General features: G+C 34.8%; 6 protein-coding genes and 4 pseudogenes across 7 annotated transcripts; 7 read left to right on the top strand and 3 right to left on the bottom strand.

Moving 5' to 3' along the window:
* The first annotated feature begins 3,225 nt into the window (after positions 1 to 3,225).
* LOC120192748 (zinc finger protein ZAT11-like) lies at positions 3,226 to 3,800 on the top strand. The gene has a single exon (XM_039195475.1). It carries the CDS (start codon positions 3,256 to 3,258, stop codon positions 3,775 to 3,777), a length of 522 nt encoding a protein of 173 aa, XP_039051406.1. The 5' UTR covers positions 3,226 to 3,255; the 3' UTR covers positions 3,778 to 3,800.
* A 20,667-nt stretch (positions 3,801 to 24,467) lies between these two features.
* On the top strand, positions 24,468 to 27,735 carry LOC120192737. 2 transcript variants are annotated; one of them, XM_039195468.1, is made up of 6 exons: positions 24,468 to 24,650; positions 25,091 to 25,128; positions 25,639 to 26,838; positions 26,916 to 26,984; positions 27,073 to 27,271; positions 27,423 to 27,735. In XM_039195468.1, exons 2-6 carry the CDS (start codon positions 25,126 to 25,128, stop codon positions 27,491 to 27,493), a joined length of 1,542 nt encoding a protein of 513 aa, XP_039051399.1. In that variant the 5' UTR covers positions 24,468 to 24,650; positions 25,091 to 25,125; the 3' UTR covers positions 27,494 to 27,735. The 2 variants fall into 2 exon arrangements, with proteins under 2 accessions (XP_039051399.1, XP_039051398.1); XM_039195467.1 differs by lacking the exon at positions 24,468 to 24,650 and having other exon boundaries at positions 24,965 to 25,128.
* Positions 27,736 to 28,524: 789 nt separating this feature from the next.
* Positions 28,525 to 31,475, bottom strand: LOC120192734 (ras-related protein RABE1a-like). Its single transcript, XM_039195464.1, has 9 exons — positions 31,406 to 31,475; positions 31,168 to 31,289; positions 30,498 to 30,570; positions 30,295 to 30,395; positions 29,679 to 29,744; positions 29,383 to 29,480; positions 29,206 to 29,268; positions 29,018 to 29,110; positions 28,525 to 28,867 (listed from the first exon to the last, which is right to left on the bottom strand). Exons 2-9 carry the CDS (start codon positions 31,238 to 31,240, stop codon positions 28,784 to 28,786), a joined length of 651 nt encoding a protein of 216 aa, XP_039051395.1. The 5' UTR covers positions 31,241 to 31,289; positions 31,406 to 31,475; the 3' UTR covers positions 28,525 to 28,783.
* Positions 31,476 to 42,033: 10,558 nt separating this feature from the next.
* LOC120192738 (soluble inorganic pyrophosphatase 4-like) lies at positions 42,034 to 46,767 on the top strand. The gene is made up of 8 exons (XM_039195469.1): positions 42,034 to 42,175; positions 42,284 to 42,312; positions 42,614 to 42,677; positions 42,757 to 42,866; positions 45,476 to 45,541; positions 45,632 to 45,752; positions 45,845 to 45,926; positions 46,619 to 46,767. The coding sequence occupies exons 1-8, from the start codon at positions 42,034 to 42,036 to the stop codon at positions 46,659 to 46,661; spliced, it is 657 nt and encodes a 218-aa protein (XP_039051400.1). The 3' UTR covers positions 46,662 to 46,767.
* Positions 46,768 to 55,578: 8,811 nt separating this feature from the next.
* LOC120192749 (histone H2B.9-like) lies at positions 55,579 to 56,033 on the top strand. Its single transcript, XM_039195476.1, has one exon. The coding sequence runs from the start codon at positions 55,594 to 55,596 to the stop codon at positions 55,981 to 55,983; it is 390 nt and encodes a 129-aa protein (XP_039051407.1). The 5' UTR covers positions 55,579 to 55,593; the 3' UTR covers positions 55,984 to 56,033.
* Positions 56,034 to 60,709: 4,676 nt separating this feature from the next.
* On the top strand, positions 60,710 to 62,282 carry LOC120192750 (annotated as a pseudogene).
* A 3,309-nt stretch (positions 62,283 to 65,591) lies between these two features.
* Positions 65,592 to 68,350, top strand: LOC120192742 (annotated as a pseudogene).
* Positions 68,351 to 68,914: 564 nt separating this feature from the next.
* On the bottom strand, positions 68,915 to 71,502 carry LOC120192751 (annotated as a pseudogene).
* A 2,087-nt stretch (positions 71,503 to 73,589) lies between these two features.
* On the bottom strand, positions 73,590 to 74,155 carry LOC120192741 (annotated as a pseudogene).
* Positions 74,156 to 90,302: 16,147 nt separating this feature from the next.
* Positions 90,303 to 91,424, top strand: LOC120192740 (glucan endo-1,3-beta-glucosidase-like). The gene has a single exon (XM_039195470.1). It carries the CDS (start codon positions 90,303 to 90,305, stop codon positions 91,422 to 91,424), a length of 1,122 nt encoding a protein of 373 aa, XP_039051401.1.
* The last annotated feature ends 17,358 nt before the right edge of the window (positions 91,425 to 108,782 follow it).

Below are 108,782 nucleotides of genomic sequence, written 5' to 3'. Positions count from 1 at the left end.
TGCAACACGTAACATTAGAGTTTCATAAGTTAACTTTTTTAATGACAGTTTTAGTTGAATATTCATGGGTAAAAGCATATATAGTAAAACACCATGAACATTCTCCCATGACCCTCCAAAATACAAATCTATCCAAACATGATCAACATTAGATGATTTCATTCTACAAATTGTAAATTAATTTACTAAACAAACGAGCTATAAACTACATATCATCACTAACTTAGAGAATAACATACCTTTATTAAGTTGATAGTTGATAATTTGTGAGTGAAATCATTGAAAAATTATATAGAAATAAAATTATGTAAAAAAACATTAGAGATGGGGAAGGATGTCGTTGGATATAGGAACGGATGTCGCCGGAGAGAGTGATAGATGTAGATGGAATGAGTTGCGATTTAGGGATTTAGGTTATGAGTTGTTGCTGCTGCGTAGTTATATACCCAAAACATTTGTGTTGCGAAAATAAAACCTGATGCTAAATTAAAATTCGTGTTGCGAATTCGAAAATCGAGTTACGAATTTGAAATTCAGTGTTGCGAATTTGTAAATCACGTTGCGAATTTGGAAATCGCATTGCAAATTTGGAAATCGCGTTGCGAATTTGAATTCTGTGTTGCTATTTACAGATTCGCGTTGCGAATTTGGAAACTAAGTTGCAAAATTGGAGTTCGCGTTGCGAATTTGTTGGTCATTTTCGCAAATCTAAAGAAAATTGGTTAAAATTGTATATTATAAGTTATTTTCGGTCACTGAAATTATTTTCTCTTAGTGAATTTTGACGACGCCTAACTATAAAGTATCAAACGTTCATTGGAAAACAAAGATCGAACCTGATCCGATGTCTGCGGCCCATATTGATTGAAAGTAATTATGCGGCAACAACAACAAGGGTTTGAATTTGAACATTGAAAATTTCATGCAATGAGAAAAAATCGTTTAGGTTTCCAAGTTGACAAATCAGTTTTCTAGAGTCTCACCTTTTGGTTTTTTTTTTCTAAAACGTTCCCCGGAGCAGTTGAGCCGAGGTTCATGGTTCAGACTTCCAACTTATAACCAAACCCGTTTTTGAGATTTTGGTGACCCTTGGGAGAACTAAAAAAATTAGGCCCATAATCAAAAATTTAAGTTACAATTTACATTTGTGTTTTCAGTCGCGTTGTGTTTGTCGCTATTATGGACATAACATATGATATTGTGGTCATTGCAAGTATCGTGATTATAAATTTTTAATAACATATGCTAGTGTGGACATAACGATTGTAGATATTGCGGTTATGAACAATATTATTATCATTGCATAATGATCATCGTTGTGGTTACAAACCGTTATTTAAGTAATTGTTTTTAATAAAAAGGGTTGAAAAATATAAATTTTAAGGGCAATTCCATAACGACAAATTAAAAAAAAAACATATCCCTACTAACAAATATTAAAAACAAATTTAAGAGTATGCTCATAATATCAAAAACTAAAAAAATTGAGCCTCTAATAAAAATACTGAAAAAGTTGGACTCATAATAACAAATAAATATTAGAAAAGAAATTAAATTTTAAAAGTATGCCCCTAATAAAAAATAGTGAAAACCTAATAATAGTTATTGAAAATAATTAGGCCTTTAATAAAAAATATTGACAAACATTGAACAATAATACAAATATTAGAGAAAAATAAATTATAAGAGTTAGGCCCTAATAATAAATATTAGAAAAAGATTGAGCCCATAATAATAAATATTGTTAATAACAAGTATTAAAAATAATTTAGCCCTATAATTAATATAAAACTATTTTTTCATAAATATAATATATAATAAAAATTTTGAGTCCTGGGCAGGTGCCTCTCCTGCCCAGACCCAGGTACGACTTTGCTTATAACATAATAATAATAATAATAATAATAATAATAATAATAATAATAATAATAATAATAATAATAATAATAATAATAATAATAATAATAATAATAATAATAATAATATAAATTCAGTTATTTACATTCTTGGACTTAAAACTTGACAATGAAACACTAAGAATAGAGGTAAAAGTAAATGAGCATAAACAATTTTTTTATGTTTCTTTAATAAACGAATGAGTGCAAATAAAGGTTTGTTCAATTCATTCATATTCCTAATAAGCTCATATATTGATTTGTTTACAAGTTTTTTTATTTGGTTTTCATTTTTATTTTATTTTTATATTTGAAATACTGATTAAAATATGAACTAAATTGAACAAAAGATGAACTTTGAAGTTCAAAATATAACGTCTAAGAAACCTAAAGAACGGTGATGTAATTTTACTGTTTTTATTTAGCTTGCAAATAAATGAATAAACATAAGCAACTAGAGATATTAATAAATATATAAATGAACATGTTCACGAACATTAAATGAACATGAACACCTTGAAAAATAAATAAACAAACACAATATTATTAAAAATTTAAATGAACATAAATCGAACATGAACACTTTCAAAAAATAAACAAACAATACGAACATAACCTTAATTTTTTTTACACAATTATATATAATAAAGAAACATTGAGAATATAAAGTTAAGTATAAAAATGTAATTAAATTTTTTGTTAATTAATCATGGATTACATCCGAGAAGTAATGGTTTTCACTCAAATACACCTATCTTACAGCTAACGACCAAGCAATAACATAAAATACATCTATAAATAGGTAGTTAGGACAATGTAGACGAATTTCGACTTTAAAAGTACACATATATTTTGCTGTTCATTCTCAGATCCACGACTTTAAATTTGAAACACGTGTAAAAATTCAAATTCCAACACCATTCTAACGTTTTCTTTTATCAATAGTATTAAAAATAATAATCTCATTAATTATGCTATTATAAGGTGCTCCAAAACAGAAACAAAAAGGAAGCCGAACTTCAGTGAGAGTCACTATTATTAAGCCGTTACCAGTCGTCACACGTGACATCTGTTTCTAGTAAGTAAAGACCAAACGTGTAAGAAAGCAAACTACTTTCAAATCCCTCGTGTTTGACCAAATTCAGCTTACTTCTATTATTACACACGCCAACGAAAAATAAGTTTGCAGTCAAACATCGCGGCTTCACAGTTGACTTTCGTTCTTTATTTAAAGCACCTCCCAAAGTTTCCCATATTCACAACTCAAGCAATAAACCACAGCAACAGGAAGAAGAAGAAGAAGAAGAAGAAGAGGAGAAGGAAGAAGAAAAGCCAAGTGATTTTAATATTCGGATTCGTAATGAAGAGAGAAAGAGAAAACGTAAACGACATTCAGGGTTTCGACATTGCTAAATGTCTGATGCTTTTGTCTCAAGGCTTTGAAACGACCAAGAAACCGAATCCTTCGATCGACAACGAGGTTTTCGAGTGCAAAACTTGCCACCGGCAGTTCTCATCGTTCCAAGCATTGGGCGGCCACTGTGCCAGCCATAAGAGACCCAAATTGGCGGCGGAGAAAGCGAATGAAGAGACACATTCGTTCCTTAGTTTATCGACGAAGCCCAAGACTCACGAGTGCTCCATTTGTGGCCAGGAGTTTTCGATGGGGCAAGCTTTGGGTGGCCATATGAGACGGCACAGATCCACCGTGAACGAAACCGTGTCTCCACCGTTTCCGGCAGTTTCGGCTGTGCAGGTGTTGAAGAGATCGAACAGCAGTCGGAGGGTTGTGTGTAATTTGGACTTGAATTTGACGCCATTGGAGAATGATTTTCAAGTTTTGTTTGGAAACAAGGCTCCCAAGATTGATATCTGCTTTTGAAATTTTTATTCCCAGATTGTAAACGCTTGTAATCTTCGTTTAACCGCATTTTCTTCATTTCTTCTTGAACCGAATTCATTGGCAATTTCTTTATATAAATTTTATGATAATACTACATTCAGATTCTTTTAGTAAAACCATTGTTTTTATTTTTAAACTACATAATAGAAATTAATTTTATTAAATAAATAGATATAAAATATAAAAAAGTATAATTTCAATATAAATTCTTTTTAAAAAATCAAAGTAGATTAATTGTAATAACCAATCATTTATTCTAAAATCATCAAAGATTACAAACTAGCCATTAAATAGTAAAAAATAAAATCATATATAGAAATAATTGAAAATTTTAATCAAATAACTAATACTAACAAACATTAATAGTTGGCGATGAAAGATAAATATCAACAATATTAATATAATGATAATAATATATTAAATTTTGATTTTATTATAGTTTAAATACAATTTATTTGTAATAATTACGAAAATTTATCAATATAAAAGAAATTACATGAGATTCATCAAGATAGATTAATATTTTTTAGTTCTTATATTTTAATTTAATATGATTTATTTATAATATTATTAATGTTATAAATTATTCCAAATACATTGTTTAAAACTTCTGATAACGGAGATATTTTATTTTAAAAATCAAGATTTGTTATCCCGTTTAAAAGTTGAAATTATGATGATTATTTTTATGAATTGATTATTAAATAATATTTAATTTAGCCTCGCGATTTGAGTTATTATTAAAATAAAGAACCCACATCGATACTTTAGTCATAAAATAAAAAATATATTAAATAAAAAATAAATATTAAATTTTAATAATGACTAATTACACCATTTTGAATTTTAGAAATATTAAATTATATATTTTGTCTATGATTTGAATATGTCTACTTCTCAAATATAATATATATGAAAACTAAATTCTAGGGTTTTATGTTGTTTGGCATCGTATTTTTTTCTGCCGTCTTTGGCACGATTTTCTGAGCATTGATCTCAGTCTATCTTTTCAGTTTGTTTTTCCAGTCTGATCTTCTTCAGTTATTCTTAATTTTCTTGGTCATCTTGCTTTATTATGGGAGCAGGGAGTTGACAAGTCTCAATTTGGAGGATGAGGAGGATGAAGTGTTCATAGTCGGACAACCCAGCAATTCACAGCAAATTACTTTCGACAATTGTTTAGTTCGCCGTTTTCAAACTTCAAGTATGATTAATTTTCAAGCCATGAAGGTAACTTTAGCAAACGTCTGGCACCTTATTGGAGGCATCTCAATTACGGATCCAGGGGAAGGAAAATTCTTATTTCGACTATACTATGAAGTGGATTTACAACAGATTTATTTGGAGGGACCGTGGTACTTTAATTCACACTTACTGGTCTTCCACCGATTACTACAAGTTGATTTCTGGGTGCCAGTTAATGATTTGCCAACAGGTTCTATATTGGAACAAATAGCACGACAATTTGCAACTTTATCGGTCGGTTCCTTGGCTATGATTCTATAGCAGTATCGTTGGGATACAGGGGTTGTATGCCTGTATCAGAATTCGAGTGAGTATTGATGTCTGAAAACCTCTGAAGCGAAAGAAGAAACTTGTGCTACCGAACAGAGCAGAGTCTTATGCTACTTTTCAGTATGAAAAATTAAAGTTATTTTTTTTCTCTGAGGAAAACTTGGGCACGGAGAAAATTTTTGTCCTGTACGTATTCTTCAAAATAAAAGTGACCTTCCTCTATTGTGGGATGTTTCTATTTGAGCACCTCAAAGGAGAAGTGGAGTGGTGACCAGCCCCTAGTTACGGGAAGAAAATAAGAGTATTACCAGTTTGAAGACACTAGTTTTTTTTTCATTTTGTTTATTATTATTATTATTATTATTAGTATCTATTTTTTTATTATTATTAATAAATATTATTAAATAAATATTACAGGCCTATTTTACAAATCTGAAAGCCTGACAGATGACCTAGTTACACGACCCAAAGATATCAATCCCGAAGCCCAACAGTGACCGGCCTAAATCCAAGAGTTTAAGGGAAATCCTAAATCGTTTAGGGTTTGTGTCTCAGCCGCCATCATCAATCTCAGCCGTTAGATATGGTAAGATCTAACAGTCCAGAGATGAAAACCATAGGGTATCATAACCCTAGGGCCACGAGCCGCCGCCTCTGTTTCCAGCTGCTCCACATCGCCGCCTCTGCTGATTCCACTGCCATGTGGTCCAAACAACTACTGTCGACGCTCTATCGCTGCCACAGCTCCGACGAAGACTCTAGAAGACCGAGAGCAGCCTTCCACGTTTAAGCCTAGGGTGAGTCACCATTATAGTTTGGTGACTCACCGAACGTCGCCCCTATTACCCGGTTTGAGCCAAACACTGTGGTGGCTATAAAAGCCACTACCGAACCTGTAAACAAAAAAAGGGGAACAACCAACACAACAACGAAACAGAGGAGCAACCGAGAAAACAGAGGCCAAAGAACTACACACCAACGATCCCAAACAAATACAAATCGAAAGAAAAGAAGCCGGAATACTTACCAACATCGGAGGTCTTCGAAACGTCGCCGGAGACGCTGTTCCAACCGAGGTAAAAGCTTAGGTTTTTCTTAGATCCAGGGTGATCTAAGAGGTTTTAGACTAAAAGAAGGCCATATTTGGTACTAGGGTTGAAAAATAAAAAATTTTGGGGTAAATATTTAGATTCCGACCACCGTTGGTGGTGGTTAGCGGCGCCAGACGACTGCCGGTCGGCGCCGGACTTCCCTCCGGTGAGGGAAACTAGAGAGAGGTCAGAGAAAATTTTTCTCTCGGTTTTAGAGAGAGAGAAGGGAATAAGAAAATAAACAATTTTGGCCTTAAGGCCATTCAGTTTAGGGTTTAAATACCTCTCCCCAAACGATGTCGTTTTGGGGAGGGGCCAATGTGTAATTTGATAAGGGTAAAACCCCGTCTGCAGTCCATCAGTTTTATAACTTTATATGTAAGTCACTAAATTCAATTTATGATCCTTTTAATTCGGCCTCTTAATTTATTTATTTTATGATTTAGTCACTGACTTACTTATATATAATTTTAGGTAAAATAATCGAAATAACCATTATAATTTTGTTAAATAATATTTTAGTCCCGAACAACATGTTTTAATTTGTTTTAATTTTATGTTCGAATTTTATATAATTTTATTTTAGTCCCTAAATTAAATAAATGTAAAATAGTATGCTTAGTCCCTGTAATTTTAAATAAATAATTACTAATTAGGGTATCTAATTTTAATAAGTTATAATTTAGTCACTAATTTTAATATTTTCGCATTTCATAATTCAGAGGTCTCTTACGGAAGCTGCTCTCAACCTGGTGTTGGGGGTAGCCTACTATCTTACCTCCCCCTTACCCCATACATATAGAAAAAAGGGACAACCATTTTATTACTTTTTATATTTTAAATATATAGTTTTAATTTTATTCAATGTTTAGTTATATTTTAATTCTATATGTTTATTTTTTAATATATTTAATTATTATTATTATTATTATTTAGTCATATAAATATATATGTAATAAATAATATTTATTTATTTATTTGTTTTCTATTAAAATCCTATTTATAAATTTAATTTTATATAAATTACTTTTAAGAAAAATAATCATATTTTAATATTTTTTAGTTTTTAATATTAAGGAAATGGGCTGTCTTAAAGCACCTGAAGTCTTTTTCTGATATTCTTAAATAAATAAATATCCTAGTTTTATAAATTATATATTAATTTATTTTAATTATTTTTAGAGAAATGTTTTATTAATATTTATTTATTTTTAATATTAAGAAATGGATTGTCTTAAAGCACCTAGAAGTCTTTTTCTGATATTTCTAAGTAAATAAATATCTTATTTAAATAAATATATATATATTATATTTTCTTAAAATTATATTAATAAATTTGAAATAACAGGATTATGAATTAAATATATTTTTGAATTTTTAAATTTTCAATAATAGAGACAATTTATAATTAATGAGTACCAATTTTGGGCGTTGTGGGGGTGCTAATCATTCCCCAAACATAATTGACCACAAATCCTTTTTTGTTATTAAAAAGAACGAAATTTTGGTTAAAACGCAGACCAGTTTATCTTTTAACTGACGTTTTCTTAAAAACTCTTTTAAAAGATAATTTTTAGGTATTTGACCCACCTGACCCAAAAGGTCGATGGTGACTCCCAAAACATTTTAAAAACCATTTATTTACATCACTTTTCCCGCCAAGTAAAAATTTTGTGCCCGGGCGAAAACCGATTACGACAGCTTGGCGACTCCACTGGGGACTAATCAAGCTTTAAAATCAATTATAAATTGTCTCCATTAATTAGAAATTAAAAATTCATATATTTAATTTATAATTCTTTCTTTTCAAAATTTTTATATATATACTTATTATTTTAATAATATTTTATATATTCTTCTTTATTACTGTTTTTATTTTATTTTCATGTATTAAATTTCATTGTTTATTTGCTTGCCAGAGGTTTGAATATTTCTCCTCACACACAACACGAACATTGTATAACATAAGCTTTATAATCAAGTTTGTCCATTTTAAAGTGGGAGTGAAAGTGACGTCTTCGTGAGAATTTATTCTCTGTGTCAGACCTAGCAAGTAACTTTCGGGGTTTATATATCATATGTCTTCGTAAGAATTTATTCTCCGTGTCAGGCATAGAGAAATGTGTCCCCTCGAATTGAACTAGATCCTCTTAAGTCTGTAAAGGACTAGGATTGAGGGTTTGGCAGCCTATGGGGCACCAACAAGGACAGTTCGAGTACCTTTACTCCTAGAGCTGAAACCCTGCATATAATAAACCTTAGAAATTCTCCTGATCTAAGATTGTACTGAACCTCTGTCCGTAGGTGTACACAAAGGAGAAATAAGCTCTAGATTTTAATTTAATTTATTTTATTTTTTCTCTAAAAAATGCTTGTGAACTAGAAATCATGCGGTTAGGTTAATTTTTCCAAACAAAGCATGAAACTAGAAATAATGAGATTAGGATTTATACCTTGATAGATAAGAACTTTTCTTTCCATTAATTGGTACTAACCAATTTATTTTTTCCTTTATCATTTTTATACATTTTGTTTTGCTATAACTTTTTATATTGATTTCTTTTGATTGCATTGCATGATCATGGCATAACCAAAAGGTGTTGACTTGAAAGACTGTTCATCAAATTGGAAAGAATTCATAAATGGACAAAAAGTTTTATGATCGAACAAAATATGACGCAGCCATGGAATGGCATCCTGAGGGAACTCTGAAGATAGAGGAGAGCTATACGCCCAAAGATTGTATGCCTATTGAGGAGCAAATGGAGATACGAGAAATAAGAAAGAAGATGTCCAAGATGATGGGAAGAATATATGTTTTGACCAAAGGAAAAGAGATTCCTGCACAAAAAGAGAAAGCTCAATGAACATAACCCTGCAATCTCAGATATACAAGGAACTTCGGATCTTAACCAATTTGAGAAATTACAGACAGTCATCATTCATATTCACAAATCGTCTGGAGATACCAAAGAAATAGTGACAACTGTAAAAGCTCCTAGAGATGAGAAGAAATCATGTAATCTGAAATCGTCGAAGTTTAGTCTGATCCCGATTTCTAAAACTCAGGTTCAATCCAAGATAAAAGGTGATTCTAATTTTGATGCTATCCCCATATCATATAAAAAGTTATATGAAAAGCTACTTGAAGCACGAGAAGTGGCTCCGTATTACATAAAACTGTTCCAACCTCCGTATCCGAATTGGTACGACATCAATGTTTATTATGAATATCATGCTGGAGCTCAAAGACATACCATCGAGAATTGTCTTACCTTCAAACGTCGAGTCTAAAGTCTTTTGGATCATGAAACCTTACAATTTATGATAAATGATCGACCTAGTTTGGTAACTGAAGGTCCTGCTAGATTAATACCAAAAGTCATCAAAGGTAAAAATATTAGTAGGGGTATCCAGAAGGAAGAAGATTTGCTGAGGTCTGAGGCTCAAATACGTCATTTAAAGATTGAAAACGATAAATTGAGCACCAAAATGGAAACCATGCATGAAGATTTCCAGACGATCATTCAAGCCTTTCAAAATACTGGCATAGGAAACACCCCAGAAGAGTGGATAACAGGAGTCACCAAATCAAAAAAGAACTGCAACATATATGAAGATCTTGTCCAAGAACTTCTTGAACACAAAGGTTCTCTTACAAGGGAAAATGAGCAACTCCGAGAATTGATACAAGAAGATGAAGGAAAAAGAGAATGTATTGGAAGAAACTGCAATCCAGACAAGCAATATGGCCCATAAGCTGATAGACTAACTTGGCTTTAGAGAAGAAAATGGGAAAGTTATCCCCTATATGTAAAGTTTTGTTAAAGTTAGAACTGAAAGCTATCCCCTATATGTAAAGTTTTGTTTGATGCACAGAAACTTTTGTGTTCAATGAAATCTGCTATAAGATGATCACTCTTGAGTAACACATTTTCATACATTCATTTGCATTTCACATCTTTGCATTTTCATTTGTATTCATACTTTTGTGTCTGCTTTTGCATTGCAAAGTTTGCATTTTTATTTTGCATTTTCACATTTATATTATTTTTTATTTTATTTATTCAAGTATTGTTATATACATTAATTAAAAAACCATATAAATAATTCATGAAGGATTCTGTAACAGTAAAATCGAGACAATTCATTCATATTATTGTATCATCATCATGAAAACAATGGAGCAATCTTATGAAGGACTACAAGATCAGTGGCCAGAATAATTGACAGGGTTACCTCAAGATACAAGGAAAGAAGCATCAGATTCAATATCAGATGGATCAAATCAAATTATTTAGGGATTGGCATCTGATAAAGAATAGATAACTGATAAAGAGTAACCATGCTATCAGATTGAAGAGTCGAGAATGATAACATACCCTGGGGCATCCCACTCGAAACCAAGGAATAATCTCATTAATTATTCACAATATAAGGAGACATTAACAAGGATGGATGAAGCAATCAGAAATATGAAAAATGTTAATGCCTCTTACAAAGAACTAGAAGCAAGAGAACTTAGCTTGGTTCCAGATTTGGTTATTCCCCATGAATTCAAAATGCCAGATTTTGAGAAATATGATGGCACCAGTTGTCTCCTAATCCACCTGAGAATGTTTTGCAGAAAAATGGAAGGATATTTAAGTTCTAATGATATGTTAATTCACTCTTTCCATGATAGCCTCGTTGGCCCAGCAATATTTTGGTACAATCAGTTGACCCAAGAATAGATCAAGAGATGGGTTGATTTAGCTGAGGCATTTTTAAGACAATATCGGTATGTTAAAGGCTTAGCTCCAACACGTATGAATCTTCAAGGAGTAAAGATGAAAACCAATGAAGGGTTTAAGGATTATGCCTTAAGATAGAGAGGAGTGGCAGCACAAGTTCAACCTCCCATGTTAGAAGAAGAGATATCACATATGTTTCGGGATTCCCTTCTTGCTCCTTTCTGCGAGTTAATGTTGGCAAATCCTACGAAGGAATTCGGGAATCTTATGAAAAATGGAGAATTAATTGAAAATGTAATCAGCAAAGGAAACTCAAAAGTCACGTCCGAGAGCCCGACGGATCAAAAAGCGAAAGTTGACGATGTGAATGAGTGTCGCATCCAGAGTCTCCGCAAATGCAAAAGAAAAAGAGCAAGTAGTTGTTCGGATTGACCAAAGAAAGTCACACAATCAAGAAATACTTTAGATGTGTTCCAAACTTCTATTTCAGACTTGTACCCTCATTTTATTAAAGGTCAATACATCACACCAAGACCAACGAAAATGACACCAAACCTTTCTGCTCATAGCTATGATCAAGGTAGTGTTTGTGATTTCCACTTGGGGGTATATGGGTATTCCACGGGCAATTGTAGGCTATTGTTAAAAGAAATGGAGATGCTTGTTGACAAAGGGGCTTTGACCAAGAGATGATCAAGAAATGGGGGGCAAATGAGGACAAGAACCATGGTCCGATTACACACCTAACATTAAAGGAGTAATGAGGTAGGATAAATAAACAAGTGGAAGTTGATATCTACCACTGTAGTACCTTTCATTTTAAGCATCTTGTTTGAACTTGTTTTTTGTTCCTTTCTCCGCCTTTTGTACAATAAATAAATTTGTGTTGCTTTTATGGTTATGAGCAAGGAATCAAATTTTAAACTTGAAATTCTTGAGTATCAGGTAGATTAAATATTCTTTTAATTTTTCAAGAGTTATAGATCTTTGGCAAGTGGTAAAATTATATCTTCCTTATTCCATCCAACGCCAATTACTTGACCCATACCAAAACCAAATCCTGACACTACAATTATCTGAGATTCTGAAGAAATGTCTCTACTTGTTTTTGAGACACCAACTCCAGATGTTTACTAGTTTATGATACTACCTTCCACCATATACACTACTTCATAAGTCACACTTTTATCCTCCCAGATACAAAATCATCATAAACCAAAAAAACCTCAAAAGAACCAAACTTTCAATTATCCGTGAATCTTCCTGCAAGAAGAGACGAGATGAGGCATCATGGATCAATTTATTGAAGATAATTTCTAGTGATTGGGGCATACTCAAAGAAGAAAAAAGGATTAATTTAAATAAATATATCATGCATTAATTACATTATTTTCATGTAAATGAAAGTTAATCTTGAATATTCATCCCCCTGGAGATACATTTTTTCACAAATACTTCTATGTATGAGATAACTGAATTTTGCGATCAAGTATACAAACTCAGTGACATATCGCCCAAAGATCAATAGGGCAGTTGAAGGATTAAATAAGAACATTAAGAGGATCATTACAAAGATCACTGAAACTTACAAGGATTGGCACGAGAAGCTACCTTTTGCCTTATATGCATATTGAAATATTGTTCGAACATCACTGGGGCAACACCTTATTGTTCAGTCCTACCGATTTAAGTTGAGATCCCACCACTTTGTATCTTGAAGGAGGTAAAATTGGAGGAGGTTGAAGGGATCCAAGCTCGATTTGATCAATTAAACCTTATTGATGAGAAAAGATTGAAAGTTATTTACCATGGGTAGATGCATCAGAAACGGATGATGAAAGATCACAATAAGAAAGTACATCCGAGAGAGTTCCAAGAGGGTGATCTAGTTTTTAAAAGAAATCTTGCCTATACATAAAGATTTACGTGGGAAATGGATGCCTAATTAGGAAGGGTCATATGTTGTAAAAAAAGGACCTTTTCCAGAGGAGCATTGATTTTGGCAGAAATGGATGGAAAAGTTATGAGAAACCAAATAAACTCAGATTCTGTCAATAAATATTATACTTGAAGAAGAAAAAATAGAAAAAAAGGAAACAAGGAAAAAAAAGGAAAAAATGAAAAAATTGAATCAAAATGGGTGACTCATAGAGTCTCAAGTTACAAGATTGATTAAGTACAATTAGTTCAAAGATTCATATTCAACAAGAAGCACAAGAAATATTGGAGATGAATGAATCTTATGGAAAAATCCCCAGCAAAGCAGATCCAAGTCAAGCAAAGCAAGATTGAAGGCATCTAATTAAAAGATAATATCTTCAGAATTCATTCCGCCTCTCAAGATTGATTTTTATTTGCAAAAATTAGTTTTTAAAATCTTTAATGCATGATATGAAAAATGATAAAAGAGGGGTTCAAGATGTAAATTTTTAAATAACATCTTGAAACCAAGGGAGGATTTAAGTTGAAAACCTGAAAAGGCGGCTCGAATATTGAATGGTGCAACAATGACATAAGAGACGATCTTAAGCTCTTGATGAAGCACTGCACATCCCAAAGACATTTCTGAGAGTCTGGAAACAATAAGTATCTCTACAAGATGAGCATAACAATCATTTCTTCAAGTTAATGAAAGCCCAAAGAGACATATATGTTGGACTAACCTGAGAGACCATACTTTACCAGAATCAACCTACACCTTAAATCAATCAATAATTTTAACACTTGCCATAGGACTATGATTTTTGAATGATTTAAAAGAGTAGTTAATTTATTTGATAATCATTAATTTTATGTCTTATGATTTGATTCTATTGTGAACCTATAATAGGCAATATTTTCCAAAATTCTTTCATTCTTCGATAAATAAAGGAGAAAAAACATTTTCAAACAGGACAGTCTCTAATGAGGAAGATCCTTGAAGCAAGTTGCCTTTATTGTAGAAAAAGAAAGTGATACCAAAAAGATGAAGCATTTCACGTTCTTGAAAGAAAGTGGTACAAGAAGCCAGAAAGTCTGGAGAATTGAACTTGTAATGCCCTCTCTTGTGACATTATCAACAACTCATCAAGAATGATTACCTTGTGCTAAAGGAACATACTGAAAGCCCATTTCAACTAAACCTATCCATGGTTTGGGAAGAATGTGATATGGAGGTGTATCTTGAAGCAGCAGAAAAGACAGTCGTTGTAGCAGTCATTGCAAGGAAATGCACCAACAAAAATCTTCTAGTTCATCCTGATTATGTTTATTTCTTCCGGTAAGGTTGTTACACTGGATGCCACCAACAACAAGGTTGAATCAACACATCTCATCAATTGCTCCAACCGATCACCATTCAGTTCTTACGCATCTGTTTTCAAAGGTATGCCAAGACAGTAGAAGGCAACCTCTGCATCACTGATCCTAGAGAAAAGAGACAGGACATTGATATCACCGGGGAACATGTCTCTAGCAGATCCTCCTCATCGTGTATGGTTTTTAGGGAAACCTATAAGCATTTCCACTTCATCAGGTTCAATGGACCAACTTTATTCCTTCCAACCCATACCAGATTTCATTTTTGACACTCATCAAGAACATACTTCTGGACACTCGAAGATGGCTCATCGTCATAAGCTTCAAGAGCCTTACAGATCCTTTCTGTCAATTTGGCACTTCCTGTACATGTTTGTAAATAGTTCAACTTTGTTCTTGGATCCCAGGAAGGCCACTATTTTTTGTCAATGGAAAAGCATCATGTATGGTGCGTGGAGGAAGCGGAATAAGAGAAAATCTATTCTCAATTGACAGATTATGAATATAGCCCCTTTTGCTTGCAGCATCACAAAAAATACTTCAAATATGCAAATTCTAGCTCTACATCGTATATGTACCGTGACATTTCGGTCCAAACACCAATTGGAGCAAGTGCCACGTTCTCATAGTAGAAATAAAGAGACCAATAACATCTTCTGGAAGTTTTCTTTGAGTTATCTGATATGGGTCGGTAAAAACCCCAAAACCAATCATTGGATTTGGAAGATGAACTGCATGATCGTCTTCATTAAGAAGCTTCTGTTCAAGCTTCCTTTGCTTCTTCATTTTCAAAAAAAATCATACCCTAAGTTTCGTATTTTCTTGTAATTAGGGTCTTTGTATAATGACTTCCTATCTTCTATCGTAAGAAGTGCGTCAACAGCCTTAGCCATTTGAGCAACACATATAAAATCTGTCAACTCTTCGATTGATGAATCCATACCTTATCTCTCCATCGCTATTGAAGCCTCAGCCTCTGAGTACCCCATTTTCATCAAGTATAACAGTTTATTCTCCTCATCAGAATTAGAATTCAAGATTTCCTTGGTATCAGAAGAACTATGAATATCTGTGAAATCATCCTGAAAGACCGCTTCATAATCACAGAAAAGTATATTCCAAAGATAGACTTCATTGAAAATAAGGTTCACTGTGTCATCCTGGAATGAATTTCCAAGTGATTTATACCACTCTGTCTAACTAAGATCCCTCCATATTCAGAAGATGGACACCTCATTCAGAAGAGACACATATCTCATACATTTCTGTCAGAATGATTGATTACTTCTTAAGTTTGTGACAACATGAAGAGAATTCTTCCAGTTACTTGACAACATTGTTGTTTAGTGACACCAGAATGAGAATATTCAAGATAAAAAGATTTGAAACACGAATAAAGCCATAAGTACCCACAACCGAGTATTGTCAAAATTGGACCTCGTGGGGATCATGATATTCAAATCAAACAAACATTGAGAGTAAGCCTTACAGTTTAAACTGTTGGGGTATTTTGAAGACCCAATTCAGACAGATCCATGTAGGACATCTCGAAGGCTCATTTCAACCAGAAATAGAATGTTGGGGCATTTTGAAGGCTCACAACGATATAAATAATTTGGTATTCTTGGAGGCTCATCTCAGCAAGAAGTAATGTTGAACACATTTTTAACATCTGTATTAGCAAATGTTGGAGCATTTTTAAAGGTCACTTCAGACAAATCCATGTGGGGCATTTTGAAGGCCCACTTCAGTATGAATATTTGGGTATTTTGAAAGTCAATTTCAGACATAAATGATTCATGAGAGACATTTTGAAAGCTTATTTTGAGGGTTCACATCATCAAGAATATTAATGCATTTTGAACGTTTGTATCAGCAAATATTGGGGCACGCTAAAAGCCCATTTCAATCAGAATCAAGAATGTTGGTGCATTTTGAACGTCTGTATTAGAAAATGCTGGAACATGCTGAAAACACATATCATCTTGCAGAAAGATCATTGATTTAAGCAAATATTTCCAATAAGACAGAAAAGAATGAAGAATGAAAATGGTAAAACAATAACAATCGAGCTAACTATACATAATTGCTTCGTTCATCAGGCAGTTGTATCAGGGTCATGATGTTGAACAAATATTTACTCAGCATGTATGGTTTCAAATACCCAATCTTTTTAACCATGTGTCACATGACAATGTGTTATTCGTTAAGCTACATCACAGTTGCATAGATAAAGATGGTCCCCAGGCAGACCATTCGATCTAAGGTTCAGTTCCTCAAAATCTCGGCTTTGAATGTTGTATTTGTGTCGGTGAATGATTGGAAATATTTCTTTGAGATTCCTGATAGTTAGTTTCAATCATACTGTTGGGGTTACGAAGCTATTTTTCACATCAGTTTTCGCTTACTTGATGACATTGAAGAGGGAGGCTTGACTTACGTATATTATTCTTATTTCCGTTGTTACTGGGGTTATCATTACCAGCCAGGGTGAACCAAGTTCTCATCTATTTGGTTTATCATGTGCGTTTCATCTACAACAGCAAGACTTCCATGAACCTTTTTCTGTACATGGCTCCTATAGTTGATGTGTTTCTACTTCCTACAACACTCATTATGGAAGAAAACGTTATCGATATCATACTTGTTCTTGCCAGAGATGATATCAAAAGTAGTTGGTATCTCTTATTCAATTTGGCACTAGCATATCTCGTGAATTTGACCAACTTTTTGGTCATACCAGCATCTCATTTGTATTCCCACTAAGTTTTGTTCTCAAGTGATCTTGGGACATCATACAAAAGCTTTGAACAAATATACAAAGAGCTTCATTGATGAGAAATCTGTGCAGAAGTCACAAGAAAGGATGAATGTTTGTCAAATACTTTACAAATATATGAGCAGAAACCACATAAAATGATGAATATGTTGTCAGATGGTTTATGAACCAGTGATTATGGTGTTGTACCAATGTTGTAATCATATGGTATTTCCATTTATGGATGCAAGATAAAGCATGTCTTCTTCAACCCCAAGGTCAGAAGTGATATATGATGAAGATTTCTTTCCACGGAAGGGAAGCAGAAATTTTAACAACAAGAAACTAGTGGAGTCAACTATGGTTGAACGACAGGTTGTTGTTAAGCATATCGACATGATATGGTCCAAGTTGTCTTGTTCGAGATCCCATTAGTTGTGGAGACATGAAAGGAATTAGGATAAATCCTCCTTATGATGTGTTTCAAGAATCAAATCAGAACATACACTGATCTCCTAATTAATCTCTGCTGAGTTTGACATATCTACATGTACATTCTTCAAAGATGATAGATACAATCTTCAAATATGATAGATACACTCTTCAAATATGATAGATTCTCTTTTCAAAGATGATAGATTCTCTTTTTAAAGATGAAATCTTTATTGGATTTTTACACAAGTCCAGATGAAGAAAGCCAATGTTATCAAAGACAAAATGGGACATAAAGGTCATAGTTCTGACTACGACAAGAGTTCCATAAATGAAACAATTCTTCTGAGACTTAAATGAAGTAAAGAAGATACAAAGATACCAGTTGATCAAATGGTTCTTCAGAAATATAGCATATGTTGCTACACTGATATCCAGAAGTAACCTTAGAAATAAATGATCAAGTAAAGGAATACCAAGTTTACCACTTTGAAGTCAAATGAAGATTGCATCAACATTCATGCATTCATAAGAACATCATTTGCACAATAGACAATTCATTACATCGATACATTTGATTGTATCCGAACATGAAGTTTTACAGATCTTCGTATGAAAAAGAAGATTCATGATGGAAAATATCTTACAAAAGGAATGTAGAATTCAAATCACATCAGAAGAAGCAAACATCGGAAGAATAAATGGTCGTAATCCACAAAAGAAGTATTATTTCGGGGCATGTCACCCAATCAACCAAGTTATTTTGAAAAAAAATGAGAAAACGATTTTCAAAATGTCTCATTTAATCTTTTCTAAAAATGAAATTGTTGAATAGTAAGAAAACGATTTCCAAAGTTTCCTACTTAGTAAACTATTTCCCACATCTGTAAGACCTTCAGTGCATGATGTTTTTAAAAACCTTCGGGTCATCTGTATGCCCTTCAGTGCATGATGTTTTCAAAACCTTCGGGTCATCTGTAAGCCCTTCAGTGCATGATGTTTTCAAAAACCTTTGAGTCATATGTAAGCCCTTCAGTGCATGATGTTTTCAAAACCTTCGGGTCATCTGTAAGCCCTTCAGTGCAGGATGTTTAAAATCCTTCGGGTCATCTGTAAGCCCTTCAGTGCAGGATGTTTTCAAAACCTTCGGGTCATCTGTAAGCCCTTCAGTGCATGATGTTTTCAAAACCTTCGGGTCATCTGTAAGCCCTTCAGTGCATGATGTTTTCAAAACCTTCGGGTCATCTGTAAGACCTACAGTCCATGATGTTTTTTTTAAAGCCTCTGGGTCATCCATCATACCTACAGTGCAAGATGTTTTCAAAAAGCCTTCAGGAGATTTTTGATGTTTTTAAAGCCTCCGGGTCATCTGTAAGACCTACAGTGCAAGATGGTAAGACCTCAGGGCCATTCATAAGATCTTTGGGCAAAATGTTTTCAACTTCTCCAGGTAGAGTTCATAATGAGAAGAACTCATTTGAAGAAGGAAGAAAAAGTTCATAATGAGAAGAATTTGTTCAACCTTTTACTCGAATTCATTACTCGATGGATCAACTTTTCCAGAGAAGTTCATAATGAGAAGAACTTATCTGAAGAGGAAGAATAAGTTCATAATGAGAAAAGCTTGTTCAACCTTTTGCTTGACTCTATCACAGAAGGAGATAGATCATCATCAACATTTCCAGAAGTGTTCATAATGAGAATAACTCATTTGAAGAAGAAGAAGAAATCCATAACGAGAAGAATTTATTCAACTTTTTGCTAGATTATATCACAGAAGGAGATAAATTGTCATCCCTAGTGGAAAAGTTCAAAATGAGAAGAACTAATCCCGAAGAAGAAGAACGTGTTCAACATTTCCATCTTAATCAAGTGAAGTCAAATGAAAAAAAACTTATTGTCTTTTCGTCCTTGCCCTATTCTCATTAACATAAGAATGAGCAAAGAGGGGCAGCTGAAGACACTAGTTTTTTTCATTTTGTTTATTATTATTATTATTATTATCTATTTTTATTATTATTAATAAATATTATTAAATAAATATTACATGCCTATTTTACAAATCTGGAAGCCCGACAGATGACCTAGTTACACGACTCAAAGATATCAATCCCGAAGCCCAACAGTGACCGACCCAGATCCAAGAGTCTAAGGAAAACCCTAAACTATTTAGGGTTTATATCTCAGCCGCTAGCATCAATCTCAACCGTTAGATCTGGCAAGATCTAACGATCCAGAAGCCTCTAGATGAAAACCCTAGGGTATCATAACCCTAGGGCCACGCGTCACCGCCTCTGCTTCCAGCCGCTCCACGTTGTCGCCTCTGCTGATTCCACTGCCATGTGGTCCAAACAACTACTGCCGATGCTCTATCGCTGCCACACCTCCGACGAAGACTCCAGAAAACCAAGAGTAGCCGTCCATGTTGAAGCCTAGGGTGAGTAACCACTATAGTTTGGTGACTCACCGAACGTCGCCCCTATTACCCGGTCCAAGCCAAACACTATGGTGGCTATAAAAGCCATTACCGAACCTACAAACAAAAAAAGAGGAACAACCAACACAGCAACGAAACAGAGGAGCAACCGATAAAACAGAGGGCAAAGAACTACACACCAACGATCCCAAACAAATACAAACCGAAAGAAAAGAAGCCGGAATACTTACCAACATCGGAGGTCTTCGAAACGTCGCCGAAGACGCTGTTCCAACCGAGGTAAAAGCTTAGGTTTTTCTTAGATCCAGAGTGATCTAAGAGTTTTTATACTAAAAGAAGGCCATATTTAGTACTATGGTTGAAAAATAAAAATTTTGGGGTAAATATTTAGATTCCGGCCACCGTTTGTGGTGGCCAGCGGCGGCAGACGGCTGTCGGTCGGCGTCGAACTTCCCTTAGGTGAGGGAAGCTAGGGAGAAGTCAGAGAGAATTTTTCTCTCGGTTTTAGAGAGAGAGAGGGGAAGAAGAAAATAAACAATTTTGGCCTTAAGGCCATTCGGTTTAAGGTTTAAATACCCTTCCCCATATGATGTCGTTTTGGGAAGGGGTCTGTGTGTAATTTGATAAGGGTAAAACCCCATCCGCAGTCCATCAGTTTTGTAACTTTATATTTTAGTCACTAAATTCAATTTATGATCCTTTTAATTCGGCCTCTTAATTTATTTATTTTATGATTTAGTCATTGACTTACTTATATATAATATTAGGTAAAATAACCGAAATAACCATTATAATTTTGTTAAATAATATTTTAGTCCCAAACAACATGTTTTAATTTGTTTTAATTTGATGTTTGAATTTTATATAATTTTATTTTAGTCCCTAATTTAAATAAATGTAAAATAGCATGCTTAGTCCCTATAATTTTAAATAAATAATAACTAATTAGGGTATCTAATTTTAATTAGTTATAATTTAGTCACTAATTTTAATATTTTCACTTATTTTTAATTACAAGTTTTATTGCTTTTTATATTTTAAATATATAATTTTAATTTTATTCAATGTTTAGTTATATTTTAATTCTATATGTTTATTTTTAATATATTTAATTATTATTATTATCATTATTATTATTATTATTATTATTATTATTATTATTATAGTCATATAAATATATATGTAATAAATAATATTTATTTATTTATTTTCTATTAAAATCCTATTTATAAATTTAATTTTATATAAATTACTTTTAAGAAAAATAATCATATTTTAATATTTATTTATTTTTTAATATTAAGGAAATGGGCTGTCTTAAAGCACCTAAAAGTCATTTTCTGATATTCTTAAATAAATAAATATCCTAGTTTTATAAATTATATATTAATTTATTTTAATTATTTTTAGATAAATATTTTATTAATATTTATTTATTTTTTAATATTAAGAAATGGAATGTCTTAAAGCACCTAGAAATCATTTTCTGATATTTCTTAGTAAATAAATATCTTATTTAAATATATATATATATATATATATATATATATATATAGATATATATATTAATATATTTTCTTAAAATTATATTAATAAATTTGAAATTACATGATTATGAATTAAATATATATTTTTGAATTTTTAAATTTCTAATAATAGAGACAATTTATAATTAATGAGTACCAATTTTGGGCGCTGTGAGGTGCTAATCCTTCTCCAAACGTAATTGACCACGAATCTCTTTTTATTACTAAAAAGAACGAATTTTTTGTGAAAATGCAGACTAGTTTATCTTTTAACTAATGTTTTCTTAAAAACTCTTTTAAAAGATAATTTTTATGTATTCGACCTACCTGACCCAAAAAGTCGATGGAGACTCCCAAAATATTTTAAAAAATCATTTATTTACATCACTTTTCCCGCCAAATAAAATTTTTGTGTCCAGACGAAAACCGATTACGACACAGTTTAGTTACTAGTGAATCGATAGCAGATAAACAAGTCATGAAATCTAAAGCTTGGGTTGAACAGGCATTTGCACTTCAAACATACGGTCCCTCATAGGAAGGTGTTATTGATGTGACCATGACATTGGTGGAAGAGGATAATCCCTTAGATAAAATCGAGAATGCAAGGCGACCGTCGAACGACCAGTTAACCTTGGCTGGATCTGATGGAACATTAACTGAAACCCTAAAGATATCGACAGGCTTGAAAACCCAGGCCAGCCGGACGCAATGAAACTTTTAAGTTGGAACGTCCGAGGGTTGGGGTTGCCCCGAACAGTTCATTGTCTCAGGCACATGCTGAGAGATATAAACCCAACTGTAGTCTTCTTTATGGAGACAAATGCCTCGCGTAGGCTTGAATTCCTCAGTAAGAGATATGTTCCAAAGAATCTACATAGTGGATGTGGAAACCGCTTCCACAACAATAAGGTGGATGATGGTCGGGATGCCTACATAGAGGAGAGAATCTGAAAGAAAGTCCCACTCAACTCGGTCGTACGCCTTCTCTAGATCTACCTTGACCCCCATCCACTTGGTACCTCCTTTTTTCCATCGCATGGAATGAATAACCTCTTAGGCCACCAGGATATTATCGGTAATGTTTCGCCCTGCAATAAAACTAGCTTGGTTCTAAGCAATAACTTTAGGAAAAATCGCTTTAAATCTATTAACAATGATTTTAATGATTAATTTATACAACACGTTGCATAAACTAATCGGTCGTAAATCTGAGAAGGACTCAGGATGATCAACCTCAGGAATCAGAACCAGAATTGTTTTGTTTACCTCGGGGTCTATGTGATTGCCACTAAAAAACCTTTGATCCAGCTACAAATCGAGCTACCTACCGTACTCCTTTGGCTCTGAAAAATATGGCATGCAAGCCGTCTTTACCGGGTGCCTAAAGCGGATTCATATCGAAAAGGGCGATTTTGATTTCTTCATCGGATACCGGATCATTGAGACCATGAATATCAGCTGGGGACAGCTTAGGGAACGAGCCTCGGATAGGAAACTTATCGAATATGTTACCGTCATCCCTGTAGAGGGACGCAAAGAAAGAAGTAGCTTCCGCTCGAAGGATGCCTTCATCCATACACCATTACCCATTGCTTAGCTTGAAAGCTTGAACACGGTTAGCTTTTCGTCGGGCAACGACTCTGCTGTGGAAGAATTTAGTGTTGCGGTCCCCGTCCACAATCCACAAACACCTCGCCTTTCAAATCCAGAGAAGCTCTTCACGGTCCAGGATATCCTCCAGTTTCTTGTGTAAATCCATCTCCTTGGCAATTAAATGATAAGAGGGATTGTAATCAAGTTTGGCGTGAAAATTGGCCAATTGGTGCTTGGTCTTACGTTTCTCTTGGAAGATGTTTCCATACACATCCCTGTTCCAGTTAATAAGTAAATTAGAAAAATCATGAAGAGAAGCTATAAGATTACCATTATGGCTTCAGTTATCCCAGACGAAAGCGGAGAACTGGGGGTGTTTGGACCATCCCGCAAGGAAACAAAATGGCCTAGATTGCTGTTGAGAACAGGAACCAGCAGATTGAAGGAGACGGCCGATGACGGACTTGATGCGCGGGAGATGAAGAATACGGGCTGATGGTGCAAGCTTAATCAGTCTTCATTAGCAATCATACGATCTAACCGCTCGTGAACACCACCTCTCGTCCAAGTGAAGCGAGGACCAATGAAACCCAAGTCTTCTTGCTTATGATGGTGCAGCAAATCATGGAAAAGGTGGCAGCCAGCTCCTCCTCTCTTGCCACCAGACTTCTCATTGTCATCTAAAATATTATTTACATTGTGTTAATTACGTGTAATCCAGTCTTCTAGCTTATGATGGTGCAGCAAATTATACGATCTATTAAATAATTAATTTCGACTAGAGTTTAAGTTAAATATTATTCTTGTTTATAATTTATTAATTACACTATTTAACATTATTTAGTATGTATTAATTACACGAATTGACATTTTTTTACCCTTAGGACACACGTCATATTGTTACTATCTTATTATATGGTTAAATTTATTGGATTATTTAGAATTATGATTAAATTAATAATTAAATTAATAATATATATAATTTTTGGAAACTAAAATTATGATTATACCGGATTATATAATATTTTTAATTAAATATTAATGTTCGGCGATTAAAACAGAAAAAATTGTAACGTTAGTGGTCAATTATGCAGAAAAAAATAGTATAATGACCAAAATAGGAGAAAAGTAATAGTATGGTGACCGATAGGTATAGATTACCGTCAAATTAATTATCCGATGTTTAACGTCGCACAGAGATCGGGATCAAGATCAAAATCAGATCCGCAGAAACCTAAGTACACGTGTACGGTCCGATTGAGGCCCCACAGAATGTGATCGTACAATTGCATCATCTTATGTCTTCTCTTCCGCCAAAAACCTCAAAATACTTTCCACCCTTTCTAGATCTCGCGACAATCACATTCCGTACAATCGCCGGTTTGTTTTCCGATCAACCACTGCCGGAAAGCTTTCCTTCTATCCGATCACCGATCATCGAGTTCTTAATCAATCACCTCATTGCAGGTATTTTACACAAAGAAGATCTTTCTTTTACTTCCCTCCCCCCCTGCTAACCGTTTTCTTAAAATTTGCGAAGACTGTCTTCTCGAAAGGTTTTATAGTTTTTGTTTACTTTCAAATAAATGTTATTTTGATTAGTGAACTTCACAGTGTTTAGCACTCGAAATGTGATAAATTTCTGAAAATGGTTTTATGTTACACAGTTTATGAGAGATTAGGATTATTTGATCTTGGAGTTCTTCAATTGATTGATTCACTAATTTTAGCAAATATTAGCGATTAAAGGTTTCAATCTAAACTAAAATTTACGTTCTCTGCTTCAATCAGGCGTTACTGAACTTTTCTTTTCTGCTTAGTGGTAAATTTGATCCTTTATTTTAATGCAATATGGTGCATGTTTGACTTGTTATGAAGATAGAGTTTTAACTGTTTAACTTTTACAGCAAAGTAGAAGCAAACTTTGAAGTAAAGCTTCAAAATGGTATGTTTTGAATGTGGCTCAAGTGATTTATGCTTTTGATACTGTGTATCAGTTTTGATTGATTCAGTGGTTTTTCTATTTCTCAATAGTTGTAATTGACTAATGTAGGTGGAGAAGCACGGATGAACTAGATACATATGTGTAAGACAGTAAGAGTAAAAAAAATGTCATATTGATTATTTTATAATTTCTACAATTCTATTAGCTAAATCATGTGTTTGTTGACAGTAAGAGTGCCCAAGTGCGTCTTTAGGTGGGCTGTGCATTAGCACTAGACAAGGTGCGTCCTTAGGGGCCTGCATGCATGTGTGTGCCAAGTTGAGCTTTTTGTAAAGCGATAGGTTCTATAAAAGCTCAACTTATTGAAGTTATCTAGTGATTCTTTTTTTATAATCTTTGATGGCATGTGGTTAACCTTGATACTAGATCATTGAAAAGATTCGACTGTTATTGTTATTCTCTTCTGCATGGCATGACAGTCTCTGATTAGGAATTTGTTACATGTAACAGTCTTTCCAGAATGAGGGCATTTGGGCGAAAAAAGGTGCTGGTTTAAACAATGGTGAGATGACGTATGATACTTCATCTAGAGTTGACCCTAAGCGCTCTAATCAATGGTTCATGGATGGTACCGAGACAGACTTATTTCCTAACAAGAAGCAGGCAGTTGGAGTTCCAGCTACCAACTTTTTTTCTGGAATCTTGAATTCGAATGATTCTCCATGGGGAAATGCATCTGGTTTTACTTCAATCTCGGGGCAGTTTGCTGAACGGTTTTTCAATACTGAAACAGCTCGAGCAGTGAACTTTGATGATCGAAGCTTTTCATCTGGTAATACAGAGAAAGCTCTCATGGGGAGAAAGGTTAATGAAGATTTATTTACAAGTGATCCTTCATTTGGTTTATCTATGTCTCATACACTGGAAGATCCTCGATCTGGGTTGAACTTCGGAGGGATTAGGACGGTAAAAGTCAGTGAGGTTAAGGATTCAGATAATATCATGTCTGCATCAATGGGATATGTGTTTAATAGGGTTGACAATAAGTCAGTGTCAACTGATCATGCTTACAACAAGGTGGAAGACGGTATTATGTCGATGGGCTTTCCTTATAACAAAGGGGATTCTATTGGTGACACCTATGAAAGAGAGAATAATCTTTTCACGTCTATGGGACAATCTCATAGCAAAATTGAGGATAACAGTGCAATTACAATGAGAAATACCTTCGACAAGGGTGATAATAATTTCATGTCTATGTGTCAAACCTACATCGGGGCAGATAATAGTTCTGTAACTGTGGGTCAGACCTACAGTAAAGGAAATGATAGTGCCATATCTATTACACATAACTACAAGGGAGACAGCTATAACTTGTCAGTTGGTCCGTTCTATAGTAGGGGAGAGAGTACTATTATATCGTTTGGTGGTTATAATGATTATGATACAAATCCATCGGGGAGTATTATATCAAGCTATAACTTCTTGATGGGTCAGTCTTTGGTCCAAAGATCAAATGCTCCTAGTGCGAAAGAGTTGGTTCAAACCAATAATATCATTGCCTCTGGAGCTGAAGTTTCTAGGAAGAAAGATGAGCCAAAAACATCGAAAAAAGCTGCTTCAAATAACTTCCCATCAAATGTTAAAAGTTTGCTCTCAACTGGTATGCTTGATGGAGTTCCAGTCAAATATATTGCGTGGTCACAGGAGGTAAAAGCTCATTTCATGTGTTCTTTTAGTTTACCTTATTCTCTGGTTATAAGTTTGCTTCTTTTTATGAACTTCAGAAGGAGCTCTGTGGCGTAATAAAGAGTTCTGGATATCAATGTGGCTGTCAGACATGCAATTCTTCTAAGGTGGGGTTTTCCGTTTTACCATTTGTATTGAGGGATGGTTAGGCAAAGTATGTGTGCTCTGACTTCCTGGGTTTCTACATTCCAATAGGTGATCAATGCATATGAATTTGAGCAACATGCTGGTTGCAAAACAAAACACCCAAACAATCACATATACTTTGAGAATGGGAAGACAATTTATGGGATCGTCCAAGAGCTGAGAAGCACACCGCAGAATATGCTATTCGACGTTATTCAGACTATAACCGGCTCACCTATTAACCAAAAGTGCTTCCGGCTTTGGAAAGGTAACGTAAGCTATTGAACTCAAATTGCTTTAGTCCCACCTAACTTGAGTTGCTATAGATAAATCCCCAAACATCATTTATCTTGCAACTACATTTATTAAGTTCTCATGATCGATTAAAATAAAAGGGTCTCCTAAACTTTCTTTCTCAGAGTCATTTTTAGGTGCCACTGTTGAACTTCAACGTATATATGGGAAGGATGAAATGAAACAATTGCCGTAAAGCAACCGTGTTCATTGGAAAGGTAGGGTTATCTATCTTTTGTGCATATGATGGAAGTGAACTTTACGAGACATTTATGCTTGTTAATGGTGACGGCCACTAACTGAACTTTGGCTCCTTTTCTTCTTTATAATATGGGCTAGGCATATGTTAAAATGTAGGAGTCAATGCCTCGAAAAGGATACTTGTTATTTTGTGTATTTTGCATGTATCTCAGCAACATGTAGTCGATATGAATTGAAAATAAGATGAAACCTAAATTTTGCTTCACTCCTGGTGAACCTGAGGAGAAATGGAGGAAACCTATAATTATGATTTTAATCTTTATATTATGCTGAAATGTGAGATTTTATTTACTTAAGAAGTTTGACATAATTTGATCATTGACATTATAATGTTATTATTAAGTTTGTTGCTTTAATGAATCTTTAAAGTAAGCAATTAAACAATTTTAAATTGGGTAAAGTACACAAATGGTCTCCAACTATTGGTTGTTGATTTGTTGAATCTCTCAATTATTAAAAGTTACAAAGTAATCCTCTGACTATAAGGTGTTTTTGAGTTTCCGACTGTTAAAAGTTACAAAATGATTATCCAACTATTGATATATTTCAAAAATTATCATTTTTTGTTAAAAATTGGCAATAGTCTGAGTTAGACGTTTACTTACTGAGATATGATAAAATTTTATATCAGAATCTCAAACAACTATACAACTCAAATGATTTTGGGATTAAATTTTATCATATCTCAAACAGTAGGTTAACGTTTAATTCAAATAATCATCAATTTTTTTTACGAAAAGTGATGAATTTTAAAAATACAAATAGTCCGTGATCATTTTGTAACTTTTGATAATCGAGGGATTTAATAAAACAACACCCTATAGTCGAAAGACTATGGTATACTTTATCCTTTTAAATTTGATAAACAGAACTGAACTCAAAGCAGAAATTTTAAAAAGTATGAGAAGTAGAGCTAGCTTATGCACTGATTATTGGCATAGTGAGTTTCTCATCTACAACTCAAAATGTCAGAACGGTAGCTAGATTTGCATTCAAGCACGATGTTATCTACGAAAAACAATTTAATACGATAAATTTCTACAGAATATTAAGGATCTAACATTTCACACCAAAAGATAAAATGACGTAAAAATAATGATAAGCAGGAGAATACAAACACGAACACGAACGATATAGTTATGGTGAAATTAGTTTTCCCGAACCAAAAAAGCTCCCGAGAGAAGAAAATGTACCCTTCAGAGCTCATTGTCAATCGTAGCTTTGCTCAAGACCCACAGCAAGCTGATTTTTGAGCATTTGTTGCAGATCCTTCGGCCTGATCTTGTGGGTTAATTTTGATTGCATTTGGCTGCAAAGAGGAATTGAATAGACATTACAATATATATAAGCACAAGTTTTTAATTTTTAAATATGTTTAAAAGGAAATGATTTGCATAATTATCGCAAGTATGCTTTTCTTATCTGAACTGATGATACATTCAAGTGAGAGATATGATACCTCAGCCCTGGCATCACTATCCGCAAGTCTTTGCTTAATGTCCCTGGCTATTGCAAAGAAAACCTCCTCAACATTTAAGTTTGTTTTTGCACTCTGCAAGATAGGTTGGCACTTCAGCATATAGGAAAGATCACTTATACATAGAAGGGAACAGTTAAATAGAAAAATATAGAGTAAAAATTGCATACAGTCTCAAAGAACTTGATGCCATATTCATCAGCAAGAGCTTGGCCTTTTGAAGTAGGGACAGCCTGAAAGATAAGTTCCTCGACAACTTATAAACGAAACTGAACCTGGCCAATATGCCAAAAAAGAAGGTAACTGCAAATGCAAGTGATAAGCCTACGGGAGAGAGAGAGAGATACCCTTTTGCTTTCATCCATGTCAGCCTTATTACCCACCAGAACCTTGTTGACATTGTCTGATGCATGTTGTTCAATATTTCGAATCCAGTTTCTGATGTCTGAGTATAAAAGGATATCAGTGCAATTGATAAGATAATTATAGAAGAAAAAAGAATAAAATTCCAAAATAATGATAAGGATATCACTGCAGTTGATAAGAGAATTGGTGGAAACATAAACATTTCTAAAGATTCAAAGGTGGATAAGATAGAACAACTAATGACTGAAAATCCAAATGATAAAAGTTCAGTGTTTACTATTGAAAGATGACTCATCAGTCACATCATACACAAGCAAGATACCCATGGCTCCACGATAGTATGCTGCATGAAAAGAAAATAATACTTAATTGTGTGTTAACCAGACAAGAGTTCGGAAGTCAAAAAATCAGGATGTATTGGAGAGTAGACATTGAGAGACCAAAATAAAATGCTATGTAGAGGCAAAATTTTCAAACACCCTCAGAGATAATTTTAATATTGAACACCTTCAATCAAGAATCTAGAAAATATGAAAGGCTAAGCATCTGTTCTTCATAATTCTATTTCCAAGTCCTGTCATACAATTCAACGGGCGGATTAGAAATTGTGCGAACCACGGAAGCAGACAAACTCCTAACTTCCCAAAGGCAAAAAATCACAGAGAAGAATAGCAAAGCAACAGCAACCACCCTGAACCAAAGCTGATATTGAATTTCACAATATCAGAATGAGAATAAATGGTAAGTCGCACCATACAACAATGGCAACTAAAAGGCTCAAGTAAAACAATGCCCAAGTAATGCTATCAAATTATTTCACCAAATAAATAATTTATAGTTCTAAATAGACCATTCATTTCCAGTCAGTGACACTTTCAAACCCAAAAACTAACCAGTTGTAATTGTTCGAAACCTCTCTTGCCCAGCAGTATCCCAAATTTGCAGCTTGATCCTTTTCCCGTCAAGCTCTATGGTCCTTATCTTAAAGTCAATCCTGCCAAAATAAGGTACAAAACTTATTAAACCATATGCCCCATTTAGAAAAAATACTCATAAAATTAATAAGACAATTGACTACAATTCAAAAAACACCTACCCAATGGTTGTGATAAAACTTGTAGTAAATGAGCCATCCGAAAAACGCAAAAGAAGGCAACTCTTACCCACACCTGGCAACACAATAGCATAGGTAAACAGATTACTCAGTTTCAGAACTAAAATTCAAAAAGAATATGCAAAATACCAAGAAAACTCCTTAAAATAAGTATAATATCACTTAGCAGTACCAAATTGCAGGCAACTACAACTAATTGTCGCAGTGATGGCCTGTAATGAGCAATGGTTCTCTCATGCAAATACGCATGCTACTTGCTCCAACAAATGAAATAATCAAAACACTAATTGAGACAAATAATACTCCCAAGGCAATGAGCTATAATAAGACAGAATATATTATCAAGTATATTCACAAGAAAAATGATGATAGCAATGTAGCACAGATTCACCATAAAAAACAGACACTGTTTTCCAATCAACTTCGCGAGTGCAATAAAATCTCCGTAAGGTAATCTATAAGCGTAAAATGAAGCTTAATCTAAGGTAATGGTCTTGATAAACACATCACGGTCTCGCACCTAGTTTTCTAACCAGAAAACAATAAAATCCTTTCAACGAAAGCTAGCATTTCGCAAAATCAATGCACATGAAGTAGATCGCATTTCAAATCAAGATACATAATATAGATAGAAGAGATAATAAATAATTACCGCTGTCGCCGATCAAAAGGAGCTTTATTAGGTAGTCGTAATCGGTGCGAGCTCTTGCAGGTGGAGCACCCATGGTAATAGAAAATTTTTATCGAATCACACAAAAAACAGACAAACAAACCCTAGACAAAAAAAAACTTCAATGTTAATAATCAACTGTATTAAAAATGTAAAAAAGAAAAATTGAAATTTTGTTGGCTTTTGAATTTTATTTAGTGAACTGAAAGGAAAGCAATACCACCGGGTCAGGGAAAAGAAGAGTGAGATCTGATGAAGGAGATGAGAGAAATGAGGAGGGAAGCGTTTTGGAACGTCAGCACCGGTTGGCCGTTGAAAATATATTATTGTTATTACTATGGGTAAACTACACGTCTAGTACCCTATCTATCACTTTTGTTCTGTTTTATCTTATTTGTTTCTAAATCATACCTAACGTTTAGTTTAGATTTCAATTTAGTATTTCGCCATTAAAAATTTAGCGCCAGTGATGACATGGAATTATTTTCCATTTTCTGGTATTCCACGTGTCTTATAATGTAGATTTCACTTCATTAGCGATGCTAAGTTTCTAACAACGGGTACCAAATTGAAACCTAAACATTAGATATGATTTTGAAAAAAAATAAAGCTTAGTTATTAAAATGGAACAAAAGTGATAATTTAGGTATTAAAATTATAGTTTGTCCTATTATTATTGGGATAAACTATATCGATTATCACTCGACTATTTTTTCACTCTTATTTTTGTTACTAAAATTTAAACTTTTAAATTTAATAACTACAATTTTAAATCACTTTTAGTTTGATCACTGATTTATTTTATTAATATTTTTGTATAATGTGACATTCATTATTATTTTATTGATATTTGTGACTGATAAAAATAACCAATTCAAAAATCCAAAATCATAGCAAAACTTCAAATCTAAAAATTATACTACAGACCTCAAATCTCAAATCAAGATCATTCGCCCTACTCTCGATGAAGGTTGTGATTTGAGATTTAAGGTTTGTGTTTTTGAGTTTAGAATTTGTGATTTTAGAGTTTTCATTTTATGATTTAGATTTAGAGTTTGTATGTTGTAGTTTGAAATTTTATGTTGACATTTAATATTAGGGGTTAGGGGTTAGGGGTTAGGAATTGTGGTTTATTATTTGGGGTTTAGAATTTGAGTTTGAAGTTTAAGGGTTATGATTTAAAGTTTGGTTGTTATTTAGAATTTGAGATTTTGGTCTATGGGATGAGGTATAATTTGAGGGTTTTAATATTACTTTTTATTTAATTTTATATGGAACAAATAATAATAACTTTTTTCGCATCATCAAAAATATTAATAAAATAAGTTTGAAGGATTATAATAGGAACTTTTTGAAAGTTTAATTATTAAATTAAATTTTTAAATATTAATGACTAAAATAAGAATAAGAAGATAATTGAGTAATTGACAATATAGTTTATTCTTATTATTATTATTTTAAAGGCTTAATATAAAAATAAGTGTTCAAACTATGCATCGAAAAATGTTTTAACGTTTAAAGAATTTTTTGCTAAAAATAGGTACATAAAGTTTTTTCAATAACAGTTTTAAGTGCTCGGGCGTTAACCGCAGTTAAAAATCTCCGTTAGATGACATATGTAATGTTATGATATTTTTAAGAATTTTTATTTGAAATAAAAAATATATAATTTAAAAAACTAGAAAATATCAAATTTTAAAAGAAACCCAAAACTTTTAAAACTTTAATTTTAATCCATTGGCCACCGTCGACCGCCACCAACATCGTCAATCGGTTGAAAACCCAATGACGTGTGACCAACCGATCACCCACAACCAATTGAATACCCAAAACAGTGTAAATGAAAGATTTCGTTTTAAAGTTTCGATTCTCTAAAAATCCCAAATCATAATCACTAATTCCCAAATTATAAAATGTTTAATTTATAAATCAAGGATGGGATGCATTTGTTGCAAAGGTGTCACAATTCCTAGTGAAATTCCATCGTAATTTTCTGGTGCAATTGCATCCCAATTCTTAGGAGCATTCACTGAGGATGAAGGGTTTTGGCGGGCGGGGGGGGGGGGGGGGGGAGGGGTTCTGAAGGTGGGGGAGAGAATGGGACGCAGAAGTGGGGGTGGGACGCAGGGGAATTTTATTCTTAAAAATGTTTTTTTAATTTTTTTTAAAATATCAGAATGTGTTCATGCATTTAACGGCGGTTAACGTCCGGTACCTAAAAATATAACAAAAAAAATTTAAATACCTATTTTTAATAAAATATTCTTTAGGCACTAAAATATTTTTCAAGATTTAATTTGAACATTTATTTTTATATAAAGTATATTTTGAAAGATCACATTCAAAAATCGGATCATCTACTCTGCGAAACACTTGTTTTTCGCTATTGTTGAACTGCTCTCTCACACTCCTTCCCAGCCTTCGGGTGGTCTTTTGTAGGGTTGTTCATTCGGTTAATTAGGTGATCGAACCGACTGAACTACCATTAACCGATTTAATCAAATTTTTTTTCTTTAACCGTTAACTGAATCAAATTTTTTTTCGAAAATATTAACCGAACCGAACAAATTTCGGTTAATTCGGTTAATTTTCGAATTAACGGAATTTTTTTAAAATTTTCTAATTTATATAAAAATTAAATATTTTATAATTAAAAAAAACAGTTTATAATTAATTTAAATAATATATAATTATAAAATAAAAATTTTATATAAATTTTTTAATTAATTAATATTGATTTAGGTTTAAAAGTTACTAGATCTTAAATTATTAATTGGGTTTTAAATGGTTTGAGCTGAGCCCATATGTTATATATAATATATTTAATATTTTTTAATTCAGAAAAACAATTTACAATTAATTTAAATAATATATAATTATAAAATAAAAATTTTATATAATTTTTTAATTAATTAATATTGATTTAGGTTTAAAAGTTATTGGATCTTAAATTATTAATTGAGTTTTAAATAGTTTGGGCTAAGCTCATATGTTATATATAATATATTTACAGTTTTATTTTAGTTAATTCGGTTAATTAACCGATTTCGAACCGAATTAATCGTTAATCGAATATTTAAAAAAACCTTAACCATTCTCCGACCAAACTAATTCGGTGGTCGACCGAATTAACCGAATTAATTCGGTTAAAACCGAATTTTAAACACCCCTAGTCCTTTGGTCTTCTCCAACGACCTTTTTTTTTTCTTTAGTTTGATTGTAAATAAATACTCATACTTATATATTTTCAGGGACATGAAATTTTAATATGGATATTAATTGTTCTTTTGGTCTCTTCACATGTAATATGTGTCATGATTATTATTGTTTTTCGATCCGATTTTCCGGGGCACAATACAAATTTTTGTTCTCGATTATTTTCATGGTTATCTTTGATTTTAGGTGATTGTTTGTTTGGTGTTATGTCTGTTTTCTGTATAGTTCTTTTGACTGGTATTGGTGTTTATCTGTTATCTGAGTTTGTGAAACAATATGTGACGTTATGTATGCTCGACTGTGATTCATACTATCCTATTCCACATTGATTGTGCTATATTCTTTACATGTCTTGGCACGGTCACCATCTGCGATTTCTTCTTGTTTGGGGACTTTCTCTTTTGACGAATGTACAAATGTGATTTGCTGTTCTTTGTTGGTTCTTATAAATGGTGACAGTTTCTTTAACATATTATTTGTTGTTTATTCACGCTAACATACGAGTTCAGTATATATTTAGGACTATCAATGATGCTGCTTATACCTTAACATATTGGGCTTCATTATTGTGTTCTGCCTATCATTGTTTTAACTTGATCACAAACATTTTACTGTCATTTTCAACTAACTCAATATAAGATATTTAATTTAAAAAAATTGGATCCCCTACTATGCTGAAATTTGGGATTCAGTCCTTCCTTTATACAATATTTACCATGTTTAAGTGAGAAAACTCATAACTTCATAAATATTACAATAGTAACCGCGTTAACATTTACAGGGAAAAAAGGGACTTCTTTTACCAATTTCTGAGAAGGTTTTTAGTTCAGCTGAAATATGAGAATTAATTTTTTTTAGTGTCATGGAAATTGTCTTTTATTTAATTTAATTTTAAAATATAAAGGTCTCCGTCATTAAAGGGTTTTTTTTTTTACCAATTCCTTGTCAATATTGGTTCCAGACTTCAAGTAGTATACTCTTTATATTATATTTAATTTAATTTTAAAAATATGATTATTAAGAACTCGTTTACAAAAAAAAATATTAAACATTAAGGCGGAAAAATGTAATTTTCTTGGAAATAATATTTTTACTTTAAAAATAGTCTAATATTCACATTTTATATGTACTATTTAGGTTTTGGAATTTTAAATTTAATATTATTATTTATAAATTTAATTTTAATATTTAATATTTTTAAATGATACACATCATAATATTATAATCATAATTATATAAAAAAATTGCTGTCAATATAGAAAATAATTAAAAAATCACTTTATCGTATTAACAGAAATAATGGTGTTGTAAGTTCAGAGTTAAGACCTAATAACTCCCTTGTAAAAATAGAAGATGATTTTTTTATATATAAAAACAGTTTTTTATTAAAATCATAATTGCTTTTTATAATTTAAAATAGTACTCCAATTGATTAATTATATTGTAATAAATAGAAATAAGTTATATAATTCTTGTCTCTCACCGCATTGAAAGTTGAATCGAAACGCAAGGAATTTTAATTTTAAAATATTATTTTAATTAAATTTCGCACCTTTTTTTTTTCTTTCTTCATTGTCGGGATGTCTTTAAGGGTGCGTTTGGTTCACGGAATGTAAGATTACCTTTGGGAATAACATTATTGGAATGTAACATTACCTAATATATTACTGGGAATGTTACATTACTGTGTTTGGTTTGTTTGGCAGAAATGTAAGATTACATTGTTTGGTTGATGGAATAAGAGATGACTGGAACGTGTATTTTACCAAATTTTCTTTGTTCTATATGTTTTAACAATTGGAATTCTAAATATTTATATAAAAAATATCGAAAATATATTGTTTTATTATTTTAAATTTATATACTTTTTAATAAAATTTATCTATAATTTTTTTTTTATAAAATTTAAAAGATAAATGGGTAGAATACAATAATAAATATATCATATATTATTTTAATTATAAATAATATTAATTTTTATATTATTTATCTAAAAATATATTAAAATTTTACATCAACATTTAACTAAATAAGCATATGAAAATTTTAATAGATGAACCATTTTACTCCTACCAAAATGTAGGATGATGCTCACTTATGCCAAATGTTTTAGAAGTTCTAAACATAAATGATAAGTCACAATATGGGAAATATATCAACCGAGTTATATGTTGTTCGAATGACCGACACCTCCATTTAACTTATTAAACGAACGTTATACGAACATTTTTCAACTGCATATGTTAAACATTCGTATTCGACACATGAATATGAGACATAGTTGGTATTTGATTATTTTTTTTGTTCTTTCTTCCAGGGTTCACGCCAACCTGTGTCAGTCATGGTAACAGGAGATTGGTGTGCATTCTATAGTTGCAGGTTTCTAGGGTGACAGGTACTTAGCTACTCATCGATAAATCGAATCCGAATATCCGACATTTTCATTCGAGTCCAAATAGCATAGCATTTCAGTGGTTCATGACTATATTTTCGGAGCTAGTACAACTCTCTTCGAACATTGTCATCTCCACTTCAAGTCACATGGTTTCGTAACCGCGCATAACTGAACAACGAACAAGCAAAAGTGTTCCTTGTATATAAATTCATCGACATTGATCTAGAACGCTCTTGGCTTGCCCAGAGAATGGGCCACAGAATCCCAGTTAATGCATAGAAATCACTAGACAGAGAACAATGCTCCTATAGAAATATCTCTTTTATATTTACAAAACCTGTGGTATTCTTGATACCCAATAAAATAAATTAGGATGCAACATTTATGAGGAACACTGAGAAGCAATAAATTTAGCCTTCAGATAGCAATCTCAAATGAGATAGACTGACAGAGAACACTAGCAGGCAGCATGTTCAAGTAGAATGAAAAGCAAAAGTGAAAACTGAAATAAAAGAGATAAACTTACATTCTTTGTTTAACTTACAGAACAAAACTAAGTATAACATTAACCATCAAAAGCAACAACAATGTTCATACTTACTGTCGGAACCGTCTTTCGGTTGGGCCCCAGAATTGGGCTTCGACTTGGATTAAATGAGTTAGAGTCGCCATCGATCACTTTAAAAACATTTAGGTGGATCAGACACCCTCTTACCTGATCTGCATTGTAACAGAAATGTATCGGGTCCGGGAGTCGGTTACGGTCAAGGAAGGAGTAGTACCCTTGAACCGCCCTTTCGGTACCAATTAATTTAACGGTTGTCTTTAATTGCAAAAATTGAAATTTAAATTAAAATTTAAAATATTCGATTCGGATTGCTTACCTTTGATTGATTGAAAGTTCAACTGAAATGTCAACTGAAATGTCAACAAATGTTAGATGGTAAAAAAAAATACAAAAAAGCTAAAATAAAATAGGTAAAATAATTAAAGGTTAGTAAAAATAAATAAATAATAATAATAAACAAAAATAATACAAGAAAATAATAAAAGAAAATAAAATGAATAAATCAAAAAGTAAAGGGTTAGTTAAGAGATAAAAATGAAAACAAAACTAAAAATCGTGAAAGAGAAAAAAATAAACAAAAGTGACTAAATTAAAATAAAAACAAAATAGAGGGCCAAATTGCAAAAGAATGTAAATTAAAGTAGGGACTGAATTGAATAAATCAAAAATTCAGATGCCAAATTATATATAGTGACCAGATTGTAAAGCGATTCAAAATACCAGGGACTGAGGAGAGAATTTAAGAATCCCCTATTTGCAAACCGGTCCTTGCTATATATATATCCCAATAGCCCAAAATCACTCATTTTTCAGCATTCTCTCAAAAATCTCATCTCTCTCAAACGAGAGAAGGCTCTCGGTTCCTCTCCCTTGGCGATTTTCGGCCGCTGCTACCGCCGCCACTCTGGCCGTCGCTCGCGGAGGCCGACAAACCAAAACTCACCCTGAAACACTCGTCTCAACGCCCCCAAGCCAAAACCAAAACCTAAACACTCAATAAATCCCCCCACTAGAGTAGATCTACGCTCAAAGCTTCGTCTTGTACCTTTTCCGATGAGTCTTCTCGGCTTCCCAGCGTGCTCCTCTCTCGACGATATCCTCGTTTTTGTTTAGATTTTTACTTGCTTGGATTTACTGTTGTGGGGCTTTTCGGCCTTTGGTTTATATGTTTCTTGGCTTACTGTTCTCTCTCTGTTCGTTGGTTTCGGTGATATTTGGTGTAGATGGTTGTATACTGTTGATGGTTTTGGTTTACTATGTTTTGTGGATGCTGTTCTCTGGTGGTGCTTTGTGCACTGTTGATGATTCGTGTTTTGCTTGTGATCGTGTTTGGCTTTGATGATGTTTTTTGGCTTAGAGTTTCTCTGGTAGTGTACTGTGTACCGATCCCCCTCGTCCTCTGTTGGTCACCGGGGTATTTATACCCTGCTCGGTGAACCAGTACCCCGGGTTGTTCTGTTTTGCTCGGGGCGTTACTGCTAAAATCCCGGGATGGTTCAGTCCCGGGATCCTCGGCCGACGTCCGGCCGTTTCGCATGACCCTTGACCTTGCTGTGTGGCGCCTTGACTTTAGGGTTTTAGAAACCCTAGTCTTGCTGTGTAATCTTCATGCACTTGGGCCTAATCGGATCAGTTGGATCAGGCTACCTGGTTGGGCCTGTTGGACTCTGACTTGGACCCTTTTATTCGGACCTGATCTTTGGACCTAAAAAAAATAAATAATAAAATGTTAATAATAAAAAAAGAGAAAAGGGAAAAAATTAATAATAATATATTATATATAAAAAATATTTTTCTAAACCTATATAATATATAATTTCAAAAATATTTTAAAATTATATATTATATACTTTTTTAAAAAATGTTTTCAAAATTATATAGTTTTCAAAAATGTTTTTAGAAAATTATATATTATATATAAGTTTTCAAAAAAATGTTTTATATAATATATGTTTTTAAAACTATATATATATACTTTCAAATGTTTTAAAAACTATATAATATAAATGTTTTCAAAAATGTTTATATAATATATGTTTTAAAAACTATATATATATATACTTTCAAAATGTTTTAAAAACTATATAATATATAAATGTTTTCAAAATATTTTTCAAAACCATATACTATATAGATTTTAAAAACGTTTTCAAAAACTATATAATATATACTTATTTTCGAAAATTGTTTTTCCGAAAATTATACATTATATTTTGTCAAAACATTTTCAAAAACTGTATTACTATATACACACATATATATAATAAAATAGGAATATATATATATATATATATAAACAAAATTACTCTGGGCGAAAATAAGTGTCTACATTTACAAAAGATAATAGCCATGACACTCTAAACTTAAGCATATATATTGGCTATATTATATACACAAATGGCACAAACATGGCATGAACATGGCACAAATGAACATGACACTCTAAACTCAAGCTATAATTGAATGCTTCTTTGCACCCGTACTTTGTGTTTTGGCATGACACTTTGACGGATTCCAAAACCTTCTCAATTGCCCTGCAGTGACTATAGCCAATCGGAGTCGAACAGGATGGACATCTATTCCTTATTTTAATACAAGTAGAGCAAGCTATATGCCCATTCTCACACTGAATTGCCAATCAAACACAACAATTCATCAGGATGCATTTAATATATGAACAAATGAATAAAACCTTATGGATAAGACATATATTCAACATGAGCATATGGATACGACCCTCCAAAGACCCTTCAAGTACATAAAAAACCATGCAATGTATTTTGAAATAGCAATTTAGATTTAACACAAAACAACGATATCACTTATTTCCCCTTACAAATTCGTATAGGGAATAATAAATATTTGAATTCCACATAATTCTCATGATCTATCAACTAACTAACCATCCTCTGCCACTGAAGCTAACAATCACTTTCTTCACCATTTATATAGTTCCTTTTAGCAGTCTCAAACTTCGATTCTAGTATTCAATTATAGAATTTAAGCAGATTTGCTAAATGAACAAACCTTATCTTCACCCAAAAAAAAGTATAAAAACCACAATACCAACTAATAAACTGAAGTCTATAACTAAGCAATTTCTCTCCAATCATATCCCCCAAGTCAATATTCAAAGTTTTGCATGAATAACTAGTGTTAAAGGATTCATCTCATATAAATTTATAGAACAAACAATTTGAAAAGAGAAAACATAGATGAATTTGAAAAGCTTTCCCTAACAAACAAAAATCTATCAGCAAAAATCAAACTTTTAGAAGCATTTCACCAATAACAATAAAGAAAACTCAGTTGCATATTAAAGAGGAAACACTGGAATCTGAAACTTTTTGTCCCAAAAATTAAAACCCACCCTAAAACCCAATCCTTTCACCATAAAACAAAGAAATTAACGAAAAATTTGAATGTTTTTCACCAAAGAATAGGAAACCCATACCCCAAACCACCAAATTGTCGATAATTAAATGACCAACCTGAAAACAGGATACTCAAGGCCTTGTGACAGATAGAACAATCAAGAACTTCAAGGTCAGCTAACGTAATTGAAATAGATCCATCTTGAGCAGTCTGCGGGCTCATTTCTCCTTGCTCGGCTCCACAGAAGAAGAAGTCTATAGGAGCAGTAATGGAATCTCCTTGCAACAACTCTGGCCAAGTCGAAGAAGAAGATGATTTTGTTTCAGCCAGAAGCAAAATGGGAGAAGGATATTTCAGACAACGAGGACAGGAATAAGCAAATACCTAATGGAGATGGGGGATTGATATTTCCGTGAAAACAGGAACAAAACACCACAGTTGGTATTCATTCATTACCTGCAATTGGGAATGTGACCTATCCAAACATGGGTATCAATACCCGAAAAAAAAACATTCCTCCCAGGAATGAAAGATAACGTGAATCAAACGGGGACTAAATGGTAGTGATGAAAGAGGGCGGGAACTGGTACAGCTTGCATTGCTCCCTACGTCTTCTAGGGTTTTATCATTTCTTCTCATTTACTCTTTTTATACACTCTTTTGCCTAACTTCTTTTTCTGTGTTTCTGAGATCTGGGTTGCTTTTTCCCATTTAGCTTCTTTCCAAGCTTCCGTTTGAAAGAACTGAAAACAGTTACAGGTGCGTTTGAAATACACGTTTCAACGTTTTGGTATTTGGTTTTTTTTTAGCATTTTTGCTCTGTTTCTGGAAATGATTGCTTCTATTTGTTGCGAGTTATAACTTGTTGTCCAGAAACCATCTGGCGATATTGAGCTGAAATCATTTCAGTTGTTTTTGGCTCTTTATTTTCCGCTGTTTTCGTATTTTGCGTTGATTTAAGTGGTAATAGTTGCGTAGATCTGCGTTTGTTAAGTTATACGCGTACATTTATTTGATTCACAATCCACATTTTTTTCTGGAAAATCGAATGTAGGATAGTTATCTGAGGAAGTTTGCTTAGGGAGTTTAGTGAAAGTGAAACGAATTTTAGCCATTTTGGCTGCTTAGTTTTACAAGCATTTGGTTAGTTAAGCAATATGCTATGGAAGGAAAGTTTTAAAAATTGTAACAGATGACATTTTTGTATCATTGTTTATCTTCGTTGCTTATAACGTCTAACATGAGAATGAACTTTTAGTGCAGTTAATTTGATTCGACAATTTTTGTAGTTCTGATGGCTCCACCTATTGAGACTCCAACCAAGTCTTCTGGCAGTAACTCTCATTACACTTCACATGCTCCTCTGAATGAAAGGATTCTTTCATCGTTAACCAGAAGGGCTGTTGCTGCTCATCCATGGCATGATCTCGAGATCAGTAAGCAATGTCAAAATCAGCTGTGTATTGGGCTATTCCTATTGGTTTACCATAACTCGTAAATTAAATAATGTCCTATTTGTTTGCTGTTTATAATTTCTTTTATAGGACCTGGAGCTCCAGTTACTTTCAACTGCGTAAGTATATATGCTCGAAATTTAAATGTTTCATAGTTCGTAGTCTTATCGTAAATTCTGAAAAATGTGTGCGTTTGATTGTTTCTAACATATTTCTTATATACGTTTGGCCTTTTAGTTTTTTTCACATGACTTCATTTTTCTCTTTTTATCATGATTAATGTTGATTTGTTTGAGAAAACTAATAACGAATTATGATGTAATTCCCTTAAAAATTGAAAGATAGTAATTCCCTTAAAAAATGTACTTAGAGTTCTTACCCGATAATATTTATATTGAAGACGTTGATTGATATGTACAGCTGATTGAGATTGGAAAAGGGAGTAAAGTGAAATATGAACTTGAAAAGAACACTGGGTTGATCAAGATAAATTACTATTCACTACTATTTGCAGCACCTAGTAGATTCTGTATTTGTTGCTGATGAAAATTGCCCAAATTTGCAGGTTGATCGCGTGTTGTACTTATCAGTTGTATATCCTCACAACTACGGTTTCATCCCTTGTACTCTTTGCAAAGACAGTGATCCGATTGATGTCCTAATCATTATGCAGGCATTTTTTTTGTACCGGTTTTCTTTGAATATATTAGAGCTTAATCCACGGCTGCTTAGCCTATTTCATTCTTTGGAACTCTCTTGTATTGCTTTGTTTTGCCTACTTTACTTTGAAGCAATCAGAGTATGAAAATTCTATTGGTCGTACAGCTGCAAATGTCATAAATGTTAGCACTTTTAAGAAAATACTTATGTTACTGTATACCCTAATTTTTTTCCATTTTAAATTTATTATTATTATTAAAATTATTATTATTATTATATATTATTATTATTATTAAAAAAATAAATAAATACAAACCCACATCCCATTTACAAAGAACCCGACCCATTTACAACCGGCCCAGATGGCCCAACCAAACCTTAAACCCAATTAGGATTTGTATCATCTCAGCTTACAACCGCCACATCTCTCAGCCGTTGGATCTGAGAGATCCAACGGTCCATAGGAGATACAACATGAAGCCCTAGGGTTTCATAACCCTGGTTATCATCCAGCCGCCGCTGCTTCCAGAACATCCACGCGTCCGCCGCCGCTCGTTGTCGACGCTCCACTGCCACGACGTATTGCCAAAAGACTCCAGAAGCTTTGCTGCCATGACCACAGCCGCCCATGTGTCACCATTTTTCGGTAAGTCACCACAAGTTCGATGACTCACCAAAGTTTGCTCCTGTAACCGGTCCGAAGCCATCACCGATGGTGGCTATAAAAGCCACTGATCCTGCTAAGAAGAAAGGGGGAGAGCAACCAACAGCAAAGACGATGAACGACAGAAAAAAGAGATATACGAGAGCAACAACAAACACAGCAAGCTACCAACGATCCCAGACAGTGTCAAAACAAAATAAAAAAACCGAGAGCCATACCTTGATCATCAGAGCTTTCCAACGGTGCCGGAGATCCAAGTAACCGAAGGTAATCACTTCGGTTTATTTTAGATCTAGGGCAAAATAGGGGTTTTTAGAAGGGAATAAGACTAGATTTGGCTTTAGGTTTTAAAAATGGACGATTTGGGGTAATTTGTAAATTTCGGCCACCGTTAGCGACGGCTTATGGCGGCTGGTGAGGGAAACCTAGAGAGAAGCGAGAGAGATGATATCTCTCTCTTTTTAGAGAGAGAAGAGGAAAGGTGAAAATGAAGAGAATGTCCCGAAGGGCCAGCCTTATTAGGGTATTTATACCCCTTCCCAAACGACGCCGTTTTGGGGAGAGGTGTATCCGTAATTTCGTGTATGGCTAAACCTTTTCTGCAATCCCCATAGATTTGTAACATTGCAATTTAGCCATTGAAATCAATTTCTGTAAGTTTTAATTTTGCCTTCAAATTTTTATTTTATCTCATTTTAGTCCCTGTAAATATTTATTAAATATTTAGGTTAAATACCAAATTTAGTCCCTCATATTTTAATAATTTAATATTTTAATCACCGGTTAATAATTATGGTTAAATTACACTACTATTATTTATATTTTATGATAATTCGAATTATGTCCATAAAGTTTGATATTTTACATGTTATTTCTGTTATTTTTAATATGTTATTTTAATCACTATTTCATTGCAATTTATTTTTATTATTTCAATATGTTTAAACTAATACTTTAAATATTATTTATTCGTATACATATATATGTTTATTTATTTTAAATGTTATGAAAAAGGCTATTTTTACTTAACTAGAAATCCTATTTTAATATCTTAAATAAATAAATATCTTAGTATACATATATAATTATTTTAGTTCTATTTAAATTATTATATATTTTTTTTATTTTATAATTTTAGTCATATTAATATATGTATATTAATAAGTATTATTTAATTAATTTCGTCAATTAAATAAATATCTTGTTTATAAAAAAATATTTTTTTTATTATTTTTAAGAAAAATCATTATATTCTTCTTAATAATTATTTATTTTTAATATCAAAGAAAATGACAGTCTTAATATAACTAGATGTCATATTCTGATATTTTAAAAAATAAATAAATATACTACTTATAAAAACCATAAAATACATATTGTTTTATTTAAATTATTTTCTTAGGAAAAATTATTATTTTTAATATTTATTTATTTTTCAAATATTAAGAAAGGGCAGTCTTAAAGCAACTAGATGTCATTTTCTGATATTTTAAATAAATAAATATTTTATTTATAATTTATAAAAATTATTTAATATATTTTTCTTCTTTAGAATTATCCGATTAAAATACGAAATAATAGGGTCATAAATTAAATTTATATTTGAATTCTTAAATTCTAATATTAGAGACAAATTATAATCGACAAGGACCAATTTTGGGCGTTGTGGAGTGCTAATCCTTCCCCAAACGTAACCGACCACGAATCCTTTTTTATTATTAAAAAGAATGAATTTATGATTAAACGCAGACCAATTTATCTTTTAACCGATGTTTTCTTAAAAGCTCTTTTAAAAGATGATTTTTAAGTATTTGACCTATCTGACCCAAAAGGCCGATGACGACTCCTAAAATATTTCATTAAAACCCATTTATTTATTCACATTACTTTTTCTACCAAGTAAAATTTCGTGCCCGGGCAAAAACCGATTATGGCAGTTACCATTGAAATATCTACAGGAACCGGTTCTTCCAGGATGCTTTCTTCGAGCTAAAGCTACAGGTTTTATGCCTATGATTGATCAGGTAAACATTAAGCACTGATTACAATACTCCCGACTGTTAGATACATGTTTAAAAGCAAATGAGAGAAGCTGAGCACTTTTGTAAATGCAGAGTGAGAAAGATGACAAGATTATTGCTGTTTGTGCCGATGATCCCGAGTATCATCACTACAATGACATCAAGGAACTCCCACCCAGCCGTTTGGCCGAGATTCGCCGCTTCTTTGAAGATTGTATGTAACTGCTATCAGGAAGAATATCTATTTTAAACTTCTATTGTCCCTGGAACTTGCCTAACTTTCTTTTGCCTTAATAAATACTTCAGACAAGAAGAATGTGAACAAGGAAGTTGCTGTTACTTACTTTCTGCCGGCCTCTAATGCTTATGAGGCAATCCAACATTCCATGTAAGTTATAGTTCCTTCCAGCCTTTCCGGTCTCTAATCTTCTGTGCCAGAGAAGAGCATGCAACTTATATCAGATTTTCTTATCTCCTTCTACTTACGGTTCCTGAAATTTTCGCCTGTGGTTGAATAATCGGGTAAAGAACACAGAAAGAACAAAAGAATTTTAACGAGGTTCAGCAATATGCTTATGTTCTCGGTGCCTTAGGCGGCGCTAAAATTTTATTCAATTCAATCTCTCATAGGTTTAGGTTAAATCTCTTTTTATAATAAATAAACCCTGATATATATTTACAAAAATAACCTTCTACGAGACTTTCTTTGTAAGGAACCGATATATTTATGAGCCATACCTAACACCTGTCATCCCTCGTCACTCGAAACTCACTATGTTGTCATGAACTCATGATCATGTATCTATTTGTAAATGTTGTCCGTAGCATTACCCTTGTTGTAATTCCTCTCTCGAAAAGAATCTATGATCAAAAGGAGCTCGTAAGACTCGTTCGGAACGCAAAGTCCGAGACCTCTGTGATAATCATTCATCTTTGTAGGCATCTCTAACACTCCTGTTACAGCTTGTGATACTCTCCTTTTGAACTTTTGCCTGTGTCCATGTGCATTTATACCACATCCAAAATCAAAATCAGTCTTGAAACAGAGTCTTAATTTCTTTTCAACATTCTGTTTTGAAGGAATCTTTATGCAGACTACATTGTGGAGAGCTTAAGGCGGTAGTTCTTCGCCTCATCCGGTCTATATATACAATATTAATCTGTTGCTGCTATATATTGGAGTTCTTTTTCAAGAATTCAACCTCTACGAACTAAATGTGTAATTATCCCTTAAAGAACATCTTGTAGGTGAAATTGTTATTTGGTGCCATAATTTTTTTTTAATTCTCATTGTAATGGTGATGGCCCGTGGCTATAAATTCTTTTTGCCCCTCCTTCGGGTGTCTTCCCATTTTCATTGGCTACTTTATTTTATGTTTGCTGTACCTTCAGTGAATTATGTTATTGTAATTTGCCTGGATATGAGGTATACATCTGTTACATTTTCACTTGATCGGGGTTTTTATTTTTTAATTTTGGATATTTATTATTTTTATTAAAAATAATAAATATCCAAAATTACAATCAAGAACATAAATATTATTTTCAATTTTTCATATCTCGTTGTGTGTTTGGGCTCAAATCTACGTAATTAAATTAAACGCTTAAATATAAAAAAGTGTCTAATGTATGTCATTGATTTCAATTTATTGTCTAACGTTTATTTTGTTTTAATTTAATGCCTAATGTTTTATTCTGTAACTCAATTTTAGTCAGGTCGTGACAAATCATTAATTTGGCGTTTTTCCCGAAAAATCATCTTTTTAATTTAATATTCCCGATTAGGCACCGGTCAGACTATATTTCCCGATCTAACACCCTTTTACAGTAAGACGCGCCCCTTGCAGCGCGCTATACGTTGATTTGGTGTCACGTGGGGTAAGGCGCGCCCCCTGCGGCGTGCCTTATGCTGACATGGATACACGTGTGTATGGCGCGGGACAGGTTGGAAATTAAGGGTATAGCGCGAGACAGGGGTCGCGCCTTAACTGTGATTCTGACACACGTCAAAAAGGCGTGGCCCCTGCCCCGCGCTATACCCTTAATTACAAACCTACCCCTACCCGTTCACACACATCCCTCCCTATAAATACCCCCATTCTCAATCACTTTCATCACACCAAATCCTCTCAACTTCTCTCAAATATTCTTATATTCTCTTATTAATGTATATTTTATTATATTTAGTATTTTTTAGTAATTTATTTAATTATTTTAATTGTTTAATATTTTATTTAATTAATTTTTTTGCATATATAAAATGAAAGGTGGTCTACTTTGGTTGGATGGAAATCATATATCTCGACACTTTGCTGATACGGTAACATTTTAACATTTTAATTAATTAATTAATTTAATGCATGATTATTAGTTTAAAAATTAATTTGTGTAATTATTTATATTTTAGGAGAGAGACCGTATATTAGATCCTTTTATTAGAAAACTTAAGTTAGTTATATCTACTCGTGTAATGCCGTATTTAGTAGAGGTTGAATTCGGTCACCTAGGTAGATATCAGGGTCACTGTAAGATAGAACCAAACCTTATTTCTGCCTTAGTAGAGCGGTGGAGGCCGGAGACCCACACATTCCAACTTTCGTGCGGAGAGTGCACGATTATGCTTGAGGATGTTTCTATGCACCTGGGGCTTCCGGTGGATGGAGGTGTGATACCAGAGATAGCTTCCGGTTCTTGGACTACTTTGTGCCGGGTTAGTCTAGGACGTGTCCCGGAAAATATTAACGGTGGACGGATACCGTTAAATTGGTTAGATGCCAATTTTCAGAAGTTGAGCGAAGACGCATCTGACGATGAAGTTAAACAGTATGCACGGGCATGCATATTGCAGTTGATAAGAGGGTTGTTGATGCTGGACAAATCGCGTAACCAAGTTCATTGTATGTGGTTGCAACATCTTGGTGACTTTCATCTGGTCGGATCACTCAGTTAGGGCTCGGCAGTTTTGGCTTGCTTGTACAGGGAGATGTGTCGAGCCATTGACTACAAGCGTAATGCTATCGGCGGATGTCTCTTGTTGCTGCAGTCTTGGGCATGGTATCGATTACCCTTTTTATGTCCCGTTGTCAAGAACCCATTCGTATTTCCGCTACTATTGAGGTAATTATAAAACTGATTTTGTATATTAATAATTTTATACAGTGAATAAGAAATTATTTTTCTTGAATAGGTGGTATACTGATAGGAAAAATCATCGGGAGCTACCCGATGATTTAGAAAAAATTAGGGTGTTAATCGATCAGAAGGCTGGCACACATGTATGAATTTTAATGTTTAAAAATCGATTTTAGATTATAGTTATATAATTAGATTATTATTTTGATAAAAATTATATATATTTGTTTTAGTTTGAATGGGTGTCATATTCTACTGATGATGTGAGGGCAGTGATCCCACCTGAGTTGAGGGGCCCATCAGATGTTTGGATGGCGATAGTCCCTTTGATATGTTATGTGACCGTCGAGTGACACTCTACTGATCGTGTGCTCCGACAATTTGGTTATTTTCAACCAATTCTGGAAGCACCTCGCAATATGGACGAGTTGCATAGCACAGATAGACGCGGTAAGACAGATACAGATTGGCTGGTGAGGCATCATACGTGGGTCATGTTGTGGGAGGATCGACATCGGCGCCTTCCTTGTAGAGAGCCCATTTTACTTGACCTTTTGATGGTTGCTGATGGTTATTACGAATGGTTCAACAGTAACGGGAAACTGTTTCTGCTTCCCGAGGATGCACGAGGGCATACCTTTCCGCGACGTCGATAGAGACGTTCACCGACACAGCACCATCGTTTCCCTACTCGTGGACGGAGGGCAAGTATTTCCGGTTCATCCTTAGTTGCACCAGCAAGACCTTCACAGCAGCCACCGTATCTACCGGCTTACATACCGCAACCATATATGATGCTGCCGCCACCGCCTTCACCTGGTTTTATGACTCCGTCGCCGCCACCATCACAGAGTTATATGACCCCTCCTGGAGGCTATTATGGGTCTATGTTTACAGATCCGACTTGGGGTTCATATGCTCACATTTTGGCTGGTTCAGCCTCATCACCCATGGCCTCAGCACAGACACATCCTGTATAGTTTTCACACTCAGCGATGTCTGGGTTTTATGAGTTTTCCCAGTTTTCGCAGGCCGGTCGGATAGTCAGTCATGCACCTGGAGGTCTATGGAGGTGCTTCATCGTCATCAGCTCCTCATCAACAAAATGTAGCTGCTCAGGACGACGACGATGGTGATGACAGCGAGGAGTCACAATCAGTGATACGAATAAATCCTCCTCGAGACCGACAGTCACCGCCCTGCGGAACACATTCGCGTCGCATGCATCGATAGATTTTGTTTTTTTATACTTGTATTTAGTACTTTTTTATTGTAGTTGTTTATTGGACTTTTTTATTGTAATTTTTTTATTTATCATTTAAAACTTACTTTGTTAATTTATCATTTAATATAAGTTATCGTAATTTGGTTATCATTTATCATTTAATACTTATTGTATCGTTATTATCAATTATTCGTTAATATAACGCCAACGTCTAATCTCGTATAATTGTATCATTTTTTTAATCTTCATCAGCGGTTATCGAATAACATTAACTTGAAGTAAATGCAAAGTAAAGTACAATAATTATTATTTGATAAACAACTACATCATTTCCTCATCAATTGTTACTTGATGACAACAGAAGTGGACATGTTTTTCTAGTGTGTCCTGGGTTTCTACAATGCCCACATCTTTTGTCTTGTCTAGATCTTTCTCGAATATCCATATCGCAATGAATTTGATTGGATTTTGGATGACCATGTTCCCTCAATAAACTCATATTTGGTACAATCGAAAGCTAATCTTGAACCTCATCAGGGTCTTTGTCATTACCTAAGGGGGGAAACTCAAATTCGTATACCTTAAAAACTTCAGATAGTAGGTATACGGGATCCACAAAACGGTTATAGTCTTGACGTGTATGCGAGCAAGCTGCTATCACATGAGAGCATGGATACTTCAGAGCTTGAAAAAACCCGCAGTCGCACGTTCTGTCCCTTAGATTTACTCTTAACGACACAGCTTCAATCCCTTGAAGAGGTTGCGGCCACTCTGTGAAATGAAACATTTCATGACTTCTAGAGAAGCTTGTTATAGACATTCCATTTGATGCAACAATTTTTTTCTGTATATCTGCAACTAATCTAGGGTGATAGACATGACCGCCTTGCATCCAGGTTTCAGCTTGTCCCCCGAGCTTCGCAAAAAGTGCCCCCAAACGAAAATATGTAGTTTTTACCAAAGCTATAGGTAAGTGACGTGCACCCTTTAAGGTTGAATTAATTGGCTCAGCCAAGTTAGTCGTCATGTGTCCATATCGATATCCACCATCATATGTGTTCGTCCACATTTCTTTATCCATAAGGCTGATGTAATCGTATTCTTCCTCGTTATTTGCCCGTAAATCTTTAAGCATTGATTCAAACGTTCGAGGAAGTAGTTCGTAGCCTGATCAAAAAATGTATAACTTAATAACTTGATTTCTTTGCAAAATTAAAATGATAAAAAAATGTATAACTTACTAACTTGCTTTCACTTACCCATGCGCACAATTAATTGACGCTCATCATTCTTCTTGTACCTTCCATGGTAGTTCGCAACAATGTGTCAGAGATAATACCTATGTTCGACAAAGAGTGGTTGCCACATTGGATCCAAAGACTACATTGCTGCTTTGATCCCAGCTCCGCGATCTGAAATGACACATATTTTCTCCCTCGTGATAACATGTGCACGTAAGTTTTAGAGAAAAAAAGCCCAAGAATCTGTATATTCTCCTTCGACAAGAGCAAAAGCAACTGGAAGAATGTTGTGATTGTCATCTTGGACAACTGTTAATAATAAAACTTGCTTGTATTTCCAATACAAGAAAGTTCCATCGATCTGGACCACAGGCTTGCAGTATTTGACAGCATTAACGTATTGTGGGTAAGTCCAAAAAACCCGGTAGAATTGACATCGATCGCGTAGAACTCGATCATTATGGTATGCATAGGAGGTTTCGAACTCCACAATTGTCCCCAGATTCAACGTCCGCACCAGCCTAAACCAACCTGAAAGTTCATTGTAAGATGCATCCCATTCGCCATGAAGTTTGACAATGGCATTTTGTTTTGCCAAACAAGCTTTTTTATATGAGACATTGTACCGATACTACGATTGTATAGCTGAAATCAACACTGCAACAGCTATATGAGAGCTTGCTTTTACCATGGGCATGATGGCTTGGCATATCACTTCAGAGTCCAAGTTGGGATAATCTTGGTTGACTCCTCCAGCATAACATGTGTGAGGACCGTTGTAAACTGTTAGTTCCCATATGTTGTTTTTCCCCTTCCTCTTCGATACGCGAACTATCCAATTGCATCCATTTTCGCGTCGGGCACAGTAACATACATATTTTTCGGTCGTGGAGCGGTCGAATCTGGACTGAACAGAATTACGGATATTGTAATTTTTGATAGCCATCATCGCTTCTTCCTTGCTTGAAAACTCCATGCCTATATATAACTCACCATTATTTATTGATGAGTAATATCCATAGTCACCGAGATGAGGCATATCTGTAAATTATGGTCCGTACATTACATCATAATCAGCTTCATACATGTGTGCTGGAGGGTCAGTTTGTGCCACATTTGCTGGAACTTCATCTACATCATCATCACCATCAGAGTTGAATTGCGGTGATTCTGGGTGAATGAATAGTCCAGTCTCAGCACCATCCGCACTAGGATTACGAAGCGATTCTTCTGGTGGAGATGATGATTCCTGCATGCTCTCCACATTTAGGTCGAAGAACCTACTACTGGAACACCTTCCCCTTGAACTAGAAGGCATATCTGGATTGAGATCGAAAAAGCTCGTAGTCGAATGCCTCCCCCTGGAGCTTGAAGCCAACGTATCAAATGGAAACTGCACAGATTATTGCGTCGATGGCATCTCCATATTAAGGTAAAAGAAATTTGCAGATGAATGCATTCCCCTTGAACTGGACACGATATTGCCATACGGATTGTTCGTGGACCCACCTCGGTACATATCGTAAGGAGTTGCGGATGAATGTCTCCCCATTGAAGTTGATGTGTCGTCACTATGATGCGGATTTCCCATTATGGCATTAAAATCATTACACATTACTGTAGTCAGGCTGTCAACTTGATCAACTTGTTCAGCCAGCCCATAGTGTGAACTTAATGGCTGACCCCGAACAACACGCACTTGAACAAACTTTGCATGCATCTCAATATCGTCATCTGAATAATTACTTTGAGAATCAACCATCATTTCAACATCATCATTGTTCGATAGTTCGAACGCTGTATAAATTAATGGCAATAATGATGTTGAAAATCTGTATTGCAACGACGACATTCTTCTACTACTTCCAACATGAACCTTCCTCGAAATCTTCGTTATCAGCTCCTCAAGAGTTATGTTTCTCTTGAATGATATTTTAACACACTCATTTGATACAAAAACAACGCTGGTTTCATCTTCTCGAATTTCTCCATCATAATAAACAATAACTGAAAGTCGCGTCGTTTTTAGAGTTTAAAAGTGCAACAATAATATATCTGCAAAAAAACAACTGAAATAAACCTGATTAAATAATAATATATGACCAAAATATAACAGAATAAATTTTTTACACATAAACGTAAATAATTTAAATAATATAATTTTATATTATTACCTGCACCTCAAAAATATTTCGACGTATGCTCCCACTTTCTAATTCTACAAACACAGAAATTAATTGAAAACAATTAGTATAATATATTTTCAAATAATCATCTATAACTATAAAATAAATATTATAACAAAATTACCTTATAACGAAAGATCGAGCAAACTTCTGAATTAAATATAAGATGATTGTCGGATGTTATTTAAGATTGAAAGGATTGTTGGTGAGAGAGTTTAAGGGAGACGATTATTTATAGCCGAGAGAGGATGCCTTAAAGCCGAGAAGTTTGGGAAAACAATGCAAGGCGCGGTCCTTGCACCGCGCCTTGCATTATGCATGTTTAATAATTGAGATAATTGAATAGCGCGGCCCCTGCCCCGCGCTATATCTTACGTGGCGTATGGCGCGGCCCCTTACCCCACGTGGTGCTAAAACAGCGTATAACGCGCTACAGGGGGTGCACCTTACTGCAAAGGGTGTTAGATCGAGAAATATAGTCTGACTGGTGCATAATCGATAATATTAAATTAAAAAGATAATTTTTCGGGAAAAACACCCATTAATTTGCCGTTAAATGCCACCTAGTTTTTTTAATATTAAAAAATAATTTATGAAAATAAAAAATTAATTAAAATAGATTAATTAAAAAAAATAAACACATGTTCATCTCCCTCTTCCCTCCCTCTTGTTTTCATCTTCTTCTCCCCCCTCTCTTGTTTTTGTTCTGTTTGATTCATCAACATTGGCTATGGTGACAACCTACCTTACTTGTTCTTCTTTTCATCGTCCGTTTCCTTAACGTTTACTTTATTTTTTTCTCCTAAAAGATTTTATGCTTGGCTTCAATCCAACAACTATTCTTCATCATCTTCTGTAAATTCAAGAAACTAGAGTTGAAGAGAGTATTCGCCACCTTCAACAAAAACGACGACAGATTCATAACGAAGCAAGAGCTAAGGGATTCATTGAAGGCCATCAACTTTTTTTTTGACGGAGAAAGAGGTGGAAGAAATCGTGACGAACCTCGATTCAAACAGTGATAGGTTGATCGATTTCGACGAGTTTTGTGCCCTGTTTAAAGCCATCAACGGCGGCGATTTCGATTAATCATTTCAAGAAAAAAAACCCATAAAAATCATTTCAAACAAAAACGAAAAAAATATAGCAAAGTGAAGAACTTTCAAGAATAACTCATAAAAATCTTTCTAAACGAAAAACGGACAAAACCCCAGCAAATTATCTCTGGCTTGTTGAGGGAAAAATGGGTCTTGAAGTCATCTTCGATAATCTCTTCACCATTGCTAATGTTGATGAGAAAGGGGAAGAGATGGTAAGAAACGGGAAGAGAAAGTGGACGAGAGGGAAAAATCATTTTTTTCAACAACAATATGCTTGTGTCTCTCAATCTCACCGGTAATGCCTTTGAGGGGTCATTGTCTTCCAATATTTCTAAGCTTTCAAAACTTGTTCATCTTCAATTAGCTACCAATATGTTAAATGATACGATTCCTGAGAGTATAGGAACCTTGTCTGAGTTTGAAAATTTTCAGATCATGCAAAGCGACGGGGAAGAGAGTGAAGGGAAAGAGAGTGAAGGGGAAGAGAGTGAAGAGGAAGAGAAAATGATTTAGGGTTAAAGGAGAAGAGGGGGAAGAGAGTGAAAGGGGAGAAAAGGAACCTGTCTCAGTTTGATTTTTTAAATTGAAATTAATTAATTTATTATTATTTTAATTATAAAATTTATTTTTTAATATTAAAAAAATTTCAAATGACATTTAGCGGCTAAAATTAACGATCCGTCATGGTCTGACTCAAAATGAATTATGAAATAAAACGTTAAACATTAAATTAAAATGAAATAAACGTTAAACACTGAAACCAAAGATATACATTGATAGCTCCCGTGAATTATGTTACTGTAATTTGCCTGGATATAACGAGGTATACATTTGTTATATTATCACTCGAATCGGGGTTCTTATTTATTATTTTTAAAGAAAACTGCTATTTTAATTAAAAATAATAAATATTTAGAATTAGAATGGAACACATAAATATCATTTTTAATAGTTCATATCTCGTCGCGTGCTTGGGCTCAAATCTAACTAACTAAATTAAATAAGACCACGTCATCGGTCTGTGTGAAATACAATTAACCAATCTCACTCTATCATGTACCCCTATAAATAAACAATCACATTTCGCCTTACTTTTCTCCACTAAACTTCCCATATTCTGTTTCTATTGTATGGTTCACAAGGCTCCATAAATTCCCATCTTCTCTTTTCAATGGCACCAAAGGCCGTCGAGAAAAAAACAATGGCGGAGAAAGCCCCAGCGTCAGTGGAGAAGAAGATCTCGAAGGAAGGCGTAGACAAGAAGAAGAAGAAAATAAAGAAGAGTACGGAAACTTATAAGATTTACATTTTCAAAGTCTTGAAACAGGTTCATCCCGATATCGGGATCTCAAGCAAAGCCATGGGAATTATGAACAGTTTCATCAATGATATATTTGAGAAACTGGCTCAAGAGGCTTCTAAATTAGCTAGGTATAATAAGAAGCCGACGATTACGTCAAGGGAGATCCAGACGGCAGTGAGATTGGTTTTGCCTGGTGAATTGGCCAAACACGCCGTCTCTGAAGGAACCAAGGCGGTTACTAAATTTACCAGTTCTTAGATTTATTATTTTTCAAGAATTTGAATTCAATTATTATATATTTAAACGATGGTATATAAAAAAAGACTGAAATGGTACATTTTTGTTTTAAATTTAAAAAAGGATTATTTGTTGCACATAAAACATATTTAAAAAATGAATTCCGTAAAATAAATTATTTCTTCATAAAATTTTGTTGAAATCATTTTACAAATTTTAGACGATGTTATTTAATTCATTTTCTACTAGTTGTAATTTTTTAATTTTTTTATTATAAACAATAAATACAATAAATAATATTATTTACTAACAAAGTAGTAATAATATTTTTACACTATTAGAATAATTTATTTAATATTATTTATGTCAATATTATTATAAAAATATTATATATATATATATATATATATATAATTTTATAAATGAAAATATTAAAATTAGTATATTTGATTAAAATAAAACTATTATAAATTATATTAATTATTTATTAAAATAAGAATAATATATTATTAATTATATTAATTACTTATCAAAATAATAATAGTATTAGAATATTAAAATCATTAATAGTAAAATAAGAATATTATACTATATTTTGAGGAGTATATTTTAAATATTCAACAATATTATTTTTATTAAATTAATAAATAATATTAATTTTATTAATAATTTATTATATATTATTAAAAATTGTAATATTATATATTATAATTATATAATTATAACAATAAAAATATTATATTATATCATTACAATTATCAATAAATATAATTTAATAATTAATATTTTTATTAAAATGATACTAAAATAATACATTAATATTAAATATATAAAATAATATTTTTAGTGTTATGTTTTAAAGTGAAAATTTGTAAAATGAATTACGAAAAATCAAACAGTTAGTTATTTTCTATAAAATGTAAAAAAAATCAATTGACCAAAAAAATGAATTACATTAACCCTTTGTTTTTAACCAATCAAACATTGAAAAATAAAGAAAATATTTTTCAAAAAACCAATTATATGGAAACAAACATACCCTAAGTAAATATTCATCCATTTTTAGTTATGATAGTTGATTTGAGTGCAAGACTCTAAACTCTAAACCCTAAAGACTTCAACCTTTGTACATGACAAGGATGAATGTGGAATTTGACAATTGATGTATCGTTACTCCATGCTTAAGCAAATTTGTGCTTTTTTTTTTTTGGAAAACATGTAATTAGATTTAGATGTTTATGTCCCCACCAAAGTTTTTGGAAAATTGTCATCAAGGCCTCCAAACTTTCATAAGAAAGATACTAGACCCCTCTTGATGTTAAAAGTTTCATTTGAGTCCAATTTTTTTGAGAATTCTATTAATGTATATATTTATGTATTTATATACCATGTGGTATAAAAGAGTTTGGTAGATGATATTAGTAGGAAATTCATTTTTCTTTTATCATTGTGATTTTTTATTTGATTTATTTAAAATATAGTTTATAAGAATTTTCGTATCTCGGGGATTTTTAACGAGAAATTGATTTGTAAAGACTTTTAAGATTCCAAAAAATAAAAACAATTAAATCGTTTGGCAAAACGAACATTTTATAGAAAAGTTTTAAATGGTTCAGATTTTCTTTTAAAACGCTATCTCAAATAATGGGACTTGTGAGTTGAGAAATCTATTGATTTTAATTAAGAGATAAATATTTAGTATAATTCAGTTTTATTAATTTTCAATTCTATTTATAAATTTCATTTTAAAATATATATTTTTCATATCATTAGATATCTATTCATTTTTAAAGATAATGATTTAGCATCCTTATTTTTTAGAGAAAATAAACTCAGTGACCAAAAATCCTAGATAATATACGATTTTGACCAACTTTTTTTGGATTTGCGAAAATGACCAACAAAATCGCAATGCGATCTCTAATTCGCATTGCGATCTCCACTATCGCAAATTCGCGTTGCATTTCGCGTTGCGATAGTTGAAAAATCGCGTTGCGATAGTTGAAAACCGCGTTGCGATTTTCGATAGTTGAAAATCGCGTTGCGATAGTTGAAAATCGCGTTGCGGTTTTCCATTTCGCGTTGCGATAGTTGAAAATCGCGTTGCGATTTCGCTTTGCAATAGTCTACAGATGTCGTTGCGATTTTCCAAATTCGTTGAGATAGTCTACAGTTGTCGTTGCGATTTTCCAAATTCGTTGCGAAAATTCGTTGTGATAGTTTAAAAAAAATATTTTGTTTCTCTAAAAAGATAGTATCCGCGCGGACGTGTCGAAGACACGTATTACCACGACCACGACCACGACACGAGACGAGATGGACGGCGGCGGCGGCGCGCGAGAGTCCCCCTTGTTCTCTATCACTCAACATGAAAGTGGGAAAGCCAAGCCTTAAATACCATTCCAATAGTGTTTCCAATACTATGTGGATTTGAGCATTACCAACACTTATTCCCAATATATGTGGGATTGAGCCTTAAATAGTGATATTATTTTTGAATGTTTTGCTTAAAATTGCAATAATCGCGATTGATTGTAGATTGACTTTTAATTATGACATATTTAATCGTATAATACTAATGCAATTGGTTGCTGATTCAGTTTTTTTAAGGTGCATGATTGTTAATTGTTTCTTGAATAATCACATTGTATTGGAAACAAATGTTGGTAATGCTCAATCCCACATAGTATTGGAAACACTATTGGGAATATTTAAGGCTTGGCTTTCCCACTTCCTTGTTGAGTGATAGAGAACAAGGGGGACTTTCGCGCGCCGCCGCCGTCCGTCTCGTCTCGGGTCGTGGTCGTGGTAATACGTGTCTTCGACACGTCCGCGCGATACTATCTTTTTAGAGAAAATTCTTAAGAAACAAAATCTTTTTTTTAACTATAACAACGAATTTTCGCAACGAATTTGGAAAATCGCAATGACAACTGTAGACTATCGCAACGAATTTGGAAAATCGCAACGACAACTGTAGACTATCGCAACGCGAAATGGAAAATCGCAACGCTATTTTCAACTATCGCAACGCGAAATGGAAAAGCGCAACGCGATTTTCAACTATCGCAACGCGAAATGGAACTAGCAACGCGATTTTCAATGCAACGCGAATTTGCGATAGTGGAGATCGCAATGTGAATTAGAGATCGCATTGCGATTTTGTTGGTCATTTTCGCAAATCAAAAAAAAGTTGGTCAAAATCGTATATTATCTAGGATTTTTGGTCACTGAGTATATTTTCTCTATTTTTTAAGGTATATCAATGGTAATTTTTATTATATAGTTTTTTTTTAAAAAGAATCGAATGGTTTTTAGGATAAATTTGTGGTGTAGAGAGTATTTTCCATGGTTATCAAAATCGGACCGGACGGACCGGACCGACCGGAACCGGTTGAACCGGTGGCCTGTCCGATCCGGTTACCTCACAAAACCGGTCTGACAATGAACCGACTGAAAACCGGTAAAACCGGGATGAACCGACTAAAAACCAGCAAAACCGATTTGAACTGCCGGTTCACTTTTTTTCTTTTTTTAAAGAAATTAAACCAAACGACATCGTTTGTTCAATGAGCCAAGTCAATTTCGAGTATTGCTGAACTTGACTCGAACTCGAAAACTTTAAAAGTAAGCTCAACTCGACTCAAAAACTCACGAGCTAAAAATTATCAAGTTCAACTCGAATTCGAAATATAATATTAAATCTTGAACTCGAAAAGGCTCGAACTCAAAAAAAAATTAGAAGTTCAATTGAAGCCTAAAATTTGAGCTCAATTGAAGCGAAAGAATAGTTCGCTCTGTGCTCACCAAAAGACCCATAATTTTGAATGTCAAATTACCTCTATTATTTATATAAGTAAGTTGGGATGCTCTTCTATGTTTCTTAGCCATGTGATTATTTTGTTCTCATATTTTACTCTTTAAACTTTGGGATGCTCTTCTATGTCTTAGTCATGTGGGGTTATTTTTTTAAAAAAATAAAGCAAATGACATCATTTGTTATGATTTTTTAAGTCCCAATTTTATTTTTTTATTATAGTTATATAATTATATTTATTATTAATATGTTTTACCTTAAATATTATGTTGTAGTTGATTTGAATCATTTTGTTTCACTTGATTTATGGTTTTAATTTATATGTTATGACTTGTGATATTTTTATACATTTAAACTTAAAAAAAGTGTTACATATATTAATATTGCTTTGAATATTATTAAAATTAAAAAAAATATATTTTATATCAAATCCGGTTCAACCGCGGTTGAAACCAGTTGAACCAGTACCTTCACCGGTTCAATGTCTGGTCCTGTTTTAAAAACATTGGTATTTTCAGTGAAATGGATATTGATTTCTCGTTCATGGGGATGCAAATGATTGAATTAGAAAATTTAAGGTTCAATAATCCTCAATGATGGTGATTAATGGTGGCCGACATGGATTGGCGATGAGAGATTTGACCGAATTCAAAAGCCAAAAATTATAATTTATCTAAATTTATAGGTTGAATTAATATCAAAGTTCATGATTAAATTAATATATGTGATTTGGTGACCAAAACAAGACAACCAAAAATTAAAGTGACCAGAATGTAGTTTAAAAAATTAGTGACTAAAACAAGACATTGAAAATAAGCCTTTTATTCAAGCCCAACGAAAACTGGGCTAGCTCCCTGGAATTTCTGGTCTAGAAGTTTTGCCATTTATAGTTAGAAAGAAGACCCAAAAAAGATATCCTAAAAGCTCTTACATCCAATTACCATCTACAATCTTTAGCCACTTTATATAAATTTCCCAAAACCTAATTAGGGTTACAGTCTCTCTTGCAATTGCCTTTGTCAGAAGTAGAGGACTTAGCCACAGCTTCAGAACCGGAGGAAATGGTGAAGGGACGCCAAGGAGAGAGAGTCAGGTACCTTTCGATCTTTTAAAAATTGTTTTTCAATTCCCGGTTTAATATACGGAATATAGTTCTTAGATTTTACCTGCTCTTATCCGTTTTCATTTTCATTGGTTTTTTTTTAATGCAGGCTCTATGTACGAGGAACCATCTTGGGTTACAAGAGGTAACAAGAGCTTTATCCCATTTTACGTGCTCTTGTCCGTTTTCATTTTCATGATTTAAGCTTTTTTCCTTTTGGGGGGATTAGGGTTATTGAATGAGATTCAATATTGATTAATTTATTAGTTAAATTAGCTGATTCACTTTGTTAAATTACCTTGTATGATTTTTTTAATGTTGAACTGGGTGGAAGAACTTGAAATGATATTGGAGTACCTTTTGTTTGTTTGTTTTTTGTTCGTGTGTGTTGGTCCTTATGATTTGTTCGGTTGTGGGTGTTAGGTCGAAGTCAAATCAGTATCCTAACACTTCTTTGATACAAATTGAGGGAGTTAACACCAAGGAGGAAGTATCTTGGTATGCTGGTAAGCGCATGGCTTATATTTACAAGGCTAAAGTGAAGAAGAATGGCTCACTATCGCTGCATTTGGGGAAAGGTTGCTAGACCTCATGGTAACAGTGGGGTTGTTCGTGCTAAGTTCAAATCGAACCTTCCCCCCAAATCTATGGTACACTTTCAATATTGTTGTTATTTAACAAGTTTTCAACATTTCTGCTTTTGATTTTACATGTATATTCGGTTCCTTTGCAGGGAGATAGAGTCAGAGTCTTCATGTACCCCAGCAATTTATGAGGTAATCTTCACAGTTTATGATATTTCATAATTGTTTACTGGGTTCATGAGTTTACTGTTCTATTTTAATTGAATCTGTTAACCCAAATGGACCGAACTTTAATATTGAAAATGCAAATTGTCCCAGATCTATTTTTTGTTGTTGTTGTGTTTATTCGTTAAGAGACCCTTATGGTAACTGTGGCACAATGCAACTATACTAATTTTCATGATTGTCGTAGTTCTATGTTGTTGTGTCCTTGTTAAGTTGGTGATATTAAGTTGTTGTTTTAAAGTGGATTCTAGCTGTTCTGAACATTGTGATAGCTATATGTTAATATTTTCATGTGGATTTCGGAACAGTTTGTCGTTGCAAATATAATTTTATGCCTACTAATGTATGTATTTGTTACCTGCTTGCAGTAGTGTGGATCCGTAACCGAGTTCAAACTCATGACTCAAGTGGCTATGCATTCTCTCTTTGTTATGAACTGGTCAATATTTTGTGTTTAGAATCTGTCATTTGTTTCTTTGGGTGGTGGATGATGAGAGACAGCTTTTTTCTAAACATATTTCCATAAAGTGTTTTCACGTATTTGCACCATGAATTTGTAGTTTCAGAGTAATCAATCAATATTTATGTAACTAACAGGTATACCATTAATGCCAGCAGGCATCATCTTGGCCTGTAAGTACTTGCGCCATCGAAAGGGTTTTGATTTGAAGAGTCAAAAGATGCATAATCAACCAAATACAAACACATTACGTATTCAAAATACATTTAATATGTACATTTGTATTTGACATTTTTGGTCCACTATTAAATATCAGGCAAATATATTTAAAATATTATGGATATTAGTTATCACTAGAGCAGTTGGTTAAAAGTTTTCATCTTTTCCCTTGGTTATGTGAGTTTAATACTTACGAGTAAAATTCCTTTTTCTCTCTCAGTAAAATTGAATAAACTTAATCACATGATCTCATCCTTCTTTCCCTGAAAAATCACTTTGCCACCATCAAAAGAAGCCAGAGTTTTAACGTTTTACAAAATTTCTCTTTTTTACAAGTCAAAATCCCTTATGTCATACGTTTCAAGCTAGCAAAAACAAAATTAAATTACTTCATTTATTAAAATATAAGAAAGTAATACTAAAATACAATAGCCCTAAAAAAATCTATAATTTATTAAATTAATGCTTATCTTTTAACCAAAGTGAATTTATATACGAATATTAAAACAGTTCTACTATGATGCGTTAATGATCAAGGATGGAGTCAGGATTTTAGTTCAAGGGGATAAAGTATAATTGGGAGCAAAATCAAAATAAATCAAAATTTAAAAGTCTAAATAAGAAATTATCCCAATATTATTTAATGATAAAAATTTGGAGGGGGAGGGACAGTGGCCTCCAAAGCTCTATGTGACTCCGTCCCTGTTAATAATAATCTCTAAATCTAATATTATATATATATATATATATATATATATATATTCGTTTTCTTAATATCGATTAAAGTATATCTGTATATGATGATTCTTTAATATTACTTATCAAATTTAAAAACTATTTACATAACTAATAAAAAGCGCTTGTCGTACCACTAAAGTGATGTACCGAAACATATTATAAGTAACTTTATCTTTATTATTATGTAAATATTAAAAATTTAATTCTACTTTTTAATATAATATAATTTAATTATAATTAATTATTGAAAATAATAATTAATTTAAACGATTTAATTTATTTAAAATTAAGATTTATAAATTATTTAAGTTAAGAATGATTATAAATAACAATGACCGTCGAAGATCTTAACTCGTATGAAATTCATTGAAAAGATCGTCAAAAAATATTATATTATAAATCCAACGATTATCCGGCAATCGTCCCGTCGATCACAGAAGAGGCTATGCAAATACGTAGGCGGCAACCCTCCTTCTCTGTTTCCATTGATTTGTAGGAGGGTGTGTGTGAATTTTAATTTTGAATGGTAAAATTACAATTCAACCCCCTATTTTTTAAATAGTCAAATTCATGAAAACCCCCCATAATTTCTCTCATTTAGATTTTAGACAATTATATGTTTTTGCTTTCACAGACATGGCTAAATTATACTAACCCCCTACTTTGTTTTAATTTAAATGATCAAATTTTGTACAAATCCCTCACTTTCTCCTATTTATATTTAGACTTCTAGGTTTTAAATCTTCTATGATTTTTATTTATTTTATTTTGATAGTTAATTTCAAATTTACTCTTTGGTTTTAATTAAATATTATTAATACTTTATTTATTCATTAATTTGTATTAGCATTAATTTAATATCATTTAATATTATTTTTTGTCATTAATCTTAGCAATTTTATACTTAATTCTACTTGATATTAATTGTGATTATTTGTATCATGATAATATATTTTTATACGTAAATTTTAAATTGATCATTAATTTTAATTTTGATGCTTAATTTTAACTTGCTATTCATTTTTATTATTGTATTTGATTTAATATTAATCTTGACACGTAAGTTGACATTGGTTTTTTATAATTTCATCTTCTCTTGAAAATTCTAAAGTAAACTTGTTAGCTTTAAAGACGAGGGACAACAATGCCAGTAAACAGAAATAGCTTTAAAAATACAAATTTAATTAAATTGCAAATTAATAAGCTAAATTGGTATTAGGGTTCATTAATGATACAATTAATCCAGGGACCAAGATGTAACACAAACAAAAAATTGGGGATCAATTAAATTAAAACAGAAATACTCAAAATCAGGACCAAAGTAAAAAAGAAACAAAAATTGAACATCTAAATTAAAGAAAATTAAAAACACAAAACAGTGACCTAAATGCAAAAAATGAGCTAAGATTAGGAGGACTAAAAGATGATTTGTCAATTTTTAACTATAATTCAAAGTAATAAAGGAAATTCATGCAATAAGGCCAACAATTCAAAAATAAATAACTGAACAAAAAATGAGAACTACAATGTAAAAATGGCTAAAGTGTGAGGGCATGAGTTCAATGGTTTAAACTATTTTTTTAAATCATTTGACCATTTAACGCAAATAGGGGAGGTTGAATTGTAATTTTACCATTCAAATTTAAAACTCACACACCTTCCTGCAAAGCAATGGAAACAGAGAAAGAGGGATGCCACCTACGTTTCTGCAGAGATTCTTCTGGCGATCGACTGGGCGATTACCGGATAATTGTTGAATGATTGCAATGACAACGTTGAATTTATAATATAATATTTTCGGCGAATTTTTCGACGAGTTAAGATCTTCGAGTCATTCTAATTTAAATAATTTAAATTTAATTTTAATAAATTAAATCGTTTAAATTAATTATTATTTAATAAAAATAATTAAATTATAATTTTTAAAATATTAATAATTAATTTTAAATAAATCCTTATATTTTAATATTTACATAATAAAGACAAATTTATTTATAATACGTTTCGGTATATCGTTTAGTGATACGTTGTGGTATGCGACAAATCCTATAAATTTTCCTAAAGTATGGTTTTCCTTACTAACCACTTTACATTATCTCATCTCATTAAAATAATCCGTCTACTTTTAAGAACTTAATGAAATGATTTATATAGCTAAAGCCATCATTTTAGAGATGGAATAAATTTTGATACTTTTATTGATGTATAAATTCATTTTAGTGGTAATTATCATAAACCAATAAAACACAAGAAATCATCCTTCTCTTCCCTGAGAGAAATATGCAGAGAGGCAGCCACGTTGTTTTCATTTGGTCTTCCTCGAAATCCTAATATTTCTCTTTTCCAAAGCCAAAATTCTGAATTTCTTCTTCTCCTTTTGATTTCCTAATGACAAGCTCGAACCAGATCCATGGAAGCTAATTCCATCAAATCATCCCAAAATCACCCTTCTTTTCCACCAAAATAACCCACACAATCTCTCAAATAGAGATACCCAGATCTTCAAGTCCCCGAAAAAGCCATGAAAACCATTCCAAACTGTTCACGTTCGGGCTAATAGCGTCCTGGTACTCGTCCAATATTGGGTCTTGCTGTTGAACAAATATTTACTCTGCAATTATGGTTTCAAATACCCAGTCTTCTTAACTAGTGTCACATGACGCGTGTTCTTTATTAGTTACATCGCGGTTGTATGGATGAACATGGTTCCCATGCAAACCATTCGATCCGGGTTCAAGTTCCTCAAGATTTCGGCTTTGAGTTTGATCTTCTGTGTCGGGGTGCTTAGAAATATTTCTCTGAGATACCTGGCGGTTAGTTTCAATCAGACTGTTAAGATAACGACACCGTTTTAACAACATTTTTCGCTTACTTGTTTACATTGAAGTAGTTAACCCTTATTCTCGTTGTTATTAGGGTTACCACTTCAAATGCTATCATTGCCACTGGTATGCATTTGATTATTTTTTTACATAGATAATTTTGTCGGTTTTATATTTTAATGGGCTAATGGAGATGGTAGCTTTTATTTATTTGGTTAACTACTTCAAATACCATTAACCTTTAAGTGACTCTTTATACATTCAACGTTTAATTTTGTCAGTTTTAACACTAATATTTATTTTTAAGTACAATTATACCACTCCACCGTTATGATTTTATAATATTGAGATTGAGGGGATCTAAACCCCCAACCCATGAAAATAGATCTTAATCCTTAATCGTTGGGTTGCTTTATTTTATTGTTATTTTTCTATAAATTTTTTAAAATTTAGAATTCTAGTTAAGATTAATTCTAAAATTTTAAATAACTTAAGGGCTAAACCTAAAATTTTCAACTATATTTTCTCTCTTTTTCACAAAAACATATATGCATCAGTCGTTGGCGAGGGGAAGGAAGAAGTAGCCGAGCCAGACGGTGGATTCCTTCGAAGAATTGAGGGTTTATCAGACGTTGGAAAAACAATCTGAAAAAAAAAGAAAACCTAAAAAAGGGAAAAGAAAATAGATTGGTAAACAACAAGTATGAGTGAAGCACGAGGGAACAAAAAGGCAAAACAGTATCTCTCTCTCTCTCTTTGCTTTGCTTTCGGTTTCTCTCTCACTTATACGTTCTATCTCCATGACAATAACGCTCAACAAAAAAAAACTCCTTAAAATTTTAAAAACAAAGCAAGTCAAAACACCCCTCAGGGAATCAAAAAGGCAAAATATTCACTCTTTTTTTTAATTCAAGCTTTGAAGAATAAAGGCATGGGTTTTCTGTATGACAATGTTGTGATTATAAGGCAAACGGATGAAGGAGAGCCGAGTATCATTGTAAACTACCCTGATAAAACCGGTTTAGAGTGATTAATGCCGCATCTTGCTCTTCTTAAGTCTTTTAAAAAAACTTAATTTGTTCTTGTGAAGATGTATCTACGGATGGGAAATGATGTTATATAGTGTTTTGGGTGGTTTGTAAGGCAACAACAAGATGGGAATTGTTGAAGAAAAGACTAATTGGAGCTTTCCCTTGTTGCTATTCTGCTTCTGGGGTTTTTTATTACAGTTCTGAATTGCTATTTCTCAAGTTTAATTTGTTCTTATTACAGTTTTGATGTACGACTCTGAAGTTCAAGGTAGCCCAAAAGTTAAGCATTAAAATCTATTTCCATGGGTCTAGGGTTCAAAACCCCTAATTCAATAATTTTTTTCCAAGTAAAACGACGTTGTTTTATGTGTATTGAGCACTAAATTAGTTGTGTCAAAACGGTGAGACATCCACGTCAACACCGTTGGTGGTATAGTGATATTTGAAGTAGTTAACCCTATTTATTTATTTATTGTTCTAGCGAAATTATGTAGGATTTGATTGGAATGCGGAAATTGGTTTGCTGTATTTGTTACTATAAGATACTGCAAAAACATTAATTATGAAAGAAAACGTTAATTATGGTATGAAAACCTTGTTATTGTTTATGATTCGTCAATGCTTCATCTTCCCTCCTGTACATGGCTCCTATAGCAGTTGTATTTCTACTTCCTGCAGCACTCGTTATGGAAGAAAACGTGATCGGTATTACTCTTGCCCTTGCCCGAGATAACGTCAAGATCATTTGGTATCTCTTATTCAATTCAGCGCGCATATTTTGTGAAATTGACCAACTTTTTGGTCACGAAACACACCAGCGCCCTCACTTTACAGGTACGACATGCATGATCCTTGCTGCCAGCTTTTCGCAACGTCGTTTCTCCCGGTTTTCAGGCTTTATGAAATTTGCAACATTTATTTTGTTTCCTTTTTCGTGAAGAAAACAAGGTGAAGATGATAAACAGTTTATATCTCTGATGTATACGACATTAGTCAAAGAAGTACACTTATTAAGAAAGATTAAACAACAAAGTGATTCACTGAAACTTCGAACTCAAACCCCCTATGATTACGAATTCTACCCATCTTTCAGTTGTACATAAGAACTTACCAGATGAATGATCAATAAGAAAAACTGTGATATTTTAACTTGCAGGTTATAGGAAACTTTAAAGGTGTTGTAGCTGTGTTGGTTTCGATTTTAATTTTCAGAAACCCAGTGTCAGTTACTGGAATGCTTGGTTATACACACACAGTCTTTGGGGTTATACTCTACGGTGAAGCCAAGAAACGTAGTAAATGAGACATCATCATCCTGCCGACACGGTATGGATGCGATCTTTCGTATATTTTGTTTCCTTTCTTGTGAGGACAGTGGCAACATCAAATTAGGAGAGTAGGGGCCAACGCCATGTTAGATTCAATTTTTTATCCCCTAGAAACCTGGGATACAGATCTCTTTTGTGTACTGGAATCGACTGCTGGATTAGTAAAAAAAACTAGAGAACTCCAATAAGTGGCTGGTTGGTAGCTCGGGGTCGTGGAAGAAAATGTCATTTTCATGTTTTTTTATTCTTTAAGACAAAAGTAATAGAATTGTTCTTTACATAATTCCATCTGTTGTTTACTTATCTAATATTTGACTTGATGGATAAAAAGTCCACTAAGTTTACCGTTTTCCGGTTTAATGCCTTACTATGGTGTTTTTACGTGCTTGCAATTATGCATGTATATGTATATATCAATGTATGTAGGCTGATATGATCGATGCTGCATATATTGATTCATATACATGCTTTCCATACATGATGTAATCTCTTATAGTCAATGTATGTATGGATTTCATGCATGTATGCATCAATACTACTTTTTATTGGCTTTTTCCCAGCAAATATTCATGATAGAACGTTTCATTTTCATCCATAGATTCATTCAACATTGTGAGAGCTATAAGAATCCATAATTTCCTCAATCCTTGTTATATTTCTAGTTAAAGGGTAGGGCAATGGTCGTTTTTGCAACTTGGGGAATGCAGAATAATCACAATCCCATATAATCAATGTCACAAACATATACGCTGATGAACCCAGCGAACCGAAACATATTGGAGCTCAGATTTTTGTTTTTGTTCTGTTTCGGTTCTCCGGTAAACATAAATTAAACACACCGGAAATCACGAGGAAAGAAAAAAAATGAAAACAATATGTGAAACTAACGAAAGTGTTTAAGCTTCAGGAACAGGGGCAGCCATGCGCTTGACCGATGCAGATTTGATGAGGTGATTGTAGCTTCCTTTCTCCTTGAAAAGTTGGGAGAAGTGATGTTTGCAATACAAAATTCCCTCAAGCGCAGCATAATTTGATGGACTTATAGGGCAGCCACCATGAGAGCACTTGAAACATGAATTGTGGTATGACTGCCCTTCTACCATAACCTGCCGGAACACCGGACAAGAATCCGCATTTACTACATATTACTGAGCATATAAACCATTACAAAGATATATAAATGTGTAGGCAACTATGAAGACATTTCAAACGATGTATAAGCAGATGTAGCTGCAACTCGTGGTTTTAGCATACAGAAATTTATAACAGTTCTAAGAAACTCCAACAGTATGACCTCTTCTCAAAACTGTAGTCCGAGTCCTGATACACGTCAAATTCGGTATGCATCTCTATATCTATCCATGTCTGAGAAAAGAATCAAATTCTAAATGGACGAAGATGCTCACCTTATGCGAGGAAATCAACTATTTCGAATGGAAAATGGACATCTCTAAATCAAATTTTACTTGTCCTTCATGAAGGGGGTTCCCCTTTCAAATGATAATCGACATAACAGCAATGTGATAAAGCATCCCGTAGAAGGAAAACCGAGCTGAACAAATCTTGCTTCTTTAAAGAAACTATCATAGGATTTACACATCAAAATTAAAGCCTGACAATCGCAGAAAAGATACAGATTTCTCATCCAATGATGCATATCTTGAATTTTACCTTCTCGAGTGGATAAGCCGTTTTGCCACACGTTGCACATTTTTCCTGTGTCCCGGAAAACATGACAGCAGCTTTGCTAGGTGATCTTGTCTGAAATTAACACGAGCTATTTGGAGTTAGAAAGAATATCCAGTAACCTAACGTACCACCTATGTCAGACTCTATAATGGATTATTCCCATTTAATCGAATTCGAAACAGAGATTTACCAGCTCGGGAGTTAACTTCTCAGCTGACTTTGCAGCTGCCGACAACAAAATGGAAGGCAAATTAAAAACCAATAGAACGAAAACTATCAAGAAGCCAAATAAACGATACTATCCACCCAGAAAAAGGCGTACGTGATTGGAAATTCTTGTTGAAATTTCCTGATTCCTTGAGAGTTGCTCGAAATGAGGTTTGCAATAAACGACACCTTCCATCGAGGAGTAATTACCCAACTGGAAATTCAAGACACGAATGCTGCTAAGTTAGATGCAAGAGACTTCATTAGATAAATCATCAAAGAATCAAACAAAAACTGTAACAAGATAAGCATGGTGTCTGAGTTATATTCCTTGGAACATAAATTGATTTACACATTCGAACTAAGATCAGCTGAATCAACCGATGAACAAAGTAAAAGAGCTTATAACTTCACCAAAGATGCAATAATTGGCAACAGATAACTTCATATATTTTCATCTACAGAAAATAATGGAAAGCAACTAAAAGACATCACCTCAGTGTCCCTTTGCAATGACTGCACTTGAAGCAAGACTTATGGTAAGGGATCCCATCGGCCGACAAAAGTTCGACCGGATAAACGGTCTTCACACAAGCCTTGCATTTTTGCTGGGTTCCAATAAAAGACATTGCTAGAATTGATTTGGATTGAACCGTACTGTTCTTTATCTGATTCAATGGATCGGCTTGAATTTGATTTCCTTTCTATTTGCCAATGTTAACTGCATAGAGATGTTCAAACAAACAACCAAAAACACAGAATTCAGAATCAAATTACGTCAAATTCGACGTAATTAGCTATAACATTTTGGAACTCTGAAATAGCATTGTTCTTTATCTAAACCAATGGATCGGCTGGAGTTCAATTTCCTCACTTAGATTTTCTAATATTAAATGCTCAAATATGTTAAAACACAAAATTTAGAATCAAATGATACCAAATTCAGTGAAACGGCTCTAAAATTTTGGGGGCTTATAACAGTTTATTCATCATTGATAATGGTCAAAATGCAAAGTTTAACATTTTATCTCAGAAACAAAATCCATGAATCTGGGACTTCATAAAGAATCATAAACAAAACGAAAATATCATGCAAAACCCAGTTAGCTGATCAAATCTGGAAAAAAACATATAACAAAAAAAAAAAGAAACAGAAAAGAGAGAACCGAATACAGATTGATCAAAAAATAAATAATAGCAAAACTGGGTCAAAAGTTTCAACTTAAAAAGTAAATTAAAAAAGGTACCTAAGAAGAAGACCTCCCTTGATCTATGAAATAGGAAGAAGAAAAAGAGAGGAGAAATCAAATAAGAAATTTCGAGAGTTAAAACAGTGAAAGTGTCGTCTGGGTATTTATAAAATATATGAGAGACAGAGACCGAGTCAGAAGAGGGAAAAATAAATAAATAACCAAAGGAGAAATTACAAATGTAATCACTTAGCTTTAACCTCAATCCTATTAAACTTTATGTATTGAATCTTGTGATTCAACCATCGTCTTCCTAGTTCTGTGTTGTTTAAACAATCAATTTTATACGTTGAATCTTGTCACCCAATTTTTGTCTTCTTTTTAATTCATTGACACAACTTTATCTTAATTTTTTTATGTGAACTTCAACTCAAATTCACCAACAGCACATTGTGATCGATCACTGTCGACTGCCAGAAAGATTAAATGATGATCAATTCAAAAATTAATGATTAAATTAAAAACGTTAAAATTTCAATGACTAAATAAAGGTGAGAGTAAAGTTGAATGATAAAATTTGTATTTCTCATAAATAAAACAAAAAAGAGGTGGGATTGGGTACTATTGCTGCAAGCAGGTGCTGTTCAAGTGGAATAATTGATTGTTGTAGCAGAAGATGCTAAGAAATTATTGGGATTTAATTTTCCAATGAAATAAGAGGAAAATATGCTTTTGTCCCAAAAAGGGAAATGGTCAATTGAGTATTTAGTCATCCAACTATCATTTCAATTATGTTTTGGTCATTTAACTTCTTTTTTTATAAAATCATGCTTAATATTTGATTTTGATTATGTTTTAATCTATTAACTATTTTTTTTTAAATCATACCCAGCATTTAGTTTGAGTTTAATTTTAGCCACATGTCATTAAAAATAAACCAAATTTCTGACATGGTAATTTTATTTTCTCAATGATGACATGATATATCCTGTGATAACACGTCATCACCATGATTGGTATAATATTTCCGGTAAATAATATATAACCGGTCTAAATTTTAACCGGGTTAACCGGTCACGCGTATTAGCCGTTTTTCGCAACCGCAGAACTACCCCAACTTAGGTGTCTGCCTGCCTTTTGCTGTTCGAAATCAAATTGACAACTTTGACCCTTGTCTTTTTACACAAAGCACAATCACATCTTTTAGCTTCAGTTGCATGGTCTACTTAGGTGTCTGCCTGCCTTTTGCTGTTCGAAATCAAATTGACAACTTTGACCCTTGTCTGTTTTCCAACTTTTAATGTATAAATGTGTATTCAAAAATTAAATATTTCCTCTTTTTTCATGTAAAATATTAAATAATTATAAGAGCTTGTTGAGGAAGGAGGATTAATGTGTTTCAATTTTAGCCTCGATTTATTTAATTTTGAATCGTTTTAAATCGAACTTTTAGATTGATATTTCTCGGATTTAAGTAATTATAATCTATAAATATGCCAAAATTGTTAATTTATGACATGCAAATTGTTTTCCTTTTCCTTTGAGGAATTATATTTGACTAATATATTGTATTATTTTAAAAATAATTTCCACATTTTAGAAATGATATAATCAAATATAACTACACATTTAGTACCTAAATTATTATTTTTTGTTTCATTTTGGTACATAAATTTTAGTTTTAAAAATATATTAAAGTCTTATTTAGGTGTCATTTTAGTATCACGCCGTCAACAGGTTAGGTACTAAATACTCCTCTCTTTTTTAATAGTATGAGTTAATTACAAAGTAGTATATATTCATAATTGTCTTAACTTATTGACAATGCATAAACACACCATGCAGACGCAACTGCTCAAATTCATGAATATAGGGGGAATAAGATTCTTTTTACCATTAAGGTCATCTTATGAGTTTAAAATTAAAATATTAAGAGCATGCTAAACTATGTATTTAGTTGATTAACGATTCCCGCCATTTCATTTTAGTCATACAACGGTGGGTGATCAAAATGAACGTAAGTATGATTGTGAAAAAAAGACGATAATCCAAACGGAATTGCAGAAATAGTTGGGTGACTAAATATGTAGTTGACCCTTTTTTCTATTAACTTTCTAGACTTGACTAAAATTTAAGGCAACCGAAACTGAATCAATCAATAGGAGAGTGGAGATGCAGACAACAGCACAAACAAAGCATTAAACCACAATATCAGTCAAGGATCATCTACACCCTTAGTTCCAAAGCTATAAATAAGGGGAATTTGGTGTAAAATGTTTCTCCAAACTTCTAAAATACAGTATTCAATAAACCATGCTAATAAGCTACTCATGGAGTCCATCACAAAGTGAGCTAAATTAAAGTTACCTAGGTGGAACGAATTTTGGATTCTGAAGCAATGCCACTCTCTTCGAGAATTTTCCCAATTCTTCCCATCAGCAAGTCAAATCTCGACATGCGAAAGTGTTCCGGAGTCCAAACAACTGAGTGTCACGGCAATGCCTCCGGGTTTGATCACAACGTATAGAATGATGTTATTCCACATACCTTACAAAACGTATGTTTGGCCGTGTGAGTTCCGAAAGTGTATGTAGTAAGGAACTCCTCGGAAGCTCCCAAAAGCTCGAACCTTTCGCCTGGGACGACGAAGTGAATATTTCCCCTCATGGAGCAGTCAAAACAATTGCATTTCCAAGCAACAATGCTAGTCGGTGCTCGGGCAAGCCACCTTACTTTCCTGTAGTGGCAACCACCACTGTGCATGACCAACTAAGATTCCATGCCAGCAACCTGTGCTAGTGCAAGTTAATCCAAGTCAGTTTGGTTCGTAACCCTGATTTTCAATCAGTTCCTTGAAAAAATTAGTAAGAAAAAAAGTCATGGGTGTATCAGCTTAAAATACAAACACGAAACTCATATATATGCCTCGAATAATCCATTACCATGTATCTTACAAATCAACCTATCAAGTTTACCAGATAAAAAGTATAGCCCTTCAAATCTAATAGAACTCGAAAATCACGCAATAGTAAACAATTTCTCAAGTGCTAAAAATGGGTAAAAACTATCATTTGGACAGCAAAAAACGGGGCAATTTTTATTGCCAAGTGTTTTAGCAGAATCCATATTCAAGATGGAATCCCCAAATTTCATTTGCCAATGTTAATTGCTCAAACATGATCCAAACAACTAAAACATAATTCAGAATCAAATTCAACGAAATTAGGTCTAATATTTTGGAACTTTGATACACTATCTAATTCTAGGGCTGAGCTCGAATTCGATTTCCTCTCTTAGATTTTCTAATATTAATTCCTTAAAGATGTGAAGCAAACAACCAACACACAATTTCTAATAAAATCTGCCAGATTCGACTAACAGCTCTAAAATTTTGGGGATTTGAAACAGTTTATATTCATCAGTCATCACGGTATACAGAAAACATAAATCCAATCAACTGAACAACTATTGGCTAGCTTAACTATGAGAAAAGTTGAGCATTTTATAACCATAAAACCAACATAAGCAATCATAATCTCAGAAGCAAAACCCCTGAACCTGAGACTTCAGGAAGAGCCGCGAACAAAACAAAAATCACATGCAAAACTCAGTTAGCAGATCTAATCTGAAGAACATATAACAAGAAAGGACAGCACAGAATGATCAAACAATAGATAATAACAATTTTAACCCAATTCAGAGGAGGTTAAATATCCATTCATTAATGAAATCATACTTTTCACCGAACGAAAGATTTTTGTTTCAACTAATGCGGTGGCGGCTTCTTCTATTGAGTAAATTAGGCTACTCGTCACTGAACGTTTATCATCTTCCTATTTCAGCTATTCAGCTCTATATATTTTCCATTTTATCATTAAATTTTTGAATTATTTATGCTTTAATCACTTTGATTTTAAATTAAAAATATGATAACATGAGCTCTATTAATTGATTAACTGTTTAATAATATTATTGTCTTATTTGTGAGTTCAAATTTTGATTTTTGTATCTCTCTCTACTTAATAAAAAACATGGTAACATAAACTATTTAAGTTAATTGCATCATATGTTCCTAAACTATTACCTCATTCTAAATTGATCCTTAGACTTTTGAATATTCCAATTCATCCTTAAACTATGGCTTATTCTAAATTAGTCCTTAAACTTTTTAACATTCTAATTCCATCCCCAAACTACAATTCTTTTTTTAATTGGTCCCCAACTTTTGAATATTTAAATTCATCCAAATATATAATTAGTTTCTGTAGACACTCATTTTCGTCCATTTTATTTATATATATATAAATATATATATATATATATTATAGTTTGCAAACGATTTTTGAAAACACGTATAATATATTGTAGACACTAATTTCCGTCCATATTTTATTTTATACATATATACACATATATATTATACAGTTGCAAATTGTTTTGAAAATACATATATAATATATAGTTTAAAACATTTTTGAAATATGTATTATATAGTTTTTAAATATTTTGAAAATTATAATATATAGTTTTTGAAAACGTTTTTAAAATATATAATATATACTTTTGAAAACGTTATGAAAACATATATAATATAATTTTTAAAAACCATTTTGAAAATATATTTTTTGAAAATTATATAATATATAGTTTTGAAAACGTTTTAAAAATATATAATATATACTTTTGAAAACGTTATGAAAACATTTATATAATATAATTTTTAAAAACCATTTTGAAATATATATAATATAGTTTTTAAAAAAAAACATTTTAAAAATTATATATTATATGTTTTTGAAAACGTTTATATATATATTATATTATTATTATTTTTATTTTTAATTTATTTATTTCTCATTATTTTGTGCAGGGTCCATGTCTAAGATCTGTCCAAGTCCAGGGTCCAACATTGGGCCTGATCCAGCCCGGTTAGGTTTAGGGTTTTCACAACCCTAACATCAGCCTTGTCACAACGCGCATAGGAGGTTCCAGAAGCATGGAGCCAAGCAGTCAACGCCCAGCGCACATTCCGGCCGCACCAACGGGACTGAACCATCCCGGCGGGTACCATGAACTGGAAGATCGGAACAAGCAACAACCCACATCCCGTTATTTTCGGGAGCCAAACAACCAACACCGGGGCTAAAAAGCCCCCGGTGAGGCCGACAGGGGGAGGACCACAGAACCAAACGGAGAGTACATAACGGTAGGTCGAGAAACAACAGACCATCATCGGTACCACAACAGATCATCCACAGAAAACCAGAATCATTGAACCACATGACCAACACGGTCAAAAACATCAACCATCACTGAACTCACGAGAGAACCAACAAGCACAGTAACCAAACAAGACTCCATCGAGTCAACAGTACATCAAAAACCTAAAAACAACCCAAAATAACCAAACACAAAACCAACCAAACCCAAGTCAGACAACACAAACATCAAAGCAACGACCAAGGCCAAAAGACCCAGATCGTCGAGCATCGGAAAAACGAAAGGTTTTTACGAAAAGGTAAAAAGGCCGAAGCTTTTTTTACCAGATCTACGCCGAGGGGACCCGATTTTGGGTGATTGGGGCTCGGATTTGTGTTTAGAATGGTTAGAGAGTGTTTGGTGAGGATTTGGGTTGGCCGGCCGCCGGAGCGACTGAGAGCGGCGGCCAGAGCGACTGAGAGCGGCGGCCGGGGCTACACCGGTGGGGTAGGGTAGAGAGAACGCAGAGAGAATCTCTGTTCTCTCATTTGAAGAGAGAGGGAGCCCAGGAGCAAATGAGAGGTTTGACGTTATTTTACTCTCTCATGGGCCTTTTATACTGCTGATGAAACGACGTAGTTTCAGTTGGGGGGCATTTATGTATTTTTCTCACGGGTAAACTCGGTCCTCGGCCATCAGGTTCTGTCATATTTGTAATTTGGTCACTAAATTTTATTTTTCGGTATTTTAATTTGGAATTTTAATTTGTTATGCTTATTTTAGTCCCTAAGTTATATATTTCCGAATCTGGCCCAAGGTTTTATGCAAATTTTATTTTGGTCACTAATTAACATCATTTTTTATTATTTTTTTGACCCTTTTTTTATTTATTCAATTTCAATTTTTTTTATTTTTTATTCTATTGTTTTGTTATTTATTATTTAATGTTTAATTATTATTTATCATCTAACATTTTCGACATTTTCAGTGGTAATTTTCAACCGATCAAAGGTAAGCAATTCGAATCGAGTAATTTAAATTTTAATTTAAATTTTTAATTCTTCGCAATCAAGACAACCGGCAAATTAATTGGTACCGAAAGGATGGTTCAAGGGTGCTAATCCTTCCTTGACCGTAACCGACTCCCGAACCCGATTCACTTCTGGTAAAACGCAGATCAGGTAAGATGGTATCCGACCTACCTAAATCCGTTTTAAAATGGTCGGTGGCGACTCTAATTCGTTTAATCCAAGTCGAAGCCCAATTCCGGGGCCCAAACCGAAAGGCGGTTCCGACAGCTTGGCGACTCCACTGGGAACAGGTAAGTGAGTCAGGCCGAAATAATTTCCGGTTGTCTTTTTAGCGAAAATTACAAGTCTAAATTTTAATTTGTTTATTTGATTCTAATTATTTACCTTTGGTTATTTTTCAAATAAATAGTTGTACTAACGTTTTTAATGATTTCAGATTTTTTCAAAATTGTCATATCTAAGCTCTAAACCCGAGCTCCAAACCCGTTTTAAGTGGGGGTGAAAGCGACGCATTCGTGTGAATTTATTCACCACATATGCCTAGCAAGTAGCCTTCGGGATTCATATACCTTATGCCTTCGTGTGAATTTATTCTCCGTATGGGCATAAGGGAATGTGTCCTCTCGAGTTTAACTTAGTCCACAAGCTTGTAATGAGCTTAGGACTAAGGGTCTGGCAAGCCCAAGGGGGCACCGGCAAAGAGAACTCGAGTACCTTTTTAGAACCTAAACCGGGAGAGTACAGGGAATTAGAGCCCACCCCGAAACCTCATTCCAAACCCTAGGATGTTTTATTTCCTACTTTATTTTCGGCTCAAAAGCATGCGAACTGGACAAATATGCGGTTAGGATTTGTTTGAAATTAGCATGGGATAGAGATCATGTCCGGGTAGGAATTAAAGCATGTGGGGTAGATATCATGTGGGGTAGGATTTTTCATTTTGTTTTGATTTACCTCACTAACTCTTTTTATTTTGTTTTATTTTATTTTATTTTCATCATTCGCATCATTTAAAACGAGGTGTTGATCCACCAAAAATGTGTTTGTTAAACATGAATAATCAACATTAATGGACAAAGGGGTTACAATACAAGAGATAAAAAGCTCAGAAGTCCAGCCGTGGTCAGAGAATACTCAAAGGCAAAGTTGCAGGGGCAATACGAGGAAAAGGTCACTGACCCGATCGCTCCTTTTAAAAAACTACAAGAACAAGATGGTGAAACCCTAGCTGAGCGGGATGCCATTGCTGATGAATTCAAGAAGCAAGCTTTGGATAGTTTCTCTCGCTCCAATGGCATTTTTAGAAACAAGCTCGGCAGATAGTGAGAGCCGGAGATGCAGTCCTTCGAGACCTTTGGGGGCAAGCATCTCATTATTTGCACATTTTAGCCAAAGGAGCCGGGATGGTTCGGCAGGATATTCAACTAGTGAAAAAGACGAATCAACTTGTCAGAAGCTGTACAGGATTCGTACCATCAAAAAGAGTTTTTTGTCTCTTCAGACGTAACACTTTTGTCACCAATAAGGGTTATTCAGAATAACAGGCACATTTTTGGATCAATGCCTCAGACATTTCATGCATCACATATTTAGACATTTTGCATTTCTTATTTTTTGTGCATTTTGTTTGCATTCACATTAACTAATATATACATGTCTCACAAAAGGAGTAAATACTGGATACACGCCTCAAGTACTGGACACACCCCATCCACATAACACTCGTTTGAAGAAGAAGAGGATGGAAGCCAGAATTACACAAATCGAGGAGAATATGTTAAAACTACAAAAGGAACTAGAAGACAAAATAAACCAGAACAGTCGAAATACTCTGGAAACAATATCAAAGAACCAAGAGTCCTTGGTTGATCAGATCGTTGCCAAGTTAGTTGGCCTACAACAGACCAGTGCGCCCGGGGCAGGTTCACCGGAAGGGGTAACTATACAACCTACCCCGCAAGTGGTTATCTCACCTGAAATCCTACCAGAACTTCGAGGGGACTCATCTGCTGCAAAAACAAAGCCCTCGTCCTCTGTATTTAACCCTAAGAACAATCCGGGGCATTACCATATACCGGATTTGGACGAGGATGGCAAAGCGAAGAAGATGGAGGAAAAAATCAAACAATTGGAGAACCAAATGAAGGTAGTCAAAGGAGACCATGACTACCATGAAATTGATGCAGCAGAACTTAGTCTAGTCCCGGACTTAGTTCTTCCTCCGAAGTTTAAGTCCCCGGAGTTCGAGAAGTTTGACGGAAACAGTTGTCCATCCGCTCACATCACCATGTTCTGCCGAAAGATGACAGGATATGGAGAAAACGACCAACTCCTGATCCACTGCTTCCAAGATAGTCTGTCAGGCTCAGCCATTCGGTGGTACAACCAGCTAAGCCGATCAAATATCAAGACCTGGAAGGACCTGGCCAAATCATTTATGGAACAATACAAGCATAACAATGACATAAGGCCAGATCGAGTTATGCTACAAAACATGGAAAAGAAGCATAACGAGAGTTTCAGGCAGTACGCACAAAAATGGAGGGATTTGGTTGTGCAAGTTCATCCACCGTTAGATGAAAAGGAAACCCGGAAACTTTTCGTGCAGACTCTGAAGGCTCCATACTTCGGGCATCTGGTGGCGATCACATCAGGAAGCTTTTCAGACTTGATTATGGCCGGAGAAATGATTGAGTCGGCCATAAAGCAAGGCAAGATTAAGGATGGGGAAGCCAGTAAGAAGCCTCCTATGAGGGAGAGGGATGGAGAGGTTAACAACATCAAACACTACAGCAAAGGTGTTACAATCTCCAGCCCAAAATCAACTGCAGCTGTACCGTTAGGTACTTCTAAACAAGATTCCAAGAGGGAAAGGGAACATTTCGACCCAATTTCCATGACCTACAAAGAGCTTTACCAGCAACTTCTTGACACCCATGTGGTGTCACCATATCCAGTAGAACCCATGAAGCCCCCATACCCCAAGTGGTATGATGAGAATGCGTATTGTGAATATCACGGCGGAGTCCCAGGGCACACAATTGAGAACTGTTACGCATTCAAGAGGGTTGTACAAAAGATGCGTAACCAGAACTGGATCGACTTCAACAACTTGGGGGCATCCAAGTGAGGGATATCATTTCATCATTTGAGGCATTCTGTTTGACCTTGTTTTTCTTCCATTTTTTCTCAAGTTTTTGTAAAGACATTTTAATCAAATTTATGTTACTTTAAAAGATGTTGAGGCATTCTGTTTGACCTGGTTTTCTTCCATTTTTTCTCAAGTTTTTGTAAAGACATTTTAATCAAATTTATGTTACTTTAAAAGATGTTAAGCAATGGATCATATTTGCAAATTTGCAATTCTTTGCATATTTGAATTAAGAAACTCTGTAAACGGTTCAAGTTACGAATCTTTGACAAAGTAACATGATTAAAACAAGGACTTTGACCTTATCCAGAATATACCCTCAAACATCATACCCCGTTCTTGGAATAACCAATTTTCCTTTCATAAGGTACGGATAAATGGGGCATCATTTGCATATTACTATGTTTTTTATTTAAGACGTTCAATGACGATGATCTTTAAAAATGAAAGAGTCGAGTAGGTGAATCCAGTTTAGGTCAGTTGCTTGAAAATTGAACTATAAAGATGAGATTCCTTGACTTTCAAAAACACCTAGACTATGACAGGTTCTTCTTGACATCTTAAGAAATTAAATCCGTCAAAACTGAGCTATTCCGCTAAGGCATTGGTTATAGAGGAAACTTGAAAGCCCTGGCCTTATGAGTAGATTACGTTCAAAACCATGACATTGCTCGGACACTTGGCAATTCGGTGTTTGCTCCATGCTCTTGTCAGGCTGAAGACTATATGATGAGATGAACCCTTCAGGATAACTGTGTATATAATTAAGCTGTCCCTCTAAAGCAATTGGTTAAACACCCGGCTTTATGGATTCAGCTAGTCAGATAACGCCAAATTAAATCAAATTTATCTAAGCAAAAATTTTCGGTAAAATGGACTAAGGAGAGTTAAGGAACACCTGTTATAGTTGACACACAAGCAGTGCCAAAGCAGTGGCGATATTTTTTAAAAAAATGACATTTTTTACCAAAAAAACCTTAGAAAGGAGGCCAACCTAAAGCCGACTTGTCCCTTTGAACATTTGTCAAAGATTTGTAACTCTGAAAGCATTAAAAGAGCTCTTGATTCCTTTGATATTTTTTGAACTCACATTTACAATTTGATTCAATTGCGAACAATACTTTACAACATTTCTTCTCTCTCCTGAAACAAGAAAAAGGAGAAAAACGTTTTCAAACAGAACAATCTCAGATATGAAATGTCTGTAAAGCCCAAGCTCGAGAAGCAAATAGGGAACGATCCATTTCAAAGACCAGATTGGCAGACAAAGCACGAGACTTCATCCAAGAAATAAATCATAATTCATTCAGGTTGCATGCATCTTAGACATATTTAGGTGCATCACATTCATCATTTTAGCATACATTTTTTACAGCCCTTTGAGTCAGGTTTCAATTCTATTTCAAGATATACTCGACTTGCAAGCACATTTAAAGAACAATGGTGTAACTCAGCAGCAAGAAGCTACACCTCAATCGACTTTACATATATACAAATCTCAGAACCAATTTCAGATGGGTTCGAGAACCAATTCAGATCAAATTCAGTTCAGCTCAACTCAACAATGAGCAACATGTTTTCAGTTAACACTTTCAAGCCAGATTTCAATTCCATGACGGAAGATATCCGGCTGTCAGAATTTATCAGTAGGTTTTCCCAGACCAGCTTAGGGGAACCACCGGAAGAATCATGACCGTTTTCGACCCGTAAAGGGAAGCCATTTTTAAACAAACTATTTGCAGCTTAGCTCAAGGCCAGAAGGGCTACCTGCCACCAAGACCTTCGAGTTCGACTACGCTCAGCTCCAAAGCACATCATTTGCAGGATAGCTTAAGTCGAGAAGGGCTATCTGCCAAAGACCCTTAAGTTCGATTACACTCAGCTTCAAGGGCATAACATTTACAGCATAACTCAAGGCTAGAAGGGTTATCTGTTAGCAAAGACCTTTGAGTTCGACTACGCTCAGCTCCAAGGCACACCATTTGCAGCATAGCTTAAGTCGAGAAGGGCTATCTGCCAAAGACCTTCGAGTTCGACTACGCTCAGCTCCAAGGCACATCATTTGCAGCATAGCTTAAGTCGAGAAGGGCTATCTGCCAAAGACCCCCGAGTTCGATTACACTCAGCTTCGAGGGCACATCATTTACAACATAACTCAAGGCTAGAAGGGTTATCTGTGACCAAAAGACCTTCGAGTTCGACTACGCTCAGCTCCAAGGCACATCATTTGCAGCATAGCTTAAGTCGAGAAGGGCTATCTGCCAAAGACCCCTGAGTTCGATTACACTCAGCTTCGAGGGCACATCATTTACATCATAACTCAAGGCTAGAAGGGTTATCTGTGACCAAAAGACCTTCGAGTTCGACTACGCTCAGCTCCAAGGCACATCATTTGCAGCATAGCTTAAGTCGAGAAGGGCTATCTGCCAAAGACCCCCGAGTTCGATTACACTCAGCTTCGAGGGCACATCATTTACAGCATAACTCAAGGCTAGAAGGGTTATCTGTGACCAAAAGACCTTCGAGTTCGACTACGCTCAGCTCCAAGGCACATCATTGCAGCATAGCTTAAGTCGAGAAGGGCTATCTGCCAAAGACCCCGAGTTCGATTACACTCAGCTTCGAGGGCACATCATTTACAGCATAACTCAAGGCTAGAAGGGTTATCTGTGACCAAAAGACCTTCGAGTTCGACTACGCTCAGCTCCAAGGCACATCATTTGCAGCATAGCTTAAGTCGAGAAGGGCTATCTGCCAAAGACCCCCGAGTTCGATTACACTCAGCTTCGAGGGCACATCATTTACAGCATAACTCAAGGCTAGAAGGGTTATCTGTGACCAAAAGACCTTCGAGTTCGACTACGCTCAGCTCCAAGGCACATCATTTGCAGCATAGCTTAAGTCGAGAAGGGCTATCTGCTAAAGACCTTCGAGTTCGATTATATTCAACTTAGAGGCAAATCAAGCTTACAGAATAGCTCAATGCAAGAAGGGCTATCTGTCAATAAAACTGTCGAGTTCGATTCTAATCAGAATCACACTACTGTCCGGCTGTAATCGAGATTTTCAAGTCCAGAAGAAGACCTGGGTTAACTGTGCCTCAGTGATAAAAAATCGTTTTCCAGCAACATAGCTTAAGTCGAGAAAAGCTATTTGTCAACAAAGACTTTTCGAGTTCGATTTTATTCAGCTCGAGGGCTTGTCAAGCCAGATGGTGAAGTCAAAGAAATATTTTCCAGCCGAATTTTTAACCAAGGTCCTTAAACTGAGGAAAAGACCGAGGTTGACTACAATTGGGCAACAAGAAGTCGCATTCCGATTCAATTCCATATCATTTCAAGATTGACTTGACTTTACGACGGAGGGGTCATCCGCAGCTCAATCCGACAGGGGGTTTTTCTTCAACCCCACTGAACAAAAATTTGTATCTTTTTATCTTTGTCCTATTTTTCGTTCCACGAAAAAGGACAAAGAGGGGCAGCTGTAGACACTAATTTCCGTCCATATTTTTTATTTTATACATATATACACATATATATTATACAGTTTGCAAATTGTTTTTGAAAATACATATATAATATAGTTTAAAACATTTTTGAAAATATGTATATATATAGTTTTTAAAATATTTTTGAAAATTATATATATAGTTTTTGAAACGTTTTTAAAATATATAATATATACTTTTGAAAACGTTATGAAAACATTTATATAATATATATTTTTAAAAACCATTTTGAAAATATTTTTTGAAAATTATATAATATATAGTTTTTGAAAACGTTTTAAATATATAATATATACTTTTGAAAACGTTATGAAAACATTTTATAATATAATTTTTAAAAACCATTTTGAAAATATATATAATATATAGTTTTAAAAAAAAAACATTTTAAAAATTTATATATTATATGTTTTTGAAAACGTTTATATATATATATTATTATTATTATTTATTTTTATTTTTAATTTATTTATTTCTATTTATTTTTGTGCAGGGTCCATGTCTAAGATCTGTCCAAGTCCAGGGTCCAACATTGGGCCTGATCCAGCCCGGTTAGGTTTAGGGTTTTCACAACCCTAACATCAGCCTTGTCACAGCGCCGCATAGGAGGTTCCAGAAGCATGGAGCCAAGCAGTCAACGCCCAGCGCACATTCCGGCCGCACCAACGGGACTGAACCATCCCGAGGCGGCCGGTACCATGAACTGGAAGATCGGAACAAGCAACAACCCACATCCCGTTATTTTCGGGAGCCAAACAACCAACACCGGGGCTATAAAAAGCCCCCAGTGAGGCCGACAGGGGGAGGACCACACAGAACCAAACGGAGAGTACATAACGGTAGGTCGAGAAACAACAGACCATCATCGGTACCACAACAGATCATCCACAGAAAACCAGAATCATTGAACCACATGACCAACACGGTCAAAAACATCAACCATCACTGAACTCACGAGAGAACCAACAAGCACAGTAACCAAACAAGACTCCATCGAGTCAACAGTACATCAAAAACCTAAAAACAACCCAAAATAACCAAACACAAAACCAACCAAACCCAAGTCAGACAACACAAACATCAAAGCAACGACCAAGGCCAAAAGACCCAGATCGTCGAAGCATCGGAAAAACGAAAGGTTTTTTACGAAAAGGTAAAAAGGCCGAAGCTTTTTTTACCAGATCTACGCCGAGGGGACCCGATTTTGGGTGATTGGGGCTCGGATTTGTGTTTAGAATGGTTAGAGAGTGTTTGGTGAGGATTTGGGTTGGCCCGGCCGCCGGAGCGACTGAGAGCGGCGGCCAGAGCGACTGAGAGCGGCGGCCGGGGCTACACCGGTGGGGTAGGGTAGAGAACGCAGAGAGAATCTCTGTTCTCTCATTTGAAGAGAGAGGGAGCCCAGGAGCAAATGAGAGGGTTTGACGTTATTTTACTCTCTCATGGGCCTTTTATACTGCTGATGAAACGACGTAGTTTCAGTTGGGGGGCATTTATGTATTTTTCTCACGGGTAAACTCGGTCCTCGGCCATCAGGTTCTGTCATATTTGTAATTTGGTCACTAAATTTTATTTTTCGGTATTTTAATTTGGAATTTTAATTGTTATGCTTATATTTTAGTCCCTAAGTTATATATTTCCGAATCTGGCCCAAGGTTTTATGCAAATTTTATTTTGGTCACTAATTAACATCATTTTTTTATTATTATTTTTGACCCTTTTTTTTATTTATTCAATTTTGATTTTTTTTATTTTATTATTCTATTGTTTTGTTATTTATTTATTTAATGTTTAATTATTATTTTATCATCTAACATTTTTCGACATTTTCAGTGGTAATTTTCAACCGATCAAAGGTAAGCAATTCGAATCGAGTAATTTAAATTTTAATTTTAATTTTTAATTCTTCGCAATCAAGACAATCGGTAAATTAATTGGTACCGAAAGGATGGTTCAAGGGTGCTAATCCTTCCTTGACCGTAACCGACTCCCGAACCCGATTCACTTCTGGTAAAACGCAGATCAGGTAAGATGGTATCCGACCTACCTAAATCCGTTTTAAAATGGTCGGTGGCGACTCCAATTCGTTTAATCCAAGTCGAAGCCCAATTCAGGGGCCCAAACCGAAAGGCGGTTCCGACATATATAGTTTTTAAAAACACTTTGGAAATGTATATAATATATAGTCTTTAAAATATTTTTGAAAACTATATAGTATATAGTTTTTAAAACATTTTAGAAAATATATATAATATATAGTTTTTAAAATCATTTTGAAAACTTATATAATATATAGTTTTGAAAACATTTATATATTATATAGTTTTTTTAAAAAAAAATTGAAAATATATATAATATATAGTTTTTAAAATATTTTTGAAAACATTTATGTTATATAGTTTTTAAAATGTTTTTGAAAATATGTATAATATATAGTTTTTAAAATTTGGAAATTTATATATTACATATTTTTGAAAATATTTATATTGATATATAATATGGTATTATTATTATTTTTCTTATCATTTATTTTTCGTATTATTATTTATGCTTTTTGCAAGGTCCAAGTCATTGATATGTTTTGGGTCCAATACAGTCACAGTTCGATCCAGAATAGGGCTTGAACCAACCCAACAGGGAAACTAGGGTTCCCTTTCATCTCAGTCAAGTGCCGCAAGTCAGGAAACCAGAACCACACGGAATCATCGGTACTACGAACGGTCAAGGGGCGAAACGGTCGGCCTGAAATCCCGGGACTGGCCCATCCCGGGATGACCGTCCCACAACATCAACTACGGGTCTCGTATTTCAGAACAGACGAACGGCTGGTGGTGGGTATAAATACCCCCACCAAGCCACTGCGGGGGAACATCTACATCGAACAAGAACGTCCAATACAAAACAAAACATCAACAAAAAGCCAACCACAAAAACATCGAACCACCACAGTAGTGGTCAGAAGCAAAAGTACATCGAAACCACAAAAAACCGAGTCACAAAAACAATAAAACCGTGAATCATCGCAACCCATCAACACCAAAACACCGAACCAGAAAATCCCAAATTACCAACAAAGAAAAGCCGAAACATTTCCTAAAAAAGTAGAAAAAAACGCAACCTTTTGATTCAGATCTACGTCGGTGGGGACGTCCTTTTGGGTGTTTGGGCTTCGGATTCGTGTTTACGGTGATAAAAGGAAGCTTTGGGGGCATTTCTGCGACGGTCGACAGCGGTGGTCGTCGGCGACTGGCGGTGGTCGATCTCCCCGTTCGGTGAGGGGCTAGAGAGAAGTCAGAGAGAAATATCTCTCTCTCCCTCTTAGAGAGATAAGGAAAATGTAACAATGAGGACTTTCGGGTGAGTATGGCCTTGGTACGGGCCTTATATAACCCCCATGAAACGACGTAGTTTCGATGGGGGGTGCCTCGTAATTTTGCTTTGGGGGTAATGCTATTCCGAGTCCTTCCTCCTCTGTGAGTTTATCTTTTGGCCATTTAATAAAGTTTTACTTATTGTATCCTGGACATTAATGTTTCAAACCTCACGTTTTAGTCCTAATTATTATGTTTTCGTTATTGTGTTAATATTACAATTGGATCCTCCAAGTTTATTTTTTATTTATTTACTTATCTTCTCTTTTATATCGTTCTTGTTTTATTTAACATTTTTATTTTGATATTTTATTATTGTTTCTTTTATCCTTTTATTTATTTATTTATTATCATATTTTCTTTTGATCTATTATTATTTTTTCATTTTTTTGTTATTTTGTTATTTTGATACTTTTATTTTTTTAATTTATGTATGTCTTTATTTTTCTCTCTTATTTATTATTTTAGTTTTTTTATTTTTTCTTCTTGCTTTTATTTTTATTTTTCCTAACTTTTTCGACTTTTCTTTTAGAAGAACTCCAACCAATCAAAGGTAAGCAATTAGAATCGAGTTTTAAATTTTAATTTTAATTTTTAATTTTCGCAATTAAAGACAATCAACAAATTAATTGGTACCGAAAGGGCGGTTCAAGGGTGCTAATCCTTCCTTGACTGTAACCGACTCCCGAACCCGATACATTTATGGTACGACGCAGATCAGGTAAGATGGTGTCCGACCCACCTAAATTCATTTTAAAATGGTCGGTGGCGACTCCTAACTCAATTCATTCAAGTCGAAGCCTAATTTGGGGCCTACCCGAAAGACGGTCGCGACAACTTCAACCATAATTTAACCTAAATTTAGTTTTTTTGAAACATATAATAATATAACTTGGTTTAACGATTTTATTAACGACGGATGTGATTAGTACATGCTTATAGTTTAACCATAGCGTTTTAGTCCCTCTATTTGAAACCCTGTTTTATGCCGTTGGATGGGTGTTAAAGCAGCACTCTCGGTAGGGGCCATGACAGACTGGGATTCATGGAAGTGGCGCGCCAAGGAAGTGCTACGAGCGAGGATAGAGTCAAGAGAGCGAGTGATGTTGTTGAAGTCCAATGCATTTCGACTCTTCCAAATGTTCCAAGCAAGGGAAGAGAATAAGTAGCTCCAAGGGGTCAACAATGTGGTGCTTGTTGACATGCTTCCATCTCCAGCCTGCAAGATCAAGGGAAAACAAATTATTCACTTCAGATGGAGGAACCAATATCAACCAAATGAATCTGGCCGTGGGACAATCACGCAGGGAATGAAGAGTCGTCTCATTGTGAGCGGCACAGTTATGGCGGTTGGGGTCGTTGGTGAAGGCACATTTGGAGCGTTCATCATTTGTCATGAGTCTATTAGGGAAGCTGGCCCAGAGAGGAGAGAAAAAGCAGATGCGCTGCGGTACATGGAGTTGCCTGATGGATTTCTAGATAGTGTTTTTACAGTTCCAGAAGGGGTTCATGATGACACTTCAAGCCGAGTCAATGCTAGAATGGATTAATTTTTATCAATATGAAAGCCACTTTTTGTCTACCTATTTTTTTCATTTTCATTTTTATCTCATCATCTTTCTAATAAAACTTCGTTTAATATTTCATCTTCATGTCACATTTTCTTCAAAAAGAAATATTGTTTTTAGTGTCTTTTCTATTTATTCTAAATATCAATGAAGTTGTTTCATCGTTTCTTGTCACTCTATCAATTTGGATTCTTTTATATCTTTTTAAAACTTATGAAATTTAATTCGATGTTTAGTAAAAACAAAATTATGATATACAATCGCCACCATTCAATTAATATAAAATTAGGTTATACTACTCATCTTCTTATTCTCTACCTTCTTACCAGAATGATTCGAAAGATATTTCAACATAAAAAAAAATTAATATTTTCACAAAATGATTTTTTGGAATATTCACAAATAAAAAAATATGTCATGCATTATCGATATCAAATAATTAATAATGAATTGATCAAATCAAAGGTTTAGAATGAAATTGATTTTTTTTTAAAATTAAGTGATTAAAAGTATCTGTTTTTAATTAATTTTTAGATACAATGTTTAAACTTCACAATTTTTTCACTTATAAAGTCAACGAGTGTTGGTACAAGTGGTTGGGATTCAATAATTTGAGCTTGTAAGGTCAAGTTCAAATCCTACTATCGTTATTCTTATGAGTAATCTGTAAACTTTTATGTAAATCTTAAGTATACGCTAACCTTGGACTGAGGAAACCACCACTGACCTAAACTTTTATAATAAAAAAAACAATTTTCAAGTTTAGTTACGTATGAATATAGTCCATTTTTATTTATTTATTTATTGTTAAAAATATAATAGTGATTGAAAATTAATCACTAGAAGGCATGTGTATTGAAGTAGGCCCAGAATTGGATCCATATTTGATTAAACCCAATGAGCAGAGTCCAAATATCGACTGTTTTAGACTCAGTTCCAAAATATAACACAAAAGATAGAGTAGTCAACGGCTCTGATTAATACCAAACATGCACCGTCCCGCGGACAATCCCAGCACTCATAACTGAAATTTCCCGCCCATCACATCCGTTACTTAACAAATTGAACTATCCCTCACAGCTTATTTACCCAAACGGAGAAAAATGGTTTCCTTTCTCTTCTTTTCTCTCCTCTTTTCCTTCCTCCACTTCACTTCGTCCCACCCTTCCATCGGAATCACCTACTCCGCCCCTTCCACCACCAACTCAACCGCCGTTCCTCCTCCACCGGACAAGATTGCATCCATCATCTCCGCCCTCAAGATCACCAGCGTCCGACTCCCAGACCCAGGGCCGTCTCTCATTGAAGCTTTTTCATCCACCAACACTTCCCTTTTCCTCTCCATCTCGAACCCTCTCATCCCTACTCTCGCCTCCAACCGCTCCGTCGCACTCGGCTGGCTCCGTCTCCATGTCCTCCCTTTCTACCCTCGTTCCAAAATCACCCTCATCTCCGTCGGCAACACAGTTCTCAATTCCACACACGTAGAAGACTTCTCCCCTTTCATTCTTCCGGCGATGAGGAACCTCCACCGGGGACTTCGCGATAACGGCATCGGTAAAATCCGAATCTCCACCACTTTCGCTTTCTTCTCCACGATCACCACCGCTTTCCCGCCTTCCTCCGCCGTGTTCAAACAATCAGCCGGAGACCTCATCATAAAACCTATACTCCAGTTCCTGGAACAAACGAATTCCTCCTTTCTTATCAACCTCTATCCCTACAATCTTTTTCACCTCAACACCGAAATCCCAATCGGATTTGCTTTATTCCAAGACAACCCTTTCAACTTCCGAGACGATTTCGTCTCTGGGATCAGGTATTTCAACCTGTTCCCGATGATGGCGAACGCAGTGTTAACAGCCATGAAAGCGATGGGGTACGAGAACATCCCGCTGGTCGTGGCGGAAACAGGGTGGCCGAGCAGCGGAAGTGAGGCTGAGGCAAATGGGGTTTACGCAGAGATGTACTTAAAGGGATTGTTTAGGCATTTGAAGTCGGGAGCTGCGACGCCATTGAAGAAAAATGGATTGGCGGAGGTTTATGTTTATGAGTTAATGGATCATCATGGTGGGAGAAATGAAAGAGGAGGCGAATGGGGTATATTATCAGAAAATATGAAAATGAAATACGATGTGGAGTTCTCAGGTGGAGCTAAGAATTGTGGGTTGGTGGCCATTTGGTTTTCAATTTGTCTGGTTATCGCTTCCATGGCATTTTGCTGATTTTTTCATAGGGATTTAGGGAGTGGCAGTTGAAGATTCTTAAGTCTGTAGCTGCTTTTGCTTGAAGATATTGCATTGTGTATCCATTTCTGGGATGATTTTAGGATGGCATGTAGCTTAAAGGGTCGAAGTTTCTCAGGGGTTTCTTTTAATAAAGTTAATGTATCGATTTACATTTCCTGCAGTGTTTTTGGGGCTAATTAAATCTGACTAATCATTCTTTCCGATAGAACTTTTGTTTGTTTTTTGTTTTTTTTTTTGCTTATTCTTATTACTATTTCTTAATTCTCGTTAATCTTTTTGGCTTGCTTTGTACGATGGGTCATTATCACTTTTCATTCTCGAACAGTGTTTTGAAAATTGGACCGGATCGACCGGTTCAACCAGAAATCGTTGTGTCTAGTCCGGTTCAATCTATACCGGTTGAACCGTTACTAGTGAACCGTTCGGAACCGTTGAACCGTTCGAACGGACCGGCTGAAAATTGGAAAAAACCGAGAAAACCCGTCAATTTTGTTTAGAAAAAAAAATTAAACCAAACGACGTCGTTTGTTAAACGAGCCAAGTCGAACTCGACTCGAACTTGAAAACTTTAAAAGTAAGATCAACTCGACTCAAACTCACGAGCTAAAAATTATCAAGTTCAACTCGAACTCGAAATATAATATTTAAACTTGAACTCGAAAATGCTTGAACTCAAAAAAAATTTAAAAGCTCGGTTGAAGCCTAAAATTCGAGTTTGATTTAAGTGAAAAAATAATTCACTCAATGCTTACCAAAAGACTCTATTATTTATAGAAGTTAGTTGGGATGCTCTTCTATGTTTCTTAGCCATGTGGGATTATTTTGTTCTCATATTTTTACTCTTTAGACTTTTGGGATGCTCTTCTATGTTTCTTAGCCATGTGAGATTGTTTTAAAAAAAAATTAAACCAAACAATATCATTTTGTTATGATTTTTTAGTTCCAAATTTATTTTTTAATTATAGTTATATAATTATATTTATTATTTAAAATGTTTTACCTTAAATATTATGTTGTATTTAATTTTAATCATTTTGTTTCACTTGAGTTTATGGTTTTTAACTTATATATGTTATGACTTGCTTTGAATATGACTTGTGATATAAATTTTTTTATTAAATATTTTTAGTATTTTTATTTAATTTTTTAAATAATTATGACGTCGTCTGGTTCTTCCGACCGATCAGACCGGTTGAACCAGTAAACCGGTAACATGGCCGGTTCGCTAACCGGTCCGATTCTAAAAACCATGTTCTCGAATGCCATGCAGATGTTAATTTGTTGGGTAATACGCCAAGGTTATGTTTTTGCCCTTTCCGTCCACTAAGATATGCTATTTGATTCATTAGGGATGTTTATGCGGCCAAGTACAACGTGCAAACGCACACTCACGTAGCGTTAATGGAATCAATGGCCAAAATTTTGGATTTGGGACTGAGGAATATTTTTATATAGAAGAAAATAATTTAAAATTTTTGATTCATTAGGGATGTTTATGCACACTCACGCGCAAAAGGTGTTACATAAAATAAAGCGTTTCAAAGGGAAGAATGGTTTAGTTGCTATAAAAATTGATTTGGAGAAGACTTATGACAGGGTCGGTTGGTATTTTTCGAGGATACTCTGAATCACTTCAGCTTTCCTCAATACTGGATTAATCTCATTCTTTTTTGCGTAAAGAGCTCAAAGCTTTTTGTTCTTTGGAATGGTGGAAAAATGGACTATTTTAGCCCTTCTCGGGGTCTTCGCCAAGGAGATCCGATCCCGCCGTATCTCTTCGTTCCTTGTATGGAGAGGATTGGGCATTTGATTATCTGTTGTTGCTAATCATTCTTGGAAACCGATCAGACTTGGGAAAAATGAGCCTCAAATCTCACACCTCTTTTTTGCGGATGATCTCTTTTTATTCAGAAGAGCCAATGAAGGCCAAACTCACATTATCAAGGGAATTCTTGATTTTTTTTTGCACTACTTCTGGGGCTAAAGTCAATTATGAGAAATCCAAATTTTATGTATCTCCATCTGCGAGGTTGAGCAGTGGTAGATACTTCGCTCAAATTCTTAAAATGTCTCCATCTCCTGATCTTGGAAAATACCTCGGCATGCCCTTGATTCATGGTCAAGTGTAAAAAGTTACGTATAATGAACTGGTTGATAAGGTTAAAGCAAGACTAAGCATCTAGAAAGCCAATACTCTATCGATTACTGGCCGAGTCACCCTTGTTAGCTCCGTAACATCCGCAATTTCGATTTATACAATGATGACGGCCAAACTCCCGGTTACTATTATTCAAGAAATTGACAAGCTTAATAGGTGATTCCTCTGGGGAGGGAAGACTGAACAATGAGTACCCCATTTAGTTGCATGGGACGAGTTTTGTAAACAGAATATTTGGAAATATTCTTCTAATGGTGTCTTTACAACTCAATTTGCATATCTTGCACTCACGACAGTGCCTCCTAATGATAAAACTCCCAATCTTATTTGGCTTTGAGTTTGCCTATTCTCCCCAAATGGAAATTCTTCATTTGGTTATCTTGGCGTGATCGTTTATTCACAAACGCTAGAAGGACCTACATTGGAATATCTAATTTTCCCGGTTGCGCTGCCTGTGGCCATCATGTGGAAAATCTGATTCACATCTTGCGGGATTGTTTTGTAGCTAAGAACTTCTGGAACCATTGCATTAAAAGATCTCAACGAGGGCAGTTCTATGCTATGGACTTGCGTGAGTGGTTGCAGGAGAACTTAGCGATGTCGAGGAATTCCCACGCTTCGCTCATCCGTTTTGCCAGTGCAATTTGGAACTTTCGGAAAGAATGTTGCCAGAGAATTTTTCAAGCTGCAGATTACGTTTATGATTAATCAAGAACCTGGCTACGGATTGCTTCGTCCATCAATGAAATGCTTCAACTGAACCACAACTACCCGAAGAACACAACGTCAACTTTGCTGGTGCATTGGTCACCACCCTCAAGCGGCTACCTAAAGCTCAATACTGATGGAGCGAGCCAATGCAATCAAGGAGTTGCAGGAGCTGATGACTTGCTTAGAGACGAAAATGGTGCATGGGTTATGGGTTTTACTGCTCACTTGGGGACTTGCACAAGCGTAGCGGCGGAACTTTTTGCCATTCGGATGGGTATTTCTCTAGCATAGAAATATGGATATTGTTGTGTTGTTTCTCAACCTTATCAACAATTGTGATAATAGCTCCTCACACCCGCTGGGGTCCCTAATTGAGGACATCAGAAGTTTTAAAGCTCGTAACTGGATATTAAAGTTTCAACATATCAATCGCGAAGGCAATTTCTGTGTCGATATACTCTCCAAACTTGGGTGCTCTCTGGAAGATGATCTTGTGATCTTCAATTCACCACCGAATGAAGTTTCTCGCGTGTTAGAAGCTAATAGTAGAGGCATGTCTTTCCCTATAGGTTTTTCTCTACAGTAGTTTAAGCTTTCCTTTTTGTGAAAAAAAAATAACGTATTTGTTTCATTACGTGACCATTAGCGTTTTTTATATATGTATTTACGATCAATATTTAATTTATTAATGGTGTAGATTGAATTAAATAAATATATAATTGTTTTACAAAGACTTACTTGTATAATCAAAATCAAAATTTATGTTTTCTATATAAGTAATATTCTTTACTTCTCATTCTTTTAGTTGTGACCCAATTTCTTCTTGGATCATGTTATGAAGTTATAGTGGTACATAGCAGTATAATCCGTTTGATACTCTAGTTCTTCTATCGTCTTTATGTTCATTAAGAAAACAAATTCAGTTAAAGTAGTATTTTTCTTATGCAAATTTCCTTTTGTTTCCTATCCTTATAAATAGAAAGTATGGAATAAGGTTTTGTGATCTTAGTTGTAATAGTTGTAGTTAATCTTGTACTTCTTCAACATTTCTTCTCCTCTAACCGTGATTTTTTCTTTTTGAGTTTTTCATGTAAATCTTGATGTTCTTTATTATTTTGTTTTCAATTGCATTCATTAGTCATTAATCATTATGATAATCACAATAGTCATAAAAGTTTTAGATAAATTGTATTCAATATAATATATTACTTTTTTGACTAAAAATAGAGCATCCAAGTGAACTAGATGTGGATTCCAACCACCTCGTGGGATAACAGCAGAGTCATCTCTGCAAGCAGTCCATCAAACAAAACTTCACCAACTAGACGTCCACGAGCCATACCTACAAGCATAATAGTCACCAAATTCGCCTACCTTCTTATAAACGTAATTCGAACCCCCCCCCCCACTTTTGTTTAAAGAGAGCTCCAATATGGCAAGCAAGGAGAATTCCTCGTGCAGCTATATTCGACGATGATAACATATGGAAGGTCTCAGTGTTATCGGATTCTACAATCACCTTATGAAAGCCCAACCTCCATGCATGTTTTAATGCCTCATGTTTTAATGCATGTTTTAAGCAATTTCAAGGACTCTTAACAAATCTAAATATCCACCTTCTTTGCTTGCATCCAGGGTCGGCCCAATACATGTGCCAGATAGGCGACGGCCTAGAGCAGCATGTAAGGGCATGGGCATTAGTTCTTTTACTATAGTTTCAAATCAAATCAGCCTCTGACATTAAAACTCATTAGTATTATTTTGAGGGAAAAAATATGTACTTTTAAGGGCAGCATGTAGGGGCATGGGCATCAGTTTATAATATAAACGTACTTAGTTTATCATTATTCGTAATTGATTCGTAATGACATTTTCTAGCTTTTAGTATCAAATCAAATTAGACTTAAATGTTTTTCTAGTTTCAAATCAAATTGGTCCATAATCATCTTTATCGATTTAAATTTGTTAAAAGTAATTATTTATTACTAAAAATATTGAATTACTATTGTAACCCCCTAGACCCGGTCTATACGTTTCGACTAAGTTTAGTGAATCACATTCATGATTCTTAAAGATATTGTTCCGAAACCATTATTCAATCATGATAAAATCACATTATAAATGACGTTTATGAAATTATAATGATTTATACTTTAAAAATACAAATTAATTTAAAACATATCTTAAAATAAAAATCACGATAAACCAAATATAAATAGCAAAGGAGTAATCATTATAAAATCTAATACTTTAAAATAAGGCCCATGTTACCAAACTAGTGTCAACTTAAAAGATAAAACATTACAATACGATATACTTCAAAAGATATGTTGATCCTTCAAGTGCTTGATCCGAGTATCTAACCAACAATATCTGAAAGGGGAAAATAATTTTGAAAAGTAAGCTAGGCTCAGTGTGTCCCAATAGTACAATAAAATCATAGTAGGTACATTAATTGAGTAATAGTTCAGAAATTCATCATCAAATCATAATGAAGTTTAACTTTTGAAACTCGTAATTTAAAACCATTCTCCTGTACACCATCCGCAATTCCCCAGAACTGCGTCCATAAGGCTTACCTTAAGCACACAGCAGAAAGGAAGCCAACCTAAAGATAGGCTTTGAGGCCTGTATCCTTAAGTCCGTAGGGCTTACCCTAAGCACACAGCAAAGGGAGCCAACCTAATGAAGCATCTTGAGGCCCGTGAGCCTACCCAAAAGTCACATTAGGTCCATAAGTTTACCAGCTTGATCAAAGTTGTACCTCCGTAATGCAATCCAACCCAAAATCAGTATTTCAAAAATACTATTTATGCAGTAAGCATAATTTCCATAATTTCATAATCAATAATACCATATACCAATGAAAACCAATCATATATCAGTCATATTCCATAAACCATCACCAGTAAATAGGTGGATTAATAAAACATTAAACTATAGCTCTCAATGTACTATATTTCAAAACATATAAAACAATCAAGTAGTACACAAGGAACACACCTCGACAATATGTTCAAATAGTAGATCTAGTGATTGCTGGTCTCGTCACGCTCTGCTACTGTTTTCGAACCTAATCCATAATAACACTATATTACTAATGAGTAACAAAATTAATTTCTGAAATCATAAAATTTACAGGTCTTACGGGTGAATACTGGCACACGCGGCTTAACTGATCTAGAGGAGCTGTGTCGAGCTGTCGAACGGTAAGGAGAGTCTCTTGTACCTTCAAACATTAATAATTTATCAGTCTCAAGTCTTACTCAACCATTCAAAGCTTAAACTCTTTAGTACATAAGCATTTTTCGGGTTTGACTATCAATTTGAAGGCTTTCGAGTCTGAATTTGACCAAACAGAGTGCGGAATCAGAATCAGGGCGTCGAACAACATAAAGTTTGACTTTTCAAAAATTCAAACTCTTGGTCAAAATCAAAGTCAATAGGTTTGACTGATGATTTGGAGACCTTCGGGTTCGAAATTGGAAAAACGGACTTCGTAAACGGATTCGTCACGTCGAAAAATGTCAAAATAGGTATACTCGAACAAAATCAAAGGTCGTTTAATGACCGTTTAAAGCCGATCAAAGTTATGGTCAAAGGGGTTCAATAGTCCACATTCGAAAATTCCCAAAATGTCATCTTTTTCAAAATAATTCCCATAATGTCACCTTTTTCAAAATAATTCCTAAAATGTCACTTTTTCAAAATAATTCCCAAAATATCACCTTTTTTCAAAATAATTTTCAAAATGTCATCGGGTCGGGTCAGTCAACGGGTCGGGTCGGACCGAACCGGGTCGGACCGGTTTAGACCGGTCAAACAACATCACCCATAAGCTCTTAACTCCCCCAAGCGCAGGGCGGCGCGTGGGGGCGCGTGAAGGCTCTTACGGACTCCAAAAATTCCTGGAAAAAATTCTAAAAATTATTTTAAGCGATTTTGAGTCACTTACCAACCTCGGTTCAAATTTTTGAACGGTGGAGAGCTCGATTTCAACTCGGCCCAATCTTTGACCGCTCCACCTCCTATACGCGCCGCCGCCTACGGAGACAAGGACGACACCGTCGGACTCGGAACGACACCAGGAACACGATAGTGCGGGAGGTGTCGAAAACGATCAACGATCGGAGATGAATTTAAGATTTTCCCGGCGGTGGTGCTAAAAAAAGTCGATACTTTGACTCGAAATTCACAGCGTTTCGCTAAAATTATTTTACTGGGTTTTGTTCACGGGTCGACGATGAACACGATGGTGGTTTCAATTTTACGATTGGAGCTCGGACGGCGTCAGAATCAGACTTTAAAGAAGGTTGATGGAAAGGAAATTTTAGGAATTCGTTTTCCGTGTTTTCACGCAGAACCAATTCATTTCCTTTAAAAGAAAAGCCTGCCGACACTCAAAGGTATAATGCAGGGCTTGGTCATTTAATTTTTTTCCAACTTCTAAAATGGCCTATAAGTTTTGAAAACTTTTAATTTAGTCACCAAATTTCACCAAATTACACCGATTTAAATATATATTTTTTTCGGGTTGTTACAATTCTCTCCCTCTCCAAGAAATTTCGTCCTCGAAATTTACCTTATGAGAATAGTTGAGGAAACTGAGCCTCCATTGACTCCAATATCTCCCAAGTAGCTTCAGAGGGGCCTCGGTTACTCCATTGAACTTTTACCATAGGGATACGTCTATTCCGAAGAACTCACTCATCACTTTCCAAGATCTGAATGGGCTCCTCCTGATATGACAAATCAGGTCTCAACTCTACCTCTTCAACCTGAATGATGTGACGTGGATCTGGATGATATCGCCTCAACATTGATACATGAAAGACATCATGAATACGATTGAGCTCAGGAGGCAATTCAAGCTGATATGCAACAGATCCTAACCTCTTCAAAATACGAAATGGTCCAATAAATCTTGGACTCAATTTACCCTTACGCCTGAATCTCAATACTTTCTTCCAGGGTGATACTTTTAAAAAGACATGATCTCCAACTTCAAACTGAATATCTTTCCTCCTTTGATCTGCATAAGACTTATGTCTATCAAATGCCTCTTTCAGACGGTCACGAATCAATCTGACTGTGTCTTCCGTCTCGCGTATTAACTCAGGTCCCAACGTCTTCCTTTCACGCAACTCAGTCCAACAAATCGGAGTGTGACATTTACGCCCATAGAGTGCTTCGTAGGGTGCCATACGAATACTGGTATGATAACTGTTATTGTAAGCAAATTCAGCCAATGGCAAAAAGTTCTCCCAGCTACCATGAAAATCAATTACGCAACCCCGCAACATATCCTCCAGAATCTGAATCACTCTCTCAGATTGACCATCAGTTTGTAGGTGAAAGGATGTACTATAATCCAATCTTGTTCCCAAAGCCGTATGTAGCACCTTCCAAAATCTCGAAGTAAATCTCGATCTCGATCAGAAATAATAGACAATGGAACACCATACAATCTAACAATCTCCAAAATATACAACCTCGCCAGCTTGTCCAAAGTATAATTTACCCGCATAGGAATGAAGTGAGCTGACTTTGTAAGTCTGTCCACAATCACTCATACTGAATCCTTTTTCGAAGGAGTCATAGGTAATCCTGTAACAAAATCCATAGTAATACGCTCCCATTTCCATTCAGGAATCTTGATAGGTTGTAACAAACATGATGGATGTTGATGCTCTGCTTTAACTTGCTGACAAGTCAAACACCTAGCCACAAAATCCGAGATGTCCCTCTTCATACCGACCCAATGATACCTCTCCCTCAAATTCCGGTACATCTTATCTCCACTGGGGTGCATAGCATATGGACTACTGTGAGCCTCATTAAGAATAATATGCCTCAACTCAGCATCATCAGGTACACAATATCGACCCTTAAAGCATAAAACTTCATCCTGATCAAGGGCGTAATCTGAGCTTGTCCCCTGCTCTACTTGCTCAAAGATGGATAGCAAGGAGCTATCAAGGGGCTGCTTAACTTTAATTTCATCAACCAAAGTCGGCTTAACTTGTAATTCTGCTAACAAAGTGACATCGTCATATAAATTCATCCTGGCCATTAAAGACCTCAACTCCGATACCGCCTTTCGACTCAAAGCATCCGCCACGATGTTAGCTTTACCAGGGTGATAATCAATCACGCAATCATAATCCTTTAGAAGCTTTAGCCAGCATCGTTGTCTCAAATTAATCTCCTTCTGGGTCAGAAGATACTTTAAGCTCTTATGATCAGTGAAAATATAACACTTCTCTCCGTAAAGATAGTGTCTCCAAATCTTCAAGGCAAAAATCACTACTGCTAACTCCAAATCATGAGTTGGATATTACACTCATGTGGTCGTAGTTGACGGGACGCATAAGCCACCACCTTACCTTCCTGCATTAGAACACATCCAAATCCTGAGTGTGAAGCATCACTATACACTGTAAAATCCTTCCCGGACTCTAGTTGAATCAATACTGGTGCTTGAGTCAAAACCGTCTTTAATTTCTCAAAGCTCTCATGTTGTGCTTTTCCCCAGTCAAACGACACGTTCTTCCTTAACAGCTTTGTCAAAGGAGCAGCAATGATCGAGAAACCCTCGACAAAACGTCTATAATATCCAGCCAAGCCCAAGAAACTGCGGATCTTAGAGACGTTCTTGGGTCGTTTCCAATTCACAATAGCCTCGATCTTGCTTGGATCGACCTGAATACCTCGCGCAGAAATAATGTGCCCAAAAAATGACACTTCTTGAAGCCAAAACTCACACTTGCTTAGTTTGGCATATAGACGATGCTCTCTCAAGGTTCGTAGAACGATCTTCAAATGCTCGTCATGCTCTGTTTCCGTCCGAGAATATACCAGAATATCATCAATAAAGACAACCACAAATTGATCCAAATATGGCCGGAACACACGATTCATCAAATCTATAAAAGCTGCGGGAGCGTTCGTCAAACCAAAAGGCATTAAATGACCATATCTAGTGTGAATGTCCGTTTTTGCAACATCAGACCCCTTAACTTTCAATTGGTAATACCCGAACGAAGATCAATCTTAGAGAATACAATAGCTCCTCGCAACTGATCAATAAGTCGTCAATCCTGGGTAATGGGTACTTATTCTTGACCGTCATCTTGTTCAACTTCCGATAGTCAATACATAGCCTTAGCGACCCATCATTCTTTTCACAAACAAAACTGGAGCTCCCCAGGGTGAGGTACTATGCCGAATAAATCTTCGATCGAATAATTCTTGCAATTGGACCTTCAACTCCTTAAGTTCCTTTGGAGCCATGCGATAAGGTGCCATAGCAATAGGTGAAGATCCCGGATAAGTCTCAATCTCGAACTCTACCTCTCTATCAGGAGGTAACCTAGGCAGCTCATCTGGAAAAACATCTGAAAACTCGCTAACTGTACGAATCTCCTCGATCGTGGATAAATAACCTTTAGTGTTCAGAATACAGGCAATGAAAATCTCATATCCCTTCCTGATCATACAATCAATTTCCATAGCTGAAACAATATAGGAGAGATAGACACGCCGTTCACCAAATAACATAACAGTTCGACCATCTGACGTCTTCAGAGTAGCTCGCTTGTATTCGCAATCCAGATTTACCTTGTGTTTATTCAACCAATCCATCCCAAGAATTAGATCGAACTCCTCTAAATAAAGCTCCACAAGATTAGCGAGAAAAAATTCTCCCTGAACCTCCAGAGGACAAAGCCGAAATACTTTATTCACTAATACTGCCTGTCCTACTGAACTCGTAACCGTAATAGTATTATTAGTGTTCTCGATCGGAATCTGAAGGTTTCGAGATACTGAACTCGATACATATGAGTGGGTGGAGCCATTGTCCAGTAATGCAAAGTATGGAATAGAATATATAGTAAATGTACCTGTAATAACCTCAGGCTCATCTCTGTCATCCCGACGTCTAATGGCATAAACCAACGCTGGTTGTCTAGCCTCAGAAACTATTGGCTCTCTATTCAGCTGAGGTCGGGCTCTACTATCTGTTATGGATGCTGATCCGGAAGGTCTTCCCTGACTACAACCTCTGGCTGGAGTCTGAACTGATGCCTGGAAACGCGCAGGAGTCTGGTTAGTTGTTCTCTCAGATGAAACTAACTGTGGGCAATCTCTCCGGAAATGACCACTGGATCCACATTGGTAACAAAGTCCCATCTTCTTACGACATTCTCCTCTGTGTCGAATACCACAATACTCACATAGGGGCCTATAATAAAACGACGATGAACCACCTCGACTGACAACTGAAGGTGAAGATACCGCAGGCCTATAGCTGGTATTGCTTCTCAAAGGACCTGAAGTACGAGTCTTCTTTCCAGGACGTGCAGAGAACTCGTTCGGACCAGAAAATTTCCCAAGCCGCTCTTGATCAACACGATATCTTGCTACAACTATGGTCTCTACCTCCTCAGCATCATTCGTTCTGCCCACCAACATATCAAAAATCTCATCTTGATGGGTAACAACCTGCATACGTAGCTCATATCTGAGTCCGAGAGCAAATTTACGGCATCGACCTCTCTCAGTAGGTACCATAATGAATCCATACTTTATCAACTTCAAGAACTCGATCTCATACTCAGAAACAGTCATGTCTCCCTGAACCAGGTCTTGGAACTGTCGTCGTCTCTGAGCTAAGTAACGCTCTCCCAGAAAACGGCTCCTAAAGCGTTCCTTAAAGAAATCCCAAGTCAGACGATCAGCCGAAACACTACTGACTACTGACTCCCACCAGGTGTGGGCATTGCCATCTAACATCGCCATTGCACCCAGATATCTCTTAGTTGGATCCAATCCTAACTGATCTATGCATCTTTCTGTATCCTGGAGCCAATCTTCCGCTTTAGTAGGAGGTCCACCAATCTGTCCTCCAAAAGTTCTGACTCCATTGGCAATCAGAGTCTGAGAAATAGGCACCTCGGATCCAACACCAGCAGCTCTGACCGCTCCCTGAATCAACTGTAGAAATTGTCTACCAAAATTCTCATCAGGTGCAACTATGGTAGAATCAGGCTCAATATGAGTCGCTCATATGATCAGTGTAGTCATGCCAATACCAGCAGCAGGAGGTAAATTCGTCGGGTCGTAGGAGCAGGATCACCTGTCGGAGGTGAGGGATCTACTCGAATCTCATCGATTGGGTCTGCAAATCTAGCCATTCGACCTCGTTCACGGTTAGTTCGACGTCCACGTCTAGCACTCATTTTGGTAGATCTCTAGTTTACTACAGAAGATAAAACTTAGGGTTAGATAAGCACTTGGAGTATCTAACACAATTAAAACCGTAAAAACTTTGAGACATGGCCTTAGCAACTTATTTTGTAAAATATTTCAAAACCGTATTTTCAATTTGGACTCATACACAGTCTGAGGCTTAAAAACCAAAAGCTTTGATACCAATTAAATGTAACCCCCTTGACCCGGTCTATGCGTTTCAACTAAGTCTAGTGAATCACATTCATGATTCTTAAAGATATTTTTCCGAAACCATTATTCAATCATGATAAAATCACATTATAAATGACGTTTATGAAATTATAATGATTTATACTTTAAAAATACAAATTAATTTAAAACATATCTTAAAATAAAAATCACGATAAACCAAATATAAATAGCAAAAGAGTAATCATTATAAAATCCAATACTTTAAAATAAGGTCTATGTTACCAAACTAGTGTCAACTTAAAAGATAAAACATTACAATACGAAATACTTCAAGAGATATGTTGATCCTCCAAGTGTTTGATCTGAGTATCTAACCAACAATATCTGAAAGGGGAAAATATTTTCGAAAAGTGAGCTAGGCTCAGTGTGTCCCAATAGTACAATAAAATCATAGTAGGTACAGTAATTGAGTAATAGTTCAGAAATTCATCATCAAACCATAATGAAGTTTAACTTTTGAAACTCGTAATTTAAAACCCTTCTCCTGTACACCATCCGCAATTCCCCAGAACTGCGTCAATAGGGCATACCTTAAGCACACAGCAGAAAGGAAGCTAACCTAAAGATAGGCTTTGAGGCTTGTATCCTTAAGTCCGTAAGTACGTAGGGCTTACCCTAAGCACACAGCAAAGGGAGCCAACCTAATGAAGCATCTTGAGGCCCGTGAGCCTACCCAAGAGTCACATTAGGTCCATAAGTTTACCAGCTTGATCAAAGTTGTACCTCCGTAATGCAATCCAACCCAAAATCAGTATTTCAAAAATATTATTTATGCAGTAAGCATAATTTCATAATCTATAATACCATATACCAATAAAAACCAATCATATATCAGTCATATTCCATAAACCATCACCAGTAAATAGGTGGATTAATAAAACATTAAACCATAGCTCTCAATGTACCATATTTCAAAACATATAAAACAATCAAGTAGTACACAGGGAACACACCTCGACAATAGGTTCAAATAGTAGATCTAGTGATTGCTGTTCTCTCCACGCTCTGATACTGTTTTCGAACCTAATCCATAATAACACTATACTACTAATGGGTAACAAAATTAATTTCTGAAATCATAAAATTTACAGGTCTTACGGGTGAATACTGGCACACGCGGCTTAACTGATCAAGAGGAGCTGAGTCGAGCTGTCGAACGGTCAAGAGAGTCTCTTGTACCTTCAAACATTAATAATTTATCAGTCCCAAGTCTTACTCAACCATTCAAAGCTTAAACTCTTTAGTACAATCAAGTATGACTTTTCGAAAATTCAAATTCTCGGTCAAAATCAAAGTCAACAGGTTTGACTGATGATTTGGAGGCCTTCGGGTTCGAATTTGGAAAAACGGACTTCGGAAACGGATTCGGCACGTCGAAAAATGTCAGAATAGGTATACTCGAACAAAATCAAAGATCGTTTAATGGCCGTTTAAAGCCGGTCAAAGTTATGGTCAAAGGGGTTCAATAGTCCACATTCGAAAATTCCCAAGATGTCATATTTTTCAAAATAATTCCCAGAATTTCACATTTTTCAAAATAATTCCCAAAATGTCACTTTTTCAAAATAATTCTCAAAATGTCACATTTTTCAAAATAATTCCCAGAATGTCACATTTTTTAAAATAATTCCTAAAATATCACCGGGTCGGGTCGGACCGGTCAGACCGGTCAAACAACATCACCCATCAGTTCTTAACTCCCACACGCACAGGGGCGACGCGTGGGGGCGCGTGAAGGCTCTTCCGGACTCCAAAAATGCCTGAACAAAATTCCAAAAATTATTTTAAGCGATTTTGAATCACTTACCAACCTCGGTTCAAATTTTTGAACGGTGGAGAGCTCGATTTCAGCTCGCCCCAATCTTTTACCGCTCCACCTCCCACACGCGCTGCCGCTTACGGAGACAAGGACGACACCATCGAACTCGGAACGATACCAGGAACACGATGGTGCGGGATGTGTCGAAAACCGATCAACAATAGGAATTTAAGATTTTCCCGGCGGTGGTGCTAAAAAAACGTCGATACTTTGACTCAAAATTAACGGCGTTTGGCTAAAATTGTTTTACTGGGTTTTGTTCACGGGTCGACGATGAACACGATGATGATTTCAATTTTACGATTGGAGCTCGGACGGCGTCGGAATCAGACTTTAAAGAAAGTTGTTGGAAAGGAAATTTTAAGAATTGGTTTTATGTGTTTTCACGCATAAACCAATTCATTTCCTTTAAAAGAAAAGCCTGCCGACACTCAAAGGTATAATACAGGGCTAGGTCATTTAATTTTTTTCCAACTTCTAAAATGGCTTATAAGTTTTGAAAACTTTTAATTTAGTCACCAAATTTTATTAAATTACACCGATTTAAATATATTATTTTTTTCGGGTTGTTACAACTATAGTAACATTATAAATCCCGTTACGGTTGCTTCCGCGGAAAGAAAATTTTCAAAATTGAAGCTCTTTAAATCCTATCTTCGAAGCACGGTGACTCAAGATAGATTGAACGGATTAGCAATTCTAAGAATCGAAAGTCAATTTTTACAAAGTCTCGATTATCGTAAAATAATAGAGATTTTTGCTTCAAAAAATGCACGAAAGCATTGTTTTATGTGATATTTGTAGCCTTGTAGGTTTTGGTTTGTATTAGTATTGATATTGTTTGACTATAATTTCTATTACATTTTTGTTTTAAAAAAATTATTTATGTTTTGTTTATTATACGATACAAGTATAGGGGGATAAAGGGGTGTTCAAAATTCGGTTTTAACCGAATTAACCGACCGAACTAAATTATTTCGGTTAATTCGGTCGGCCAACGAATTAGTCTGGTCGGGGAACGATTAAGAATTTTTTTGGAATTCGGTTAACGGTTAATTCGGTTCGAAATCAGTTAATTAACCGAATTAAATATTAAATATTTTTTAATATTTTTTCACCCCTATAATATACTACCCCCACTTCCTTTATGTGCTCATCGGTTATCAATTCTTTTCTGCATTGATTTGTGTAATGTATGGGCACGAGATGGGCATGTGGAGCATGGGTGAGGCAATAGCATGGGGCTACGCTTTTGAGGGGTTGAGAAGCATGATGTTAGTCTTTTCACTCTTTTGTTTCTTCACCGTTTGCATCGGCAAAATTAATTAGATATTATTTTAGCATGTTAGTCTTTTGAGGTTGGGAAGCATGGGCAAAATTAATTAGATATTATTTAAATTAATTGTAAATTATTTTTTAATTAAAAAATATTAAATTCAAAAATTATTTCGGTTAATTCGAAAATTAATCGAATTAACCGAAATTTATTCGGTTCGGTTAATACTTTCAAAAAAATTCGGTTCGATTAACGGTTAAAAAAAGTTCGGTTAATTCGGTTCGATCGGCCACCGTTTTAACCGAATGAACACCCCTAGGGACATAAAATTATTATCTTACACAGGTCATTAAAACTCATTGGACCGGCCTGCTTGCATCATAAAGCCTTCGGCCTCTGGAACAACCGCCAGTCTTGACAACGAACGGAATCATCCGCATTTACCTTTGGGCAATGTCGTAGTACATGATCAATGTCATTTTTCTCCAAATTATAAATGTGGCTCCTACTATCGGTGGCTAAATGGCGACAAACACGCTCTTTATTAGTTGATAAGCTTACGTGCTAATGCGCGGAGGGATTTCAATTTCCATCAAGATTCTCGACCCCCCAACATCTATTATGATTAACTTCTTATAGGCTTATTTCCAAGTGAACACACGTTTATCGTTCCAAAAGTCAGCCTAGGGTGTCGTTTCCAAGAGTTGCTTGTGACAGCTGCAATTTTCCTTGCAATATAAGATATATCAATTTAATTAGAAAAGAAATAGAATTCATAAAAAAATTATGTTTAGGAAATTTAAACACTAGATTAATACATTTAATCATTTTATGTGTCATATTTTATTAAATAATTTTTTTATAAATATAAAATATTTTTGTGTTAGTACTATATAATAAATTTAAATTCGTAAAATTATGCTCCACTGTCGTTTTGAATATGGAAAATGGATCAGATATGATATTGGGCTCTTCGGGTACCTTGCAATTGGATGCTTCAAAAACACAAATTTTGGTTGCCCCACAGAGTTTATGCTTCGTGAGATCAATCCAAAAGACGGGATATCTAAAGCAATTGACTTTTGACCATTACCGACCAATCATATTTCGCCAATTTAAAATCCCAGAACCAGACACACACGTCACGGAGGCTAAAACCGTCATCTCATCTTCCTTCCTTTTCTCCACCTCCCAAGCAAAGCAAACCATCTTCACTCAGTTCCCCACTCTCAAAATTCAAAAAAATAAAAAAAATAAATAAAGGAAAATCCCTTTTTATCTGGCGAACCGTCGCAAACCTCCATGGTCGCTCCCTATCGACCGCCGCCAGCGTCAGCGCTCGATATCGATCTCATCGTTGTCTCCGCCAAGCATCTAAAAAACGTCAACTGGCGAAACGGCGATCTCAAACCCTACGCTGTCTTTTGGATCGATCCAGACCGCCGTCTGTCTACCCGCTCGGATGATTCCGGATCAACCCGACCGGTGTGGAACGAGCGGTTCACCCTTCCTCTTACCGTCTCTCTCTAAGACACCGTTTTTACCCTCGAGATTTTCCACTCCAAGCCATCGGAAACGCCGAAGCCGTTAGTCGGCACTCTCTGGGTCGAACTCAAAGAATTATCCGAACAGGATGACCGTTCGAAGATTCGAACCTTTTCTCTCCTCCGACCATCGGGTCGTCCGCAAGGCAAGATTCGGGTGAAACTAGGGATCCGCGAACGTCCCCTTCCTCCAACGCCGTATTACCATTATGCCCCTTCCAGCTATTATTACACAAATACCCCTCCACCACCTCATCCGCCCAGATACCCTGCTTCGCCTTACATTTCTCTTCCGCAAACGCCGCCGTACTCCTCCATCCAGAATGCTTATCCTCCTCAT

This window comes from Hibiscus syriacus, unplaced genomic scaffold (assembly GCF_006381635.1).
Source record: "Hibiscus syriacus cultivar Baekdansim isolate YM2019G1 unplaced genomic scaffold, ASM638163v2 tig00116978_pilon, whole genome shotgun sequence".
Classification (NCBI taxonomy): Eukaryota; Viridiplantae; Streptophyta; class Magnoliopsida; order Malvales; family Malvaceae; genus Hibiscus; species Hibiscus syriacus.
This window is presented reverse-complemented; position numbering and strand designations above follow the sequence as displayed.

Excerpts from the sequence above, each read along its gene's own strand:
- LOC120192748 (XM_039195475.1), top strand. The coding sequence starts at position 3,256 with ATGAAGAGAGAAAGAGAAAACGTAAACGACATTCAGGGTTTCGACATT.
- LOC120192737 (XM_039195468.1), top strand. Across the intron at positions 26,839-26,915 it reads ATATTGCGTGGTCACAGGAG|AAGGAGCTCTGTGGCGTAAT; the intron begins GTAAAAGCTCAT and ends TATGAACTTCAG. Across the intron at positions 26,985-27,072 it reads AGACATGCAATTCTTCTAAG|GTGATCAATGCATATGAATT; the intron begins GTGGGGTTTTCC and ends ACATTCCAATAG.
- LOC120192734 (XM_039195464.1), bottom strand. The coding sequence starts at position 31,240 with ATGGGTGCTCCACCTGCAAGAGCTCGCACCGATTACGACTACCTAATA. Across the intron at positions 29,745-30,294 it reads GTTTCGAACAATTACAACTG|CATACTATCGTGGAGCCATG; the intron begins GTTAGTTTTTGG and ends CTTTTCATGCAG. Across the intron at positions 28,868-29,017 it reads ATAGTGATGCCAGGGCTGAG|CCAAATGCAATCAAAATTAA; the intron begins GTATCATATCTC and ends TCCTCTTTGCAG.
- LOC120192738 (XM_039195469.1), top strand. The coding sequence starts at position 42,034 with ATGGCTCCACCTATTGAGACTCCAACCAAGTCTTCTGGCAGTAACTCT. Across the intron at positions 42,313-42,613 it reads CTCCAGTTACTTTCAACTGC|CTGATTGAGATTGGAAAAGG; the intron begins GTAAGTATATAT and ends TGATATGTACAG. Across the intron at positions 45,927-46,618 it reads GAGGCAATCCAACATTCCAT|GAATCTTTATGCAGACTACA; the intron begins GTAAGTTATAGT and ends TCTGTTTTGAAG.
- LOC120192749 (XM_039195476.1), top strand. The coding sequence starts at position 55,594 with ATGGCACCAAAGGCCGTCGAGAAAAAAACAATGGCGGAGAAAGCCCCA.
- LOC120192740 (XM_039195470.1), top strand. The coding sequence starts at position 90,303 with ATGGTTTCCTTTCTCTTCTTTTCTCTCCTCTTTTCCTTCCTCCACTTC.